The following is a 144,179-nucleotide window of genomic DNA, read 5'->3' as shown; positions in this document are numbered from 1 at the left end:
CCCTAAGTATGGACAATGGAGGACCTAAATCTAAGTGACATGAATGTTGAGACAAGATTTTGAAAAATGTTTGACAACCATGTTTGAAGGTGTTTTGAACTTTGTTGAATGAAATACTCTTGTGTTTAACCTTGTTTTGAATCAATTTGTCTTGTTTTTGAAATGAGACACAACTCAACTTTTGACAAGCAAAGAAGACAAGATATTTCAACTTAGACTCAAGACAATCATGCTCAGTCACACATTTCTTATGGTAGGTAAGGATAGTAGGTACTTGAGAGGTAGACTCATTATGAGATTCAAGGAGAATACATAGATGCTTGACCCCACGGGCTCCCCTCCATGGCACTCACTTCTCAGGGCAGCCAAGCATTAGTCCCCATGGAAATCTCCCCATGGCGAACTTAGTATCTCTTCCAAGTATCTGAACTTGTCCTTCTCAAGCAACTAGAAGGATTTTTGGCCTCTAAATACAAGGTGTTTGATAAGGATTTCTATTAAGCGTTACTCCTTGGTGTCATGCAAGCGTGATTGAGACATTAAGCCCACCAAGATACCAAACAAATGTAGTCACGCAAGCACAATTTAGACCTTGAGGCCCTACTTAGATGTTGATATGAGAAAGAGTCCAAGGGTCATCACTTCCCAAGTAACTACAATTCCCACGTAACCATTCCTTCAAAGCTTTCGCCCATCAGGTATTTATTTATAGTGAGTTAGAATGCCAAGGTATTTTAGCTGTACTCACTTTGGGTCATTCCCTTCTCATGATTATCACTTGCTTGCAAAAGAAAGCAAATGGTCGGGAAGGCAGGCCCTCTAAAGGTAACAAACAATCCGAGCCCTGAGAATGGTATCAAAGATCTCGATTTCTGATCACCCTAAGAAGGATGAGAGCATACTCAACAATCAAAGCAAACACACGTTCATTCCATCCTATTTAGCAATCATACTAGGTGCCTAATTATGAATTACAAACACAAAGTTTAGTTGGAGTACAAGGCAACCTGCAAAACCACCAAGTTAGAAGTTTAATTTGCTTAGTCTTTGACTAGAGAACCTGCATAAAATGTGTTAGTAGTTTCATTTGTTGTCTTTGTCATGAATAATGCCAAGGTGCTACACAGAGAATTAGTACCAAAGCAAAACCAAAATGCAAAAACAGAATGCAAAACAAAGCAATTTGCAAGTAAAAACAGTGCCTTTTACCTTTGTTTCTAGCCTTACACAGGCGCAGAATGTCTTACACAGGCGCAGATCCCTTTGACACAGGCGCATAAGTCCTTGAAACAGGTGCAAAATGCTTGACATAGGCACAGATTGCTCCTACACATGCGCAGAAGTTCTCAGAAAGCCCTGCATTACCCTGTTTCTTGGGTTTTTTACCTGCAAATCATCTCAAAAGCACTCAAAAGCATGGTTAGGGGGTTAGTTCACGTCGGGTTCACTAATTAATGTGTCTAGGAAATTGAGGATCATCAAAGCAAATCAATATTAGCCTAGTTCAATCATGAAAACTCAATTGCAATAACCAATCCTAATTACATTCAATGAAAACATGAAAACAAGACATTCAAGATTGAAAACTAAGCAAACCAAATGCAGATGTCTTCTTCATGTGGCTCCATTGTCCTTCTTTCTCCTTCAAATAGCTTTGTTTGTGGATCTCACCTACTAGTGCATAAGCATGATGTGAAAGCAAGTAGACAAGACGATAGCGCAAGAATACTAGAAGCGTGATTGATTCGACCAGGGCCTTGATTGAAGAAATTTCATCCAATTTATAGACAAATTGGAGAAAAGACAAGATTAGCATGAAGAGATTCGAATGGAAATTGCAAATCAAGAATGACAAACATGACAAATTATGACAAATTTGCACTTTCTATGCAAAATTGATTGATTGATAATTTTGACAAAATTATGACAAATTTCTATGTCAAAATTGATTGATTGACAATTATGACAGATTATGACAAATTTGCTATGTCATTCCCATGAAATTAGGAGAAATATAGGAGAAAATTGAAATTAGATGAATTAGAAATTAGGAAATTAGAAAATGAGGAAATTAGGAATTAAGTGAATTAATTAACAATTTTTCATTTATTAATTAATTCACAAAGAGGGAGGAATTAGTTAGCCAATTAAATAAACATTTAATTGTGACAAGAAGACTTAGGATAAATAAATAAATTATTTAACCTAGAGGGAGAAATGACAAACAAGGTTAAATGACTAAATCATGAAACCCTAGAAGATGAATTAGAAATGCAAGGATGACAATTAGGTCTTGACAAAAGATAATTGATGCAGGGTCGATTTGATCATGATTCAGACTGACAAAGGACCAATGTTGATAAATGATTAAAATTGGTTGACAAATTGACCAAGATTGACAAAGAGACCAAATTGATAAGCGCCAATTGACATGATTGAAGAGGACAAGGATTGATGACGAATCGATCGCAAAATGACGAATCGATCGCAAAATGACAAAATTGGCAAGGACAAGGATCGACCAAAATCATGACTAAAGATTGCTATCGACAAGACCTAATTCGAAAGCGAGAAAAATGATGAATGTAGAAGAAGGAATCGATGCTTGCAAATGATAAAGACCAAGTGTGCAACATAGAAGAAATGTTAATGCGACGCAAGAACCCTAAAAATAAGGCAATGCGCAGATGTTAAAGTATGACTCCACAAGCGTTGACCATTTTTAGATGTCTACAGCCCTATATTCAGTTTATAGATAGATTTTGTAATATGATATATCCACATATCCAACACTGTCATGGTGCAAGATGGCAGGCTAAACAGTTTTGTGATTCAAAGAATTGTTTTCCACCAGGTTGTATTCTTTCAATTGTAGATTTCTCCGAGAACTATACATTTAGTCATCACACAGAAATTCAAAGTCAATATTATCATTTTGATCAAGTTGCAAGATTTGTACAAGTTTGCTATAGACATGCACAATTTCATGTGGATGGTATAGAGAGTACTGAAAATGAACACATTATCATCAAGGAGGTCCATTTCTATATCAGTGATGATACGTGTCATGATAGGAGCTATGTAGCACATTGTTTTGGAATGTTTTTTTAAGATATTAAAGATCACAGGATAGAATATACGCAACATTAGATTTGGTTAGATGGATGTGCCGGTAAGTACATTAGATTTGAAATTGATTATTTAAGTTAATTTTTTTATTATATATGATTTGATTGTATATAACAGGCCAAAAGTTTATATATATATATATATATATATATGTTATTCATGTTAGGGAAATTTAAGTCTGCAAAAGCTTTTAACTGGTTATCCCTACAACATTCTCGACGTAGCATAAAGTTTTTGTGGAACTTCTTTGAGAGTGGACATGGAAAAGGAGAGCATGATGGAGCAGGAGCATGTGTGAAGCGTGCACTTCGCCAACATAAACTTGCAGGTAAATTCTCTTCATATATATATATATATATATATATATCTGTGTGTGTGTGTGTGTGGGTTGTCCAATTTTCTAAAGAAAGAGCTTGTGTACAGGTAACACCATACGTAATTCTAATGATATTATTGAATGGTGCAAAAATCATTTTGTTGGTCGTGATACAACTTACAACAAGCATTATTTTTGGGAAGTTATATATATATATTCTTAAACATTCAAGTGTTCTTGAATTATTTTTTAAGATTTGTGTGTGTGTGTGTGTGAAATGACTAAAATTGACTAAATAATTTTAGTATTATCAGATATTGATCGATCAAATCCTTATAATTGTCAATCAATTAATGGTATTAGAAGTTTTCATCAAGTCATGACTATGGGATTTAGCAAGCCTCGTGTTATTCTTGCAAGAGAAAAATCATGCTTTTGTGTTGATTGCATTACGAACAACACAAATACTCATTGTCAAAATATTGTTAATGGATATGTTTTGCAATGGGAAATGAAAGAATTTTACACAGTGCCTCCTTATGAAGATAGTGACATTATTGATTTTCATGATCCTCTATATTCAGCTGATTATGAACGTGTTTCTGATTTAGTTGTTATAGGTGCGTGCATGCATATTTTGTAAATTATATATGTACATGTGCAAATTTTGTAAATTCTTATTTAATTTAATATTGTTCAAAATTAATCTAAAAATGTGTAATGAACTAATATTGATTGAAATATATATACATGCACGGTCTATTTTCACAGGTGATATTTTTGCAGTGATTGTTGATCCTGACAATACTGAAAGTGTAGATTATTATCTACTGAGATGCACACAACCAAAATACAAGTTATTGGAATCAGTTAGAGATGATGATTGGAAACAATATCCCACTGGTTTAGTTGTTGTTGAAGGCACCTATTATCAACAAATAAAGATAGATACAAATGGTGTAACATTGATTGATTATATGCTTGGCCAAAAAGTTCTACACTACAGTCACTTAGTAATAGCGACAAGATTGCAGTTGGAGACATTGCCAAAAAGAGGACGTGGCAACCAAAACTGGAGGTTGCCTATTGAAGATCATGAATTTTTTTTAGAAATTATAAAAGATAGGGAGGATCTAGAGTATATGTACCACGAGCTTTAAGTTCACTTGTCATGTTTGAACAAGTAAATTATATTAGATAGGTCTTATTTTGATAAACTCATATATATATTTAGATATTTCTAGACATGTGTAGGAATTTGGATAACTTGTGGAAATTTAGTTTTGTTGATGCATTTATTTTATGTTTTATACGTTGATTTTACATGTTTTATTCTTAAATTAAATATTTTGTGTCTATGCATTGAACATGTATACATATTTATTTTAATTTTTAATTTTATTTATGTGTATGGATTCATTTCATTACATGTTGTCTTAAGGGGTCATTTAAACACATGTATGGATTCATTTATATTTGTACACATGCATGGATTCATTTTATTCATCTATGTATTCATTTAATTTTTATTTACACATCTATAGTTTCATTTAATTATGTTGTATATATAGTTACGCATGTATATATAGTTACACGGGTAGCTTGAATTTTCAATGTGTGAATCACCTATTAAATCATCTTTAAATCTATGTCTTAAGGAGATATTTGTGTCATGGGTTCATTTATATTTTTACACATGCATGGATTCGTTTTATTCATCTATGTACATTCATTTAATTTATATTTACACATATATTTTTTCATTTAATTATGTTGTTTGGATTCATCTAATTATGTTGTCGAAAGGTGTTTTAAGTGGTCTTAAGGGGATTTAAGGGGATATTTGCGTCATGGATATAAGTTCATTAAGTTTAAATACATAGATATAAGCTCATTAAATTTTTGAAGTTCATTAAACATACATAAACACTTAACTAAACTGAACAACTAAATTAAATTTCAACGACAAAATTTGTATGCTTAAGGGGATTTAACTAAAATGAACAACTAATTATGTTGTCTTGAGGTGTTTTAAGTGGTCTTAAGGGGATTTAAGGGGATATTTGCATCATTGATTCTTTTATATTTTTACACATGCATGGATTTGTTTTATTCATCTATGTACATTCATTTAATTTATATTTACACATATATTGTTTCATTTAATTATGTTGTTTGGATTCATCTAATTATGTTGTCTTAAGGTGTTTTAAGTGGTCTTAAGGGGATTTAAGGGGATATTCGTGTCATTGATTTTTTTAATATTTTTACACATGCATGGATTCGTTTTATTCATCTATGTACATTCATTTAATTTATATTTACACATATATTATTTCATTTAATTATGTTGTTTGGATTCATCTAATTATGTTGTCCTAAGGTGTTTTAAGTGGTCTTAAGGGGATTTAAGGGGATATTTGCGTCATGGATATAAGTTCATTAAATTTTTGAAGTAAGTTCATTAAACATGTACATAAACATTTAACTAAAATGAACAACTAAATTATATTTTAACAACTAAATTTGTTTAACAATGAACAACTAAAATATACATAAACATACACATACAATTAACTAGAACACTTAGAGATTCTATCATTTAAACACTTAACTTTCAAAAATGTAATATATATATATATATATATATATATATAAACGTACAAAGTAGTATGAAATGTAGATCTATCTAACACATACGCATATATGTCTATCTATCACATGTACAGATGTATTAAATGTCTAGTACACACACACATGAAATATGGAAAATAAATATCTAGTACAAATACACATATGAAATGTGTACAATACACATGTATGAAATGTCTAGTACACATGTACACATATATGAAATGTCTATAAAATGTGTGCACATGCACATATATATATAAACAATGGGTCACTCAGGGCCCTATCCTGAACCATGTCCCAATCCATGCGCCTGCAATAGAGTATGCACACATAAAATCATACATTAAACATTTATTTTGAATGTACTAGAGTAATTTTTTTTAAGTAACATAGATTAAGAGCATTTGTACGTAGAAAAACATACCTCTGAAGAGTCTCTAACATCACCACCATGTGCATGTAGGATTCTAGGACGTCTATGTGACGAGGAGCTCAACTTGTGTGATAGTGGTGCATCTTGCAATGTTGAGATTTTGGTAGATATACATACACATATATTTATAACTTGGAACCTAACCCTTTAAATATAGAACTTAAATATTTAAAAGAAACAATTAATTTAAAGTTATGATGTATACATGTGTCTCCTCATGAATAGGGCTAGTGGCAATGTGGAAATCCTCAAACATCACCCCATGCGCTTCCAATTGAGTATGCACGCATAAACTCATATATTAATTTAACATTTAATTTGAATACTAGAGTGATTTTTTTTAAGTAACATATATATTAAGAGCATATGTGTAGACAAACATACCTCTGAAGGGTCTCTAACATCACCACCATGTGCATGCAAGATTCTAGGACGTCTATGTGCCGAGGAGCCCAACCTGCGTAATAGTGGTGCATCCTGCAATGTTGGAATTTCGTTAGATATACATGTACACATTTATTTATAACTTGCAAACTAACCCTTTAAAAATAGAACTTAAATATTTAAGATTCAATTAATTTAAAGTTATAATGGATACCCGTGTCTCCTGATGAACAGGGCCGGTGGCAATGTGCAAATCCTCAAACATCACCCCCTACGCCTGCAATATAAATCACACATGAACTCACATGTACATTATTTAAACATTCATTATTAAGTTTTAAATATATAATTATGAACTCACATGAAATTTATTTTAAAGATCAAATTGAATCTACTTGAACATGCACATGTACACGTGGTTGTAGATAAACATACCTCGAGGTCTCTAATACCTCCATCGCACGCATGCTGGACTCTAGAACGTTTGCCGGATGAATGGCTCATCCTGCGCAATGCTCGCTTATCCTAGACAATGCACACATTTTGTTCGATATATATATAGTTCAAAAAATACAATCCAATATATATAATTAATTTAATCTATGTAGTTCATGTGTACAATCAAGTAGCTATATAAAATTTCTAAATTAAAATTAGTAAATTATATATTATATAATTCATAAGTCTCCTACAACATGTAAGGCTCGTCCGATCCTGTTGATGTCAGAATCATGCAAGGAGCCCACTACAACATGATCCCCCTCATCATCTGGCTCCATAAGCATGGTAGTGAACATCCTCGAAAATGTAGTACCAGAAACTGTGGCTCGATCAACTACTGTATAAAACGAAGGAGGAGGTGTATCCTGACCAACTGTTGTACGTTGGGGTGGGGCAGTAGGATGTGTAGCAGTAGTAGGCTGAGAATCTGTATTGTCACAACCATGGCTAGAAGCACCCGGTCTACCAAGTAAACGCCTAACAAATGATGGGGCATCCTCTAGTGGGATCCCATGCTCCATAGCAATGATCTGATATGAATCCAAGAGATCACTGGATAAGCATGTGCTTATCTTTCGTAAAGGATCTATGTCATGCACGTGTGTAGCATCCATCGACGATGGCATGTCTACTCGAACATATGGATCATCACTCACTAATGCATCATGAATGCTAGTATGAGAGTGCAATAATATCTACCCACCCAATCTGATGTCATCTCATCCACCTGTGTGGCTATAGTAGAAATACTGGAAAAGATGGATTGTCAAGTGTCATCTGGTACACTATCTATAACATGTGCTAGGTCCGCACTCTTGGGAAGAACCACAAGGTTTGGACCAATCAATGCCCGTTTATTAACGGGTGGGGGTGCACTTGGTTGTCTAAACTTATCTGAAATTTTTCCCTTTCCTTGCCTAGCATGTTTAGAAAATTGGTGTATTCAACATCATCCAACAAATGAAACTCTGCAAACAATTGTTTGCAGAAATAAAGGGGTAACTCAGCGAACGCGATCGAATCTGTAAACCAATACCATCGCTACTGACTGCTGCTACTCTATCCTCTCTCTGCATTCTGATCTCTTGGATGTGTGGATGACAATGATGATGTTTTCCCCTTGTGGTCTATCTTATAGACTGCCCTAGCCCTCGCCTTTGTTTCCCGAGTTAGTCTTCTTTATCCTATGACTCTGTCACTCTATCCTATCCGGTCAGTCCATTCTAGCCTTTCTGTCTTATCGAGAGATTGTCTGCGATCTTTCTAGACATTTTCATCCAATCTCTTGAGGGGGCATATTATTCCCATCTTGGGGCAACTTTGTATCAGTTCATCTTATCTTCTTTGAAACAACGCGACAAGTTGCATTGTCTCAAAGAGGGGCAAAATGTAGACACCTAAAATTGTCCAGTCTAACCAAATAAATATCTTTATTTATTTATTTCTTTGTTTAATTACTTTAGCCCAATTCTTCTATTAATTAAATAAATATTTATTTATTTAATTAATTCATTTATCCTCTTCTAGCCTTAGTTCTCATTTAAATAAATACATTTATTTATTTAAATTACCCTTTTCCTAAATTAAATAAATATCTTATTTATTTAATTGATCCCACTTCTTCTATTAATTAAATGAATCTTTATTTATTTAATTAATTCATTAGCCTTTTCTGCCCATGACACATGTCATTCATCTCTTAATTCCTACACTACCTACCCCTCTCATTATTTTATTATTTTCTTTACCTACCCTCTAATCATAGCCGACCTCTTTTACACCTCTCAATCTTATCCATCCATTTCATATAGTGTCTTCTATATAAGGAGATGCTTCCTTCATTATCAAATCCTCACTATGCATTCGGCCCTGACTACGCTTTCGAACTCTCATATGCGATCAAGTCTACTTGCAACCACACTTCCGTTCTTTGTTGAGCTCTTGTGCACACATAAAATCTGAGAGCAAATATATCAAGCAAGATCAATGGAGATAGGAAGAATGGAGATTCAAACCCTACTGGACATGTGATGGTATAATCTTTATGATTTCATTTGATTTGCATTGTCTTAGGTAATCTTCATATGTTATGGTGGATCTTTGTTGTTGTTAGGCTAGGGTTTTGTGGTTGAATTCATTTAGTCTTTCAATTATTGTTGTATCCATTTTCACCATAAATATTTTGGCACGCCCCATGGGACATGGATTTTTGTTAGATCTGTATTTTTTGTAGGTTTTCCTAACCATATATTGTTGTTTTGTAAAACAATTTGGAGAATAACCTTGTGCAGCTAGGGTTTTGGACACAAAATCAAGATCTTGGAGAGATTTGATCATATCTCACAAAAGGATTGGAAATTTTGCACCAAATTTATTTTTCAGGTTGAAAACAGTATCAAGAGCTCTCAAAGAAAAATTCAGATCTATTGGAGCATATTTTAATTTTCTATGAATTTTCATAAAAAATCATTTTTGAGAGCAAATGAGTGAATTTTTCTAATTTTCTTACATTTTTGGAAATCTCTCATAAGTTTACACAGGATCTGTTCTTTGTGATTTTAATTTTGATGCAAAATATCTCCTAAAAAATCTGATCTTTAAAAATTAGGGTTTTTTATTGTTTTGATTAGATCTCACAAACGGATATGAATTTTGGCATCAAATTTTTTTGCAAGTCAAGAACATTCTCAAAGATGGGAAATAAAAAAATCAGAGTTTTTGGAGCATATTAGATATTTCTATGAATTGTTTATGTATTTTCTTGAAAAATTAATTTGGAGAGCAAATGAGCGAATTTTTCAGATTTTCTTACATTTTTGGAAATCTCTCATAATTATACACAAACTCTATTTTTTTCCTTTTAAATTTGATGCAAAATAATTCCTCAAAAATGAAATCTTTGAAAATTAGGGTTTTGGATTATTTTACTCATATCTCACAAACTGCTTGGATTTGTTGCAGAAATTTTTTATGCAGGTTTGGAAGACCATTAGGATTCTCTAGTAAAAATTGCAGATTTTTTGGATCGATTTTGCATTTTATATTTTTCATAAAAAATTAATTTTTGGAGCAAATTAACAAATTTTTTGGATTTTCTTACATTTCTGGAAATCTCTTGAAATTTTACAGGTGGTTTTTTTTAATGATGAATCAGATATTGGAATTGGTCAAGAAAATGCATTGTTGAAGGCCCCTATTTCACAAAGTCTTTTGGATCTAAAATTTACCTGATTTGTGTGCTTGCAGGAGAGGTATTATTGCAAAACTACTAACAAATATTTGTTGTAGAATTTTGGCAAGGGTTTTTTATCTTCATTGTGTGCCTTGTTTTCACAGACTAGCAAACACTTCAATTGGTGCACTAAAATTGAACTAGTGTCTTTTGTGTTTTGAGCAATAGGCTCTTTAGAGGGCCTGTCTCCCTGTGTGGTCATTAGGATTACTAGTGAGGAGACAACGACCCAAGTGGTAGCGAGGAAAACCCACCTCTTCCGAACCACTATAAACAACTATATTCATGGTGAAAACTATGGATAACGTGTGTTGATTAGTTCATATTGACACTATGTCTCCCCATAAACCCGTTTGATCAAATTTATTTGATTAGTTGTAGGGCGTAACCCCTACCGGCTGGGAGCCTTCTGTATTTATAGAGCTGAAAGTGCTGCATGTATGGCCACATGAGTGGATGCCCTTACTAGCACCTTTTTGTTTTAGAAGCCAAAATCCTTCTAGTTGTTGGGGCAGGAGGTCAGACCTTTGGAGCGACCCACACACATACGGTTCTTAGTAGAGATACAAAGTTCACCATGGGGAGTTTTCATGGGGACTGATGCTTGGCTGCCCCAAGAAGTGAGTGCCGAGGGTGGAGCTAGTGGGGTCAAGCATCTAAGTATCCGCTCTGAATAGCGTAGCCTCATGTGGGAATCAACAACTATTGTCCTAGCCAACCATAAGAATTGTGCTTGACTTATTTTGAACAATCAAACATTCAAGACCAAACATCAAAACATTGTGTCTTTTGTGTCTTCAAGTGTATGTAAAACATTTTTACATCAAACAAAACACTTTTCTTTGAGTCATTATGATTCTAAACACTTGCAAACATTGAGTCTTCATCAACATTGTGTCCTCTTGTCACGAAAAACAGTCAAAAATTCAGATTTGGTCACAACAACAACTTCACAAATTGGAAAAATCTACAGTACAACAAACAAGAGCAATCAGTTTTAGACTTATTGAGCTTCCTAGGTATCTCTTTGGGTTTTCATCTAGAATTCAACCTGTCTTTTGGGTCTCACAAAGTCCATCATTGCTTTACACCTTACATTACATTCACATTTGTCTAAACTTGAGTCAAAAGGTCACTTGCTTGTCCTCATCATACTTTGTCAACACATTACATACATACAACATTTTGCTAAGTGCTCCTTCATCAAGGTCTATCACCTTTGGGTCTCATTTGGTCTTAATTAGAGTCAAGGTCAACTTACCTCATCAAGAGAAACCATCATCTCTTTGGAAGTCACACCTACTCTACTACATACATACTTGGTCTTACACTTTGGACATTGCAAGTACACCTCAGATTCATTTACATTCCATCCAAACTCTTTGTCTTCCATACTCTTTTCATTTTCATCTAGTCTCACATATCTTGGTCAATACCTAGTTCATGGTTGAAACCCGTTCCCAAAAATCTAGAAGAGAAACTAAAGAGGCTCAAGAGTCTGCAAACATGAGTTCCTATGAGTATGACAATGATATCTTTTCCAATTCTGATCATACTACATTACTTGACATGGATGCTTATAGAAACATTCCAAATGTTGAGGACATGGACACTACAAATAACAATGATACATACAATGAAAATATGGACAACATTTCAATACATTCAGCATAAGTGGAAGACTCCATTATGGATACCCGTTTCAATCAATTGGTTGAGGAAATAATGAGGAGAGATAGACAATATTTCTTACAAGTGATGGCACAAAGTGGAGCCAAGATCCCTCATGATTTTGACATGTCTCAAATAATGGGAAATCAACCTTTGCAACAACCTCATCCCAACATGGATCAAAGAAGGCCTAATAGTGGAGGCAATAGAGGACCACATCTTGTGCTTGAATCACCATCATCTTTGTTTCAAAAACCAGAGGTCCCATACACACATGGTCAAGCATATGATACTCACCTTCGCAAACCATTATGGAAGTCTTATGCAGAAAAATATACTCAATCACATACCAATGCTAAGGATCAACCACCAAAGCAATTGGATATTCAAAGGCATGCTCAAAATTTGGACACAAGGAAACCCCGTGTCAAATTTGGGGGCAACACACTAGAACAAACTCATGACATTCCTATAGAGTATGGTATACATGGACAAAGTAGATATTCTGTTCCTCAACATGACTCTATACCAAGTGGTCCATATACGCAATATCACTATAGACCTCCTCCATATGAACATGTGTATGATCAATATCATCCATATATGCAACATGCTCCTCCACCCGGTGGTTCAAGCATGGGGTATGGTCCAAGAAGTCAGTCTCCACCTAAGAGCAATTTGGAACAGCAAATCAAGGATTGACAAAAGAAAATGGAGGACATAAATACATCGAAGCCAACTTACACAATGAGAGACATATGTCCTTATCCATTTGACAAGAGCATTCCAATACCTCCATTTCCTACACACTTTGTGATGCCTAAGTTTGATAAGTATAGAGGCAAAGGGGATCCTAAGGCACACATAAGACAATTTTTCACAGCTTTCATTGAGGTAGCTTCAGAAGAGACATATTTGATGAGATTATTCCCGCAAAGCCTAGGTGATCAAGCTATGGAATGGTTCTCTCAGCTTCCACCTGGAATTAAGTCATGGGGTGACTTAGCAGAGGCATTTATCCAACATTTCTCATACAAGATAGAGACAGACATATCAGTCACTACTTTGTGAAACACCAAGCAAAAGGATGGAGAATCTTTTTCATCATTTTTACAAAGATGGAGAAATCTAGCCAGCAGATGCTCTTGTGAAATTCCACAAAAACAAATGGTAGAGATGTTCATGCAGAATGTTAACAAAGACATTGGTTATGACCTAAGAAAAGCTTGTTTGTCCACCTTCAAAGATGTCATTGAAAAAGGCTTAGCAACAAAGAAGGTCCTAATTGAACAAGGAGTCATTAAGATATTCAAGGAAAACAAAGATGAATTTAAAGGAAAAGATAAGCCAAGATTCTGGAATAGAAACAAGAACACAGTCAATGAGGGTGTTGTTGATGCCAATACAATGCAACCCAAAATCATTTTTTTGGGATCAAGCTCTACAAACAATCAAGTGAATACTCAAACAACTTCAAAGTCATGAAGGAAGTACACCCCATTGGGAGAACCACTTGAGTCAGTTTTCAAAAAGCTAGTGGCAAACAAAATAATCACAATTCTAGATCTACCTCCATATGAGCCAAAGGTCAAACCAAATTGGTGGAATGACGATGAGTATTGTGAATTTCATAAGAGCAAAGGTCATAAAATAGGTAATTGTCATCGACTAAAGAACATCATACAAGATCTTATTGATAGAGGTGACATTGAGATTGAAGGACACTCATCCAATCAAGAACATGAGATGTTTAAGGAACCATTCCCAAAACATGACAAGGGAAAAGCTAAAGCCATAGATGACCAAACCAACTATACCAGAGCATCCTATAACTATGACTCAACTGTCAATCACATTTCAATGGATAGTTATGTCTCTACCATTATCATCAAGGACAAAACGCCTAAGAATTCCACCCAAAGACCCAAGATTGTCCTAAAAGGCATTGGATCTTCTTCTGAACCTACCTTTGAATGTAATGTCACAACCTATCAAGGTAAATTGACTTTGCAAGGTTCTCCATCTAAAAACACTGCTTCCTCATCAACCAAACCTGAGTATGACCTTGTAGAACAATTGGGGAAGACACCCGCGCTTATCTCCATCCTTGAGCTTTTACGCATATCCCCCGCACATAAGACCATTCTTGACAAAACTTTGAGAGACACTACTATCCCCACTAATCTTAACATGGACCAATTTCAAGCCATGGTGGGATACCTTTCCATTCCACACTCCCTTACATTTACAAAAGCTGATGATGCCTCCGTGAGTCAACCACATAATGCACCTTTACACATTGAAGCCTTCATACACAAACATCGAATAAAATGAGTCCTAATAGATGGAGGAGCAGGTCTAAACATTTGTACATTGAGCACTATTAAACAATTGGGATATTTTGATAAAGCTGTAAATGCTACAAACAAAATTACCATCAAGGCATATGATGATGAAGAGTGTTCATCCAAAGGCACAGTCACCTTGCCCCTCAAAGTTGGGCCCGTTACAAAGGATGTGGTTTTTTAGGTCCCTGATCTAGATCTAACATACAACATACTCTTGGGACATCCTTGGATTCATGAGATGAGCGCAGTACTATCTACATATCATCGGTGTATCAAGTTTCCACATAATGGAGTTGAAGTGACCGTCAAAGCGGATCCAAATCCATTCATATATTGCAACAATCTACAACCTAAATCAGAAATAACAATCCCAGTCAATCGACAAGCTATTCCTTCATCAACATATGTGGATGTAGAATCCTTGAAACCTTCTACATCAAAGCAAGCAGAGCTCATAGAAAAATTCAAGATTAAAGATCTGGGATGTGGTGAGTATATCTTTCATGTTGATCAACTCCCACTATCTCCTAAGGTATTCAGTCAATAGGAACAATCTATAAATAATTTGCAAGGAATTGGATGTGAACCACCTAGTGTTGTGGCTACTGAGTCTGAATGCAAATCTCCTCTAGTGGTGCAAGCAGCTCTTGATATCAATAGTCCTAAGAGTGGATCCAACAAAGAATCTATTGAGTGTATCGCCAACCCTCTTGAGAAATCACATAGCTTTACCATTTCATCCACTCATTCCATTTCCACTCAGCTCCTAGACTTGGATCAACAAGAATTAGAAAAGCCCTTACTAATTGGGGATAAAAAATCAAGCTTTGAAAAGAAAAATCTAAAAGTCAAAAATAAAGAGAAGTCCTTTAGTCCAAATCAAAATCAAAAGCTATTGGACTCTGCAAAAATCAAAGTCAAGGATAAAAATCCTATGAAAGAAAAGGAACAAGAGTTGATCTCCCCTAATATCAAAATAACTGGGGGCAAAAGTTCTACAATTTCAAGTAAAAAAGAACACTTGTTGATCCTAAGTCTCCATCATGCTATCCTACTTTCACTTCTTTTCACAGTCATAAGCCTTCATAACTCATCCACTTGTTCCACACATCCATCCCCTTTTGGCGATACATCATGGACCTTTAATGGAGCTTCCTTGAAGGACTTTGTTATCAGGGATTCCCAAACTTCTTTAGGTGACACGCATATGGGCCTGTGTAGTCCACACACTAGTAATTCTATCTCAGTTTCTTCATCAAGGAAGACAATCACTCGAGATACACATCATTCAATCAAGGAACGTTGCAGTTACAATCATAAGGTTAAGCCTCACACATTTGAGGTGGGTGCCTGGGTTCTCAAAGAAAATCCTAAAAATCAGCAAGACAAAGAGAAGAAGGGAAAGTTCGAACCAAACTGGCTTGGTCCTTACATCATCACAGCAACATATGGATCTGGTGCATATCAGCTCTCAACCACAGAGGGTGAACCTTTGGAGGATCCTATCTACAACATACACCTTTGCAGGTTTTACACATAACTCTTCAGAGTATCCTAATTCAAAAATACAAAAAAAACAAAAAATTCAAAAAGACAAAAAAAATCATAAAAATAAAAAATCGTTACTTGGTGAAAACCTGGCAAACAGGTGCCTTGTGACAACAAATAAAATTGAAAAATAGAAAAACATTTTCATCCAACAGTGAAAACCACTTCGGTGGCGCCCTGGGCAAGTACCGTGGTGAAAATCGGGTCACCGGTGCCATGCGTAGAGACATTGCTCCTCCCTCCTTCAGGATTCTCTTTCATCACTTCACTTTTGCACACACTCACAACCTATCCATTCATAATAAACTTACCCATTCCCATCATGGCTTGTTATTGATCTACCCAAGATTGGTTCGCCATTCATAATAAACATTCCTTTTCATCTCTTTCCATTCATAATAAATCAGCTCCTATCTGTGGGTAAGGCAAATCCTATGTCTAGTGATGGGTGTGGAACTAAGAGCATCACATGTTCTAAGGAGTACAGTTTCTTCTAGCTTTCTTCAATCTATTCATGCACAATCCACAATAAAGCAGCACTTGCATCACATATCCGCAATAAAGTTTCGTCTTCTCTACAATAATGTATCAGTTGCATGGATTCTGTCAGTTTCAGATGAGGTACAACAACAACAATGAGCTTCAACAAATCAAATCTTTCAATAGACTCAAACAACATTATGGTTCAGTGCTATCTATCCTTTTTGTGAAAGTAAACATTGTGACCAAAATCAAATAAGACTTATACAAGTGACAAGAGACACTAAACTTGAGTACTACAATGGATGTTGGTGTCAAGTCTTGGTGTTATTTTGATTTTACCTTTTGATGACATGTCTTTTAGCTTTTATAGGATGTCTTTGACTAGAGATTCTATCTCCAGGATGTCTTTGACTAGAAAGGCGAGGATGGGGTATCGTCACCTATTTTTCTTTGTTGTCTATGGATTGTCTCTTAGTAATGCTATGACTTGTCCAAGGATATGAGGACACTATGAGTCTAGTGTGAACTGGGGCATTCCTTGTTTGCAACTGTCTTATCTCCATGCAAATGGGTACAATGACTTTTTGGGTCAAACATATGCTCGATTATCATAACCTATTTTTCCATAATAAAGCTCAATGATGATAACACACAAGACACTCTTTCACTTTCATATCTTCTATCTTCCATCCCCATTTCTTGATTGACCTCCATCATCCTTCTTGAGTCCGTGTAGCCTTCTATCACATGATTGAGTATAATGACACGCCAAAAACATTTGCATTTCATGTAGTTGCACCTGCATTATCACATGTTAGCATTTCATACATACATATAGATATCACAATTGCATCACATCCTGCACACAACACATATTAGCACATTTTACATTTGCATTATCATATTCATTTGCATTTCATGCATTCACATTTGCATTGGCATAACATATTAAAAACATAAAAGAACAAAAAAAATATTGCATTTCATCATGTACATATTTGCATCCATATCATAACCATCACATAGAAACATACATCATGAAACATCTCATCACATAGAAACATACATCATGAAACATCTCATCACATAGGTACACATGCATATAGCTGCTGCAAAGATGAATCATCTCATATATATAATCATAAGTGTCATGATACAATGATGTCAAAATCATATGGATACAATCACCCGAAGGTGTCTACATCATCATACAAAATGGTACAAAATTGATACATAGGGAGCCCTCTACGGCTATGATGAACTCCCTCCCTTGGAACTGGTGTGCCTCGATGGAGTCTGAGCCCTAGAAGGACCCACCCCAAGATCATCTCTCCTAGCCTCTATGTCCTTTGCAACCACCCCTCATGTCACCCTATCTGGACAGAGGAACCCACTGATCACTCCTACCAGTACCGACGCTAGTGCCAATCTTGTCTATATCATCATGTCCCATGCCACGTGTCCAATCCTCATCTCCAGTCCTAGATCCTGAAACACTCATCTCAGTGCATCCCTATCTCCATCTCGATCATAAGGAACTAACTCTCCATCGATTAGTATCCTCAAAATCGTGCATACATCTTCCAAGGTGACTGTCATCTCACCCATTGACAAATGGAAAGTATAAGTCTCTGAGTGCCATCTCTCAGCCAGTGCAGTCAGCAATATCATGTTCACCTGAAACTCAAGCACATACAAAATATGTCACAGGCCCATAACCTCAATCGTGACTCTATCCTCAAATATCAGCTCTGGTCGTAACCTTTGAGTCAATGGGAATCTCTCCCGTGACTCCAGCATAGGTAGGTACTCCTGCAGTCAAGCAAATCAATCATGTCAGTCATAGTGGCATTCCCTGTTCATCACAAAATGTTGTTCTTTATCCTAGTGCTTATATTTATCATATGGTGCTATTTATCCTAGTGACACTCACTGTTCATCACAAAGTATTGCTGTTTATCCTAGTGGTACTCCTTGTTCATCACAAAGTACTACATGTTTTAGCACTCATTGTTCATCACAGAGTGCTGCTTACATTTGCACTCACTGTTCATCACAAAGTGCTACTCTTTTTTTAGTACTCCTTGTTCATCACAAAGTACTATGTCTTAGTATTCCCTGTTCATCACAAAATGCCTCGATCTATCCTATCCTAGGGCCTCTGCGTGAGTATATCCTCTTGAGTAGTTTCCTGATTGGCAACGTATGTTCTATCACAAAATTGTCAATCCTAGCCCTATTTGCTATTTTAGTCTTCCCTAGAGGACCTACTTGAGTGTATCCTCTCAGCAGCTTATCCAATCAATAGCGTATGTTCATCAAAAAACTGTTGATTTGGCCTAGAATACATAAACGCGCTTTCATTACATGAACGTGCTTACATATTGCACAGATGTGCCTAGCCAACCTAGACGCACCTGGCACCAACGCAGACACACCTCGACATTTTTGACATTTTTTTACATCACCTAAAAGCGCATTTATTGTGCTACCTCTCAACTACTCAAATGATTTCTTAGACAATGCTTTAGTGACTATGTTTGAAATCTGATCTTTAGTGTTCACATAAACCAATTTGACTTCCTTTGCTTCTACCTTGTCCTTCAAAAAGTTATACTTTATTGAAATATGCTTAGTCTTAGTGTAATGCCCCGCCAGGAAACCCGAAAGGGTTTAAGTTAACAACACTCAAATAGAGTGTAAATATTTTTTTTTTATAATAATTAAGAGCGTTAATGAAAAGTTACAACATTAAGATAGTTTGGAGTTATCTAAAACTAGATAACACAGCGGAAGGCTAAATGATCCTAAGGAGTTTCCCAACGTGATTACATAACCTAGCACCTAACTCAACTTGCGTCAAATGATCCATAAATTTGGGTATCCTAATTGTGGGATAATGCATAGGACATGATTATATATATGTTCAATGATATGTCATCTTAGAATTTTAGGAAGCGTTCATTTACTTTGGGTGGTTAGGAGGCCATCGAGAGGTTATTTATTCATTGCACTTTAATTCATAATTACATTATGAGGCCTCCCAGAAAGGTTCAAAGCATTTTAAATAAACGGAGTTCATTCATTTGATTTTAAGATAACCACCCACATTTGAAAGCTTTCTTAATTATTAAAAGTTTGGTTAATAAGATGAGATACATTCATTAAGGATTAAACTACAATTAATAGAGTATGGTCCCTTCATTTGATTTCATGCATAGCCAACTAATGAGTTGTAGTTCTTTTATGAAGAATAGAATGTGAGTAGCCATAGATTTCATTCATTGAAGTTGTAATAATGCTAATAAATGGACTAATTTCATTAAGGTGGGAATGTATTAGGAACACATGAGTTATTCCTTTAAATTAAAATATAGTTAGCAAGATGATATTCATTATTACAGGATTAAAATATAAGTTCATAGTGATGTTCTCCCTTTAGGATTAGAATATGACTATCTTATTGCATGTCACTCCTTTTAGTTAAATGAAGTTTATATGGAAAGATACATTTACTAAGATTGAGATAAAATCAACTGTACAAATACTTCCCATTTTAGTTCAATTTTAGCAAGCATAAGGGATTCTTTATTTAAGGTTACAATTATGGATAAATAGTTGAGTTAACCCAATATTCAAGTTGATTTTGGTAAGGATTATTTGTTGAGATTAAAACATGAAATAATTAAACAAATTCATCAAATATAGTGTAACATAATTAACATGGTGTTACTCATTTACTAAGATAAAAAGGTAAATACCTATATGATGTTCATCCTTTAGATTTCAATCAAGGAAATTATAACATTAGTTCTAACTTTGCTTCCCAATTGACATTCGTTCCATTTATATGTTTAATAACAAGTTAATCCAATAATGTAACCCAGCAAGATTCTTTCCACTAATACTACTTTTAATTCATTTTTTCAAAATACTTTTCCATAATCTTAATTATAATCTTTCATGAACCTGATCGCTACATTTGTCAAGATGAATGATTTTATGCACTTAGATTTAAAATTCGTTAATTTCCCATCGTACACTTATACATGATAACAACCATACATGATAACTTATAATATGAAATAAAGAAACAAGACGTCGCATAACACGGATATGATCTCGGAGTTCACCCCTAAAGGGCTACATCTCCGGGTCTGCTCAACTGCAAGACCCCCTTGGCATTGAAATTTGTTTAGGGATTACATAAGTTACATGACATATACATTCCAGCCTGTTAGGCAAACACAACCATAATACAAACGACCACTTCGATCAGTAAATACATCTCTACAAGTTTTCCAACCAAGTTCACATAAATGAGCATCACTCATTCAGATATGTTACTTAATCCTTAGATATACATCCTCAACATATTGGTCTAGAACTATACACTAGTACCCCTCTCTAGCAACTCAACTTTACCCTATTCAAAAGAGAATATACTTTGAAAGGAGACTTTGCAATGAAAGAAAACGCTCCCCAATAATTCATAAATCTCTTGCGCATATATATGATGCAAGTGTACATGAATCTCAATTTATATCTAACCGATTAAAATTATCATCTGGGCACTAAAGGTTAATTCACTGAAAGTATTCGTTACGAAGGGACCAAGAAGCCACATATAATTAATATTATATATTGATATAAGAATTCCCTAAAATATCATTTATTAAACACCCACATTTAACCATAGTTTATAATTAATAATTATTAATGCCATTTATATAAATCAGAGTGCAGCAAAAACATATATTACTATATGGGTTATCGAATTTTCAATACTCTAAATTCCAAATATTATTTATTACTCAACTTAAATAATATTAAATAAATAAGGAAGGGAAAATCTAAATTTAAATAATTAAAAACTCCATATAAAATCATTATAATTTCTTTTTCTTTTATTTACTATCATACCCTTAATTTATTGTTTTTTTTTCTTTCTTTTAAAACAATAAATAAATAAAAAAAAAAACTAATAAATAAAAATTTTAAAAAAACATATTGTAATTGGGGTTACCGACGTGGAACCCCACGTGGGCCCCCTTGGTAGCCACGCTACCATTGGTAGCGCTGCTACCAAATGGTAGTAGGCCACTACCTCTGGTAGCGCTGCTACCATTTGGTAGCAGTTCACTACCAATGGTAGTGCTGCTACCAACTGGTAGCAGGGCTACTCGTGGTAACCCATTTCCTCCCAGCCGTATGGGGGGGAATAAAATAAATTTTATTTTTCTTATTTTTTTTTAAAAAAATTTTCTGTTAAAATTACAATAACAGACACAGTCCAAACTACCAAAATGTGCAGTCAAGTTTTAATTTATTGAATATATATATATATATATATATATATATATATATATATATATATATATATATATATATATATATATATATATATTTTTTTTTTTTCTAACCAATTAAAATATGTAAGTAATACAAAAAAAAAATATATGAATATCTCACCAAAACACACAGTCTGAAAACACAAACTTAAAGCATTTTCCAGCAAACCCCATTTTTTGAAAAACAATCACAGTCACAGCCATTTCTCCCTTTTTCTTTTCTTTTTTTTTCCAGAATGTTATGGATTTCAAAAAATAAATAGAAGAGTCTTGAAGAATAACCACCAAATCCAAAACAATGTTTGCAATCCATTTTCCACACAAAGATTCAACAAAAGTTAAGCTCTACCAATTTTTCTACAATGGAACTTACTCACAAACATCAATGGAAAATCTGAAAACCAATGTTGCAAGAAAGAAAAATACAAAACCCCTTTTTTTTTTTGTAACCATTTTAATCAAGCTGATGATCAGATTCTTACCTCAAAACGCATTCCGGGAAGAATACATTTGAAGGAGAGCTCCCAAATATGTTGCTCTAAAACTCCATCCTTCTCCAAAGCCTCCAATCTCCCTTCCAAATAACCATGTTTTTTTTTCTTTCCAAAAACCAAAAAAAAAGACCAAAAGAAAAGAACCTCCAAAAACATTTCCAAACTAGGTTAAAATGAGAAACCCTATTTTTGCCCTAATTTTCAATTTCGAATTTAGGCATTTTTATTTTTAAAATAAAAGAGAATGAAAAATGGAAATCATTCCTTTCCATTATTCAATACTTCTTATTCGTTCTTCTTTTAAAATTAAAAAGCTTCCATTTCTTATTTAATTCTAATTTTAATCTCTCAATATCAATTTAGGCCTACATTTATATTTTGAACTGTTAACAAGGATGATGTATTTAAATAAATTTAAATTTCAAAAATCAATCCTTTATACTATATCAATTTTGCAAGTAAAAAGAATAATTTCCTTTTAAATAATAAAATCTACCCTTTTTATTCCAAAATGCGAAAATGATAAATTTATTTTCTATTTCTCAAATGACTTTAAATTTTTCCTTTCTAAGACGCATAACTCATTAAATTCGTTATTATTAAAATTAGCTATTAAATTGACTCGCTATAACATAATAAGCGACCTTTTTAAATAAATGACTAATCAAATGAAAGAATCCTATTTATTCTAATTTCTCAACTTTTAATGCGTAAACGAGCACATTATTTCAATTTAAATGCTTTAGGCTTGCTACAATTGTAATTAAAGCGATCTCTTTTTAAATTAACGATTAATCATATAAAAGAAACTACCTATTTAAATTTCTATATCACTAATGCGTACATCTACTCATTAAATTGAATTAAATACTTAGGATAACAAACTCCACTTACCCCGCGCAGGGCACGCAAACCGAGGAAGTCCACCAAATCACATGACATGCAACCCAATGCAAGGAAAGCCCCAAGAATCCACACACGATGCTCACCTGACCATGGCTAAGGCAAGACGAGAGTTTAATGACCCCCAAATCCGAATTCTAAGGATGGAGGAGGTTTACTCAAACCTGCGAATCCCGAAGGAGATGAACCTCGCCTTAAGCGGTGTTGTACCTGAAATCTCCTGCACCCATGAATCACGCAAGCATACATATACATATACATATTCAATGAAGGCGTTAGCTCAAGATTTATCACAAGGGTTAGGAAATAATTACATTTACACAAGAATCGATGCAAAAGCACAATAATAAGTATGCACAATTATTTATATTATCTAAACTACACATTGCATCACGGTTAACCTACCATTCAAGAATGCCACATAGGAAGTCAACCAAGGTCAAACGGGTATTACAAGTCCGACTAGGGTAGAGGCATTACACTTAGAGTGAAATACTGGATTCTTAGACATGTCAATAGCTACAGAGTTATCACAGTAGATAACTACCGGTTCACTATAATTTACCCTGATAACCTTCAACATTTGCTTCATCCACAAAACTTGAGTGCAATAGTTGCTACTGCAATATACTCAGCTTCTGCAGTAGATAAAGAAATGCATGATTGTTTTTTGCTCATCCATGAAACCAATTTCTTTCCAAGAAAGAAAGCTCCACCAGAAGTGATCTTCCTGTCATCGGTATCTCCTCCCCAATCTGAGTCAGTATATGCACATAAAGTGAAATCATCATTTTTAGAATACCATAAACCATATTCTGTTGTTCCTTGCAAATACCTGAATATCCTCTTTACTACACATTCATGATTTTATTTAGGATTATTTTGATATCTTGAAACAAGACTTACTAAATTCATAATATTAGGTCTAGTTTGAGTTAGATATAAAACACCACCAATCATAGACTTATACCTTGTCAGATTTACCGATGTAGAAGTATCCTTGATAGATAATTTCTCACTTGTAGCCATATGAGTACTTATCGGTTTGGAATTATCTATAACAAACTTCTTCAACAATTCCCTCATATACTTAGTTTGACAAATAAAGACGCCTTTGTTAGTTTGAGTAATCTGCAAACCTTAGAAAAATTTCATCTCACCAATCATGAACATTTCAAATTCATTCATGTTGTTAGCAAATTCCATGCACAATTTATCTTCTCCTCCAAAAATGATATCATCAACAAAAACTTCAATAATCAGAATATCATTATCAATGATCTTATAATATAAAATACTACCAGCATTGCCTTTAGTAAAACCAAGCTTCAAAATATATTTATCCAACCTTGCATACCAAGCTCTAGGAGCTTGTTTCAATCCATATAAAGCTTTCTTCAATCTGCAAACCATATCTTTATCATCTGTCAGTGAAAATCCATCACGTTGCTCAATGTAAACTTCTTCCTCAATCTCACCATTAAAAAATGCACATTTAACATCCATTTGATAAACCTTATAGTTCTTATAAGCTGCATAGGCAAGAAATAGTCTATCAGCTTCAATTCTAGCTACAGGTGCAAATGTCTCACCATAATCAATTCCTTCCATTTGAGAATATCCTTTACAAACCTGTAAAGCGGAAAAATCGAACCCTAGTCATTCTCCCCTCCCCAACTCCAAGGAGAGAGAAGGGAGAGTCACTAGGGTTGATGGTTTTCACTTAGGGGAGACTTTACATTCAAAAGAGGGGTTGAAACCCACAAGATCCAATCCTACGCAATGCAAGATTGGATTCTATATGAGTTTCAAGGGTTAAGACAGCAAGGCTACCCTCTTTTGTAAAGAATGTAGATAGAATGATTGAACTAGGAATACATAGAAAGTGAGAAAGATTCGCTTATAAACTGAGATAGGGATATAGGATGAAGCTGTGGACCTGGAATTAGCAGTAAAATGTCGAGACGGTGTTGTCCTGCAAATTTGAGAAAAAGTTGATGGGACGATGGTGCCCGGTGTGCACACGGTCCTCCGAAAAATCCGCGAAACGAAGGGGGATCTGTTCATCTCTGCACAAGGATTCCAGATCTTCAATTTCAGCCGCGTACCTGCAACCTACACACAGAAAAGCGAAGACAATTGGGGGATTAGGGATTAGGGGTTTGCCCTTAGGTCAAACCCTGGTTTTGGAATTAACCAAGAAATGAGAAATGCTGTAAATGTAAATGACTGTAATGTAAAACAAGTACTAGTACCTTGTTGTAAGGATGTTTGTATCCTTATATGCGAAGGTATAGATGTTGTTGTTTGTTGTATGTTGTCTGTTGTAGCATGTGATCTCCTCTTCAATGGTTGAATCCTTGTCTTGAATGCAACACTTAGCCTTGAATGGAGACTTAGAATGATCAATTGCTTGAAGGAATGTTTGAATGCTTGAATGCTTGAATGTTTGAGTATCGTTTCCACCTTTTTCCGCCTCCCCTAAATGAGAGAGGAAAATGTAGTTTATATACTTGTCAATTAGGGCTGATAGACTGATTTTTCTGACCTTGGGCCGACCAGGAAAGAGTATTTTCCAATTTGCAAACTTAAAGACCTGAAGCCCCATAGGAGACCGGGCCCAAAATAGGGCCAGGGACCAAGGCGCTGGGCGCTCTGGTCCCACCTCTCGAGACAGTAGGGTGCAAGGAGGGATCAGGCAAGGTGCTGGAAAAATGCAGTTTTTGATGTTGTGGACAAGTTTCGGGGTCTCCATTCAGGTTCAGTGTTGTGTCGCCATCGTGAAGACCCAAATGCAATCGAAATTGCAAGTGTCGCAATTTTAGGATGCTACATTTAGCCCCCACTTTAGCGGGAGTATAAGCATACACTCATACTTCCGGTAAAGTACAAGGAAACAACATTGAAAAACTTTCACCATGTCAAGGAGGCAAGATACACCAAGCCCCCAGTGGACTAAGGATCTTACGACTTCGATTGACAAAGTAAAAGGGAAGATCATGAGGGAGAACCATGACTATCAGTAGTAAGGTTCCCTCACTATGAGTCATGCAAGAAAGATATCAAAAATTTTCGAGGCAAAGCTAAATTTGTCAAGAAATTTTTAAGTATCTTGAAAAGATATGAACGGGATGTATGCCCCCCTACGTTAAAGAGATCGCACACACCTCACCGGGGGTGATTGCTTTAAGGTAGTGATACATATAAGAAATGAGAAAGGAGCACGTTATCACAAGGATTTAGCCCCCAAGTGTGAGATAAGCCCAAGGATAATAGATACAAAACACAAAGCACAAGGTGACTTCGCTTTCCTCGGGGTCAATATGCTGTATGATAATTCATGTATATCATATGTATGTGTGAATAATTGTTCTTCATTCCCCAATCAAGGAAGGTCACCTAGAAGAAGGGAACACGTGTCTTTTGAGTCAACATGAGAGAGACCAAAAGAGATCTCAATGCTTTGCATCGTCCTCAAGTAGACAACACTAAGGACAACGAATAGAAGAATGAGAATAACACATAGAAGAAGTGACAAAAGAGAGGAGGAGAGAGTCTGCTATGCTAATGAAACTAGTCTAGCACGTCATCTACCCCCCGATTTTGCTGATCAATGTTTCGGGAAGGCAGGGAACACGCTAGAGGAGGAACATTCAACACAGCAGATGGAGCTATCACAAGATCCAAACAAGGGCTATGTTCATGTTTCAAGCCACGTTGTTCTTGTCTAGGAGCTAGGATAAGTGCTTTAGAAAATTCATTAGATAAATGGTTATCAATATCAACAAGTTCATATTCACTATCAGAAGCAAGAGAAGTAACATTTTCATCTATATCATCATCAAGATTTATAAAAATAGGGTCTTTAACTCACATAGGATCAAGACCATCATGCATCTTATGTTTAGGAGATTTTGGCTCAATTTCCAGCTGAGGAGAAAATGGAATAATATTAGTTGAAGGTGTTTTTGGGGATTGCAAAGTTTGAGCTCTAAGACGACGCTTTCGTCAGCGTTCACGTGCAGAACGATTTCGTCTAGTCTTAGTAGGAAGTTGAGAAGATTGAGGAGGAGGAATGTTCTCATCCTTATCACTTGGGTGTTTAGGTTGTGGTCTCTTAGGCTGAACAATAGGAGAAGAGGAAGGTCTCTTCTCTCCATAAGAGGAAGGAGGAGGAACTGCTCCATATAAGGGAGGAATATTTGGTTTAGGAAGGAGACCAAGTCCATCATGACAAGGAGGGATAGGTCTACTTTTGGGAAGTTTATTAGATATAGGCATAGTCACATCCATAGGGATGGGTTGGGAATCTTCTTGAGGAAAGACATTAGTTTTATCTTTCAAAGGAAGAACTTCCTTCTCAAGAATGATAGGAATGTCAAGTTTGGGTGTTCTAGGTTCACTTAGAGATAGGATCATATCTTTTTTCCACTTTTGATAAGATTTGAAAAGATGATCACTTCGCGGAGGAAGGGGTTGGAATTGTTTAGGCCAAAAATAATCAAGAGGAACGCTAGAAGTTCTTTTGGCTGGTTTAAAGAGACTATGATTGACAGTAACAACTTCACCATTATGGGGAAATTTCAAACACTTGTGAATAGGAGAAGCAATAGCTTTCATGGAAGATAGCCAAGAATAGCCTAGCTTCACACGAAATTGTTCGGATGATGGAATAATAGAAAAGTCCACATCAAGGGATTTGTTATGGACCTCAATAGGTAATGTAATAGAACCAATTGCAAGAGAAGAAAATGCATCAAATAGTTTCACAACCACATTTGTTTCGTCATAGATCACTTGATTCAATTGCAAAGTAAAAAGAAATTATTCAGTAATGATATTAACCATACAAGAAGAATCAATAAGCACTCCACGGCAAGGTGTATTTTTGACTTTTGCAACTATATATAAAGGACGATCAGGTGCCCTGATAGTTTCACTAGAATCAAAGGTGATGGAAGGTTCTTTAGGGATTTTCTGCTGCTCTACAAAGTTAATCACATTCGGAGTCATGGACACAAGATCATCAGGTGAGACAGAGGAATCAGTAGTATCAATTACATTAGAGGTATGAGAAGGTAATGGATCAGTAAAAATCTTAAGATTTTGGTTAGGAGGAGCTACAGATGTGTTGCCTTTATCATTCACACCAGAAACAAAGATAGTATTATTATCAATCAAATCTTGAATTTTACCCTTTAAAGCAAAACATTTTTCAGTATCATGCCCAGGATGACGATGAAATTGACAAAAAGATTTGTTATCAAAATAAGGTGAAGTAATCTTTGCAGGATCAATTTGCCTTATAGGAGGAAGAGTAAGCACATTTTGTTCCAATAACTTATTCATAATACTATGCAATGATTCATTCAAAGGAGTAAACTTTCTTTTGAAAAACTTAGAAATAGGAAGCACACCTGATGCCGCATTCACATTGTTGTTGATGATGTGTTCATTGAATTTAATGGACTCTCTGTTCAATTTAAACTTCCCAAATGGTTGTTGACTACTATCACCCTTATCACTCGGAGCCATAGGATGTGATTGTTCCATTTGACTCACAGTCAGTTGATAATTGTGAAGAGTTGTGCACAACTGTTGGAAAGAAGTAAACTCAGAAAATAGGAGTTTGTCTCGAATATCTTTTTGTAAATTAGAAATAAAGATTCTTTGAATATCATTGTCAGGCACTGGAAAAGAAATTTGAGCATACAAATGCTTATATCTACCAATGAAATCAGTCACTTTTTCTTTAACACCTTGTTTACAATGCATTAAATCAATCAAAGTAACTTTAGGACTTATATTGTTTTGAAATTGTTGAATGAAAGCATTTGCAAGTTGTTCGAAAGAAGTAATAGAATAGGAAGGCAACGAGCAATACCATTGTAGGGCTTTGTCTCTTAATGTTCTAGTAAACAGTTTTGCAAGCAACCTTTGGTCATAAGCAAAATCAGTACATATTGTTTGAAAAGTCTTAACATGTGTTATAGGATCTCCTTTACCATTATAAAGCTCCAAATGTGGGATTTCAACATGTTTAGGAGGGATAGCTCGAACAATGTCAAGAGAAAATGGGCTCGCAACATCAAATGTGGGCACACTAAACTTAGATTGATTCATAGAGGCAATTTGTTGCTGTAAAGAAGAGACAGTTTGTGCAAGATTGTTAATGGTCGCTTCAGTCGAAGAGTTCATATTAGACGTGTTAGATTGTGATGGAGGTGTTATGTTATTGAAAGAAGGTAGAGAGTAAGGTGGTGGGACACTATGATAGTTAGTCATAGGAGATGATTGGAAAGGAGGAACACTACAAGGAGGAATGGAAAACGAATTGCCCCCTTGTGTCATGTTCATTTGTGGTGATATAATAGGAACACTTATTGAAGGAATGAATGAAGAAGTCGGATTGAATGAAGGAAGAGGGTTGATTGAAGAAGAGGGATTGCCCCCATGACTAGTGATCATAGGAGGAATGTCTTGTATTCAAGTAGTCATTATGTTTGATGTAAAAGTAGGTATACTAGCAATAGAAGTCATCAAAGGAATAGAATGATTGTCTTGAGTAGGAGGTTGTGTATAACCTAAGGTTTCGGCACAACTTTTCATAGGCATCACATTTGAATCCACAATGTGTGCAATACCACGCAAAATATCAATTCCATTCTTATCACTTTGAAGCATACGTTTTAGACCCTCAATTAAAGGAAGAGCTTGACTATCAGGGTATTCTTGAGACATCCATTGTCGAAAATTGTCAAATTGGTTATCCAATTTTGAAAGTTGTTCTACGGAAACCTCATGGAGAGCTTCTTCATCATTAAGAGGATTAGAGAAATTACCCATGTCCTCGTTAAAAAGGCTATTCAAATTAGGTTCCATCTCCTCGGTAATTAAACCTTGGAAAGACTTAATTCTAAGACTTCGTCTAACGAGAATAGTGTAAGTAGGACTTATTGTTGTAAAACTCATGCACTAAAGAAAGAGAGAAGATTTTGAATTTTAGAGGTAGCAAATTTCAGTAAAATCAGCCAATCTTCTAGATTTAAACTGTTAAATACAATCAGGACAATCTCCCGAAATTTCAGAAAAAATGTCCAGGACCGTGGCGCTCGGGGTGCACACGGTCCTCGCAACTTTTTTCAAAATTTGTAGGGATGAAAGTTATGATGATTTTACAGGTAACCTAAAAAAATTGAGTGATTTTATGATCTGTAGATAGGCCAAATTAAAGTTGCAATCTCAAAATTGAACCCTACCCAGATTGTCGAAAAATGCAAAATTTGAATTTTGAAAAAGAGAGGGAAACTGAAATTTTGAATTTTATGATTTTAGAGGGAATACCAAAAGCAATGCAAGTTTTGAAATTTGAAAATTGACTCAATTTCACGCAAAATTCAATTTTGAAAGCGGAAATCAAAGTTGTTGTAATTAAGCACTTAATTTCAAAAGTCACAAATTGCAAAAATTTGAATAAAGTACTGAAATTTCGAATGAATGATAACACACTTTTCAGATTTAGGACTGTAAGAAACACAATTTTGACACAAATTTCAATTTCAACAAATTTTGAATGATTAGAAGCCTCAATCCAAGCTATCGCTAGACCAACTTTGACTGTAATTTTGAAAGTGTTAGAATTGATGAAATCAACCAAAATTCTGGATTTTAGTAGGAAAATACAGTAAGATCTAGCTCCCGAAATTTTGAAAAAAATGTCGGGGACGATGGTGCTCGGAGGTCCTCGCAACTTTTTTCCAAATTTTCAGGGATGAAAGATATTGTGATTTTATTGCGGAATCCAAAGTTACAGCCGATTTGGAGATGTTTTGATTAGTGAAATTGTCGGACAAAGGTTGAATCAAGAGGGTCTCAAAAATTAGGGTTTTGACACTTAACCACTTAATTTTCAAAATTAAAGCACAAATATGAATTGATAATTTGTAATAGAAGGGCAGATCTGAAACAAGCATTAACAATTAAACATTTCACAAGTTTAATTACTTAAAAAGAAAATTTAGGGTTTTTATGCAATTAACCTCTAAAATTTTGCAAAAGATCAAACATGGAAATATAATTAGGAAAGCAAAATTTTCAGATCTAACCATGAATAATCAGAAAGGATGTTCACGTCGGGTTCACCAAAATGTAAAGCGGAAAAATCGAACCCTAGTCGTTCTCCCCTCCCCAACTCCAAGGAGAGAGAAGGGAGAGTCACTAGGGTTGATGGTTTTCACTTAGGGGAGACTTTACATTCAAAAGAGGGGTTGAAACCCACAAGATCCAATCCTACGCAATGCAAGATTGGATTCTATATGAGTTTCAAGGGTTAAGACAGCAAGGCTACCCTCTTTTGTAAAGAATGTAGATAGAATGATTGAACTAGGAATACATAGAAAGTGAGAAAGATTCGCTTATAAACTGAGATAGGGATATAGGATGAAGCTGCGGACCTGGAATTAGTAGTAAAATGTCGAGACGGCGCTGTCCTGCAAATTTGAGCAAAAGTTGATGGGACGATGGCGCCCGGCGTGCACACGGTCCTCCGAAAAATCCGCGAAATAAAGGGGGATCTGTTCATCTCTGCACAAGGATTCCAGATCTTCAATTTCAGCCACGTACCTACAACCTACACATAGAAAAGCGAAGACGATTGGGGGGTTAGGGATTAGGGGTTTGCCCTTAGGTCAAACCCCGGTTTTGGAATTAACCAAGAAATGAGAAATGCTGTAAATGTAAATGACTGTAATGTAAAACAAGTACTAGTACCTTGTTGTAAGGATGTTTGTATCCTTATATGCGAAGGTATAGATGTTGTTGTTTGTTGTATGTTGTATGTTGTAGCATGTGATCTCCTCTTCAATGGTTGAATCCTTGTCTTGAATGCAACACTTAGCCTTGAATGGAGACTTAGAATGATCAATTGCTTGAAGGAATGTTTGAATGCTTGAATGCTTGAATGTTTGAGTATCGTTTCCACCTTTTTCCGCCTCCCCTAAATGAGAGAGGAAAATGTAGTTTATATACTTGTCAATTAGGGCTGATAGACTGATTTTTTCGACCTTGGGCCGACCAGGAAAGAGTATTTTCCAATTTGCAAACTTAAAGACCTGAAGCCCCATAGGAGACCGGGCCCAAAATAGGGCCAGGGACCAGGGCGCTGGGCGCCATGGTCTTGGGGGACCAGGGCGCTCCCACCTCCCGGGATAGCAGGGTGCAAGGAGGAATCAGGTAGGGTGCTGGAAAAATGCAGTTTTTGATGTTGTGGACAAGTTTCGGGGTCTCCATTCAGGTTCAGTGTTGCGTCGCCATCATGAAGACTCAAATGCAGTCAAAATTGCAAGTGTCACAATTTTAGGATGCTACAAAACCAATCTAGCCCTGTTTCTTACAACTTGACCATCCTCATTGAGTTTATTCCTAAAAACCCATTTAGTTCCAATAACATTCTTATTTTTAGGCTGGGGAACTAAAGACCAAGTTTCATTCTTCTTTATTTGATCTAATTCATCTTCCATAGCCTTTAACCAATGTTTATCCTTACAAGCTTCAATAATAGTCGCCGGTTCAACTTGAGAAATAAGACATACCTCTTCGTTTGCTAGTTTTCTTCTTATCATAACTCCCTTGTTTCTATCTCCAATAATTTGATCTTCAGAATGATTTAATCTTACATACCTTGGTGTCTTTTGAACTTCAGGTTCCCTGCTCTGATCATCAGTCACAGTTGAAATTTCAGATTGTGTCGGTGTGACTATCTCAACTTCCTATACCGGTCGAGGCATTGTCGGTTCAGTTATGATCATTTCCACTGTCAGTTCCTTGTCATATGATATAGAATGATTTTTGTACTATTCATCCTCTTTCACATTAGCACTCTCCACAATTTTCTACAATCTTTTGTTATAACATCAAATAGGTTTTGCTCTAAATTGAATAACCAAGAAATATCCCTTCATCACATCTAGGATCAAACTTTCCCATTGAATCATCCCTTTTGATATAGAATTTTTTAGGTCCCGGAGACAACTGAGAGGGGGGGGGGGGGGGGGGAATCAGTTGTTAACTAAATTCAAACCAAAAACAACTTAATCAACTTAATGCTTAATACTGGTAAACCAGTTAAGTATGCCGATAGATAGTGTTAATAGTTAATTGCTATATCGGTAAAGATTAATGCATGAAACATAAACACAAAGTCATCCACAACACATAACACCAATATTTGTACGTGGAAACCCTGTAAGGGGAAAAACCATTGTGGGAAACCTTACCCACAATTAGATGATACTACTGCAGATAGTAAGTGTACATAAATGGGGTCTGCACATGCAGAAAGGCCAACAACCTAGCGCTCACTGCTCAATCACAAAAAGGGAGTCACACTGACTACAGTTGGATGGTTAAATCCAATAAGAATGTACTGCACAAGATAGCATCTTCATATACTGGAATCAGTACCGGTGTAATGCTGATATGATTTCACAAAAACCTAGCTTCACCTTCAAATGATGTCTTCATGTATAGCTCCGCTTAATCTTGCATATACCTTCACACAATTCTTTTTTGCATTCCACATTCGATCTTACAAATAAGATCTTACATTTATACCATAACCTAAGACCAATTTTAGTAGGTCGGTTCTACAAGATATTACAATAAAAACATTTTAAAAGCAATATAATATCCGATGCAATAACCGATTAAACATGTCATCTTAATGCATTTACAACAATAATTAGACATCTCCATAGCATGCCATGCTGATCTGGAAAAGATAAACCTGTCGGTGTAACCCTAGGTAACCCTGGACCTATTTGTCGGTAAAAGAAAATATGCAAATATGAATATACGAATGATTAATTCTTCAAACCAAAGTGTCCACATGATGTCTTCAACATTACCAGGTATCTTCCATATCATTCCAAGTGCCGATGATCATTATATCCTGCCGGTGAACCATATACCAATAACTATGCAATAGTTACTTGCTTGTCGGTGAATGGTGATGGATCTCCAAAGTGCTAGTGTTTTAGTAGGTGTTGACATCAATGACAAAACCATACCAAAATACCAATAGAATTTACTTCCAAAAATTCTAAAATATTTAACAGTAGGTGTATGTCCAAACCATAGTTCATAAGGGATCTTACCAGTTTCACCTTTGATGTGAACTTTGTTGAATGTGTAGACTGTTGTACTTACTACTTCTCTCAAGTAGATATAAGGCAATTTGGCTTCCATCATCATAGATCTTGTTGCATCCAAAATTGTTTTATTTTTTCTTTCCACTACTCCATTTTGCTGAGGAGTCCTTGGTGCAGATTGCTTTCTCCTAATTCCATTTGTCTCACAATAATTGCTAAATTCATGAGAAGTGAACTCACTGCCATGATATGATCTTAGACATTTGATTTTCAATCCAGTTTCAGTTTCAACCTTTGCTTTAAAGATCTTGAATTTCTCAAAAGCTTCAGACTTCTCCTTAGAAAAGTCACCCACATCATTCTAGAATAGTCATCAATAATCAACATTAAATACCTATCACCTTGAAATCTTCTTGTCTTTGGTGGACCACAAAATTCAGTATGAATTAAATTAAGTACATCATTTGATTTATCATGTATGCTCGTAAAAGAACTTCTAACTTGCTTACCCAATTGACATTCCCTACATATTGGATTATGAGGCTTCATAATATTAGGTATATCTCTAACTACCTTAGTTGAACTGATCTTAACAATACAATAAAAATTAACATGACACAACCTCTTATGCCATAACCAACTCTCATTAATATGAGCAATCAAGCATGTCTTATTACCAATTTTCAAGTGAAAGATATTACTTCCTGTCTGAATACCAGTTGCAATCTTCAAACCAATTTTGTTTATGATTTTGCATTTTCTATCTTTAAACTAAAGTTAAAAACCCTTATCTATCAATTTTCCAACACTCAAAAGATTATGTCTTAAACCTTAAATATATAATAGACATTATCAGTATTATGCTTGCCATCCAAATAAATAATACCTCTACCTTTGATCATGCATGCCTTTTCATCTCCAAATCTGACATGACCGCCAATGTATTCTTGGAGGGACATAAATTTCCTTTTATCTCCAGTCATATGATGTGAGTATCCACTATCAATTACCCATTCATCCTTATCTTCAACTTTTGCTGCCAGGGCCTTTTCTTCATTTTTGATAGCTGGTTCTGATTCATCTTCTTTTAAAGCATAGAACACCTATTCTTTTCCATTTCTATATCCACTAGTAGAGTCTTCTACCGGTTCATCTCTAGAGTCATCAGTTACTCCTTCCTCATCTGCTATGTAGCATTGTTTACTCTTCTTGAATCTATATTTGTTCTGGTTAGGCTTAAAAGATTTCTTAACTCTTTCCTCAAACCTTCCATTCCTTTTAGGACATCTAGATGCAAAATGACCAATCTTATTACATGCAAAACATTTAAAAGGTGATTTTCCTTCATACTTACTTCCAGTTGGTCTATTAGGTATTCTTCTAGAAAATAAGGCTTCAAGTTGCTCAAGTTCTTCATCTTATTTCCTCATGTCTTCCAATTCTTTTGCATATAGGGCTTTCTAATCACTTTTTCTGGTAGATGTTGATGATGACGCATGAAAAGCAGGTTTAGATTTTACAGCTCTAGAAGATCCAAATTCTTCAAGCTCAAAAGAAGATAATTTCCCAATTAGAATGTCTTTGTTAATTGAAGTGTTTGCCATTGTTCTTAAATCATTAATTGTAGTTGCCTTCATCTTGTAAGCTGGTGGAAGGGCTCTCAAGACTTTGGAAACTATTTCATATTCACTTAGAAATCCTCCACAACATTGAATTCCCATAACAATCTCATTTACTTTTTCCATAAACACAACAATTCTTTCATTATCTTCCATTTACAAGTTTTCATATCTTACCTGGTAACCATCAAGTTTAGCAATTTTGACAGTAGGATCACCTTCATTCAAAGTTTGCAATTTGTACCACATAACCTTAGCCAATGATTTATCAGTTAATCCCATGATCTGTTGATCAGTAAGTGCAAACAAGAGGGATTCTCTAGCTCTGCAATCATTTTTAATATTCTTATCCAAGTTTGTAGGAGCAGGATTTCCAGATGCCAGATTATAAGGTGTGTATCCTTTTTCAGTGATCTCCCAAATATCTTTTCCAAGACATCTAAGATGAGTCTCCATTTGAAATTTCCATATCCCATAATTTGTTCCATCAAGCTTAGGGATTTCTCTTCTGAAGATAGTTGTCGGTGGATTGGAAGTGTTAGTTGTCATAGGACCTACCTTAAGCGGTTAAGCTTTTGTAAAAGAGGACCAAGGCTCTGATACCAATTGTTAGGATAACTGGTGAGCAAATGAGAGGGGGGGAGTGAATCAGTTGTTAAAAGATTATAATTTTTAATCCACAATACAACCTCAAACAAAGCAAGTACCAGTAAAACATATACAAATGCCGGTAGGAAGAGATATCGGTAAATAATACAACTTAACAATTAACGAGATAATCAATACAAAGAAACCATACCACATAACACCATGTTTTGTACGTGGAAAACTTGGAAAGGGAAAAGCCACAGTGGGAAGCCTACCCATATTCAGATGATACTTTTGCAGAAAGTATGTGTTACAATGAGGGGCCTGCACTTGCAGGAAGGCACACTTACTAGAGCGTACTGCTCATTACAAAAGAGTCTCACTGACTACAGAGAGGCTACAACCATCTTAAGATAAATGGACAATAATCCAATAGATTGAACTGCCAGAAATAGCATCTACCATGCCTGATTACAATCCCGGTTAAGTTCAATGTCGGAGGACTAAATCCTCTTTTGAATCCAATTTGATCACCAATGATCGATTAACTCCTCTTCCTAAATGATATTTCAATATTCACACATTACATTCCTTGATCATGACCTTTTCAATAACCATGATACTTTACAAAGAGTTTCTACCTCTTATTTATACAAACCCTAAGGCCTAAACCGATTAGGTCAGCCAACTAAAAGATATTACAATAAGATCATTACATAATTCCATATTACAATGATAAGTCATGTCAAATTAAGATCAAAACAACAATAAAAAATTCGTAAATCCTCTCGAAACATCTCAGTAACGTGTAGAGTACACGTTAGCATGATACCAATCCATAACCTAGATAGGTACCAAACCTATTTTGGGTCCATCACGCCAAAGAAATGTCTTCAAGCAGTTGAAGCACGGTCAAACAACATCTTCAACATCCTGAAATCCATCAAGAAGCTACACCAGCACCAACTATGCATCCTGTCATGATTCCTTAATGAAAGATCTATCGGTAAAGCCTTAAACCAGTGCCGGTAAGGGTTTACCAGAGTGTATGATAGCATCCAATTACCAATCCAAGACCAACTAACCAAAACATACTCATGGAGCATATAACACATGAAATTAAATATACTTCACTAATTCAAACATGTTGAAAGTATCCAATAGATAGTCTCTTCTGTCGGTAACACTAGATCTTCTACCGATAACCAAAACTTGTCTGCCGGTAACCAACCATAATAGTTAGTGTTGACATCAATGACAAAACATCAATGCAACACATAATAAATTCATCCATTATGCCAATAGTAATACCCATCATAACGAATCGTTGCACCTTGAAGTGTTTGTCCATAATTGTAAGATCAAATGAGTTTTGATAGACGATGGAGCAGGCGTAAATATTTGCACTTTGAGAGTTATTATTGCTCTTGACTATACTAAAATTTATATAGATCCTTTAAGAAGATAAAAATAAAAGCTTATGATTATGGAGAATGCCTGTCCAAAGGGGTCATTTTCTTGCCTATCAGAGTGGGCCTGATAACAGAAACAACCTTGTGTTTCAAGTGTTGGACTTAGACCTTCCTTATAACATGATCATTGGTTGTCCCTGGATTCATGCTATAAAAGAAGTTCCTAATACATATCATCAATATCTAAAATATCCATACAATGGAACCGAGATAACAATCTTAGGAGATCCAGATCCTTTCCAATTTTTTGTCAACCTCATAGATACTCCATAACGACATGTGTCGGTCAATAAAGAGGCATCTTCACCTAATTATGTGGATCCCAATACATTGCTTGAATCAGTCAAAGGAAAACTAAAAATTCAAGGTCAATATTATGAAGAATACTCTATGTCCCAGACATTTCTCATAGGTAAACTGCCCATTTCTCCTAAGTCACATGGAAAGCCACAATTGTTAAAAAAGGAACCCAAGACGATCGTCCAATATCAAGCCCCCACCACATTCACAAAGTGGGGTGCGTTAAACAAGGAGAATTTAGATGATGTATCAGGGTGGCTTTAAAATGATGAAACAGATATCCCACCTATCAAAATTTTGGTATAACAATATGGAAAAGGTTTCAGTATGTTGCAGAAGAAAGGGTATGATGGATGTAGCCGTTTGGGACCAGATAAGAAATAGAGGTTGGAGCCTATTATCCTTGAGATGCGACATAAAACTTTGGGTGTAGGCTTTGTACCATTAAGAATTGGAACTTCATCTACCATAGTGACTACATGTGGAAAAGGGCATGACTCGGATGATGAAACAACACCTGAGGATACACATCCTAAAACTGATTCCAATGAATGGGAGTGGGATTCTTATTCCTCTAGCTTCTATGCCCTTGAAAATGTTTTTCTTGACCCTGATGATATGCCTATGGAAGATAAACATGAAATCCCTCCCCTTACCAAAACATGTTCAAAAGCTTGGATAGAGTCATTTTGGGATCCAAGCACTAAATCCGACATGAGAAGTTCAGATAGTGATACCACTGACATACATATCTTCACTATCTTGACCCGTACCCTCCTTGAAACTGATGATGACATGCCCCTTGTATTCCCCCAACTTATCCATCGAGACCAATGAGAACCATTTAAACTAGATTGTTTTCAGAATGATGAAGCAATAGTAGAATTTATTGAACTCATAGAAGGAATACCACAAGGAGATCATAAGGATGGATTTGCTATTTATTTAGATGCAACAAAATATTTTTGGGAATCAACTCTATCTTCTAGTCGCAAAAGTGAAAAAGAAAACAAAAAAGAGAAAAATAAAAAAATGGGTCTTTGGGTTGAAACCGCAAGGTACCCTCTCACCAAGAAAAAGTAAAAATAAAGGATGTACCTGTGGGTGAAAACCACTTCGAGGCGCCCAAAGGTGGAATATTGGATATATTCCCAACAAGTCAAGATAAATCAACATTACTAGTGGAAATGACTAAAGAAATAAATTTGGGTACACCTGACAACCCCAAGGTCATTCATTTTGTTGCTTTCTTATCAGAACAAGAGAAAATAAATTTGTCTACTTTTTCTTAGAGAAGCAAATCAATTTTGCATGGTCTTACACAAACATGCTCGACCTTGATCTAGGATTGGTCCTTCATCATTTTCCCTTGAAGCCTGGTGCCAAGCCTGTCAAATAAAAACTCATGAAGATGCATCCGTATGTGGCCCTATTAGTGAAAGCAGAGCTTAAGAAATTGCTAGATGTGGGATTCATAAGGCCAATTGATTATGCTAAGTGGATTTCTAATCTAGTACCCATCAACAAAGCAATTCGGGGCATCCGAATTTGCACTAACTTTCAAGATTTAAATAAGCATGCCCCAAAGATGATTTTCCTCTACCAAATTTAGGCATTATATTGGACATGATTGCAAGAAATGAAATGTTATCATTAATAGATGGCTTTTCTGGCTATAATCAGATTTGAATTGCTCCTGAAGACCAACATAAGATTGCATTTACATGTTCCCGGGGAACTTACTACTGGAATGTGATGCCCTTTGGCCTCAAAACTTCTGGAGTGACATATCAAAGAGCCATGACAACAATCTTTCATGATTTCATGCATACTCTGATGGAAAATTATGTTGATGACTTTCTATGCAAATCAATAACAAGAGACAGTCATCTGGCCATTTTAGGCCAAGTTTTTTACCACATGGAAGAATACAAGCTTAGACTCAACCTAAAGAAGTGTGTCATTGGGGTAACAACTGGAAAACTGTTAGGATATATTTTTTATCCAAGAGGCATCAAAGTGGATCCCAAAAAGGTCAAGGCAATAATGGAAATGCCTCCTACTAATCTCCATCAACTAAGAAGTCTTCAAGGAAAATTGCAATCAATTTGACGGTTCATAGCTTAGTTAGCATATAAGTGTCACCCCTTCCAACATCCACTTCACAAAAGGGTAATGTTCAAATAGACTGAGCAATGTCAAGCGTTTCAATCTCTCAAGGATTATCTTTTGTCCCCACCAATGTTAATTCCTCCTATAGAAGGAAAGCCATTCATTTTGTACATTTCTGCAACAGAAACAACATTAGGAGCCCTTTCGGCACAACAAGATGAGCAACGAAAAGAGCGGACTATTTATTATATCAGTCGGATGCTAGTAGGATTGAACTAAATTACTCCACCATTCAACGAGCATGCCAAGCAGTTGTCTTTGTGGCTCAAAAGCTCTGACTTTATATGCTCAGTCATAAGACATTGTTGATAGCCAAAATTGATCCTTTGAAATATTTACTAGTAAAGCATCTCTCACAGGTCATCTAGAAAAGTGGGTCATGATTTTAAGTGAGTTTGATATTGAGTATACTAAAAGAAAGACAATAAAGGGACAAGTTATAACTGATCAACTCACAAATGCACCTGTTCTAGATGATCATCCAATGTTGACTAATTTTCCAGATGAGTCTGTATTTATTGTTACATCTAGTAATGAATGAAAAATATATTTTGATGGATGCCACACAAGATTTGGTTCAAGGGCAGGTATCTTGTTTGTAACCCCTCAAGGTGATGGTATTCCAAAGTCCTACAAAATAACTTTTGATTGCACTAATAACATAGAAGAATACGAAGCCCTGGTTACTGGACTAAGAATAACAATTCAATGGCATATTGCACATTTGCAAGTCTATTGAGATTCTCAGCTATTCATCTGTCAAATGAATGATGACTATGAAACAAAAGATGAAAACCTTCTCTCCTACAAGCACATGGTATAGCACTTCAAAACAAAGTTTATTGTAATTCAATTTCATCAAGTCCCTTGACTTCAAAACAAATCCGCTGATGATATGGTGACCATTGCTTCTATGTTGGATATGTCTCAAAATATGGACATATGTGAATTTCTCATAGAACAGCTGATGATACCTTCATTTTAAATCCCATCATCAGAGTTGGTGTGTGTCCTTGTTGGTCCTGATTCCTCATGGTATCATGATTTTTATGATTATCTAAAATCACAAATTATACCACCAAACCTTTCCTCCAACCAACACCAATCCTTCATATGCCAAGATGCCAAATACGTCATCATCGGTGATACCCTTAACCATCGCTCTTTTGACCATACCCTCCTCAAGTGTTTTGATTCTGATGAAGCACAAACGGATTTACATGAAGTTCATGATGGTATATACAGGGGCCATTTCAATGGTCTTATCCTGGCTAAAAAGTTGGTCCAAGCTAGTTATTATTGGCCAACAATGGAACAAGAGGCTCATGACTTTTCCAAAAAATATTACAATGCACTAGCACAAGAACTTCATCCTGTGATATCTCCATGCCCTTTTCTCAATGGGGATTGGATTTGATTAGAAAGATTCACCCGACATTGGTAAATGAACATAAATTCATCATAAGGGCCACATAATACTTCACCAAATGGATAGAGGCTATACCTATGACCTATATCACTGACACATAGATCTCCAAGTTCATCTTGAATTATATCATATGCTAGTATGGATTTCCTCTTGCTATAGTCATTGACAATGGCCGACCATTCAAGAATAAAGTTGTCAGGGAACTCTGTGAGAAGTTTCAAATTCAACACCGCTTCTCAACCCCATATTATCCAAAGAGTAATGGCCAAGCTGAGGAATCCAATCAAATGATCATCAAAATACTCAAAATTTTTGTTAATGGCATTGGTCGAGATGGGCATGTGCAGTTGAATCTAGCTTTATGGGCCTATTGCACTTCTATTTGCACCCCTATGGTGTAGGAGAACCTAATAGGTCCTCATGGAACAATGAGGTCAAGTTGGCACAAGGATAATGGTTTTATGTTTATTCTATGTAATAAGGTCAACCATGACCATTTATGATGTGATAAGTGTCTATGAGTCCCTTTGTTAAGGTTTTGAGTCCTAAAGTTGTAATGTTGACAAAATTGTCATAAGTTGTCAATATGGTGCAAATATGCAAAAATGGGTCATGTAAGGGAATTTATAATGTAAAAGGGTTTATTTGATGTATTTGGACCTACTTGAATCATTATTGGGTCATGTAAGTCATAGATAGGGTCTATGTTCAATTTGGAGCAAAAATTGTCAAAGTTGACAAAAGTGGTTAAGCAACTTTTGAGTATGTAAGGGGTAATTAGACATGGTTTGTACAAAATAGGTTATGAGAGTTTTTATAATCATATAAAATACTGAAAAGAATTATAAAATCCTTGTACATGTTTTGAGGTGGTTGTTGTTCAATGTATTGAAGGAGAATATCAATAAATTTGTGATTTCCTACACTTTCTTGTGTTTTTAAGATGTAACAATCTGATATCATTAGTTTTTATTATTGAAAAATTATTCATTTGCATCAATAAGCAATTGATAATGATAGAGGGGTGAAACCCCAATAGTTTGGTCTTTATTTCACTCTTTTTCATTAAGTCTTGAGGGAGATCTACTAATTTTTGTAAAACACTGTCAAAACCCTACTAGGGTAAACACTGAGGTTGTAAAATGTATTACACCTCCATTCCACGTTGATCGAGGGCCAAATATTGGTGTAATGGAGGGTGCATGTATATATTTTGTTTTTGTTTTACTTGCAGGGATCCATGTTCACTTTTGCATGTGTAAAATGGTGACAAATTGTTGATTGACAGTACCACAATCTGAAATATAGTGTTCTCATTGGTTTTGATTGGTGTGAATGCAACCAAGGTGTTTGAATGGTGTTTTAAATAAATAAAGTGATGTGTGAGGGAACACTTGGCATGATCCAAGTGTTAAGTGATCAAGGAAGCCAATCCACTCATAAGGATTTATGACTATCCCAGAAATTGCTTAGTGACTGTTGCAGTTGACAGTGTTATGGACTTTTCCATGTTTGCTAGATTGAGTGAGTATGGTTGAGAGTTAGTGTGTGTGGGGTTTCTTTGATGTGTAATAAGTGTTAACAAGATTGATGCACATCATAAATGAATAAGTTTATTGACTGTCCTAAAGTAGTAGTGACTATCTTTGTTGATAGTGTACAAGAACTAGTGTTTGCATGGATGAGTGTTGGCTGGTTTTTGGTAGTTGGAGTTTGGAGAGAGTTTTGGGGAACACTATTGAGTACCTAGATGCCTTTGAAGACATTGAATTGAAGGGAGAAAGCCTTAAATTGTTGACTGTCCTAAAGTACATGACTGTCCTAAAACATATCAAGATTGTCCTAATAAGGAGTGTGTTGATTGTGAATGAAGGGTGACCATGTTGGGTTGGCTGGGTGGGTATAGAGTTTGTAAAACATAAGATATAAATGAGAGGGGGATGAATCAATGATTATAAACAATTTCAAATAGTGTGTGCAAGTAGTAGGATAATGAAAACACTAATAAGCAACCACACACAAGAACACACCAGATAACACAAGATATACGAGGAAAACCCAATGTGGGAAAACCCTCAGTGAGAAATGATGTTGGAGATCTACTTCTCCAATCCAACCTCACAATGAAATAAAAAATTTACAAAGTTTAGGGCACCAACCCAAGGAGAACCAACCCCTAGCAATTTATGGGCACCTATCCAAAGGAGCACCAACCCCTAATCTATTCTGAGCACCAACTAAAGGAGAACCAATTCCTACACCGAGCACCCACTCAATGAAATACAATGAGATATAAAATCAGTACAATGATAAACACCTTGTTACAAATGATTTTTATAACCTCTGCAACCAATTCTCTCTACTGGTTGAACTCTTTTCTGTCACAATGCTTCTTCTCTACTGGATCTTAGTTCTCTCAGTCTGAATCCTTTACGAGTCAACTTCTGCCTTTCTGGATCTCCTCTCACACTTTTGTTGGCATTAGGTTGTCATTGATGTCAATTGGTATGTAATGGTCACTAGTGAGTAAGTAGAATGATCACCGATGAGTAAGTAGTGGTGATTGGTATGGATAAAGTAAGTAATGATGTCATCCGGTATGAAGGAAGAGTGTGTAAGTTATTCAAAAAGGTATGTTACCAGTACACATGAAGTGCAACATCTAACGGTAAAGAAGGACCACTGACAAGTAAGCAAAGAAGAAAAGAAGAAGAGAGGGATGTGATCACCGGTAGACAAAGAGAAGTATAATACAATTGGTAAATGGAATCAGTGGATGGACAACATGTTTGATGGAAGGCCAAGTTGATCCACTGACAAAGAAGAGGTTAGCGGGTATGAAGGTCCACCGATGAAGTTAGGTTATACTGGTAAGGTGAGTTGTGTTGGTATTTTGGTATGGTTTTGTTATTGATGTCAACACCTACTAAACACTTATCAACTCTGGCACTTTGGAGTAACAGTAACATTCACCGGCAAGCAAGTGACTTATGCACAGTCACCAGTATCTGGTACAATGACAAGATATAATGATCATCGGCACTTGGAAGGGCATGGAAAACACTTGGTTATGTTGAAGACATCGTGTGGACACCTTGTCTGGGAGTTTTGTTTATTGGTATATTTGTATTTGCATATTTACTGTTACCGGCAAATAGGTCCAGGTTACACCGGTATGTTTATCTTTTCCAGATTAGCATGGCACGCTATGAAGATGACTTATTATTGTTATAAATGCATTAAGATGGCATGGTGAATCGGTTATTGCATCGGGTATTAATTGATTTATAAATTAATTTTATTGTATTATCCTTTAGAGTTGACCTACTAAAATTGGTCTTAGGGTATGGTATAAATGTAAGATCTTATTTGGAAGATCAAAAGTGGAATGCGAAAAAGGATTGTGTGAAGGTATATACAAGAATAAGCAGAGCTATACATACAAACATCATTTGAAGGTTGAAGAAGGGTTTTTGTGAAGACAAACAAAACTACACCGGTACTAAATCCAGCATATGAAGATGCTATTTTGAGCAGTACATTCTTATTGGATTTAACCATCCAATTGTAGTCAGTGTGACTCCCATTTTGTGATTGAGCAATGAGCTCTAGGCACTTGGCCTTTCTGCATGTGCAGACCCCATTTGTATACACTTACTATATGCAGTAGTATCATCTGATTGTGGGTAAGGTTTCCCACCACGGTTTTTCCCCTTACAAGGTTTCTACATACAAATATTGGTGTTATGTGTTGTGGATCACTTTGTCTTTTTGTTTCATGCATTAATCCTTACTGGTATTGCAATTAACTGTTAAAACTGTCTACCGACATATTAGACTGGTTTATCGGTATTAAGCATTAATTTGGTTTAATTGTTTTTGGTTTGAATTATTTGACAACTGATTCACCCCCCCCCCCCCCTCTCAGTTGTCTTCGGGACCTAAAAATTGGTATCAGAGCCTAGTCCTCTTTTGCAGAAGTTTAACAACTTGAGGAGATCCAATGTCTACTAACTATTTTAGGAAGGACAATCCTAAACTTGATGGAACCAACTATGGCATATGGAAGATCAGAATGGAGACAGTCCTAGACATTGGAAAGGACATCTGAGATGTTACAAAGAATGGTTATACTGCTCCTACTTAGAGTCAGCCCAATACACCTAACTTGACTAAAGATGAAGAAAATGATTGCAAAGCAAGAGAAGCACTTTTGAGTGCATTATCTGATCATCAAATCATGGGACTATCAGATAGGTCTACTGCTAAAGCTATTTGGGATCATTTGGAAACAATGAATACTAAAGAGCAGATTGTAGATATCTTCACTAAACCTCTGCCTAAGGAGACTTTTGAATATCTTAGAGACAAGCTTGGGGTCATACCCCCACTGGTAGAGACTTAGGAAGTTGATGTTTGTCATCAACCGACAGAATTAATAGAGAAATCTTTTACCCTGGCTTTGATGAGGAAGATACTTCTCAGGGGGAGTAGTTGGTATACTAAGTTGATTGGTATTTTGTATATGAACTTGGCTTGGTAATAACTTCTGCATTTGATGTCAAAGGGGGAGAGATTGGTATGGAAAAACACAAGGAAAACACATGTTGCTCCCAGGGGGAGAGATTGTTATTTGGGAGAGATTATTACTCTCTGTATCTGTATTTTGATTTCTGGTTATGATCTCTTTTTTGGGAGATTGTTGGTTTTTGGTATTTGACATTTCTGTTTTGGCACTTTGATGGTTTTTCCATCTTGTGTTGCCATCAATGCCAAAGGGGGATATTGTTGGTATTTTGGTATGGTTTTGTCATTGATGTCAACACCTACTAAACACTTATCAACTCTAGCACTTTGGAGTATCAGCAACATTCACCGACAAGCAAGTGACTTATGCACAGTCACCGGTATCTGGTACACCGACAGGATATAATGATCATCGGCACTTGGAACGACATGGAAAACACTTGGTTATGTTAAAGACATCGTGTGGACACCTTGTCTTGGAGTTTTGTTAATTGGTATATTCGTATTTGCATATTTGCTGTTACCAGCAAATAGGTCTAGGTTACACCAGCAGGTTTATCTTTTCCAGATCAGCATGGCACGCTATGAAGATGACTTATTATTGTTGTAAATGCATTAAGCTGACATGGTGAATCAGTTATTGCATCGGGTATTAATTGATTTATAAATTAATTTTATTGTATTATCCTTTAGAACCGACCTACTAAAATTGGTCTTAGGGTATGGTATAAATGTAAGATCTTATTTGTAAGATCAAAAGTGGAATGCAAAAAAGGATTGTGTGAAGGTATATGCGAGAATAAGCAGAGCTATACATGCAGACATCATTTGAAGGTTGAAGAAGGGTTTTTGTGAAGACAATCAGAACTACACCGGTACTGAATCCAGCATATGAAGATGCTATTTTGTGCAGTACATTCTTATTGGATTTAACCATCCAATTGTAGTCAGTGTGACTCCCATTTTGTGATTGAGCAGTGAGCTCTAGGCACTTGGCCTTTCTGCATGTGTAGACCCCATTTGTATACACTTACTATCTGCAGTAGTATCATCTGATTATGGGTAAGGTTTCCCACCATGGTTTTTCTCCTTACAGGGTTTCCACATACAAATATTGGTGTTATGTGTTGTGGATGACCTTGTCTTTTTGTTTCATGCATTAATCCTTACGGGTATTGCAATTAACTGTTAACACTATCTACCAACATATTAGGCTGGTTTACCAGTATTAAGCATTAAGTTGGTTTAATTGTTTTTGGTTTGAATTATTTGACAACTGATTCAACCCCCCCTCTCAGTTGTCTCCGGGACCTAACAAGTTGAACTGGTAGTAAGTCTTGGTCGGTGAAGGATGTCAAACTGACTTTGCAGTTTGATCATAGGTGGATATCGACAAGGATGAAAGGTGGACACCAGGTGGTGAGCACATAGAGGTCAGTGAAGTGTTCATCAACATGGTAGTTTGATGAGAAGGTCGATATTAATAAAGAACCTGCAAATCATGGAATGATGGCAGAATGTTGCATCTTGAGGAAGACAAAGAGGCAAGATGATTGATCTGATCCTGTAGGACAATCCAATCCTCATGGTTGTTGATCAAAGGAAATAATTGAAGCATTAATGGTGATGTACAGAGAAAAGTGGAAACACATGTTGTAGATGTATAAAAATAGAAAACATGCATTAGAAGGAAAGGATATGGTGGTGTTGATTGAATAATGTAGATCATCATTCTAGAAAAGCAGATCTGATTAGATCTGATAGAGATTGAGTTGGTAGAGGAAAACCCTAGAATGCCACCGTTTGAATGTTGCTTTTGGTGGGAACCCTCAAATATAAATATGTGAACTCGAAGACTGAAGATGATGATGCTAGAAGCAAGTTGTGAGAGAAAAGAGACTATATGTCTGAGAGTTCCTTTCACAGATTGTCAGAGTGTGAAGTTAGCAGGCTGAACCGATGAGAGGTTCTAACCGGTAGAGACAGAGTAACCGATGAATTGTTATAGTCTTAACAATCAAGTATACTGATAGAGATTGAATTGTTAGGAAGACATCCAAGTGTGTGGTATTATTTAGGGTGAGGTTCTGAGAAAGAGAAGAAAGGAAGAGAGTATCTAGTAAGTGATCAGATAGAGCAATTTGATAACCGATAGTAGAAGGACCAGTGAAATAGAGGAAGGTGGTAACTAACAGACATCAATTGATCAACTATTTGTAGAAATCATTTGCATGTAGGTGTTATCATTGTATTAAAATTGTATTTAATTGTATTACACTGAGTTGGTGTTGGTATTATGGATATGTTGCTTGGTTTTTTCATTGATGTCAACACTTATAAACACTTATCATCTGTAGATCTTTTGATTATGTTCACCGGCAAGTTCAGTGACCTACACACATTTCATCGGTTGGCACATCTTCTGACAGTGAGAAGCCAACAGAGTTCAAGAGAGTTGAGAGGAAGAGAAAACCTTCACCGGTACACTCTCCTTCACCCAAGAGAATAAGGACTTTAAGGAAGAAACAATAGGCAATAAGGGGACCACCAAAGAAATTAACACCAAAGAAGAAACAACAACTTGTCACCCCTTCTTTAAATGATTTACTAAATGAAATAACTGATGATGGAAATTTGGCCAATGTACACCAACTATATAACACATTCAATGATCTAGACAAGGAAAGAATTGAGAATAGTATAATTTTACATCTGGATATATACAAAAAGGTTTTAATTGAAGTAGTGGATGACTTACCCAATGATCTGTATAGAAGATTGGAGGCAAAAAGGATTGCAGTGATGGAATTGGATAAGAAACTAAAAGTTGAAAAACTTCTAGCTGTACATCTGGTAAACTCAAAAGAGGAAATTGATGAACTAATCTCAAAGGCTAACCGATCTATTTTTGCCAGTGGTCACCAACAAGTAAGTTTAATGGCAGGTAGAGTAAAAGAGATTGCAAATGAAATTGCTGATAACTAGGATATATTCTTTGTGGAGAAGGAAAAACAAGAGGAAATGAACCGGCCAAAGAAAACATTCAAAGTGTATCAGAAGGATAAGGACAAGGGGAAAGGTAAAGTTGGTGGTAGTTCAAACATCAAGATCACTGACAATTTATTGGCACCTTTGGATACTACACCGGTACATACTAATGATCTACCGGTTATTGACACTGAAGGTGTCACACATGATGACACTAATCTTGAATCTGAGATACTATTAACCATGAATGTGGACACTTCAAAAGTGAATATTGTTGTGGACAAGGGCAGTGTAGAGGTTAAGGATGACAATGTTGACTTTGGCAACATGGTCGAGAAACTGGTAGAGACTGTTGATGTTGAGATCCCAAGCCAAATAGAGAAATGATTATAAACAAAGCAACCATTTAATACTGGGAAGAATACTGAAGGTTTAGATGCTAGCACAAGGCCACCGAAGATTGAGATACCGATAGTTAAGCATACAAAGAAACCTACGAAGACAGAGGTACATACCATGGCAGAGAAACCAACAATCACTGTGACATCTAAGCAGTCTGAGAAACCCTTGCTAGTTGATATGCAAACATAGACTAATCCACCAGAGGTAAACACAAGAAAAATGGCTACAACTGATAGAAGCATAGAGGTAATAAAGGCAATTGGTCAGACATTCGGCACATCATCAAGTGAATTTAGACCTAGTAATGTAATAGAGGTACTCCTAGATTCAATAAAAAAGATAACGGATTGCAATGCTTTGGCCTACAAAGCAATTGATGACACCATACCAATTCTCAAATTGATTGCACCGAAATATAGCATAGATCATGTTAAGGATTCTTTAGGTAAATTGGACACATTGTCCAAATTTATTGCTAACAATGTAATAACGGTTGATAAAGTGAATGAGGATACAATAAAGGATAGAGTTGAAAAGGAAAAGAACAAATTCTTTGATCACACCATAAAGAAGTGCACAAAACACATGAATACATTATTACCGACACTGAACTCTACAATTTTGGAATACAAAGAGTTGTACAGAGAAACATGCAAACCACACATTCTGACAGAGGATATAGACAAGGAAATCAGTAAAATGCAAAAATAAATTGAAGACATAGCTAATAACATAATTGGCTCATCCGACCACATATTAGTTTTTGAGCAAGAAATGGCAGGCTTTGAAGAAAAACTAGAGATACTTGAGAAAGAAAAGGCATGGATTAAATCTAATGCCAGAGAACTTAAATACAAACTTGGTCCTAAGTTGGACAATCTTATATCTCAGAGAATGGAAATATCCAAGGCATTACTTCAAGGAAAATGATCACCGGAAGAACACATGCATCATCTCACCAACATGATCCAACAGACTGAGGAAACCTTAAATGTCAACAAAAGGTAAATGCAGAGTCTTAATTTGGTTTTAGCAGATATCTTTTAGATTATAACCAACCAGTTACAGACCTTGAGGTGAAAATTTGGGACTCGTTTGACAATTTTTGACCACATTTGTCATTGATGTCAAAGGGGGAGTAGTGGAGATAAAAATGATTATTCAGAGGAGATCATTTGCTCATGGGGAGCACGTCTTTTTGGAAACTTTTTGAAATTCAGTTTTTGGAACAGTTTTGGATTTTTCTCATTATATAAGGTGATATAGTTGATAGCGAAGGTTTTGGTAATGGACTAAGCTTAAAATGGTACTGAACCTAGCATAGTTGATGCTGATCTAAAGAAGTACATTGTATTAGATTTTGATAATCCATTTTGTAAGTCAGTGCGACTTTTGTTTTGTGATTGAGCAGTGAGCTCTAGGCTTCTAGCCTTCCTGCATGTCTAGGTCCCTCATTGTAAGTAATATTTATTCATTGGCTAGTGAGTGAATATTGTGGGTCACAAATCCCACCGAGGTTTTCTCCACACCGGGTTTCCTTATTAGACACAATGCACCACTAAGAGGGGGAGGGGGTGAATTAGTGGTTCTCAAAAATTTCCCTTTTAACTATCTTTTGTGAGTGACACCGGTTTGTGAATCAAGCATAGTGCAAACTTAACAGTTAGTGATGAGCCTAACTTAAATACACACACACACACACAAGGAGGTATCACGTAACACCAACATATCAGATGAAAACCCAAGATGGGAAAAACCTCGGTGAGCAATGTTGCTGGAGTCTACTGCTCCAATCCAACCTCACAGTAAAACATAGTTACAAAGTTTAGGGCACCAACCCAAGGAGCACTAACCCCTACTTGATTTATGGGCTACAACCCAAAGGAGCACCAACCCAAAGAGAACCAACTCCTACACTGAGCTACAACTTAGTATTCACAATATAAACTTTAAATACATAAGTTGTTATCATGTTACAAGTGAATCTTGTAACCTTATCAAATGTCTTACTCTATCGGTGAAGTACCTTCTCTCCTTTACCAACTCACTCTTCTTCCTTCTCTGCACCTGCTACTTTTCTGCTAGATCTACACCTCACTCTCAGCACATCATCGGTATCACTAGGTTCACTCTCACTCTCTTCTTAGATGCTCATTAAGAACTTGACTGATCTTGTTCTTACATGCAGAAGTCTACCACTTCACAACAACACAATATTCTCCCTATACAACAACAAATAAACAATATCTTTGGCCTTTTACTTATAACCCAAATTTCCCACCAAAGGCCAATTCAAAATTCAGGCGGTTAGGGTTTCCTCACCATCCTCAAGGAAAACCAAATCCAATCAGATCTTGCAAGATCTGATCTTTCTGATATCTGAATTCACATCCTCACCATACTCGTATCTCCTCGATCACACCTTTCATTCCTGGCGATTTGCTTTTGACCCTCATAGCTAATCCTTTTCTCAATCATGAAACATATGTCGTGTTGTTTCCTTCATTGCCTTGATCTTCTCAATTTCTCTTAGCTGTCTCGTAGTTGTCTTCTAGACCTCAAGCCTCAAACCCTTGCAATCGCTCTGCAGCATGTCCCATGATTTGGGTGACTTTTCATTAAAGCTGACGAACCCTAAAACAACCCTATCATTGTATATTCTATCTTTATCCAACTACGGGTTTTCCATGTTGACTCCATGTCAACTATCTGCTAGCTTGGCACTTCAAGTTGGTCCAAGTAGAATCATCAAGCAACCACCCTACTAGTTCCTTACTTTAGCCAGTTTTCTAACCCTTCCGGTCTCAACCATTTTATCAGTTACCTTGTCATATCTTCACTCATCTTGAATAGTCGATGGATACTCTCAACCTAGTTTCTAGACAGATAAGTCCAAAGTATGCTCATTCCCACAATGAGGAGATCTTCTACAACTGCACCTTTCTTATACAACTGGTTGACTTACATATTGGTTACCACTCTTGATGGCACCATGTCATCATTCTTTCTCAAGGCTCCATCTTCTTTCAGTCAGGTCAGTTTCCTCTGTTTGCATCTACTCAGCCTTTCCATTTCCCTGATTAGCTTTGACTAAATCACAACCAGTTTGTCAAGATGACAAACACTTCATACTTCCTTTAAACTGGTATCATACCTTGCCTTCTGGTCTGGTGCATAACCCTGATCTCATGCACTTAGGGCATACCTTCAATTCATGGGTAGATTCGGTGTAATCCTTCAAGTGTTTGCTTTTACTTCTTCACTCTTATCTCTCCAGACTATGATGCACTCGATGCATAATAGGAGATAAGCTCCACTTACTTGATGATGTAACACCTTGTCTTTTGCATCCTACAATGCTCTTCATGTGGTTTGATGTGAGCACATTTACTGTCAGTCATTGCTTCTTATGATGACTGCTTCTTCATTCAATGGGAGTCATGTTGTTCTGCAACCTTACAGCATACTGGTTCATTATGCTCTTCGAGTGTTGATGTGATTCAGGTAACATTCTGCCTCTTCATAAAAAACAACCGCTCAAAACACCTCTTTATCTCAACACACAAGTTAGGTACTGACTTGTGTACTGATGACCTCTGAGATCATCTTATTTACCTTTACCGGTGTTCTAAAACACAAGGTGATGTCTAAGATATCACATCTTGTACTCCTTCATAACAATGTTGCACCTACATCTCATCTACCAGTGGTCATCCTATACCGGCTGATATCAATGACAACACAATGCCAACAATCTCCCCCTTTGGCATTGATGTCAACACATGTAGTATCTAACATACTACAAAATTCTTCTCCCCCTTTGACACAATGACTGTTAGGGTTCCCACAGATACTGAGAGGGGGGGTGAATCAGTATCTGATCGGTAATATAATTTTCTTAAAAATAAATATGCAGAACATAAAGTAATAGTATACCGGTATGCAAGAATTAATGCAAATAACAGAATCAAAAATATCCACATGAAAAGAACACCATAAAACAAGATGTTTAACGAGGAAACCCGGTGTGGGAAAAACCTCGGTGGGATTTGTGACCCACAATATTCACTTACTAGCCAATAAGAGAATATTACTTACAATAGGGGCCTGCACATGCAGGAAGGCCAACTGCTTGGAGCTCACTGCTCAATAAGAAGTCACACTGACTTACAATGAGGATTTACACAAATCCAATATTCTGTACTACTTTACAATAGCATCTTCAATGCCAGATTCAGTACCGGTTCTTGCTCTGTTCTTTACATAAACCCTTGACCTACAATTCACACATTAGGTCTGCCTTATAATTTATTTATGCTTCCTATCCATATCCTACAAATGCCTACAATGATCTCTTTTATATACAAGAGTCATTTAAAAATTTGCCAAGTCGGCTTACAATAATAAACAAAATATTACATATCAAAAATCCTGTCGGCCTCAATGCCGGTATACATATTTCCTTCTGTGCCGGTGTACATCTTCTGTGCTGGTGTACATCTTTTGTGCTGGTGCCGGTGTAGATTGATTTTGTTGATGTCGGTGCACTATTTTATTTGAGTAATGCTTTGCCGGTATAATGTCTTGCCGGTGCCATAGGATTGCAAGGTTGCCTGAGTAATGCTTTGCTGGTGCCATAGGATTGCAAGGTTGCCATCAATGACAAAACCTTCAATCACACACAATGTCTCATTGGAGTGTCCATATGCCAACAATCTCCCCCTTTGGCATTGATGGCAACACTCATGAGAAATTTCAAAAAGATATCCAAAAATGTTACCAAAAATGTGAGAGCTCCCCCTGAGCATGTGATCCCTGTGCTTTGAATTTTCTCATCTACTACTCCCCCTTTGGCATCAATGACAAAGGTTAGTAGATTTTGTAGTTGTACCAATTCATAACCTCAACCTTGTAGTTGGGTAGTTATTATCTGAAGAATATCTCCCAAAATTAGGTTTATGCCATCCATAAACTTCTTGCTCTCCTTTATTGCTATCACAGTTCTGTATACTGTACCGGTGAGATGCTGCAAGTGTTCTACCGGTGTTTTGCTACCCTGTGTGAGTGCCTCTGAGATTTCCTTATGCAGAGATGCTAAATAGTCCAATCTTGGACTTAGTTTAGATCTCAAAAATTTTGCCTTGTTTATTATTTTCTCTTTTTCTCTTTCTAATTTGAGCAATTCTTCCTCAAAATTTGTTATCTTTTCCTCAAAAACTGATAATGTATCGGGTGAGTTAACAAAATTATCAACAAGTTTATTGATCTCTTCCTGTACCTTGCTCATCTTTTTGTCTACATCCATGGTCAAAAAGTTTATCTTACAGGTGTCTTTGTACAGAGTTTTGTACTCTTTCAATAAATTGCACAGTTCTGGTAGAAGTGTGTCAAATTCCCTGTTGCACTTCTTTATTCCTTCCTCAAAGAATTTCTGTTTCTCTTTTTCTACACTTTCCTTTACAGTTTCTACCTTTGTTTGCTCAAAATTTCCAGAAATATATTTACAAAGTGTATCCAACTGGCCTAAAGAATCTTTGTTGGCTATATTACAATTGGGAGCTATTGATTTCAAAACTGGAATTGAATCATCTATCGCTTTATAGGCTTTTGAGCTATAATCAGTTATTTTCTTGATAGATTCGAGCAATACCTCTGTTACATTTGATGAGGACCCAACAAACTGAGTGTCGGTGGAAGTGACCATGCTAGTATTGACCTTTGGTAGGTCTATTTGTGTCTCCATCTCTTTAAGCTCTAGTTTTCCTGCATCATTTCTTACCGGTGGCATTTGTTCTGGAGCCTTTAGCTCTGTTGATTTCTCTGATTGTGTTCCAAATTCCATCTTTTTCTCTAAATCTGCTGTCGGTTGCTCTTTGTTTCCTGTTGCTGGTTGCTCTTTGTTATTAGATTTATCTGTGGTATCCTTATCTACCACTATGTTGATTTTCTAAGTATCAATATTCACAGTATATAAGACTTCAGGATTAGGATTATTATCCTCTGTGTCCATGCTCTCAGTTGCCGGTTGATCTTCTACATTTGTTGTTTTTACCGGTGGAGTATTTAAAGGAGGTGGGGGTAAGTTGTCTCTAATTTTGATACTTGGTGGTCCACCAACTTTACCTTTCCCTTTGTCCTTTTGATATACCAGAATGGGCTTGGGATTCCTATATTCTTCTTGTTTTTCTTTTTCAACCAAGAATGTATCCCAACCATCTTTTGTTTCCTCTGAAACTTCAGTAACTCTACCTGCCATTAGTGATATTTGCCGGTGTGTAGTGGGAAAAATTGTCCAGTTGGCCTGAGCTATCAAATCATCAATTTCCTTAGGTGAGTTGACCGGGTATACTGCAAGTAATTTCTCTATTTTTATTTTCTTATCCAACTCAATTATTCCTTGCCTTCTGGCCTCAAGTCTTTTATATAGTTCATCAGGAATTTCATTTAGGACTTGCATCAAAAACTTTTTATACATGTCCATGTGTAATATAACACTTTCCTCGACTTGTCCTTTCTCATCATCTGATAGGGTGTCATAGATTTTCCCTATGTTTTTCAATTTACCTTCCTCTATGATCTCATTCAGTAGTATGTCAAGAGGGGCAAAGTCAGTGTTTGTCTTCTTCTTCCTTTTGGGGGTCAACTTTTTCTTAGGTGTGGCTTTCTTGATCGGAGACCTCACAGCTTGTTGCTTCTATCTTGTCCTTCTAGGTGAAGGAGTGGTTACCGGTGAGGGGTCTCTTTTCCTAACAACTCTTTTGAAAGTTGCTGGCATATCTCCTTCTGAGGAAGTATCTACCGGTGATAGATGAGTTTCAGGTTGTTGGCTTGCCAACTCATCTTCTGTTTTGCCAGTTTTCTTTAGTACATCTTCCTTTATGGCTTTTGCTTGTCTGGTTCCTTTCCTCACAAATGCCTCAACTTTCTTTACTCTCTTTTTAGATTGAATTTGGCTTTCTATGGTCTCAACACTACCAAATACTTCTTCCTTTGGTTCATTGGGGGCTTCCAGAAGTGCTTTGGCAAAAGTTTCCACTATGTGATCATCTGTTTCATACCCCATCTCTGTAACCCAGATTGCTCTTGGGATGACTGCTTCCATCCAGATCTCATCCTTTTTATTACAAAACATATATCATCCTTGTATTTGTCGATAATTCCTTGTGATAGTCTGATTCTTTTATTCATTCTGACTTTTAGTGCTTGAAAATATTCATTGATATTCTTTTCTTTATTTTCACCCATGTTGTTGAATAAGTCAGACAATTGTTTTCCTACTGGTATGTCGAATCCAAAATCCTTGTAGCCTATACCAGGAGCCTGTTTGGTTGTATGTAGAATTAAGCATACAAGTAAATTTCCAAATCTAAAGATTCCTTTCTTATCCTTCTTGATTTTTGCCAAATTGTCAATTAACTCATCTTTTAACCATTCACAGATATTAATTTTTACATTGTCCTTCACCATGTCGTAAGCAATTTTTATGCATAAACTAGAAACAAAGTTAATCCTATTAGCATGAGTTGCTTTGTAACCTAGAATCATGCTAATGAATCTCACATTTGTATTGATCACATCATTAACCCTCAATGATCTTTTGTCGGATGTTGCACTAGTTAATTTCATTACTAGGTCATTGGAGACCTTCTTGGTTTTGTCGGGTCTGGTACCAGTGGAAGGTAACCCTATTACTGCTTTCACAGCTACCTTTGAAATTTTATGCACTGAGTCAAGCCAAAAGAATGAGCCATGTACCCTGCTAAGAACTATCCTAACCACTTCCTTGGGAAATTCAGGAATGCAAAGGATTTCAGTGAATCCTAGGGTTTCAACAATTTTATGTTCAGGTTTCACATTTCCGGCATTGTCACATATAACAGATTTATACATGTTTTTAATTTCTTCATCACCTAATTCCTCTATGTTGCAATGAATATACATTCTAGGGTCTTCTGCATAAACAACACCCTTTGGAATTTTGGAAAAAGCACCTGTGTTGTCATCTTTCTTAGCTACCTCGGGAACTAGCTGAAACATGGGCCTAGGTTGTTTTATAACCTCGACTACTATAGGGTTTGCTATGAATTCAGGTGCAGAGGAGGATGCCATGATGATAAATACTTTTTTCTGCCTTTGGATGGATTGATTGCTGAAGTGCTTTGCCTCTTTGCTCGGAATGCCTTAGCTCGGAAATATTCGCACTCTCTAAAAGTTTGAATTCATGGTGAAATGAAATGGAGCCAAAAACCTTATTTTATAAAGTCTTTTCTGCTACCTACCACATTAATTGCTTGCCGGCAATGTATTATCTTAACTTTATTTGCCGGTAATGAAGGATTTTCAACTTCTTTTCTCTAATCGAGGGAATAATAGCACATGTGTCATTTGATTGCCAAACCCTCAAGATAATTTTCTTCAATTTGATGAAGAACATCCTGCCGGTGGAGCATTGCTCTGTCCTGCCGGTGAAGCATTTGTTGGTTCTACTGGTGGAGGAGTAACCCCAATATTTAGATCACCTTTTCTAATCCATTGCTTTGAAAATTATTGCTTAACCTCTTCAACCTTTTCTTTACCTTTCAAGCTAGTACTTCTGTTATCTACCGGTGTACCTTTACTTCTACAAAATTTAGCAATATGACCAATCTTGTTACATGCATAACAAGTTACATTATTTTTTTGAATAGCTTTCCCATAACCTATGCCAGTTTTTTTTCTGCATTTATTTGATAAATGACCAAATCTTCCACAAACATAACATCTTACATTCATTCTGCAATTTTCAGAGTTATGACCAATTTTGTTGCATTTGGTGCATTGACCGGTGGGAGGATTGATGTTCTGATAATTCCTAAATCTACATTCATTTGCCCTATGACCATATTTATTACAGTTAAAGCATTTTCCATTGAATTTGTAAGTATTAGAGGGTCTTACCGGTTTGCTTTGATCCTAGGTATTTGCAGTACCGGAGCTTTCTCCAACTTCAAATCCAACTCCAAAAGTGTCACCTTTGGGTTTTTGATTCTTCAATAAGGTACCAAGTTCTTCTGAGCTTTTCTTGAATTTTTCTTTGTGTTGATTTGCAGTTTCCAATTCCCTTTCCAAGATTTCTTTTTGTCTCATTAGTTCATTTGAGTCATTCTGAGTATGCATCAGATCTGTCTTCAACATGTCATTTTGATAGCTAAGTCTTGTGTTCTCATTTGCTGCATCACTTAGTCTTCTGGTCAATTCTTCTTCATTCTTCTTTCTGTCCTCAATCTCTTTGCAAAATCTCATAGTCATATCCTGCATTTCATTTTTTGTTGTCATGATCTCTTGTTTCAATTTGCTTATCATATCATTTAGTGATTCCTTTTCATCATTCTCATTTTGCAATTTTTCACAAAGTTCTCTTCTCTTGTTTCTTGTAATAGTAAGATTTTCTTGAAGTGCTTGAATAATGTCCTGAGCTGCTTTTAAATCATCTTCTAATTTGATAATTTTCAACTTCTCTGCATCATAGTCAGTAAGAGCTCCTTCAAGTTGCTTCATCAGATTTTCCATCTTTACCGGTGTCAAGATCTTCCTCAAGCTATTAGGCTTCTAAAAATAGAGGACCAGGCTCTGATACCAATTGTTAGGGTTCCCACAGATACTGGGAGGGGGGGGTGAATCAGTATCTGACTGGTAATATAATTTTCTTAAAACTAAATATGCAGAACATAAAGTAACAGTATACCAGTATGCAAGAATTAATGCAAATAACAGAATAAAAAACATCCACATGAAAGGAACACCATAACACAAGATGTTTAACGAGGAAACCCAGTGTGGGAAAAACCTCGGTGGGATTTGTGACCCACAATATTCACTTACTGGCCAATAAGAGAATATTACTTACAATAGGGGCCTGCACATGTAGGAAGGCCAACTGCCTGGAGCTCACTGCTCAATAAGAAGTCACACTGACTTACAATGAGGATTTACATAAATCCAATATTCTGTACTGCTTTACAATAGCATCTTCAATGCCAGATTCAGTACCGGTTCTTGCTCTGTTCTTTACATAAACCCGTGACCTACAATTCACACATTAGGTCTGCCTTATAATTTATTTATGCTTCCTATCCATATCCTACAAATGCCTACAATGATCTCTTTTATATACAAGAGTCATTTTACAATTTGCCAAGTCAGCTTACAATAATAAACAAAATATTACATATCAAAAATCCTGTCGGCCTCAGTGCCCGTATACATATTTCCTTCTGTGCCGGTGTACATCTTTTGTGCCGGTGCTGGTGTAGATTGATTTTGTTGATGTTGGTGCACTATTTTGTTTGAGTAATGCTTTGTCGGTATAATGTCTTGCCCGTGCCATAGGATTGCAAGGTTGCTTGAGTAATGCTTTGCCGCTGCCATAGGATTGCAAGGTTGCCATCAATGACAAAACCTTCAATCACACACAATGTCTCATTGGAGTGTCCATATGCCAACAATGACAAAGGGCACTATCAGGATATTATTTCTCTTTGTATGTGTTGGTCATGGACATAATACTTTCTCCCCCTTTGTCTTCATTTGATGTAACACTTCCTTTGATGCCACTTGTTATCTTATCACTAGTTGTTACATTTTCTCAAGTTACAACACTTGAGGTGGGGAACATAAACATCAAGTGACACTAGTATGCAAGTCTGATGCTATTGAAACTCAATTTGCCAAAATACTGATACCAATTTCAGATGTGTTAGTGAATGCTACTCACCTGCCGGTCAACCTTCGACACCTTTACAATTTCCATCTCCTTCAGTCTAGGCAGTTAGTATCCTCCCAAGTTCAATCAAACCAACTCTTCATCATGAGAATCTTCATGATGAGCACTTGAACTCCCCTTGAGTCATACATCTCAGGTCCTCATCTCCTGTTAGGTACAATGCCACAACTCCATTCTTCACCATATACTGGTTTAGCTATTCATATGTGATCATCTGATGATCCTTCTGATAACTCAATGATGAATGAATAGTACCAAACCGATACTGAGAGGGGGGGGGTGAATCAGTACACACAAAAACACACTCTTAAACTAGTTTGTCTGCAGACACTATGCATTGATAGACAAACAGTAACACCGGTCCTTAAACATAGTGCAACCAGCAAAACCTAGAATAACTGAGACAAGCATAAACCAGTTGACACTTATCTTCTCATACAATCTAACACTTCATTTCCATTTCACCCTAATGCATGAACAAGTAATCTACCATCAAAGATATACATATATAAGCAACTAGATCAACATGATTCATCGCTTGACGGAAAACAACATAGCATCACATGAAGAAGACATCACACATGACACACATATTTTTCACATGGAAACCCAACTGGGAAAAACCACGGTGGGGATGAATACCCACAATCTTGTTTTTGAACTCTTTTGAAGTCCGCTCTGTTAGGAGCCTTGTCCAGTTAAAGACTGATACAATAGGTTCTGTTAGGGATCACCCGGTTAAGGGATGGCTAGAATACCCGATTAAGGGTTAAACCCTGTTAAAGGTTACCTTGTTAAAGGATTTCAAGAACTCAATGGTTTTGAGTCACCCTGTTAAAGGATTTACAACAAGCCGGTTAAAGCTACCCTGTTAAGGGATTTCTCAACTATTGAAGTGGTTAGAGATCAACAGGTATTACAATAATCTGGTAACAACACTCAATGCCAATGCAGATTTGCTTAAGCTCCTCTTCACCTTCTGCATTTACACTCTGCAGGTATCACTTCTCTCCTTTGGTCTAGCAAGAATCACGTATCTCTTCTCTTGGATACACACATATGACTTTTGCCAACAACCCTAGAAAGAATCACAACATCGACCTTATAGGAAAGTAGATAGGTTGGTAGCATAAATGCTAAACCCTAAACCTGTTAGGTTAAGGAATTCAAACGGTTCAATCCTGACCGTTGAGCATACTGTATTAATCTCCATCATTCATTTTCCACCGATTTCATGGCGGCTAATAACCATCACACGTTATCAATGTTTTTGGACTTTGCACATTCCCGAGGTAGATAGGAACAATCTCCTTCATTGAAGATCCTTCACGCACACAAGGCTTGGCTTACATGGCAACATGATCTTTTCTTCGCTATCATGCTAACTCATCACACAAAGTCACCAGTTGAGCCACATAGGCTTGAAGCACTTCAACCAGAAACCCTGAAGTTGAGACTACCAACTGGTAGTAATACAACGCTTCCATGTGCCGGTTCCCATAGCCATATGTCGGTTCACCTTGAACAAACACACCGCTTCACTTTGGCACAAATGTCAATTCATAGTGTTATATCAGTTCTCACATATGCTGGTTCTCACCTCTTTATCATATTGACATCAATGACAACATACAATGTCATTATGTCCTTATACCGGTTCACATAATGCTAACAATCTCCCCCTTTGGCATTGATGGCAATATACAAAGATATCAAGATATCTCTCTGCTTCACATCTTCTCCCCCAATTTCTATAGATATCTTCTCCGCTTCACATCTTCTCCTCCTTTGACAACAATGCCAAAGTGGAGGCACAAACTTCCCTATTCCATTATGTTGCTCCCCCTAAGAAGTAGCATCCTTCAACACATCAATCCAAAAATAACTTGACTATGCAATACATGACTGATGTGGAGCATATAACTTTAGTTTACCTCATGAAGGGGCAACACCCCTAATTCACCTCTTAAGTACATAAATGTAGCCTTTGGGAGAGGCTTGGTGAATATGTCTGCTAACTGCTCCTTACTAGAAACATGTTCCAGTGCAATCTCTTTGTTCTGAACCTTTTCCCTCAAGAAATGATACTTAATCTCAAAGTGCTTGGTTCTAGAATGTAAAACCGGATTCTTGGAGATATTAATTGCACTAGTATTGTCACAAAATATACTTACCGGTTTAGATACAGGAACTTTGAAGCCATTTAATACATGCTTCATCCAAATTGTCTGAGTGCAGTTCATGAAAGCTGCAACATACTTTGCTTCTGCTGTAGACTAAGAGATACAACTCTGCTTCTTACTCATCCATGAGACCAGTCTACCACCGAGAAAGAATGCACCACCGGTTGTGCTTTTCCGGTCATCTATATTACCTACCCAATCAGCATTTGTGTATACTTTCAAGTTGAAATCCTTGTTGTATGGATACCACAATCCATAGTCAACAGTTCCCTTCAGATACCTAAGAATCTGCTTGACTGCAACCAAGTGGGATTCTCTTGGGCTTTTCTGGAACCTTGCAATAATGCCAACTGCATGTGCAATATCTGGTCTGCTATGCACTACATAATGCAACTTACCAATCATTGATCGGTATTCCTTCTCATCAACCAATGCTGAGTCATCATTTTTGGATAGTTTACAATCGGTCACCACCGGTGTACCAACCGGTTTTCTATCTTCCATGCCAAAGGTCTTCAACACCTCTTTGACATACTTGGACTGAGTGATAAAGATTCCATCTTTCATCAGCTGGATCTGCAGTCCAATGGAGAACTTAATTTCCCTTATGAGTGACATCTCAAACTCTTTCTTCATCTCATCTACAAACTCATGACTCATCTTGTCATCTCCACCAAAGATAATGTCATCAACAAATACCTCACAGATCAGGATCTGATCTCCTTCAGACTTCAAGTAGATATTGCTATCTTCACATGTTCTCTCAAATCCAATCTTCACAAGACGGGAATGCAGATGTTCATACCAAGCTCTAGGTGCCTGCTTTAGAGCCTATAAGGCTTTATGTAGCTTGCATACCATGTCACTATCTTCAGATAGGGCAAACCCATCTGGTTGCTCTATATACACCTCCTCTTCAAGTACACCATTTAGGAATGCAGATTTTACATGCATTTGATATACTTTGAAACTTTTAAAATTTGCATATGCAAGAAGCATACAAACTCCTTCCAATCTGGCTATAGGAGCAAAGGTTTCTCCATAGTCTTCTCCTTCTTCTTGGGCATATCCTTTGCACAACAATTTGGCTTTGTTCCTAATCACTGTGCCATCCTCATTCAACTTATTTCTGAAGACCCATTTGGTACCAATGACATTTTTATGCTCCGGTCTGGGTACCAAAGACCATGTACCATTTTTCTCTATCTGGTCAAGTTCCTCTTCCATTGCCTTGATCCAGTCTTCATCTTTATGTGACTCTTTGAATGATTTAGGCTCAAATCCAGAGATCATACATGAGTTTTCTTTGACCTTTCTCCTTGTAAGGATTCTTGCATCCTTATCTCCTATGATCTGCTTAGGATCATGATTCAGCTTAACATACCGAGGAATGGTCTTGATAGATTCCTCTTGCTTTTCTTCTTCATCCTCATCTCCATCAGTATCAACATCTACATCTACCGGTGTAGGAACACTGTTACTGGTACTTGGTTGACTGATAACCAGTTCCCAGAAGGTTACAACCGGTTCATTTACCACTTGCTTACTGTCGGTTTCCTCCATTTTCTCAAAGTTTTCATCAACTCTTACATTGATGCTTTCCATAATTCTCTGAGTCCTATTATTGAAACACTTGAGAGCTTTGCTCTTGGTGGAATACCCTAGGAATATTCCCTCATCACATTTCGCATCAAATTTTCTCTAGTGTTCACTCCTCTTGATGTAGCATTTGCTACCAAACACTCTAAAATAGCTAACCACAGGTGTCTTGCCGGTCCAATACTCATAAGGAGTTTTATCCTTACCTTTCTTGATGAGTACCTAGTTCATTGTGTAGATTGCAGTGCTCATCGCTTCTCTCCAAAAGGTGTGGGCTACCTTTCCTTGAATCAACATAGTTCTAGCTGCTTCAACCACAGTCCGGTTATTCCTCTCTGCTAGGCCATTCTGCTCTAGCGTCCAGGGGGCAGATAGTTTCCTCTTGATGTCATGTTCTTCATAGTACTTGTCGAATTCACCGGAAGTGAATTCCCCTCCGTGATCAGTTCTCAGGCACTTGATCCTTTTACCGCTTTCCTTCTCCACTAATGCTTTGAAAGCTTTGAACTTTATAAAAGCTTCAGACTTATCTTTCAAGAATGTGACCCACATCATTCTTGAGCAGTCATCAGTGAGAATCATGAAGTACCTATTACCCTACACACTCCTAGTTTTCATAGGACCACACAAATCAGTATGCACAAGATCAAACAAATTGTTAGCAGTGAAAGATTTACCTTTGAAGGTTGAGGAAGACATTTTCCCCAATTGACACTCTCTGCACAAGGTATTATCCGGATTGCTTAGCACCGGAAACCCTCTAACTGCCTTGATCTTATTAGCCTTTACAATGTTATCAAATTTTACATGGCAGAGTCTCCTATGCCATATCCAGCTATCATCAAATTTAGCCATAAGACATGTACTTATATTTGCATTTAGCTGAAATAGATTAGCTTTGGTCTGCATGTCGGTGGCCACCAATTCACCATTCTTTCCTTTGATTCTGCACACTCCATTCTTGAAGTCAATGATGAATGAATAGTACCAAACCGCTACTGAGAGGGGGGGTGAATCAGTATAGACAAAAACACACTCTTAAACTAGTTTGTCTGCAGACACTGTGCATTGACAGACAAACAGTAACACCGGTCCTTAAATAGAGTACAACCGGCAAAACCCAGAATAAATGAGACAAGAATAAACTGGTTGACACTTATCTTCTCATACAATCTAACACTTCATTTCCATTTCACCCTAATGCATGAACAAGTAATCTACCATCAAAGATATACATATATAAGCAACTAGATCAACATGATTCACCGCTTGACAGAAAACAACATAGCATCACATGAAGAAGACATCACACATGACACACATATTTTTCACGTGGAAACCCAACTGGGAAAAACCACCGTGGGGGTGAATACCCACAAGCTTGTTTTTGAACTCTTTTGAAGTCCGCTCTGTTAGGAGCCTTATCCGGTTAAAGGATGATACAATAGGTTTTGTTAGGAACCGATCCTGTTAGGGATCACTTGGTTAAGGGATGGCTAGAATACTCGGTTAAGGGTTAAACCCTGTTAAAGGATTTCAAGAACTCAATGGTTTTGAGTCACCCTGTTAAAGGATTTGCAACAAGCCAGTTAAAGCTACCCTGTTAAGGGATTTCTCACTTGTTGAAGTGGTTAGAGATCAACAGGTATTACAATGATTTGGTAACAACACTCAATGCCAATGTAGATCCGCTTAAGCTCCTCTTCACCTTCTGCATTTACACTCTGCAGGTATCACTTCTCTCCTTTGGTCTGGCAAGAATCACGTATCTCTTCTCTTGGATACACACACACAACTTTTGCCAACAACCCTAGAAAGAATCACAACATCGACCTTATAGGAAAACAGACAGGTCGGTAGCATAAACCCTAAACCGTAAACCTGTTAGGTTAAGGAATTCAAATGGTTCAATCCTGACCGTTGAGAATATTGCATTAATCTCCATCATTTGTTTTCCACCGATTTCATGGCGGTTGATAACCCATCACACGTTATCACCATTTTCGGACTTCGCACATTCCTGAGGTAGATAGGAACAATCTCCTTCATGCAAGATCCTTCATGCACACAAGGCTTGGCTTACGTGGCAACATGATCTTTTCTTCGTTATCATGCTGACTCATCACACAAAGTCACTGGTAGAGCCACACAGGCTTGAAGCACTTCAACTAGAAACCCTGAAGTTGAGACTACCAACCGGTAGTCATACAACGCTTCCATGTGCCGGTTCCCATAACCATATGCCGGTTCACCTTGAACAAACACACCGCTTCACTTTGGCACAAATGTCGGTTCACAGTGTTATACCGGTTCTCACATATGCCGGTTCTCACCTCTTCAGCATATTGACATCAATGACAAAATACAATGTCATTATGTCCTCATACTGGTTCACATAATGCCAACACCTTCAACTCCATTTTATCCAGCACATCTTATGACTTGATCCTGAGACACAAACTCCACAGTCCAAGCTACAAGGGCTAATGCAATGAACTTCCAACTTCATTGTCTTACATAACCTGCAAGTGCCTATTAGCAGTCATACTGGTAACATTCTACACATATCGGTTAACACTTTATATCAATTGTTAACCATTACTTCTTGACACATTCAATGGTGATCCATCACAGATCTGTAGGTGTGTAGTCAAGATAGCATCTACACACATTTTCTCCTTTCATATTGGCAACAACACTTTCTTCCATGTTGCCTTCTTCTCTGAGGGGGGTGAATAATTATTTCAAAGTGCATTGCTCCCCTTAAGATCCTGCATCTCCTTTAGGCCTTAGGAGATATCACCTATGACTTGAATGCACAGTGCCGATCCATGATCTTCTTCCTCCATACCTGCTTCATCTCATTCTTCTTCCCATTTTCAGACTTGGGAGCAGGTCTTTCCTTCTTCTATTGAAAGGTCCTCCCACTTTCTGATTTAGCATTACAACCGGAAGTAGTTCTATAGTAGCACACAACATCCATACTAACCTCATGACAAGGGAACCTTCTAATGTATTGGTTCTTTTTTCTTCTTCTTGTCAGGTTATTGCAACCATCACCCAGTTTCCTTGGATGCCTTGCTGGAGTAGGAACACCACTCATCTTGTTCCAAGTAGGTCTTTGCTTTCCATATGCTTTGTTTTCACCTTTCTGCAAAGCATGGCCATTTTGTCGGCCTCCGTGTAACTGCAGGTTCCTCTTCCTGCATTCAAACATTCTATGGCCAGATCCATTGTAGTTATGACAACCAATCTTTGCGTAATCGGGAGAAAGGTCATGCATGTATCTACTTCTGGATACATCCTTCCTGTAAGCATGATTTCTATGGAATCCTACATTATCCTTTCTAGATCTCATTCTACACTCCCTTTCCTTATGGCCATAAATGTTACATGTAAAGCAGTAACCGGTAAAGGATGGCATATGACTTACATATTTATTCTACCATGCATGAGAGGATCTTGCCGGTTTTGCATCCCCATCTTTTAATTTTTGGGAATGGACCCTTGGTTGTCCATTCTAAGAACCTCTCTCTTCTGATCTCTTCTTCTTCTCCCACACATGCTTCCCCTTGTGAGTGGTAGCATTTCTTTGCCCTTTGCCAGTGGAGTGTCTCCTTTGCTACTTCCTCATCTTCCTGCTTCCGATGAGGTTTTCTTCTCCCATCTTCCCCTTACCTCTGGGATCTATATGAAGATTTATCCTTGCAACATTGATCTTTACTTTTGTCTACAAGTCCACACCAATTGTGGTCAGGTCAACCTTCTTTTGAGGAGCACATCTAACTGGAGAGCTCTGGCCTTTGTTTTCTTCAAGCAGCCACTAAAGTTTTTTGTCTTTTATTTCTAGCTGAGAGGCTAGATCTTCACACTGACATACCTTGGTGTCTTTTGCCTGATTCTTCAACTCTGAGATACATTTCTCTGATTCTTCAAGGCATTTGACTAACCGGTTCTGTTCCACAATAGCAACATTATTGAGTAGCTTGTATTCTCTTTTAACTCTATTGAGTTCTTCAAGTGTATTTACAAGCTCTCCTTCAAGGTCAACTTTACCTGCTTCTTCATCATTAGAGGGATCTTGATGGCAAGAGCTATCTGCCATGTCTTCCTCTTCATCATCATCACTGCTCAACGCATCTTGTTGAGGAGTGGTGGATGCACAACCACTTTCAGATTCTTGAGCCACAAAGAGTTGAGCTCCTTCTTCTTTACTACCGCAGCTGCAGGAAGATCTATCTTCCTCGTTCAGATAAATATGAGATGTATTTCTCATATTTCCTTCAAATACAGGATCTACTATTGAGGGTTCATTTCCATAGAGATTCTTCAATCTTTCCCATAAGCTCTTTGTTGTTTTACACCTGTCCACCTGTGAAGAGACATCACAAGTGAGTCCACTAAAAATAGCCTTCATGGCTTCTTCATTATACAGGTTTCTTCTTTCTTCTACAAATCTAGTAGGAAGACTATCCTTTCTAGGGAGACCATCTACTACTGACATCCATACATCAAATCATAAACAGGATAGAAAAAATTCCATTCTGCAACTCCAAATAGAAAAAATTGAGCCATCAAATACTGGAGTAGAGATAAATACTAAACAGACCATTGTGTCCTTAGGCCAGAATCTACCCAAGTTGGAGAACAATCTTCTAACTGGGAACCTAGGCTCTGATACCAATTGTTAGACACAATGCACCACTGAGAGGGGGAGGGGGTGAATCAATGGTTCTCAAAACTTTCCCTTTTAACTATTTTTTGTGAGTGACACTGATTTGTGAATCAAGCACAATGCAGACTTACTGGTTATTGGTGAGCCTAACTCAAATACACACACACACACAAGGAGGCATCACATAACACCAACATATAAGAGGAAAACCCAAGATGAGAAAAAACTTGGTGAGCAATGTGGTTGGAGTCTACTACTCCAATCCAACCTCACAGTAAAACATAGTTACAAAGTTTAGGGCACCAACCCAAGGAGCACTAACCCCTACTTGATTTATGGGCTACAAACCAAAGGAGCACCAACCCCTGACTTTAGGGCACCAAACCAAAGAGAACCAACTCACGCACTGAGCTACAACTCAGTATTCACAATATAAACTTCAAATACATAAGTTGTTATCATGTTACAAGTGAATCTTGTAACCTTATCAAATGTCTTACTCTATCGATGAAGTACCTTCTCTCCTTTACCGACTCACTCTTCTTCCTTCTCTGCACCTGTTAATTTTTTGCTGGATCTACACCTCACTCTCAACACATCATCAATATCTCTGTCGATATAAGAACTACCAGTTCTTCTCTCCAACCGGTTGAAGGATTCAACCAGGTTCACTCTCACTCTCTTCTTAGATGCTCATTAAGCACTCAAGTGATCTTATCCTTACATGCATAAGTCTACCACTTTGCAACAACACAATATTCTCCCTATACAACAACAAATAAACAATCTTTTTGGCCTTTTTACTTATAGCCCAGATTTCCCACCGAAGGCTAATTCAAAATTCAGGCGGTTAGGGTTCCCTCACCATCCTCGAGGCAAACCAAATCCAATCAAATCTTTCATGATCTGATCTTTCTGACATCTGAATGCACATCCTCACCATAGTTGCATCTCCTCGATCACACCTTTCATTCCTAGCGATTTGCTTTTGACCCTCATAGTTAATCCTTTGGTCAATCATGAAAGATCTGTCGTGTTGTTTCCTTGATTGCCTTGATTTTCTTGATTTCTCTTAGTTGTCTCATAGTTATCTTCTAGACCTCGAGCCTCAAACCCCTGCAATCGCTCTGCAACATGTCCCGTGGTCTAGGTGACTTTTCATTAAAGCTGACCAACCCTGAAACAAACCTATCATTGTACATTATATCTTTATCCAATTGCGGGTTTGCCATGTTGACTCCATGTCGATATCTGCCAGCTTGGCACTTCAAGTCGGTCCAAGTAGAATCATCAACCAACTACCCTACCGGTTCCTTACTTCGGCCAGTTTGTTAACCCTTCCGGTCTCAACCATTTTACCAGTTACTTTATCATATTTGTGCTCGTCTTGAATAGTCGATGGAAACTCTCATCCTAGTTTCCAGACAGATAAGTCCAAAGTATGCTCATTCCCACAATAGGGAGATCTTCTACAACCACACCTTTGTTATATAACTGGTTGACTTACATACCAGTTACCACTCTTGATCGCACCATGTCATCATTATTTCTCAAGGCTCCATCTTCTTTCAGTCAGGTCAAATTCCTCTATTTGCATCTACTCAGCCTTGCCTTTTCCCTGATTAGCTTTGACCATATCACAACCAGTTTTTCAAGATGACAAACACTTCATACTTCTTTTAAACTGGCATCCTACCTTCCCTTCTGGTCTAGTGCATAACCCTGATCTCATGCAGTTAGGGCATTCCTTCAATTCATCGATAGATTTGGTGTAATCCTTCAAGTGTTTTCTTTTACTTCTTCACTCTTATCTCTCTAGACTATGATGCACTCAATGCATAATAGGAGATAAGCTCCACTTACTTGATGGAGTAACACCTTGTCTTCTGCATCCTACAATGCTCTTCATGTGGTCTGATGTGAGCACATTTACTGTCAGTCATTGCTTCTTATGATGACTACTTCTTCATTTGGTGGGAGTCCTACTATTTTGCAACCTTACAATGTACTGGTTCATTCTTCTCTTCCACTATTGATGTGATTCAGGTAACATTCTACCTCTTCATCACAAACAACCGCTCAAAACACCTCTTTATCTCAACACACAAGTTAGGTATTGACTTGTGTATTGATGACCTCTAAGATCATTTTCTTTACCTTTACCAGTGTTCTACAACACAAGGTGATATCCAAGATATCACATCCTATACTCCTTCATAACAATGTTGGACCTACATCTCATCTACTGGTGGTCATCATATACCGGTTGACATCAATGACAACTCAATGCCAACATTCCTCATTAAATATATTGTGTTATGGTGTGTTTTATATGCTGTCTCCATTGTTCTTATTTACTCCATTAATTATTATTTACCAGTACACTGTTTTGGGATGCAAAGTTCTTAATAAGGTTAAATCTTCCGCTAACCAGTTAGACACTGATTCACACCCCCCTCTCAGTGTCTTTGGGACTATCATTGATTCTAACAGTTGGTGCTTGGTGCAGGGGTTGGTGCCCTAAATCATTTTAACCTCTTGTTTCATTGTGAGGCGAGATTGGAGCAGTAGACTCCAACAATATTTCTCACCGAGGTTTTTCCCATATTGGCTTTTCCTCGTACATCTGGTGTTGTGGGTTATGCATTTGTGTGTTTGCCTCTTTTGATATCCTCTCATATCTTATTGGTTTGATTTCTTAGTGTTTAAGTTATTAACCGGTACTCAAAGCTTGGTTTAAAAAGAAAAGATTTTTAGGAACCACTGATTCACCCCCCTCTCAGTGGTACATTGTGCTCAACAATTGGTATCAGAGCCTTAGGTTCTTGGTTGATCTACGCTTTCTCTAGCTTAGGTAGATTCAGGTCAAAGAACACAATGGCAAGAAATGAGTCTACCTCCTCTAAAGGCCCCATGTTTGATGGAACTAATTATGCCTTTTGGAGTAGAATAATGTATACCTATCTTTCCTCTCTTGGTTTTGATGTGTGGATATCTATCAAGAATGGGTATACTATCCCTAGTCTTCCTCCTATTGATCCAGATACTAAGTAGGAGTATGAGAACAATGCAAAGGCTAAACATGATATTCTAAGCATGTTGTTAGATAATGAGTTCGTCAAGGTCATGCACTGCTCATCTGCCAAGGAGACTTGGCATAAATTACAAAGATTATTTGAAGGAGATGCAAAAGTCAAAGAGGCCAAGCTATAATCTCTAAGAGATTATCTTGAAGGCTTGAAGATGAAAGATGAAGAAAAGATTGCAGACTACCTTCACAAAGTAGATGAAACTGTGAACACCGTTAGAGGACTTGGAGAGGAAATTGCTAATGAAATTATTGTCAAAAAGGTACTTAGATCACTCACATCTAAGTATGATACTAAGGTATTTTCTATAGAGGAAGCCAAGGATCTAGAAACTTTCACAATGGATGAGTTATTTGGCTCCTTAATTGCTTATGAGATGAGGACAACCAGAGAAGGATCTTTAAGGAAAGTGGTTTCTTTCAATTCCACCAAAAAGGGCAAGGAAGAGGTTGCTCATAAAGGATCCAATGAAGACTCGGATGCAGAGGCAGAAAAATTTGTCAGAAAGCTCAAGAGAGGATCCGGTAAGTATAAAGGAAAGTTACCACTCAAATGCTTCAATTGTGGTAAAGTTGGACACTTTGCTGCAAAATATCCCTATAATGAAACTGGTAGTGATGAGAAAAGGAGTTTTGGTAGATCTCTTGGTAAAGACAAAGAGAGGAAAGTCTATCGGAAAGGAAAAAGAAACTACCAGAAGAAGAACAGCTTATATACCATTGAGGATGATGCCACAGATGAAGAAAGTGCATTAGAAGATGACTTCCATGAGGATGGAAGAGAAGTTAATTTCTTTATGGCACTAAATGAACCAGTTGGTGAAGATGAGGAAGAAGAAAACATGAAAGCCAAAGTGGATCTAGAAGGTGAGCTTATAAGTGCTCTTGAGGAGTTAAGACAAGAAGAGAACTCAAGAAGGTCAAGCTTGCTGCAGCAGAAGAACAAGGTCTCTTGAAGCAATCCTTGGATGAGTCCAATCAAGTTATCTCTGACTTGAAATTTCAGTTGGAAGAAGCCAAGAGGATATGTGAAGTTACATCCTCTAATTTGATGAAGAAGGAAAATGAGCATCAATACTTGGAAGAAGAAATAGTGAAGCTCAAAAAGGAGCTTGAAAAGAGTAAGGATGAACTGAAAATGAGTAGCAAATATGAGGGTAGCACAAAAGCCTTGGACAAGATGTTGAGAAAATAGAAGCAATCTAAAGATATCAGTGGCTTAGGATTTGAAGAAGGAAAAAGTTCAAATAAAAAAGATACATCTGGTAAGGAGATACGGTTCACTTCTTCAAGTGAAGGTGAAGAGAAGAAAACATTCATAGTAAGCAAGGATACTAGTAAGAAGACTTATGCAAAAGTTGTTAGAAACTGCCCCACAAACTAGTATACACAATCAATGAACTGGAATGCAAATCTTAGGAGCAAAGCAAAGGTTGACCATGAATGGTTCACTGGAGTCAGAAACATGAAAGGAAGACCCTCAATGAGATAGACATTTGCAGGACCAAGGCAACCAAACCAATATGTTCCAAACTTTCATGGTTATTGTTACCGGTGTAACAAATTTGGACATAGGTTAGCTAACTATAGATTAATGAATAAGCCCACTGTGAGTAATGAAAATAGAAATTCTTTTTCTGCACTTTGAGAGATGAATGTCATTTGCTATCAATGTAATGGATTGGTTCATAGGAGTTATGAGTGTAGGAGAAGTCAACCGGTTTCTCACAATAATTTTTCAAACTCATCATTTAATATGAATGTAAAGTGTTATAGTTGTCATGAGTTTGGACATATTGCAAATCATTGTAAGAACAAGAATATCAAGGAGAAGAGGACAACTCCTAAATAGGAACCGGTAGCCAAACCAGAGCATAAAATTGCAGTTGACAAGAAGAAGGAAACTCAATCGATTTGGGTTGAGAAATAAAAGAACAAAGCAAAATAAAGTCTAATAGTGTAGACTGCCCTACATGCAGAAAGAACAAACTTGTATGTTGTAGACAATGGTTGTTCCAACCACATGACTGGTGATAAAAAGAAATTTATCAATCTTGAAGTTTGGAATGATGGCTTAGTGAGGTTGGGAGACAACTCATCTATCAAGATAAAGGGAAAATGTACTCTAAATATTGATGGCAAACTAAAAGCACATGAAGTATATTATGTGGAAGGCCTAAAGAACAGATTGTTCAGTGTGAATTAGATGTGTGACAAAGGTTATAAATTCACCTTTGATTATATCGGTTGCCAGATAAAGAAGGAGAGTATCGGTCAATTTGTAGCTAAAGGTAAGAGGACAGATGAAATCGTATACAATCTGAAAGAATATTTTGAATCCCAATACATGTTGGGACAAGTGGATGAACGCTGGTTGTGGCACAAAAGATTAGGCCACATAAATTTTCATAATCTAGTTACAGTAAGAAAAAAGGGCTTTGTGGGAAATATACCACTCATCATCAAACCAGTAAGCACATTTTGTGATGAATGTGTAAAAGGAAAATAGACTAAAGTGAGCTTCAAGACAAAAGAACACAACACATCAAGACCACTTGAACTTGTACATATAGATTTGTGTGGTTCGACTAGGACAAGAGCTATTGCCAGTGAAAGATACTTTATGCTCTTCATTGACAACTATTCAAGAATGACATGGGTCACTTTCCTACATGGTAAATCAAAAGCATTTGATAGATTCAAGATATTCCAAAAGATGGTAGAGAAGGAAAGTGGGTGCAAGCTCAAATGCCTAAGATCAGACCAGGGTGGAGAGTTCACATCAAATGAGTTTGAAGATTATCGTGAGAAAAATGGAATCAGAAGACAGTACTTAGCCTCTAGGACACCACAACAAAATGACATGGTATAAAGGAAGAACATGGCAGTCAAGGAGATGGCCAGAACCATATTGAATGAGGCAATTTTACCGGATATGTATTGGAAGGAAGCGGTTCATACTACAGCATATACTTTGAACTGAGTTCAACTGAGAACAAACAACAATATGACTCCTTATGAATCGTGGTATGACCAAAAACCATCAGTCAAATACTTGAAAGTATTTGGAAGTAAATGTTTTATCAAGAGAGACATGGATGGTTTAAGTGGTTTTGATTCTAGGAGTGATGAAGGGATCTTCCTTGGTTACTCAACTCATAGTAGGGCTTACAAATGCTACAACAAAAGACTAAGAAGAGACATTGAAAGTGTGCATGTGAGAGTTGATGATGATATGCATAAAGGAAGACAAGAACAAGTGAACCGGTATGATGATTCTGGTGATGAAGGTGAAGAAGTTCAGTCAGACAATGAACCAAAAGAAGCTTCCAATAAGTTCCCTAACCGGTATGTGCAGAAAAAACACCCGAAAGAGGATATTTTAGGTAACAAGAGTGATGGTGTGCAGACCAGAAGACTTGCCTGGAATGATGAACAAGTCAATTTCTACCTTATGACTAAAATGGAACCTAAGACATTCAATGAGGCCAGCAAAAGTCAAAAATTGATGGATGCCATGGAAGAAGAGTTGTAAAAAATTAAGAAGAACAAGACTTGGGAACTGGTCCCTAGACCAGCAGATAAGAACATCATTGGCACCAAATGGGTCTACCGGAACAAGATGAATGAAGAAGGTAAAATTGTTAGGCATAAAGCTAGACTTGTGTGCAAGGGTTACTCTCAAGTAAAGTGTCATGCCCAAAATTTTGGGCACGAACGGAATAATTTTTTTTTTTTATATCAACCTAATAACATTAAATTTGCTAATATGAAACACACTAACAAGTTTTGTCTTAACTATGTTTTGAGTTAACTCTAACCACTAACTCAAGTAAGGGAAAATAATTTAAATTAAATGCAGAATATTAACTCTCCAAAAGAATTAATTATTATCTCATCAATTAATAAATAATAAATTCATTTAAGCAAAAACCCCTAAATTAATTGACAAGGGATATTATTAATCTCAATTACTCTTTTTAAGCATTAGTTATATCAAATCTATTTTTTTTTCACTATTTACAGCTTAATGTTTAATGAGCAATAAATATAAAGTGTTTATAATTCGACTAAAGGGCTAAATAAATCCATAATAAAAATTACCCTCTAAAGTTTTAATCTCGACAAGCCTAAATTTAGGTGGACTACAATAATTCCCCTAGCCAAATAACTTACAAAATTTGCTATAAAATCCTAAAAGATTAAACTCTAAAAGATATTTAAAATTTAAAACATCATAATCGAATATTTACATGCTCGTATGTTTATATAAAACATATATAAAATATAAATACATAAGAAAATAATAATCTAAAAATTAGACCTATACATGCATATATATAATTATGTGTAAATATATATATATATATATATATATAGAATTATTTTGTTTCCTAAATAATAGAATAACAACAAACCCTAAAATTATAAGTTATAAAACAAGGAAATCATACTAACATTATTATTATATTTCTTTTCCTTCATTCTATTTTTTTTTATACTTCAAACCTACCCTAACTCGAACCGGGTTAGGGTTTTATATTATTGTGCAGGGCCAAGGGAGAGTGGCGGAGGCGGCTAGAAGCGGCGGCCATGGAGGGAGGAGCAGAGGAGGTTTTGAATTGGGCGTCGGGTGGGGCGCCCCCAGATGCCACTGTGTTTCCCCACAGTGGCGGCCCCCATGTCGTCCACTGTGGGTGGCCACAATGGCGGTCCGAGCCACGCTGACCACTGTGTTTATACACAGTGGGTTAGGCCCTCAAAAACCCTCGTTTCTTTTTTATAAATTTAAAAATTCTTTATTTTTTTAATTTTGTTTTGTTATATAATACATACATACATACATACATACATACATACATACATACATACATACATACATACATACATACATACATATATATATATATATATATATATATATATATATATATATATATATAGTCTATCATTGGTTAAATCAAGGGTGGCTTTAATATGGATTTTCATAGATAAATATTGTTATTTTTAACTTGCAAGAAATTAATAAAATAAATGGCAGCATAGCAATAGTCAAATATTTATATTTCTTCTTTTAAATCTAGGCATAAATCTATAGTGCAAATATTAGATTTTAATTCTGCAATAAATAAGGAGAAAGTGACAGAATTAATTAAACTATATCTAGCAACTACATTAGTCTAGAATCTTTTAAATTAAACCATGATTTGTAGTTGGGAATAAATAATTAGGACTAATGCTTAATTTTCTCTTACTAACATGCAAGCTTTCTACTGTACTCATTTCCATTATTTCAATATGCATAAGGAGATAAAATGAACTTTTCTTTTCAAAATACCATATATACAACCAACATTATTTCAAGAACAATACATAACTTAAACCCAACATAAATATTTCATTTTGCAACAAAATAATACTTAATAAAAATAATGCATTTCTTTAAAGTATATTTAAAATACAATATAGCCAACAATACAAATGGGCGAGATACCCCAACTAGTCCCTCATTTCTATTAAATGAGGACTATAGATAAAATGAATACAACATAAAGCTTTTCTTTCACATTGCTACAACTAAAATATAAAATATCCCATTCCCTAATCTTTTTCTGCAAATCAAGTAAATCCAACTGGCTTGTTTTTGGTTGAGCTTATTGGTGCAAGACACTTAAGACTTTAGTTGAGCTTATTGATACAGGGAAAGGTAGTTGATGCAACATTAGATCCATCCCAAACACGATAAAAAGTTCTTTCCCTTAAGAAAAATGAAATGTGTGTTATTCTATGGAGCAGCCTGATTCACATTCATTTTAAAACCCAAATTTCGGTGTGAGATACGCATGTGCATGTCAATTTTAAAACACCAAACTGAAATGTGAATGCATGCATGTCAATTTTAACCATTATTTACTTTAAGCTCAAAACTGAAGTGTGATAACATGCATGTCCATTTTAACCATTTTTTATTTTAAGCCCAAAACTGAAGTGTGATAACATGCATGTCCATTCTAACCATTGTTTATTTTAAGCCCAAAACTAAAGTGTGAGAGCATGAGTGTTTATGATTCAGTAATAATTTGATCCTCTCTGTAAATTCACCATATGCAACAAATAGATAATTAGTAACCCAATAAAACCCACAGAAAATAGAAAACTAAACTATGAAAAACACGGATGCGTAATGATACCTGATCGATTGAGTGATATTGTATGATCGATTGCGTAATTTTGATAGGTTGATTGTGCAATTCTGGCAAAGTGATTGCGTGATCCTAACAAAGTGATTGTGTGATCCTAATAGAGCAATTGTGTGATACACAAAAAAACCAAACAAAAAAATAAAAATAAAAAGCTAATTCTGATCTGGAACTTGCAAAATAGATTGTGATGCCCTAGCAAGATCTCTCATCATCCATTCTACATTATGTAAATAATATTTTACTCTATATAGAGAATTAGGCTACTGTATCTATCGATGGCTGGTTGATCCTCTAGATCTCATATCTTCTTTTATGAGTTTAGGATTTTTTGATAGCATCTGGCTTGTCTTTGTTCTTTCATCCTCCTTGCACTTGAAATTTTGAATTGTACCTTACACGCCATAAAATATCATAATTAAGCGTACAATAAATGTAAACCGTATTCATATTACCCAATTTCATACATAATTTAACATAACAGAAAGTAGGAAACAAGAAATAGCAGATAAACAAACACAAAAATAACCCTGATGAATGCGTTACAGTATATGAGAGAATGCATGACAGAGTAAAGGATTTTGCATGATGGGTTATGCATGAATGTGTGACCCTGTGTGATCGATTGCGTGAGCTTGTCTATGCGATTGCATGATGATGTAAACGCAATTGCATGATTTGGAATTTGTTTTGCAATCCATGCAAACCTGTAAAAAAATTAAAAATTCTGTACGATTTGCAAAATCACACAGAAGAAAAAGAAGGTTAAATGGCTGTTAGTTCACGTCAGGTTCACCAAAATGTCATATGCTAAAATTCATTAATCAAATCAACTAAGAATAAAAGGGAAATCATGAATCCCTATCCTAATTAGAATTCAAACAAATAGATAATGAAATAATGCAAAACAAGCAAGAAATAGGAATATAAAGTTTATCAATCAAAATCCCCTATTCCAAGACTGCATATAGCTTCCATTGCTCTTCTCCTCTTTGTGGTATGGTGGCTCTTAGATATCACACTGACAACCTACAAATGACACAAAGATTCAAAGTTCGTGATTGTTGATAATGGAGATTGAATGCTCAATTTATATATTATTGGATGAGAATTGAATGAGAGGTGAAACAGATTGATCAAGAGGTGGAACTCAGGTGAACTCACATGTTGATTGATAGTTGAACTGTTGTTTTGGAGGTGAAACTCAATAGATTGAATAGATTAATTGAGTCAACTGACTGAGAAAAAGCTGACTGAAGGATGAAAAAGGGTGATTGGAGGAAATAAAGAGGAGGAGATAGTTAACTGATTGAAAGCTGATTGAGAGCTTTATTTTTAAAAAACTAACTAAAAGATAGAAATAGGAATTGAAGAGATAGTTGAATTAATTAATTAATTGATTGAATTAATTAATTTAGCATGTGCTTGCACTTTGACTTTGATTTGAATTTAATCTTTGCATGAGATTTAATTCAAATATTGAATTTAATTTTAAATTCAATCTAGTATTTGAATATATTTATAACTTAACTTTGATTTTCAATTTGATTTTTGATATCATGCACATTTATTTGAAATTAGGAGAAATTAGAAAAAATAATAAATTAATGAAATTAGATGAATTTGGAGAATAAATTAAATGAAATTAGAAGAAAATGAAATTAAAAAAATTAATTAAATGAAATTAGCATTTGGGGATTTGGAACTTGAATTAGAAGAATTAATTAACTAATTAAATAATTTAAAGAAACTATTTATTTATTTAGAAATGGACTTTAATTAAATAATAAAGATTATTTAAATTAAAGGATTAAAATCACAATTAATTAAATAATTAATATTTAACTAATATTTAGAAAAGGATTGAATGATTAAATGATTAGAGATATGAATTGAAATTGAATTTATTTAAATAATAAAGATTATTTAAATTGAAATATTAAAATCACAATTAATTAAATAATTAATATTTAGAAAATAATAAATGATTAAATGATTAGAGATAGAAATTTAAAATGAATTTATTTAAATAATAAACATTATTTAAATTGAGGGATTAATAATTATAATTAATTAAATAATAAATATTTAATTAACATTTAGAAAATGATTTAAATGATGATAGAATTAAAAATAGAATAATTAGTAAGATGATGAAGAAATATGAAATTAGAAGAATAAGATTAATTAACTTAATTAAATAATCAAAGAATTATTTAATCAATTAGATGAATAATTAGTACATGATCAATGAGACATTTTTAGGTGTCTACACAAACCATATCCAAATTTTATAACCACTTGAAACCCTCTAGTTATTGATTGTATACTTCTTCAAGTTCTCCATTCAAGCATGCAAATTTGACATCCATCTGATATACCTTAAAAGTTTCTATATGCAACAAATGCATGAAACATCCCTATAGCGTCCATTCTTACCACTAGAGAAAGTTTTCCCTCAAAATCTATACCTTCAAGTTGTGAATAACCCTTACATAAAAATCTTGCCTTCTTCCTTGTGACTTTTTCATCTTCATTTAACTTGTTCTAGAGCACCCACTTAGTTCCTATAACATTTTTATCTATTGGTCTAGGTGCCAATTCTCATGTTTGATTCTTCTTTATCTGATTGAGTGCCTCTTCCATTGCCTTTATCCAAATTTCATCCTTGCTTGCATCCACATAGGTTTTTGGTTCCGCCTAGGATAGGAAAAAATAATTTTCTTGTTCACTAGTTTCTGCAAGACTTCTTCTTGTCTGAACTCCTTTATTTTTGTTTCCAATGATTTGTTTATTTGAATGACAATTCCACACTTACTTTGCTAGTGTCTTAGGTGTCTATCGAGGTTCCTTTTCTTTTGCACTTGTCTCTTCTTTTTCTTCTAGAGCAACCTTCCCTTTTTTAGCCACCAGTACAAACTCTATCTCAGTCTTAGATTTAGGTATGTCTCACTTTAATTTCATTCTTCACCAACTTTGACATTTGAACTCTCCACAATCTTATTCGACCTCTTGTTGTAACACTGGTATACCTTACTCCTTATAGAGTATTCTAAAAATATGCCTTCATCTAACCTTGTATCAAACTTCCCTAGATCTTCTTCATCTCTCCTTATGTAGCACCTACTTCTAAAGATTTTGAAATACTTGATTATAGGTGGTCTTCCATTCTATAACTCATAAGGTGTCTTTGTGTAATTTACTCTTATTTGTACCTTATTAAGAATGTAAATAGTAGTATGCATAGCCTCTTTCCAATACACATCAGGCAAGTTTGCATTGTTCATCATAGTTCTAGCCATTCCAATAACAATCCTATTCTTTCTTTCAACAACTCCATTTTAGTGAGAAGACCTAGGAGCAGAAAGATGTCTTCTAATACCATGTTCCTCATAGAATATTTCAAATTTATTTGATGTAAAATCTCCTCCTCTATCATATCTTAACATTTGATCCTAACATCAACTAGATTATCAACCATACACTTGAATACTCTAAACTTTTCAAATGCTTTAGATTTCTCTTTCAAAAAAGTAATCCATGTCATTCTAGAATAATCAAATTTTTTAATAATGTTTATGAGACCCAGTAGTTTAAGGATTTGAGATACACCAAATTAATCCATTTTCAAATCCTTTTCCATATTGATTCTTCTATTATGAATTTTAAGTAAGAAACTTACCATACGAGATAGGAATGAGCCGGGAGAGTGTGATGGAGGCCTACGCGGGCTAGGGTATTTCCCCAACCTACATGTCTATTTCTCTGTCTGCGTGGAGTAATCAGGGAGTGTTGGGGTATTGTGCATTGGTGTTGGGGGTACTAGGCATGGGTGTTTTCTGTCTTATGGGGTTTTTGCTATATTGTTGAAGGTTTGTAGGGTTTTTTGTAGGGGTTTGCATCTCTTTTTGTGCATGAGATCTTTTGAAGATTGGTGTTGGGGGTTTATTTGATGCCGATGTCTTTGTCTCTGATGATTGCTGATGTGGGGAGACGTAATGGACCATCTTTGGATGTGCATACGAACTAGTCAACTTCCTTTTATGTTGGTGAGGGATTTGTTGGAACCCTGAATTTGAAAAAAAAAAGGGTTTTCTAAACAAGAAAAATCAATAAAAACCTGAAAATTGCATCCACTATAAAAACATGTTTGCTTGATATTTCAAACGATCACACTATATGTGGGGTAAATGTGGCTCCCATAAGGGTAGAGTCCATAATATAATTTCGAAAGGAGACGATATATGCCATAAAAGAACCAACGAGTGTCAAGGTATGCAAAAGGGTAAACATTGGTTTTGAGTATGAAATTATATTAATTAAATTAATTTTAATTTAAGTAATAATTCATTTATTATTTAAATTAATTTCAACTCATTTTATATATACACATATATATAAAATATATGTGATCATGCCCATTAAGTAGAAATGTTATTGCGAAGATGGCCCCAAAGAAATTAAATTCTTCCCAAAGTTCATGGGAGAAAATATTTTAAATAAAAAAAAATATTTGTTGCAAAATGTGGTGGGCCCCGTCTTTTTCTACATAATATTGCATGTCTACAAAGGCAAAAATGGTTCCACATAAATGGAGAGCTACACCAAAAATGAATTTGAATTAATTACATGTTGAGGAAGAATTAAATCATTTTAAAAGAAAAAATGATTTAAATATTAAATAAGCACATGAAATGGTGGGCCCCCATTTTTTTCTACATAACATTTCATATCTATGAGAGCAAAAAATGGTTTCATAGAAATGGAAAGCTACATCAAAAATGAATTTGAAAAGCTTTTAAAAACTTTCAAATATAACATAAAACCCGTCATATTGTGATCAGAGCTTCTCATTCACTGAAAAATATTTGCCAAAAAGATTTATGGATTTATTCCTTCTCCTTTTCAGATGTCCAGAACATTTTGAAAATTTTAATTTGGTTAAAAGATGAGAAAGTTATGCACATTTTACTAAAACTGGCTTTCAGTAGCAAAACTATCAAATAATAATGATAAAACACTACAGAACTTGTGTTGCAACTCATGAGTTGAAGATGGACAAAATTCAATTGGAGAAGGAAGAATTTCAATTCTTTTTTAAATGAGGCAAGAGCACATGGAGGCTTGTGAGAAGTAATCTTCCACACAGGAAAATAGAAATTTTGGTAATGGCCCCAAGTGGAAAAAGGGAATGGAATAAAACATCTCCAAAGTAAAGAAATATAAAATGTTTTTAGCTAAATTTGAGGACAAAACAAAACTATCGTCCTTAGTTCTACTGCATGGTGAACAGTAAATTTTACATCATTCACAATCTGCACACACAATATGGTTTCTATGAAATTATTGCACGGAAAATGGATTGTATGATGCAATTAAATAGAGAACATAACGCTTTGAAAGCACATAGTGGTTTCATCAAAAGGGACTTATAGAAGTTCCTTGGATACGCAATTTGCAAGGTTTTAAAAATTCTCAAGCAAATGCAGTTGACAGGTGTCAAGCCACATTCTGTGTCAAAACCTAAAATGTAGGCCCTGGCCATTAACATATAACTCATCGGCAAGACATGGTGGATCGACATGAGTTTTAGAAGTCCCTCTGATGAAAGAAGAGAGGTCATACAAACTAAAGTTTCAAACAAGAGTCAACAAATGCAAAGTGGGAATATAATAATATCTGTTCAAAAGTATATAATCACTTTATCAAAGGGAAATGTTTTAACATGAGGTGATAAAAGGAAAGGACTCAATTAAAATAATAGCCAAGGGATGAAATTATAATAGAAAAGTTATTATAATTTTCAATAAAACGTTTTATCGAAGAAAGTGAAAATGATTTCATAAAATTTACAGAGAGGTAATTTTGAAAATAAAAACATGTGGAAAGCAAGAGAATATTATTTTAATTATAAAGAATAGTTTATTTTTCTTGGAAATTTCACTAGGATGGATAAATGAGTAACAGTGCTTGAGATTTAAAGAAGGCGAAAATTCTGCTTTGATTTCATCAATATAAGGAAGGCTTAAATTGGTATAAATATCTCAACATAATCAAAGGATGTAAGAAATTTGTTGATACAAAATGGGAAATATTTAATCAGTGAGGTGAGAAAGTAAAAAGATTTCATGAAGGATATTATTATTTTCACTCAAGAGTGAAAAATATTTTCAAGGAAATATCAAGGTGTATGCGCATGTAACACTATGAGTAAAAAGGGATTTGTTTTGTCAAAGTGAGTTATTTACACTTAAGATTGAAAATTGACAAATTATATTTTCACCAAAGAAATTAAAATAAATGAAAAAAAGGTAGGATTAAAACAAAGTAAAAGAAGATTACTCTCAGTGAAATATAATTAAGGGATTTTATTCTCACATGGGTGAAATAAAATAATTATATCAAGGAGCAGAATAACCATTGTAGCATACCTAAGTGAATATGAAATTAATTCATGTGCATAAGTCTGTATGGAGTATGTTAATTTTTGTAGAGGTGAAATCATTTTTCTGAAAAGCTTTGATCAAGCAGGAGGCTATTTTGATAAATGAGGCGACACACCTTTTATTTTACTATTCACAGGATTCAAGAAAGCAAGAACAAGACAAAAGGATATGCATAAATTAAAGAATCAAATGTTTATTAATAAAATAATTAATTACTTTCTATCTCTTGGGTGGGTAGTTAATTAATTTTCTATTATCATGAGATGTAACGGTCCGAAGCTATTGTTGCCTTTAATTTTATATAAGGGAATCAAGACAAAATATCGAAGGCTGCATTAAAAGTTCTTTCTATATGCTATTATTATCTTGTTATTTTCATTTTATGAATAAGGAGGTATACATTCTTGGATGAGTACTGTATAAGTTTGATTAAATTCCTTATATAGTAACTGTCATAATAAGAAAAATAAGTGTAGGAAGGTCGGTATTGGATGGTTGTGTAGGACTGTCTAGCAGGAAGACAAAAAGAAAGGGGTTCCATAAGACTCTGTGCCCAATTAAGAGAAAGACATTGGTCTATATTGCATGTCCAACATTGCATTTCATAAAATTTAAAAGAAAACAGTTCCATTTCAATTTTCAATAAAATAGAAAGTAAGATCTCATTTCAGTTTCACTTTTGTACAGTAGGAGTAGAAGAAATAAAATATAAAGTCATTCTCACTTTCATGCCATTTGAGAATGACCTAAGATAGGAGTATTGTAACATAATCTACCTAAGTATTACCAGTTAATTGTAGCTTATATAAAAAAAAGTTGGTGATAAGGTACATCGGCCTTGGTTTGGCAGAGCCAGAAGTGAATGGAAGTTAGATCAAATTGATCATTCTACTAGTTGGCTAAAATCAATTGCTGATCCTAATCATAGAAAGTGGCATACTCATAGGGATCATTCGTAATACCCTAAAAATGGTCATCTAAAACCATAGGCCCCCTAGTCTTGATTTCATCACCAAGGTCCTAACCAAAGGATATTAAAATTAATCTTGAGCACACAATTAATTTCTTAAATCATCAATGTCACATGGCAAATGAATCACTTTGAATTAATTTAAATAATTATTTAATTAATTGATCATTTAAATAAATCATTTTTAAACAATTATCCTTTTATTTTATTAAATATCCTAGTATATTTAATTAAATAAATCAATTTGCCATTAAATCATCAAAAAAAGAATTAATTGGAAAAAAAGAATTAAATTTGAGAAAAGAAATCAAATGGAGATAATCTTGAAAATCAAAATAAAAAATTGAAAAAATCTCTGAAAAGCAATTAAAACAATTAAATCTCAAAATTGAATAAAATAGAGAATAAATTAGTTTTTTTCTGATTTTATCCTAATTTTAGTTCAATTTCCTTTAAAACTGAGAAAAGAAGCCAATCACATCAATTCACTTGGATTGTGCTTCTTCTTGGAAAATATTGACCGCTCATCATCATTTGATCTCGGCCGTTAGTTTCTTTCTAAATTTTCTATAAATTAAGGCTCTCATCTCCTAATCAAGGATCCTGGAGACTATATTGTTATTATGTTCTTTTTGCTCTAGGTTCATTAAGATTTTTTATTGAGAATATTTGCATATTAGTTATTGCATATTTGTTAAATCATTTAGCTTAATATTTATTCATAACTTAATCATGTTAGCCTAATATTCATTAATCTTGGATCCATTTAGCTCAATTTCAAACTCATATAGATTAAAACCTTCGTTTTGGTGTTGTCTAGTCATTGGTATTGCATATAAAAATCTGAGAGCAAGACTAAACTCGCATCTACTAGAAGGCAATATGTCACTTTGTGATGGTTTATTGTTGATTGTTGATTGATTTACTAACCATGCATCTAATGACTTATTGAAGTGTTGTGTATTCCAAATACAGATACGATCCACTTTTTACACACACATTTTTGGTGCCCACCGTGGGCCCCGAAATTCAATCTTTCGGCCTAAAAATCATTTTTTTCTATTTTTTAGGTCTCGTTCGTACAACCTCTACAAAAGGTCATACGAGTATTTGCATAACATCACACGAGTTCTATCTTTTATCGTCTGGTTCATCGAGAATACTCGTATGAGTTTTTGCTCTAGATATTTGATTCTATGTTCTGTCGTCTGGGTCTGTGGGAATACTCATCCGGGAAGGTATATATTGTACGAATTTCTATTCTTCTCGTTTCAGAAATAGTATACTTTTAGGGTTTTTTCATGAATTAGATTTGAATTTTATTGACGCTAACCTTGGTCTATCTTCTGTCTACCTGAGATTTTCACAGCCTAACTGGTTTTCTGCAGAACACTTGTCAAATAATTTATCAATCAAACACACGCTTGTCAAAGAATCAAAAGTAAAATGAGTACTAATGCATTGATCTTGCAGGTTGCCTATAGAGAATCGACTAAACATTGTGTATTCATTTAGTATTTTCTTAGGCACTTAAATTGCTATTTTGTTAATGAAAAAATCTATCTTTTGTGTTTTTTAGAAAAATCTAAGAGGTAGGAGAGTGTGCTCTTGTCTGTACAGACAATTAGAAATCTAGACCCTCAAAGCTTTTTCTAAATTTGATATTTGTGTACCTTTAGTGGGCCTATCACAATGGGAAAAAGTAATCACCCAGTGAAAACAAACCAAGTGAGTACAACTAGACCTGAGCCTTCCAACTCACTATAATAAATAGGCGTCTGGTGATTAAAGTCTTAGAGGACAGGATTATTTGAGTTTTCTCTTTGAGATCTTTCATATCGAACATTTTGTAGGGCTTCGTGGTCTCAATCACATTTACGTGACTACAACTTGTTTCGGTACCTTGTCAGGCTATAGGCCTCAATCATGCTTGCATGACTTCAAGGGGTAATTTCGAACAAAATTCTTGACTAAGAACTATAAGATAGAGGCTACCCGATTCACCCCTGAAAGGGGGATAATATTTTTACAAGAGAGATAGTAACTCTCCCAAGATACTTGCCATATCGTGCCCCCATTAGCTTTTGGAGTCTGCTAATATGGCATTGAGAATCCATTGCATGAGACTTAGTGGCCATATTCTGATTAGCTATTGGGTGTGTACCTCAGTCTGCAAGCAAATGTTTTCTTCTCTAAGCCAACCTCTGTAGGGTTAGCGTGTTGTGCTTGAAGGTCATTATACATCTTGCATGTTTTATTGTATTTTCATCCCTGAAACTGAAACTAAAATACTGAAACTGGAGAAAACAATCAACAACTTAGTGATCAAAATTCCATTCGTGTCAAAAACTAGTCTCTGTTAGTCATTGAAAAACTTGGTCCTAGTCAAAAACTGGTTTATGTCAGTCATCAAAACTCTGTCTGTGTCAGAATATCATCTTTGTTCAGTCCTTTGTCATACGAGTCTGTTGAATTATCATAGGGCTACATACATATAATCATATGAGTCTTCATTAGTCCTGTGAGTTTGTTGTTTGGCCTTGTAAGAATTGTTGTTCGACTGTTAAAGAATTATCGTCTAACCCTTTGTATATTGTCATACGAATAACCATCATACTCATCGTATTGTTGTTTGGAGGTCATTAAATTGTCGTGTGAGTTTAGGTTTGAGCAGGAAACATAACATATCATTAATGCAATCTTCATGCAAATGCCAACAATCTCCCCCTTTGGCATTGATGGCAATACAAAATATCAACACCATTGCTTTGATGTTGTGATTGTGAATAGGAATCCTGGATTACATTACCAAGTATTCACATGCTATCTTTGTCTTCAGTCTATCACTGGTTTTCCTTCCCATAATCACATAATTATTCTTCCCCTTTGACAAAAATGCCAAATTGAAAGTAAAACATGTAATGTTAAATTTCACTATGCATCAACAACATATTGCAACTTGATGATCCCCTTGTGGAATACATCCACTTCTACATCAACCCTTGTAAAATTTTGCAAGTGATTCAGGGACTGATGTAGTCAACATCATGTTCAACTGACTTCATGAAGAGTGATAACCCTTAACTAACTTCTAAGATACTCAAAAGTAGTCTTAGGTAGAGGTTTGGTAAAAATATCTGCAAGCTACTCCTTGGTAGAAACATGCTCTAAGATAACATCTTTGCTCTGAACTTTTTTCCTCAAGAAATGATACTTAATTCAATGTGTTTGGTTCATGCATGCAAAACAGGAATCTTGGAAATATTTATGGCACTTGTGTTATCACATAAAATCTTTATAGGTTTTGAAATCTTCATCTTAAAACCTTCAAAAATATGCCTCATCCAAATAGCCTATGTTCAATTCATATAAGCTACAACATACTCAGCTTCAGCAGTAGATTGTGAAGTGCAACTTTACTTTTTACTACTCCATGAAACAAGCCTTCCTCCAAGAAAAAATGCTCCACTGGTTGTGCTTTTCCAGTCATCAACATTTCCTGCCCAATCAGCATCTATGTATGCCTTCAAATCAAATTTTCCTCCATATGGATACCATAATCTATAGTCAACAGTACCTTTCAGGTATCTAAAGATTATCTTGGTTGCTATCAGGTGTGTCTCCTTAGGATTCTTCTGGAATCTAGCAACTATGCCAACTGCATGGACTATGTCCAGTCTGCTTTGAATAACATAGTGCAATTTACCAATCATTGACTTGTATTCCTTCTTATTAATAGACTTAGATTCATCTTCCTTGGACAACTTACAACCTGTAACCATTGGTGTCCCAACTGGTTTACAATCACTCATGCCAAAAGTCTTCAAAACCTCTTTCACATACTTAGATTGTGTAATGAAAATACCATTCTTCATTTGTTGTATCTGCAAGCCTATGAAGTTTTTTATTTCCCCTACCAAAGTCATTTCAAACTCAATTTTCATTTCATCTACAAAACTGTTTCTCATGACATCATTACCTCCAAATATAATATCATCAACAAATATTTCACTGACCAGAATTTCATCTCCTTCAGACTTGAGATATATGTTACTATCATTACTGGTTCTCAGAAAGCCTATCTTCATTAGATGTGTATGAAGCCTTTCATACCATGCTCTGGGTGTCTACTTTAATCCATATAAAGCCTTATGCAATCTACATACCATGTCTTTCTCATTAGTCAAAGCATAACCATCTGACTGCTCTATGTATACCTCTTCTTCCAATATCCCATTTAAAAATGCAAACTTAACATCCATTTGATATACCTTGAACTTTTTATGGGCTGCAAATGCAAGTAAAGTTCTGACACATTCTAGTCTTACTACTGGTGCAAAAGTTTCTCCATAATATTCTCCTTCTTCTTGTGCATAACCCTTGAAGACTAGTCTTGTCTTGTTGTGAACTACAACGCCATCTTCATTCAACTTGTTCCTATATACCCATTTAGTACCTATAACATTCTTATTCACTGATCGGGGTACTAGGGTCCAAGTGTTGTTCTTCTCAACTTGATCAAATTCCTCCTCCATAGCTCTAACCCAATGATCATCACCAAATGCCTCCTTAGAAGTTCTTGGTTCAATGGTGGAGATCACGTAAGAATTCTCTCTCATTCTTCTTCTGGTTAGCACTCCAACATACTTATCTTCAATAATCTTCTCAGGATTGTGATTCAGTCTCACATATCTAGGAATAACATGATCATTATCTTCAGGTTTAGCTTCTTCGTTGTAATCATATTCTTGTAAATTTATTTGTTTCGGTTGAACTGGTGCATCAGAATTTTCTTTGCCGGTTTCAGATTTCACAGTTTCTGGTTCCAAAAATAAAATGCAAGGATCGTCATCCTTTTTCTCTGAATTGGTTCCTTCTGAGAGTTCAGGAAATTCATCCTCTTGAACATCAACACTCTCAACAATTCTCCATGTCTATTTGTTAAAACATTTGTAGGCCTTACTCTTGGTGGAATAGCCATGAAATATACCTTCATCACTCTTAGCCTCAAATTTGCTAATGTAATCACCTCTCTTAATAAAACATTTTCTTCCAAATATCTTAAAATAGCTAACATGAGGTGATCTTCCATACCAATATTCATAAGGAGTCTTTTCCTTACCTCTCTTTACCAGAACTCAGTTCATTATGTAGACAGTTGTGCTGGCAGCTTCTCTCCAAAAGGTTTTTGCTACACCTCCTTGTATCAACATTGTCCTAGCAGCTTCAACAACTGACCGATTGTTCCTTTCTACGATACCATTCTGCTGTGGTGTCCTTGGTGTAGAAAGTTATCATTTGATACCATTCTCTTCACAGTACCTAGTGAATTCCTCAGAAGTAAATTCACCACCTTGATCTATCCTTAGACATATTATCTTCTTACCACTCTCTTTCTTTTCTAAGGCCCTAAATGCCTTGAACTTACCAAAAGCTTCAGTCTTATCCTTCAAGAATGTGACCCACATCATCCTTGAGCAATCATCAGTGAGAATCATAAAATATTTGTCACCTTGAATGCTTTTTGTTCTTATTGGTCCACAAAATTTTGTATGAACCAAATGTAACAAGTGCTCTGCTGAGAAGGATTTGCTTTTGAAATTTGAAGAAGTCATCTTTCCTAACTAACATTCTTTGCAAAGAGCATTAACCAGTTTGTCTAACTAAGATAAACCTCTCACTATCTTGGACTTGCTCACTTTAACAATGTTATCAAAGTTTATATGACAAAATCTCCTATGCCAAAGCCAGCTATCATCTATTTTTGCAATAAAATAGTTGCTAACTTTAGAATTAAGATGAAACAGGTTACCTTTAGTTTGTTTCCCGGTTGCAATCAATTCACCTTTGTTGTCAAATATTTTGCACATACCATTTTTAAACTCAAGTGGGTATCCTTTGTCATTAAGTTGTGCCACACTCAAAAGATTGTGCTTTAGTCTTTCAACCCAGTAGACATCATCTGCACTACTCTTCCCATTAAGAGAAATAACTCCTTTACCTTTAACCATACAGGGTGAGTCATTACCAAATCTAACAACACCGCAATCAAATTATTTCAAGGAAATAAATTTGCTCCGATCACCGATCATATGATGTGAACAACCACTATCAATGATCTAATCATCAGAGTTATCCATCCTGGATACTAATGCCTTCTGGTCTGATATCTCTTCCTTAATATCTATAAACACAATATTTTCACTAGCATTATCATCAGATTTTTCATCAGTGATACCATTATCAATAGCAATAAGATAATCTCTTTTGCCTTTACCCTTATACTTCTTGAATTTATCTCTCTTTTATTTATTTTTACCATTAGGACAATTAGTCACTATGTGACCAATCTTGTTGCATGCAAAACATTTTAAAGGTAATTTACCTCTATATTTACCAGTGCCTCTAGGCAACCACTTTGCCATAATGCTTCAAGATCCACTAAATTGTCTTCATCATCAACATCTATTGTCATGCCCAAAATTTAGGGCAAGAACAGAATAATTTTTATTTTTTTAAAAGACCATAACTTAGAACATTAAATTGACTAATTTGAGATACTCTACTACGTTTAGAATTAACTTTACCTACTAACTTAAATAAACGAAAATAATTTAAAAATTAAATCCGAATAACAATGGACTAGCTTTATTGTCGCTCGGTCTATTTAATTTAAAATTAAGTATCAACTTCATTCATATTTTCATTCGTAAACACCTCTATCTATTAATTTTTAAATAATTATTAATTTTTATTGATATTCAGTTCATAAGCGTCTCAATCTATTTAAATTTAAAATGAATATTAACCTCATTAATATTTATTTCAAGAACATCTTAATCTATTTAAATTCAAAAATTAATAATTAACTTCGTTAATATTTAAACACATCTCTACCCATATAAATTTAAAAAAATTAAATATTAGCTTCCTTTAATATTTAAATCAACTCAGCTTATTTAAATTTAAGATTAAATATTTCTTCTTGAATATTAAATTCATCAACATTTTTTTTTGTTTTAAAATGGTATATTACCACTATAAATATTTATATATATATAAATAATATTATACATATATATTTAAATATAACAGTATACAATTAAGTCTAAAGGGCTTACCCATGCAAACCCTAATCCCTTATTTAATCTAATAGATAAGCCTCCTTATTTTATTTTAACAAGCATTATCCATGTTTTACCCTAGCCCTAACCGGGCTAGGGTTTTCTCTTTTTTTTTTCTTGGTTGTGCAGAACCGAAGGCAAAATGGCGGTGGCCATGGCAGAGGGCTGGGTTTTCTATTTTTTTTATTGGGCGTATGTTACACAGAGGGGGGAAAAGGGCGGCGGCATCCCCATGACCGCCGCTCACTATGGGTTCCACAGTGGTGGGAACCACTGTGGACGCCATAGTAGCTCCATCCACTGTGGTGGCCATAGTGGCGGCCTAGGCCGCGCTGCCCACTGTGTGGACCACAGTGGTTCGACTTCCCAGCCGGCCATTGTGCTTCGCACAGTGCGTTCGGCCGGGCCCATCCCCAACCCCCGTTTCAAAATATATATTTAAAAAAAAAAATACTTTTTGTTTAATTAAATTTTTCTGTAGTTTATTTTTTTTTATAAAGATATATATATATATATATGTATGTATGCATGTATCTATGTATGTATTTAAATTTGTATATATAAATATACATATATATATTTTTACATAATGGATGTATAAAATGCATAATGTTTTGGCCAATTTACTTCGCAATTATAGATTTTAGTTATATATATATATATATATATATATATATATATATATATATATATATATATATATATATTTGAAATCCTTAGATTAATTTAAGTACTTAGATTTTTATCACTATTTATTATTATAGGCATGAATATGATTTTGCTAAAATCTGGGGTAGAAAAAGAAAATATATAACTATAGGTTTATCTCCTGCAATTAATTAATGGCAGACTTAAATAAATTTATACCGCACTATATAAATATTGTTTTTATTATTATTTTTTTAAAACAGTAGTTAGCCTATTTAACTTCAGATTTGCTTTCTACACAAAAGTAATTAACATAATTTATTGAACTTTAAACAACAATTATAGGGCTAGGAAACTATTTAAATCAACTATCTATTTTTCTAGATTTCTATTTCTGCAACTAAGTAAATTCCAAAAAACAATAAATTTAATAGCAACTTAATAAATCTAGAATTTATTAAATTAAAACTATAGAAATAGAAAAGAAATACTTTAGATTTTATTTCTGCAATTAATTATGAAATTTTATTTTCTGCAACTATAATTATCTAGACTCCATAAACTTAGATCATGCAATTTGGAAGAATAAACTGCAATATTCACATTCAAAGCAACATGCATACAATCATTAAATTCTTTCTTTATTCCCTGGATTTATTTCACAAGCATATAGGGGTAAAATAAATTCAGTTGCTTTCCCACTTTTTTTTTTAATATGCACAATAATCATTAAAATTCAAAAAATAACACTTTAGAAAACTGAATCCAGATTTATTCATTTATGCTTTTGCAATATAGCAACTAAACTATTACACTTCTAGGAATTTCTTTAAAAGACACTATAGACATTATACAAATAGGTCACTCAAATGAGGACATTTTAAATCAGAATATTCCATATTTCCAAAACGATTCTGCAACAAATAATTTCATCAAACTTCCACTTGTCCTAATCCATTGCTTTCAACAACCTGCAAATAAGATCAAGGATATGACCATGGAGTGCTCACCTCCCAACCTAGGCTAACTGGTAGCCACCCCCGAGCTCAGAGAACCAAGCCCCAGACGAGAAACAAACATGCAAACACAAAGGGATAGAATGCACACAAATTCAATCACACTCCCATCCCGGCTACACTGCACCACACTTTGGTGATGACTTTTTTTTAAGGGTGGTAGTGGACCAATACCCTAAGGAGAATTGCAAGTATGGAAAACATGTAGCCACCTCATGGCACACCAAATACATCAAGAATAGAAACCTCATATTTCTTATGCCCCCCAAGGCATTCAAGCCTTATTTCCCTCCTTATGACCCCCATTGCACAAACAGGCCATGCAACAAGGGTCACACAAAATCCCTTGTGATTGCTCTCATAATGAGAGTCTCTCACTCAAGGGCTGTCACTGCTACCACCCACAAGATCCTCCTCTCTCCCAAGAGTAAGAGGTCTTGATAACTCCCAAAAACACATACAATACATAACACAAAATACCAAATGAAATTCTCAAAAGAACATACAAAGAAGCAAATCTTTTACACCAACATTACTTTCAAACACATGCAAACAGAAAGCAATTTTAAGAAGAATGCAACCAACCTTAATCTACCCAAAGGTAGGTTAGTTTTGTTGAGCACGAGCATCCCAATTCCACAGTTCTTCTCCTTCTACCCTTAGCCAAAATTCTCTATTCGAAATCTAGTCTATTATTTTCAAAATTTCTCTTGTCTCCAAAAATGGAGAGTGGGTGATTACCCACAAATTTTCTAATTCTTGCTTAAAAAGCCCATTGTGAGAGTTCTCACAAGTTTCTAAAAAACTAAAGAGGAAGGTAAGATAGAATGGGAAAGGGAACTCTCACTCAAAAAGGAAAGTTTACAACTAGGTTCAATCTTCTAATTTCAATTTTCGCACAACTCAGAAAAGTCAATTTTTAGGGTGTCAAAAAGGTCACTTGGGAGTAGAAAGTTGCCTTAAATTACCCCTAACCCTTAGGTATACCTTATGGGCTTTAGGAAACCCTATTAAACTACCCCTAGGTGTTCATTTAACCCTTTTTAAACCCCTCTGAAGTTTATTTTTGGGTCAAACCTATGTTGACCATCCCAAAGATTCTTTACCCAAGGTATTTATGACATCACGTTACATTAATTGTAAAAGCTATAGTTGAACACTTTCCCACCAAGAGACAAAAATAAAAATTCAAACTTAAATCCACACATGTGTCAAGTGACACAAAGAAAACACTTTTACAATTTAATACATGAAATCGTCTCTTGTGGATTTTACACAAATCAATTAAATAACACTTAACACACATGCATCATATATTGTTATGAATAAAATACAACACACACGGGGTGTTGTCTCTCCAAATAGACAAACCCTAGCTTACGAACACATGTAGGTCTAGGTTTGGTTCTCCGTAATATTTCCATGGTCACATGGATAACTTTCCGCGCATCTCAATTTACACATTAGTAATTTTCAAATAACCACATATAATATAAATCACGAGAATAATAATACACATCATCACTTGCATACAATTTACATCTGAACAATTTAATACATCTTATATCCAAGCAATTTCACATTAGCAATTCATCCTAATTCTCATAATTTTGATCCACACTTAAACATACATCATAATTCTATTATCCTAGTAAAGTCTTGCAAATTCAATAATGACATTTATCACCGCAAATTCATCCTATTCAAAAATCATGTAGTGTTCTATATCATAAAGCATATAAATAAATCCTCAATATATAACAAAGTTATCCAAATCATGAAATCATATAAGTTCTAAATCCAAAATGCATAAAAATAGGTATCCGTAATAGTCTCAATATAAAAACCACTGAAATGTCAGACTGAGTCGAGGTGGGGCCTCACACCCTCCCCCTCTAGGCATGAACTTCCTCCTGGAGTTCATCAAAGAGGTGGGGGTACTCTGATCTCATACGTGTTGCATCCTCCCATGAAGCTGTAACCTCATCATAACAATCCCACTGGACCCTAACTTGGTGTAGCTCTCGACCTCGACGGGCCAGCGTCCGACGTGCCAAAATGTGAATGGGCTCCAAAGCTAGCTTCTCGTCTGACTCCACCTGCAAGGCATCCCAATCTAAAATATGAGACTCATCATAGATATATTTCCTCAAAACTGATACATGAAACACATTGTGGATGTGTTACAGGCTAGGTGGCAATGCTAAATGGTAGGCCACTGGGCCTATCCTCTCAAGAATCTCAAAAGGTCCTACAAAGCGAGGTGTGAGCTTAGAACCCTTTCCGTAACGGATTGGACTCTTATGCGGTCGCACTCTCAAGAAGAATCTGTCTCCAACTCAGTAGCTATGATCTATCCTCTTTGCATTAGCATATTTCTTCTATAGACGCTGCCTAATCAAATCCACCTGCTGTTCCATATCCCGAACTATCTTAGGACCAATAGTAACTCTGTCCTCTATGCGATCCCAACTCAAAGGTGTCCTACAAGGCCTGCCGTATAATGCCTGATAGGGTGGCATCCCCAAAGAAGTGTGATGCCCATTGTTATAGGCAAACTCCACTAAGGGAAGGTACTCTTCCCACCTGGTCTGATGATCCATGGCGTACATGCAAAGCATATCCTCTAACACCTGATTAACCCTCTTTGTTTGACCATCTGTTTCCAGATGATAGGCTATACTAAAATTGAGCTTAGTGCCCATAGCTGCCTATAATGCCCTCCAAAAGGATGAAGTGAAGAGGGAATCCCTGTCAGAAATAATCTTGTGGGGCACGCCATGAAGTCTAACAATGTCTCATAAGAACACCTGTGCTACTACTGGTGCTGTGAATGTAGTCTGGACTGGTAAAAAGTGGGCCACTTTGGTCAACTTGTCAACTGTCACCAAGATAGCATCATGGCGACAAGAAGACATAGGAAGACCAATGATGAAATCCATGGATATAGTATCCCACTTCCACTCTGGTATAGCATGAGACTGGAGCAACCCACCTAGGTGGTGGTGCTCCGCCTTTACTCTCTGACACTCGAGGCATCAAGCTACTATTTCAGCAATGAGCTGTTGCATTCCTAGCCAATGATTTAACTGCCTCAAGTCAGCATGCAACTTTTTAACTCTGGGATGTGCTGCATAAGGAGCTCTATGAGCCTCTGTGACAATGAACTCTCACAATCCCCCAGAGGAAGGTACATAAATGCACCCTCTGTGGCATAATAGTCCATCAAACTCTAAAGAATAATTCACATATTTCCCCTCTAGAGTAACCTGAGATCATATTACCTGACCAACCTCTGCATACCATCCATCCTCTAGCAAGTGCTATAGTATACGGTCTCTCAAATCCATTCCCATAGATATGGTGTAAACCTCATGATGTCTCCTACTCAAAGCATCTGTAACTACATTTTCCTTTCCTTTGATGTAGTGAACGTCAAAATCATATTCACACAAGAACTCCATCCATCTCCTCTGACGTGCATTAAGGTTCGGCTGAGTGAAAATGTACTAAAGACTCTGATGATCTGAATGCAGCTCGAAGTGATGACCTAAAAGGAAGTGTCTCCACCTCACAAGTGCATGCACAATTGCTGCAAGCTCAAGGTCATGAGTAGGATAATTAAGTTCATGAGTCTTAAGTTTCCTAGACTCGAAAGCTATAGCCCTACCATCCTACATAAGAACTGCCCCTAAACCCTCTAGTGAAGCATCTGTACAAACCATGAAGTTAGCTGTGGGATCTGGTACAACAAGGATAGGAGCGCTAGTAAGTGCCTTCTTGAGTTCTTGAAAGGCCTTCTCGCACTTCTCTGTCCACTCAAATTTCTTCCCTTTACACTGAAGAGAAGTAATAGGATATGCGACTCTGGAGAATCCCTCGACAAAACGTTGGTAAAACCCTGCTAAGCCCATGAAACTCGTGACCTCTATCACATTGGTTGGCGCTGGCCAATCCATAATAGCCCTAATCTTTGATGGGTCAACTGAGATCCCATCACCGGAAATAACATGCCCAAGGTACTTGACCTCTAATCGAAAGAAAGCACACTTCGACAAACTGCCAAACAACTGGTTATCCCACAAACACTACAATACCTGTTTCAGGTGCTCCTCATGCTCCTTCTCATTCTGAGAATATATCAGTATATCATCGAGGAACACAATTACAAAACGGTCTAGAAATGTATGGAATACCCCATTCATGAGGCTCATAAAAATAGCTGGGGCATTCGTAAGACCGAATGGAACTACGGTGAACTCATACTGACCATATCTAGTGCGAAATGTGGTCTTGTGGATATCAATCTCCACTATTCTCAGCTGATGGTATCCTGACTTCAGATCTATTTTGGAAAAGACTTTGGCACCCTGAAGTTGGTCGAATAAATCATCAATTCTGGGCAAAGGATATCGGTTCTTGATGGTTACTTTATTTAGCTATCGATAATCCATACATAATCGGAGAGATCCATCCTTCTTCTTAACGAAGATGACTGGTGCACCCCAAGGGGATACACTAGGATGAATATGACCTTCTCAAGGAGTTTCTCAAGCTATATTTTGAGTTCATTAAGCTTGTTTGTGGTCATCCTATAAGGTGCTCTGGAAACTGGCTTGGCTCCTGGTACTAGGTCTATATGAAAATCAGTCTCTCTACAGGGCAGCATTCCAGGTAACTCTGATGGAAACACATCTAAATATCCCTTAAGGATAGGATGGTCATCAAGCGATGTTTCATTTTCTTCCTCTTCTCCTTTGTCACTGATAGTGATAGCAAAAAGTTGACATCCCTTTTGCATGCTCTACTTAAGCTACATTGCGGAGATCATACGAAGAGACACGGGCCTCGAATCCTGGTTATAACTATGGGCGAACCATGATCATCCTCACACTTGATCTTTTTTAGGTGGCAATCTATCTTGGCTCTGTGGGCATAAAGGCAATCCATGCCAAGTATGATACCATAAGATCTAAGTGGTGTCACTCTAAGGTCTACTAAAGTGGTGGTCTTGCCAATCTACAGCTGACATGCCCTAACCTCTGATTCCATTGACACTCTAGCCCCTGAAGCTAATTCCACTTCCCAATTGACACCCTGTCTAGTTGTCACTAGCCCGCAACACTCCACAACCAATGCAGATATAAAGGAGTCAGTAGCTCCTGAATCAAACAAAATAGATACATTGTTACCTTTGATCATACCTGCAGACTCGATGACCGTGGCCTGATGCTCAGCCTGGCGGTTGTCAACCGCTGTGAATACTCTATGGGACCTGCCCATATCACCAACTGTCAGCTCTGAAGTGGCCATCTGCTGATTTCCTGCCATCTGACCCTAAGGGAAATCCCTCGCCATATGCCCCATGGCTCCACATGTAAAGCAAGCACCCCATGCCTGAAATTGGGCGCCCTAAGGCCTAGAGAAAGCCTAACCTCCTGTCCTACTGGATCCACTGTACCCACCCCTAGAGGACTACTGAGTCCTCATCGGAGGTGTGTACGACACCTACGCTCTCTGATCACATTTCTATCCCTAAGTCTGCCACTGCTTGGGCTTGGTGCCCTGCTGATACTGTGGAGGCTTCTGCCTCTGGTTTTGTGGTGTCTGTTGTGGAGGAGGGGGTTTGGAGAACCCCTGTGAGTTTCGGTTGTTTCCCTTCCAATGTGGTTTCTAGAATCCATAACTCTGAGGTGTGGGATTTCAGTTTTGAAACTGATCCCTATTGTCCTGTGGTCTGACCTAAATTTCCTCCGCTATCAGTGCCTTCTCCACGGCAACTCGGAGGCTCTCTGGAGCGGACATCCTAACTGGCCCGGCTATACCGGCATTTAACCCTTTGATGAAGAGGTTTACAAGAAGTTTCTCATCCTTTAGATAATCTACATAAGGCAACAACTCAAAGAATTTTCTCTCATATTGGGTTACTTATAAGCCCTTTTGTTGGAGGTCATGAAACTCATCTATACGATGCTGTCTGAAATGTTCTGATAGGTACCTCTCCCGGAACCTTTCTGTGAATATCTCCCAAGTGAGAGTATCAGGAACTAATCCACATTTATACTCTTCCTGTCTCCACCAAATGGAGGCCGACCCTCTCAATAGATGGACTATGACATGTGCTTTTAGGTTGCTCTCATAAGAACGCAATGCAAAGCACCTCCCAAGACTCAAAAGCCACTCAGCCTCTACCCCGTCGGTAGAACCTCCAAAAGACGGTGGCTGGAGGCTCATGACCTCCTTGATAAGATCCCCTGGATCCCGACGAGCTCTCTCAAAATAAACTGGTTCCACCACTGGAGGTGCTCTTGGCATGTGCACAGACTCTAGCTCATTTCCACCCTGACTCTCTATAGGAATAGGAGCTAGGCTCCTGCTTCGTTCTCTATCAACTGATTGTTGGCAATATAACAAGGACATTGAGAAGGTTGTTGATGATTGTGGACATAACTGATTAAAGATGTTTTACTATCTTGATATTATTATTTTGTCATTGATGTCAAGAAATTGATTTTCTAATTCAGTATGATGTTGCCATATCTTAAGAAATATGATATGAAGATTATAAAGAAGTCGGTAAAGACACAAGAAAGAATATGATGAATAAAGGGATAAGTTATTCAATGGGCAACTCTACCGAGTCAGACAATAATGAGATCTTTATGTTTTAGATTGTTCTAACATCATACATATGTTGTAAAATGTAAAGATTAATACTACACTATGATATCAGGCAAAGAACCTAGTTGGTAAACCCTAAGGAACCTAGTCGGTAAACCCTAAGGTTATCGCAGTCGGTTAATGAAGACAGAATGTCTACCAAGTAAAGTTTAGTATTCACTGAGTTGTAATTGAGCTATAACAGAATGCATTAAATGTTTGCATGTGATATTTAATGAAAGATGCTGATGAGCTGGAGCGAATCAATGATTGGCAAGCCATAGAAAAAGTTTGTTAACGAATCTAAGGCAATGGAAAGTTGGCAAGAAGATCTACAGCTCAGATTGAACCGCATTACCCTAACACAAGTTCCAAGATGAATGTGCAAGTTCCGAGGCAGGATAAAAAATTTTTCAGATCGAAAGATACAATGAACCTGGACAAGATTGAAGATCTGATGGCTATGATTGATCATGGGAAATGTGATCAAGGAGATTAAGCGGTTAGAAGATTGTTTATAAATAAGGAACTATTGATAAACAATGTATGCGGGCAAGTGTATGCACAGGGATGCTACATAGTGATTACTGAGCACAGAAGCTTGAAGACCTGTTAGAATAATATAGTATTGATGCCCAACAGATAGACAAGATTAGTTCTATGTCTAGATTGTATTGAACAAATAAGAATCTGCTTTAGCATTTTAGATGTGAAGTTGCAGATAGATTGTATTACTATTATTTTGTGAAAGTGACAGGAAATCTCTTAACCGAGTGGACTTAACAGTATTATATGTAAATCCTCTAATAAGGTGACATTCTAAATGAGTGTTTGAAATCCTTTGACAAGGTCACTTCTAACAAAGTGAAGATCCTAACAGATCTGAGGGAAATCCCTTAACCGGGTCACATCTAGCAACGTGTTTTGTAATCTTTAATAGGATTGGCTTTTAACCGAGCATACTCTAGAAGAGTATATTTCTTAGTGGGTCTGAAATCCCACAGTGGTTTTTCCCTAGTTGAGTTTCCACTTTAAATCAGGTGTTATGAGGTTTATATTGTTCATATGCTTTTGAGTTTGCATGTTTGACAATTTTATTATATGACTGATATATGTTACCGAAGTTGAATCTGATGTTTTCATTGATGATTAAGTTTGTCTGATTCACCCCCCCCCTCTCATCTTGTTGGCTATTGGATCTATACTTATATTAAGTATTAGAACTATCAATTGGTATCAGAGCTTTGGACTCTGAAAGGAAAGTTTAAAGGCACTTGAGTTAAAGATCCAAAGATGTATAAGAGGGATGCACCTAAGCTTAACAAGTCAAGTTTCTCTACATGGCAGAAAAGGATGAAGCTACATCTATTAGGAGTTGGAGAATATGCTATATACTATCTGGAGAATGATTTTGTTGCACTGAGAACCTATCCATTGACTATGGAAGAGATAAAGGCGAAGCAATAACATATTCAAGCAATGATTGAAATAACATCTGCATTGATCGATTCGGAGTTTAATGATCTAGAAGGATGTATTGATGCAAAGGAAATGTGGACTAAGCTCATATCTGTATATGGAGGAGATGAACATGTTCAAAGAGCAAAAGTTGATAGTCTAAGAGGACAACTTGAATCTATGAGGATGAATGAAGGTGAGAACATAACCCAGTACAGTACAAGACTAAAGGAGATTGTAAATCAAATCAAGGGGGCAGGAGAAACTATTGAAGAAAAGGATGTGACAAGTAAGTTATTAAGAGCCCTTCTACCTACCTATGCAATCCGAGTCTCTGCAATCAATGAATTGAGGTCTGTACCTAATATGCTAGTTTCCTTGGATGCTACTATTGGTAAGCTACATGCATTTGAGTTAAGTAATTTTGATAACAGTGGGTCATCGGTAAATAAAGTTGAATCTGCATTTAGTTCTTTTCATCTAAATGAATCTAATGATTACAATGAAAGAAAGTATAAGTACTCTGAAGGAGATCATAGTGGAGCAAGTGAAAGATTTCGGAAGAACATGGAGGAGGTACACAAACTATATGAAGAAATCAGAAAGCAAGAAGAGTTTGAAGCACTATTGGCCAAAAGGTTACCGATCTCTGCACCAAGAACTCCACAACATAATGGAATAGCTGAAAGAAGAAACAGATCTATTGTGGATTGTGCTAGAACATTGATGATTGATAAGAAGGTTCCACAAACATTTTGGAGAGAAGCATTAAGCACAGCTGTTTACACCTTGAACCGAGTTCAATTGAAGAAAGGTACCTTGAAGACACCTTATGAAATCTGGTATGGCAAGAAACCTAATGTAAGTTATTTTAAGATCTTTGGAAGCAAATGCTATGTTCATAAAGATGATAGAAATGACAAGTTTGATAAAAAAAAGTGAAGAAGGAACATTTCTAGGATATTCTTCTAGAAGCAAAGCATTTAAATGTCTGATCAAATCATCTAACAAAATAGTAGAAAGTGCAAATGTGAAAATTGATGAATTTGCAGAAAGAAATGATGAAGGAAATTCCAAAGAACTAGAAGACTATGATGAATTTGTCTATGTGCAACTAAGAAGTCCTACCGAGATAATTGTTGAAGGAAATGAGGAAGATATCCAGTTACCGAGTGATGAAGAGTATCATACATAGCCTACCAAGCCTGTATTAGCCAAATATGTCAGAAGACACCATGCACCAAGTCAGATTATAGGAGATAAGGATGATCCAGTGATGAAAAGGAACAAATTGAGAAAAAACACATGTTTGATATCTGAATTTGAATCGAGAATAGTGAAAGAGGCATTTAACAGTGAAGATTGGATAAATGCTATGAATGAAGAGATTGATCAAATCAAGAAGAATGACACATGGACACTAGTCCCAAGACCGAAGGACAAAAATGTAATCGATACAAAGTGGATCTTCATAAACAAGCTAAATGAGAAAGGTGAGGTCATTTGGAACAAAGCAAGATTGGTTTGCAAAGGTTATTCCCAAGAAGAAGGAATTGATTATGGTGAGACTTTTGCACCTTTTGCTAGACTTGAAGGAGTTAGAACATTGTTGGCATATGCTGCTTACAAAAACTTCAAGGTATATCAAATGGATGTCAAATCTGCATTTCTGAATGGAATATTAGAAGAAAAAGTTTTCATTGAACAACCTGAAGGATTTGTTGAAGACAATAATAAAGATCAGGTATGTAAATTGAACAAAGCTTTATATGGTCTGAAACAAGCACCTAGAGCATGGTATGAAAGATTGCACTCTTATTTGATTAAGATTGGTTTTATAAGGACAAGTGAGAACAACAACATGTACATGAAGAATGATGAAAATGGAATACTAATCTCAGCCATATTTGTTGATGATATTATATTTTGTGGAAATGACGCTTTATGCAAGAACTTTGGAAATGAAATGAACAAAGAATTTGAGATGTCATTAATCAGTGAGATAAAGTATTTTATAGGCTTACAGATACTGCAAATGAAAAATGAAATTTTCATTACTCAATCCAAATACATAAAGGAAATCTTGAAGAAATTTGGAATGGAGGATTCAAATCCAGTAAGTACTCCTATGACTACAAACTGCAAACTATCAAAGAATGATGAATCTGCATCTGTTGATGAGACACTCTACCGATCCATGATTGGAAAACTACAATATGTTGTTCACAGCAAGCCAGATATATCACATGCAGTAGGTATTGTTGCAAGATTCTCTACAGATCCTAAAGAAATACACATGACAACAATCAAAAGAATTTTCAGATACTTGAAAGGCACTGAAGATTATGGCTTAGTATATCAAAAAGGAAATAATTTTGATTTAAAAGTTTATACTGATGCTGATTGGGCAGGCAACATTGATGACAGAAAAAGCACAAGTGGGGGAGCTTTCTTCTTAGGAGAAAGACTAGTGAGTTGGCTTAGCAAGAAACAAGGATGTGTTTCTCAGTCAACAGCCGAAGCTAAATATGTTGTTGCAACACTGAATTGTACCAATATTGCATGGATCAAACAATTGTTGGAAGGTATAAATGAGAAAGTTACTGAGCCAGTAACTATATTCTGTGACAATAATAGTGCCATTAATATTTCAAAGAACCCTGTTATGTACTCTAAGACAAAGCACATATCTATCAAGTATCATTATCTTAGAGAAGAAGCTCAAGAGAAGAAATTGGTGTTGGAATATGTTAACACAAAGGAACAAATAGCTGATATCTTCACCAAGCCACTACCAAAGGACACTTTTGAATATCTCACAAGTAAGTTAGGGGTCCTACCCCTATCTTTTACTCACTGACCAAGATCAGTGAAAGCATCACTTCGATGAATCTATTGAATATCTTTTGGGAGTTGATGCTGGAGTGATACACTTTAGAATGTTTTTTCTGAAAGTGTACTGGAATAATATTGGGATAATACAGGAAATGATACAGGGAATAGGAATTGTAAACAAATGCTCTGACTGAGACTCAGTTGATATAGAATAGCAGGAAATAACTTCTTACAGAAACAAATTATGTTTTAGTTCTTTTCTTTTTGGCATTATTGTCATAGGGGGAGAAGACCGAGGAGAAGACCAAGGAGAAGACCAAGAAGGAGAAGACCTACCCAGGGGGAGAAGACTGAGAGATGACAACAGATTGAAACCATAAGAGAAGTCTAATGTATGGGGGAGAGCATTTCAGAATCACAACAATCTGAATTCTTAACGATCAAATCAATTGGTTTTGCCATCAATGCCAAAGGGGGAGATTGTTGGCAATATAACAAGGATATTGAGAAGGTTGTTGATGATTATGGACATAACTGATTAAAGATGTTTTACTATCTTGATATTATTATTTTGTCATTGATGTCAAGAAATTGATTTTCTAATTCAGTATGATGTTGCCCTATCTTAAGAAATATGATATGAAGATTATAAAGAAGTCGGTAAAGACACAGGAAAGAATATGATGAATAAAGGGATAAGTTATTCAATGGGCAACTCTACCGAGTCAGACAATGATGAGATCTTGATGTTTTAGATTGTTCTAACATCATACATATGTTGTAAAATGTAAAGGTTAATACTACACTATGATATTAGGCAAAGAACCTAGTCGGTAACCCCTAAGGTTATCGCAGTCGGTTAATAAAGACAAAATGTCTACCGAGTAAAGTTTAGTATTCACCGATTTGTAACCGAGCTATAGCAGAATGCATTAAATGTTTACATGTGATATTTAATGAAAGATGCTGATGAGCTAGAGTGGATCAATGATTGGCAAGCTGTAGAAAAAGTTTGTTAACAAATCTAAGGCAATGGAAAGTCGGCAAGAAGATCTACAACTTAGATTGAACTACATTACCCTAACACAAGTTCCAAGATGAATGTGCAAGTTTCAAGGTGGGGTAAAACATTTTTCAGATCAAAAGATACAATGAACCTAGACAAGATTGAAGATCTGATGGCTATGATTGATCATGGGAAATGTGATCAAGGAGATTAAGCGGTTAGAAGATTGTTTATAAATAAGGAACTATTGATAAACAATGTATGCGGGCAAGTGTATGCACAGGGATGCTACATAGTGATTACTGAGCACAGAAGCTTGAAGACCTGTTAGAATAATATAGTATTGATGCCCAACAGATAGACAAGATTAGTTCTATGTCTAGATTGTATTGAACAAATAAGAATCTGCTTTAGCATTTTAGATGTGAAGTTGCAGATAGATTGTATTACTATTATTTTGTGAAAGTGACAGGAAATCTCTTAACCGAGTGGACTTAACAGTATTATATGTAAATCCTCTAATAAGGTGACATTCTAAATGAGTGTTTGAAATCCTTTGACAAGGTCACTTCTAACAAAGTGAAGATCCTAACAGATCTGAGGGAAATCCCTTAACCGGGTCACATCTAGCAACGTGTTTTGTAATCTTTAATAGGATTGGCTTTTAACCGAGCATACTCTAGAAGAGTATATTTCTTAGTGGGTCTGAAATCCCACAGTGGTTTTTCCCTAGTTGAGTTTCCACTTTAAATCAGGTGTTATGAGGTTTATATTGTTCATATGCTTTTGAGTTTGCATGTTTGACAATTTTATTATATGACTGATATATGTTACCGAAGTTGAATCTGATGTTTTCATTGATGATTAATTTTGTCTGATTCACCCCCCCCCTCTCATCTTGTTGGCTATTGGATCTATGCTTATATTAAGTATCAGAACTATCACTGATCTATGACTCCCAGAGTCTTGATTTCTAACCTGAGGGTTCTCTGCTGGAATCCTTTCCTAAACTATGCCAATAAGATTCTGTATTGCTTCTAAGAGGTTTTGGTTAGGTTCATTTGGTTGTTCGAGAGGTGCTCCTGGGTTCTCTTCTGGAACCGAATCCTCTCTCGCTACCTCTTCGCGTACTATGCGCACACGCCTAGGACCCCTTCCACACTTGCGAGCTTGTCGCGTTGTCGGAGGCATCCTAAGAGGAAAATAAAGTAAAATAAATAACTAATTTCTTTTAGAGTAATATTAATTCAATTAAATTAAAATGTCTTATAAAATCAATTTAACAAAAATAATTTAAATAATCTAAGGTGAAACGTAAGTGGAGTAAGGTTCCTAGTGTGGAAACCTTGCTCTGATACCAAAATGTCATGCCCAAAATTTAGGGCAAGAACGGAATAATTTTTTTTTTTTTTAAAAGACCATAACTTAGAACATTAAATTGACTAATTTGAGATACTCTACATGTTCTGTATTAACTACGTTTAGAATTAACTTTACCTACTAAAATAAATGAAAATAATTTAAAAATTAAATGCGAATAACAATGGACTAGCTTTATTGTCACTCGGTCTATTTAATTTAAAATTAAGTATCAACTTCATTCATATTTTCATTCGTAAACACCTCTATCTATTAATTTTTAAATAATTATTAATTTTCATTGATATTCAGTTCATAAGTGTCTCAATCTATTTAGATTTAAAATGAATATTAACCTCATTAATATTTATTTTAGGAACATCTTAATCTATTTAAATTCAAAAATTAATAATTAACTTCGTTAATATTTAAACACATCTCTACCCATATAAATTTAAAAAAATTAAATATTAGCTTCCTTTAATAGTTAAATCAACTTAGCCTATTTAAATTTAAGATTAAATATTTCTTCTTGAATATTAAATTCATCAACATTTTTTTTTGTTTTAAAATGGCATATTACCACTATAAATATTTATATATATATAAATAATATTATACATATATATTTAAATATAACAGTATACAATTAAGTCTAAAGGGCTTACCCATGCAAACCCTAATCCCTTATTTAATCTAATAAATAAGCCTCCTTATTTTATTTTAACAAGCATTATCCATGTTTTACCCTAGCCCTAATCAGGCTAGGGTTTTCTCTTTTTTTTTTCTTGGTTGTGCAGGGCCGAAGGCAAAATGGCGGCGGCCATGGTAGAGGGCGTGGTTTGACTTCCCAGTCGGCCACTGTGCTTCGCACAGTGCGTTCGGCCGAGCCCGTCCCCAACCCCCGTTTCAAAATATATTTTTAAAAAAAAAAAACTTTTTGTTTAATTAAATTTTTTTGTAGTTTATTTTATTTTTATATAGATTTATATTATATATAGTATATATATAAATATATAAATAAATAAATAAATATATATATATATATATGTATATATATTTATATTTATATGTAAATTTGTATATATATATATATATATATATAATGGATGTATAAAATGCATAATGTTTTGGCCAATTTACTATGCAATTATAGATTTTAGTTATATATATATATATATATATATTTTGAAACCCTTAGATTAATTTAAGTACTCAGATTTTTATCTCTGTTTATTATTATAAGTATGAATATGATTTTGCTAAAATCTGAGGTAGAAAAAGAAAATATATAATTATAGGTTTATCTCCTGCAATTAATTAATGGCAGACTTAAATAAATTTATACCGCACTATATAAATATTGTTTTTATTATTATTTTTTTTAAACAGTAGTTAGCCTATTTAACTTCAAATTTGCTTTCTACACAAAAGTAATTAACAGAATTTATTGAACTTTAAACAACAATTATAGGGCTAGGAAACTATTTAAATCAACTATCTATTTTTCTAGATTTATATTTCTGCAACTAAGTAAATTCCAGAAAACAATAAATTTAATAGCAACTTAATAAATCTAGAATTTATTAAATTAAAACTATAGAAATAGAAAAGAAATACTTTAGATTTTATTTCTGCAATTAATTATGAAATTTTATTTTCTGCAACTATATTTATCTAGAATCCATAAACTTAGATCATGCAATTTGGAAGAATAAACTGCAATATTCACATTCAAAGCAACATGCATACAATCATTAAATTCTTTCTTTATTCCCTGGATTTATTTCACAAGCATATAGGGGTAAAATAAATTCAGTTGCTTTCCCACTTTTTTTTAATATGCACAATAATCATTAAAATTCAGAAAACAACACTTTAGAAAACTGAATCCTGATTTATTCATTTCTGCTTTTGTAATATAGCAAGTAAACTATTACATTTCTAGGAATTTCTTTAAAAGACACTATAGACATTATACAAATAGGTCACTCAAATGAGGACATTTTAATTCAGAATATTACATATTTCCAAAAAGATTCTGCAAAAAATAATTTCATCAAACTTCCACTTGTCCTAATCCCTTGCTTTCAACAACCTGCAAATAAGATCAAGGATATGACCATGGAGTGCTCACCTCCCAACCTAGGCTAACTGGTAGCCACCCCCGAGCTCAGAGAACCAAGCCCTAGACGGGAAACAAACATGCAAACACAAAGGGACAGAATGCACACAAATTCAATCACACTCCCATCCCGGCTACACTGCACCACACTTTGGTGATGACTTTTTTTTAAGGGTGGTAGTGGACCAATACCTTGAGGAGAACTGCAAGTATGGAAAACATGTAGCCACCTCATGGCACACCAAATACATCAAGAATAGCAACCCCATATTCCTTATGCCCCCCAAGGCATTCAAGCCTTATTTCCCTCCTTATGACCCCCATTGCACAAACAGGCCATGCAGCAAGGGTCACACAAAATCCCTTGTGATCACTCTCATAATGAGAGTCTCTCACTCGAGGGCTATCACTGCTACCACCCACAAGATCCTCCTCTCTGCCAAGAGTAAGAGGTCTTGATGACTCCCAAAAACACATACAATACATAACACAAAATACCAAATGAAATTCCCAAAAGAACATAGAAAGAAGCAAATCTTTTACACCAACATTACTTTTAAACACATGCAAACAGAAAGCCATTTTAAGAAGAATGCAACCAACCTTAATCTACCCAAAGGTAGGTTAGTTTTGTTGAGGATGAGCAACCCAATTCCATAGTTCTTCTCCTTCTACCCTTAGCCAAAATTCTCTATTCGAAATCTAGTCTATTCTTTTCAAAATTTCTCTTGTCTCCAAAAATGGAGAGTGGGTGATTACCCACAAATTTTCTAATTCTTGCTTAAGAAGCCCATTGTGAGAGTTCTCACAAGTTTCTAAAACACTAAAGAGGAAGGTAAGATAGAATGGGAAAGGGAACTCTCACTCGAAAAGGAAAGTTTACAACTAGGTTCAATCTTCTAATTTCAATTTTCGCACAACTCAGAAAAGTCAATTTTTAGGGTGTCAAAAAGGTCACTTGGGAGTAGAAACTTTCCTTAAATTACCCCTAACCCTTAGGTATACCTTATGGGCTTTAGGAAACCCTATTAAACTACCCCTAGGTGTTCATTTAACCCTTTTTAAACCCCTCTGAAGTTTATTTTTGGGTCAAACCTATGTTGACCATCCCAAAGATTCTTTACCCAAGGTATTTATGACATTACGTTACATTAATGGAAAAAGCTATAGTTGAACACTTTCCCACCAAGAGACAAAAAAAAAAATTCAAACTTAAATCCACACGTGTCAAGTGACACAAAGAAAACACTTTTACAATTTAATACATGAAATCATCTCTTGTGGATTTTACACAAATCAATTAAATAACACTTAACACACATGCATCATATATTGTTATGAATAAAATACAACACAAACGGGGTGTTGTCTCTCCAAATAGACAAACCCTGGCTTACGAACATACATAGGTCTAGGTTTGGTTCTCCGTAATATTTCCATGGTCACATGGATAACTTCCTACACATCTCAATTTACACATTAGTAACTTTCAAATAACCACATATAATATAAATCACGAGAATAATAATACACATCATCACTTGCATGCAATTTACATCTGAACAATTTAATACATCTTATATCCAAGCAATTTCACATTAGCAATTCATCCTAATTCTCATAATTTTGATCCACTTAAACATACATCATAATTCTATTATCCTAGTAAAGTCTTGCAAATTCAATAACGACATTTATCACCACAAATTCATCCTATTCAAAAATCATGTAGTGTTCTATATCATAAAGCATATAAATAAATCCTCAATATATAGCAATGTTATCCAAATCATGGAATCATATAGGTTCTAAATCCAAATTGCATAAAAATAAGTATCCGTAATAGTCTCAATATAAAAACCATTGAAATGTCAGTCTGAGTCGAGGTGGGGCCTCACATCTATGTTGGATCAAGATTCATAACCATGACTAGTATCTCTACTTTTTCTCACAGATGGGTTAGAAACATAAGCTCTAAATGCAGACTTGGATTTGTGTACACTACCATCATAACCATTTAATTCAAAAGCAGTAAGCTTCACAATGATGGAGTCAAGAGTTACCTTAGTTTTGCCAATGGACTTCAACTCCTAAATAGCTGCAACTCGAATAGCATAGACCGGTATCAAGGTTCTCAGTACCTTACTGATTACTGTGGCATCTTCCACTTTCCCTCCTGCACTCTTAATTTCACCGACTATCTCTTTTATCCTTTGACCATACTACTGGATATTCTCACCTTCAGACATCCTCATGTCGTCAAACTTTCCTCTTAGACTCTCTTCTTTAGCAATTTTAACATGTTCATCACCGCTATAAATCTCTTCAAGTTTTTTCCATATTTCAGCATCAGATAGGGAATTGATAATAACCTCCAATGCTTGATAATTTTCTTGTTGTTCTTTCTTTTGATCATTGGCCAGAATTCTAGCAGGTGCAATATACTTAATATCTATATGATCCCAATACTAACTTCCTAGACTCTTGATGTAAATTTTCATTCTGTCGCTCCATATCCTATAGTTTTCTCTGTTGAACTTCAAACCTTCCTTCTTCATCATGATCTAGCAGATCTTTTCCTCATGCTGTTAGGCTTAGACCTTATAGGACCTGAGATGCTCTGATACCAATTGATGGTATGATGAAAGATTAAGTATCTGGTAGATTACTGAGAGGGGGTGGGGTGAATCATTAAATAGAAAAACTAATACAAACTTCCCAAACTCAAACTCAAACATGCAAAGTAAACTTATCAATGAAATACGACTGTCAAGATAAATACTCATAAGAATACCAGTTGACTGTTACATCATCTTAATAGTAAATATCATTTAACTTGTAAACATCCAAATGCTTTATCATATGTCAATATTTCACTTTTCAATGCTTCCAGTTATCATGCCTTACCAGAAATAGGCAACCAAATCAATCAAAAGATTATAATTATAAAAAAAGTCACCACATGACACAAGTATTTATATGTGGAAAACCCAAATAGAGAAAAGCCACGGTGAGATGAGACTCACAAGATAATATTTAAACTCTTCTAAATTTTGCCCTGTTAGGAGCCAAGCTTGTTAAAGCTTTTTACAAAAGTCCTATTCAGAACTGATCCTGTTAGGAATCACCCGGTTAAGGGATTGACTACAAATGCCTTGTTAGAAGCAAATACCCTGTAAGGAGTAACCTTAGTAGAGGATTGGAAAATCCAATCTAATGGACAACCTTGTTAGAGGATTTAATAAGTAACCAAGCTTGTTAGAGCTTACCCAATTAGAGAATTTCAATTCTACTATAATTGTTAGAAAACAACAAGAGTTTCTTGATCTATCTAAATAGCACTACATTTGCTTGATCAAATCCATTTTAGCTTCTATATACCTTTACTCAAACTGTAGACTGATTCTCCGGTTTGGCAATCACACACTCAACTGATTACTGCCAACTCTTGCCAACACTAAACAAAACAACTTCAGCTACCTTAAATACAAACCAATTAGGTCGGTAACAGAACAAAAATCTAATCCTCTCATCGATATTACAAACAAGTTGGTACAAGCATGACCATTGGATTTCATAGCAATCTCAACACATCAATCAAGAAAATCTCAACTGCTCCTTGATTACCACTTCATCAAGCTCAGTAACTCATCACATGTTTTGCATTAGATGCAATACATTTTGTTCATTCCCTAGAAAAACAAACACACCAAAAAAAATTGAACTTTTCTTCATACAATGACATTACGTGTCACCATCATTACCACTCAATATCAGATCATAAACCAACATAAACAATTCAACAACCTTAATCGGTTAGGGTTTAACAAAAACAACTGGTAGGGTTTACCGATTACATAACATAGAAAGGGTTTAACCTTTTACTCCGAATACTGGTTCAACTCACAAACTTACATACCGGTTTACAATAACCTTCACAAAGCTCTTCCTATCGGTTACAAGACAATATCAACAATAACAACAATATCAACAACATCATTACCGGTTCAATTGACATCAATGACAACATAACCTATCATTAATGCAATCTTCATGCAAATGCCAATAAGGACCATCCTTTTCATTAAAAGATAATCCATTCTTTGTAGAAGACCCCGTCTCTAATAAACCTTCATCGTCAAATTTACCAATTTTTTATCAGCCCTTATCTCCCACCATGTTTGGAGAAAGGAAAGAAAGACAAGGTACTAAACACGATACTTATGACAACCTCAACACTCATGCTAATGACAATGATTCCTCATCTAGCAATTTTGAAGCCTCTGAACCTACAAAAGTTGTTATAAATAGTTATCAAAAGGATAAAGATTTCCAAAAAATAATGAATATTATTATGGCTAGAGAAAAAGAAGATTATTTTATAGAGCTAGCAAAGCGAGGTGCTAAACTTCCTACTGATTATAACATTGAAACCCTTATCACTAATGAGGAAGAGACACCTTTAGCGCTGGTAAACAAATAATTACAAGCATTACAAACTGAAATCACAAAAATGAAAACAAGGATAAATCATCAAAGCAGTATTCTTTAGACACGATATGCCTGTTTCCATTTGACAAAAACCTTTACATGCCTCCATTTCCTTCAAGAGTGGAGATTCCTAAGTTTGAAAAATATGATGGTAATGTAGATCCTCAAGACCATATCAGATAATTTTGTGCTTTATGTATGGAGTTCATGCACGAACAAACATATCTCATGCACCTTTTCCTGAGGAGTTTAGGAGGACAAGCTATGGAATGGTTTTCAAGCCTACCTATGGGAATGAAAACTTTTGAGGAATTAATCAAATTGTTTCTCCAACAATACTCCTATAACATTCGTCATCCAGTCACTATGATTGAGCTTTGTAATACCAAATAGTAAATAGGAGAGCCTTTTCTCACTTTTCTTCAACGTTGGAGAAATATGTTCTCTAGATATTCACAACCTATTCCAGATTCTGAGAAGATGGATACCTAATCCCTAAATTGAAATACAATATCCAAATGCAAGTGTACCATTCATTCAACAAAATGGTAGATAGTTCCCTCAGAATGGAAGATGTGCTTATAAAGAAAGGAGATATATCACTTTGGAAAGAAACACAACAAGGTTCTAGTTCCAAAGAATTGAACAAATACTGGAAATACAACAAAGATAACAACAAAAACATTGTTAATGATGGAGTGGTAGACACTGTTAAAAAAAATTCAAAACCCACAATATTTAATTTGGCTAGTGGCACACACGCAATCAAAGCAGCTGAAATTGTAGCAGAAAATCCTCCGAAGAAATCAAAAGAGTGGTTTATAGAGAAACCTTGGCTTTCAAAGCCTAAATGCGATTTCACTCCTTTGGAGGAATCATATGAATCAACTCTTAAGACTTTATTGGCAAATGATCTAATAATATTTCTAGACAACTCTAGACCATATGATCCAGAAGTTAAACCCAAATTATGGAGGTAAAATAAGTACTGTGAATATCATCGAAACAAGGGTCATACAACAAACAACTACATGAAGCTCAAATATGAGATTCAAGACCTCATCGATGCTGGAAAAATTGTTGTTGGAAATCACATGACTAATGCTGATCACAAAGCTTTTAAAGGTCCCTTACTTGCTTATGGACAAGGTGACTCCTCAAAATCCAAGGGAGTTGCCAAAGTCAATTACACCTACACTAACAATGACAAAGAAATCAACATGATTGAATCTTCCCAATCTAAGTATTGCAATGTGATTATAATAAAAGATAAACAAAATAAAGCACAAACTGCAAATGCTGTGACCTGTGCTCAAAAGAAGGTTACTCTCCAAGGAGCTAGTTCCTCAACTCCTGATCAAACAACATCAAACATGTTGATTTCTTCAAACAAATGACCAAATACGATCACAGCTAAATCTAAACAGCTGGTTTCATCATCCTCTCCTAGTTATAGCATTATTGAACAATTGAAAAGAACTACCACTCAAATCTCCATTTTTGAACTCCTTAAGATCTCTTCTACTCATAGAGAGATCCTGGACAAAGATTTGCTCACTACTAATGTCCCTAAAGATTTAGATGTAGATCAGTTTCAAGCTATGGTGGGTCACCTGACTTCGCCTCATTACCTCACCTTCTCTAAAGAAGATGACAACTCACTGAATCACCCGAATAACCAACCATTACACATTGAAGCTATGATCCATAAACATCGAGTCAAACATGTTTTCATAGATGGAGGTGCTAGGTTGAATATTTGTACCTACAATCTATTGACACAGCTGGGATTTTATGAAAATTTCATTGATCCAACAAAGAAAATAACAATCAAAGCTTGTGATGAAGAAGAGAGAACCTCTAAAGGTCTGGTACTATTACCGATCAGGGTAGGACCTATGGAAAGAGATGTTAATTTTTAGGTGATTGACCTTCCTCTTTCATACAACATCTTACTGGGTAGGCCATGGATTCATGAAATGAAAGCAGTACCATCTACATATCATCAGTGCTTGAAATTTCCTTATAACAGAGTTGAAGTCAGCATTCCTTCTGATACAAGCTATACCTGTAATGCATTGATGCAGTGTACTGATACCTTTGTTCCTCATAACAGAGCAACCTCTATAGCTGAAAGTTTAGAAACTTTGATAAAATATTTAGAAAATAAATTGAAAATCACAAATACTAGCATGGATAGATACAAAATAGAACCTGTACTTCCACTAATTTCTCTTCCTCCATCACCAAGATAGTCTAGAAAACCATCATAGGTTATGAAGCCACAAACTTCAACTCCAAATATCATTTATGAGGGTATTTTTGTACAATCATCTACTTTAGTTGCAAATGAAATAGAAGAGGATGTTGTTCTCAAATGGCTTTTCAAAGAAGATAGTAAAAATAAAGAAATACAACACTGTGAAATTTCCCCAACACAATATGGTACAAGCTATAAGATGATTCATCGCATGGGATATTCAGGTACTGGTCCTCTAGGCAAGCATCAAGAAGGTATTGTTGAACCTATTAAGATACAAACTAAGTCTACAAATGATAAAGCTAGACTTGAATACCATTTAGAGGAGTCATCAGATCAGAAACATACTTCTCATCATCAATCTAAGTGGAGGAAAAATATACTACCTTCAACATCACAGGAAGTAAATACTCATCAAATTCAAGAAGAGTATGAAAATGAACAAGAAGAATTGGAAATCAAGAGAGAAGAAGCAGTTGGTAATCGAGTTCCAATTGTATCAGAAATAACACTACAAGGAGTAGAATTCCAAGAAGACATGACAAAAGAAATCGAAGGAATTAAAGAGTTGTTTGCACCACTGAACATTTTGGTCACATACATATGTAGAATGCAAATAGATGATTCAGAAACTAACTCAAATGAGTATGAATGGGGTCTGGATCCTCTCTTAGATACATCTACTATAGAAACTCCTAAAGAATCTAGTGATATCATAGATGAAGCACAAGAGATAACACGCTTGAAGCTGCAAAAGGAAATAGAGGAAATCAGACAACTGAAAGAAGAAAGAGCACAAGAAAATTATTCACCTACTATATCTCCCTCCAATGAGATAGAGCAAATCAGGTATGGGACTACAAATGAAGAATTGGAGGCTACAAAAATAGAGCCAATAATTAGTCCAAAGGAAGCTGAATGGAAAAGATGATAGAGACTAACAAAGTCATCAAGGTTATGTCAACAGGTATGTCAAATACAAGTGATCATTGAACCAAATCATAACAGAACTTGCAGCATCAAAGATGTAGATATTGATACTATACATACTTTCACTAAGCCACTTGAAGAAGAGTTAGAGGCTTCATCTTCTAACTTTGATCACTTTGATATAAGATCTATTTATGACATTACCTATTTGACACCAAACTATGACTACTCCGTCATGAATGTTGAGACTCTATCTGCTAACCCTGTTACTGTCAAACCATGATATGTAGTCCAGTCCAAAGTAGAAGATGGTGCTAGTGGTAGGTCTCCTAAATACTAACGTAAACTTAGATAATCATGTTCTAACTCTTCCTGGTCTTGAGATACTTATGTAAGGTAGTCTTCTAGAACTTGACTTATCGGTCCAAGGTTGTCATGACAATACCATGAACTCCCTTGAACCTATTAAATCTTTATCACTAGTACATCCTGAGCTAATTGACTGTACTCTTCAAGATCAACCTTTGAATATACCTACCTTTGCCAATGACTATACATTAGCCTACTATCTTAACGCAATTGAACCAATGGAATCTTCCACCAGTAAACAAAGTGAGAACATGACAGCAGCAAATGTCAAGTATCTTAGTTGCAAAAAAATAAAAATAAAAATAAGAATTCTAATGATGAAAACCACACTGTGGCGGTGTCTAAATCAAAAATAGTAAAAATAAAGGACTTACCTAATAGTGAAAACCTCTCTAAGGTTCCTGAAGGTGAGATACTTGACATTTTGCCTGATCACTTTCAAGAGCGATCATCAGTGCTAATTGAACCTACACAACTAGTAAACATTGGAACAAAAGAAGCTCAACACACCATACATGTAGCTCAATCCTTGTCAACTGAAGAACTAAAAGAATTTGTTGATTTTTTCATGGAAAAGAAGATCAATTTTGCATGGACATATGTTGATATGCCAGGTCTAGATCCTGACCTCATAATGCATCATCTTTCCATCACTCCCGGAGTTAAACTTGTTAAGCAAAAAATCCAAAAAATGCATCCTCATGTTGCATTGCTTGTTAAGGCTGAGCTAAAAAATTTACTAAAAGATGGATTCATCAGAGAAATTGATTATGCCGAATGGATATCTAATATTGTACCCATTTCTAAACCTGACAAGTCAATATGTGTTTGCACAAATTTCAAAGATTTAAACAAAGCTTGTCCAAAAGATGATTTTCCACTACCCAACAGAGACATGATCGTGGACATGACTACTGGCTATGAAATGTACTCTCTAATGGATGGATTTTCTAGGTACAATCAGATCAAAATTGCACTTGAGGATCAAGAGAAAACAACATTCACCTATGCATGGGAAGCCTTCTGTTGGAATATAATGCCCTTTGGTTTAAATAATGTAGGCACTACTTATGAAAGAGCTGTAACAATAATTTTTCATGACATGATGCACAAAAACATGGAAGACTATGTTGATGATACTCTAGTTAAATCTATGAAAAGATCAATACATCTATCAGAATTAGGTCCAATATTAGACATGATGGAAAAATTCAAACTCAAATTAAATCCCAAGAAATGTGCATTTGGGGTCACATCTGGTAAGCTCCTAGGATATATTGTTTTAGTGAAAAGAATTGAAGTGGATCCAAAAAAAAGTTAAAGCTATCATGGAAATGCCACCTCCAAAGAATGTCAGTCAAATAAGAAGTTTACAAGGGTGACTCCAATCAATAAGATCCTTAATTTATCAGCTAGAAAATAAGGCTCAACCATTCACAAAAGCATTATGAAAAGGAGTCAAATACAACTAGGATGAAGATTGTGAACAACAACTAAAGAAAATCAAGGAATATCTTTCTAATCCACGTATACTGATTCCACCAATTCAAGGCAAACCATTGATTCTCTACATATCATCTATAGATACATCAGTGGGGGCACTTTTGGCACAATAGGATGAAAATAAAAAGGAACGAGCTATATATTATATCAGCAAGACCTTGGTGTCCTATGAGATGAACTATACTATCATAGAAAAATCTTGTTTGGCATTAGTCTTTGCATCACATAAATTAAGACACTAAATGTTAGCACATTCTATCAAGCTGGTGGCTAAGATTGATCCGCTCAAATACCTTCTCAGAAAAACAACACTTACAGGAAGATTGGCTAAATGGATCATGGTTCTTATAGAATTTGATATTGAATATATAGAACACAAAGCTATCAAAGGATAGGTCATTGCAAATCAACCTGTTAATGCTCCGCTTGAAGACAATCAACCTTTGCACATAGAATTTCTGGATGAATCCATCATGTACCTTACTCAACGATCATGGAAAATGTTCTTTGATGGGTCTTTCACTCAACATGGTTTTGGTGTTGGAATAATTTTTATCACTCCTCAAAGATATTCAATCCCAAAGGCTTACAAGATTCTCTTTCCTTGTACAAACAATATTGCAGAATATGAAGCTTTAGTAAATGGGATCAAGTTGGCTATTGAATGGAAGGTTGTTAAGTTATACATCTATGGAGACTCTCAGCTGATTATCAACCAAATCAATGATATATATTAGACTCGAGATGAGAAACTGATGCCTTATAAGAGAGTGGTTGATGACCTCAAGAAATACTTTACCTCTATATCATTTCAATAGATTCCCAGATCAGCAAACAAAGTAGCAAATTCTATGGCTACCTTGGCATCTATACCACAGCTACAAGAATATGTGTTCCGCTTTGAATTCCTGGTGGAAGAGTTACATTATCCTACTTATTATTCTCCTGAGTTCCAGATTGTCTATTCTATTATTGGACATGATTCATCTTGCTATAGCCATATTTACTCTTACTTGTGTGACCAAATTATCCCTGCTAATCTTACCCATAATGAGAAAAGGAACCTGATCTGAAATACTTGACGATATGTCATCATCGCTAATGATCTATTTAGGTGAGGTTTGGATAGTACTTTGCTTAGGTATCTAGAAACTGAAGAGCCCAACACTTGTTATCTGAAGTCCATCAAGGTATTTGTGGATCTCATTCAAATAGTCTAACTTTAGCTCGAAAACTACTACGGGCTAGCTACTACTGGCTAGACATGGAAAAAGATGCTATTAAATTTGTTAAAACTTGTGAGAAGTGTCAGCTACATAGGAATCTCATACATGCTCTAGCAAGGTATCTAATACCTTTCATCACACATTGGCCTTTTCAACAATGTGCATTTGACCTCATTGGCCAAATCTATCTTGATTTATCTAACAAGCACAAGTTTATTATAACTACGACTGAATACTTCAGTAAGTGGTTTGAAGCGGTTCCACTAATCAAAGCAACTGGTAAACAACTAGCTCTGTTCATCCTTAACTATATCATTTGTAGATATGGGATACCTTCTTCAATTGTGATTGACAATGGAGGGCAGTTCAAAAACAAAGATCTAGATGAGCTCTATGAAAAATTCAAAATAAAACAACACTAGTCATCCATCTACTACCCTCAAGGTAAAGGACAAGCTGGAGCATCTAACAAAAATTTGCTAACTATCTTACATAGAACAGTAAACAAATTTGGAAAGGATTGACATCGACAACTCAATCCTGCATTATGGGCTTATAGAACAAGTATCAGAACACCTACTGGGGCTACACCTTTTTCTTTGGTGTATGGGTCCGAAGTAGTCTTGCCTATTGAGGTGGCAATATCACCTTTGAGAGTTTTTTTGCAAGGTCTTGTTACTAATTAAGACTACAAAATATCTAGATTGCAAGAACTCGAGCTGTTGGATGAAGGTCGGCAAGTGGTGTTTGATCACTTGAGAGCATACCAAAAGAGAATGTCTAGAGGTTATAACAAGAAAGTTTGACAAAGAGAATTTCAGGTTGGTGACAAAGAGAAAATCCTAGAAATCAACAGTTTCAAGACAACAAAGGGAAGTTTGAACCCAATTGGCTGGGTCCCTACATCATCACTACATTCTTTGGCTCTGGTGCCTATCAACTCTCAACATCGGAAGGAGAACAACTTTGTGAACCGATCAAAACCATCCACTTGAAGAAATTATTCACTTAGTATTCTCTGCTCCAACAACCTGAACAACTAAGAAGTCCTTGAAAAAAAAAGAAAAAAAAAGAGAAAGAATCTTTGCCAAGCAGGTGAAAACCTGGTAAACAGGCGCCTCTTGTACTCAAGCACACCATCTATCAACACAAATTTGGAATTTCCCATTTTCATTCTTGTTGGGACCTATAAAATTCTAAGGGTTTTGGGTTTTTTCTTTTTCATGTAGACATTTAAAAAATTGAGCCTCTGTAGCACATTGTTGTAATTAATATTGAACTTGAACCCTTGAACCTTTTTGGTTCAAGGTTCAGGGTTCAATTGTTTCTCTTGCTTGTGTCGTGGCTTTGTACTATTTTTTATTAGGCAAGTGAGAATGCATTATGTCTGTTTTGAACCTTTTGCTAATCAGTTCAAGGTCCATGGTTCAATGTGTCCCTTTCTTTCGCTAAAGGTCTTTTCTTGTTCTTTTTCCACTTAAGCGGAAGGGTCTATGTGTCGTCATGAGGGGCCCCCTTTTTATGTCTAGGCTTGGGTGGGTTTTGATAATTTTCAATTTTTTCCAAGTCCTATGACTTTTCCTATTTCTTTGTCAGGCTTCCTAAAGATCGAGCAGGTTCATGTTGATCTCGCAGTTATCTCTATACCGAAGTCCGAAGGTGCTCGATGGTTACAGCCGCGACATGGTGACTAAATGGTGGGACCTGCTAGAAAGGGCTAAGGTGAAAATTTTATCCCACATTGGCTGCAGGGAGGAGCATTTTAGTATTTATATGCAAGGCCTCATATATCTTAAGTGTCAAAGCTTACGGGCTTTTGACAAGTGGCTGATCAAGCAAGTGGTGCCCCCCCCCGCATGCGTGTGCATCTTAGAGCGACTTAATTTGCAGAAAAAGGGAGGATTAAATAGTGAGAAGGTTGCACAAGGTTGGATGGTTGTCACTATACCGAAGATGAAAGTGCTCGATTTTTAATAGCTGCGACTTGGCGACTGATGAGCTGGTAGACCAGGTGGCGCCGAGGTAAGCACTGAGCAAGTCATGAGGTACCGCATGGTGACACACAGTTGATGAGGTGGCGGACATGTGGTGACACTGTGACATAGGATGTAGGCTCTCAAAGGGAAGGTAATGGCCGAGCAGGTCAAGGCTGATCAATGGTGATCAAGATGGATCCAAGGGCTGTCACTATGTCGCGACATAAAAATTCTCGCCAGATAAAGGCCACGACTTGGTGACAAACCACTAGCGGTGAACCATGGCCAATATTTAAGGTAGGCGGTTCATTTCGGCGATTAGTGAAGGCATCGATAAGACTGTAGTTTCGACGAGACAAGAAAATGGATAGCCAAAGAGGAAGTTTGGCTGAAAGGTTGAAGCCAAGCAAGCCAAAAGAGGTGGTGGGTCCAGTGGAAATGACTTGTTAGTCCAGGTGGTCAGATGGCAAACTGGAGGTTGACATGTGGCAGGCCTGACTGGACAGGTGGAGTCCAAGTAGATCAAAGAGAAAATCCAGAGATGCCACACGGTGACCCCATGGCATAAGCAAGAGCTATTCAGAGAGGGTAAAGTCCGAGCAGGTTTAAGAAGATCATCGACTGAGTGAGATGATCTAATGGTTGTTTCCATGTTTCAATGCGAAGGTGCTTGCCAAATATCCCTTGTGACTTGGCGACAAAGCACGTGCGCTAAAAGGAAAGTGGCCCAGGCATTAAGGATCGAGCAACTTGAGGGAAGATCTACCACCGTCGTTATATCATCATGTGAAAGTGCCCGATGGTTATCACATGTGACATAGTGACTATCCAAGTGGCAGGTGCAGTGGCTATCTAGATGGATCCAGGGGCAAGTCAGGTTGTGCCACGTGTCGGGCTAGCTAGAAGAGAAAGTGATAGAAGGAGCTACTCAGCCGAGGTAAAGAACAGGCAAGTCAGGACAGATCAATAGTGATTTGAGGAAGATCAATGGTTATTGGCAAGTCGCAACATGAAGTTTCTCGGTGGCTAAAGGCCATGACCTGGTGACCAAGCGATGGGGCTCGATAGAGAAGAAGAGCAGTCTGGAGGAAATGAAGAAATAAAGGGTTTCATTCTAGCGGTGAACACAAGCACTATTGAGGTGGCAGGATATGGGCCCCATAATGAACCAGATGATGCCACATGGTGGAGATGCATGACAGATGTTTGCGCAGAAAGATTCAAAGATTTAAATATATTCAAACTGTGGTAGCAGGTAGAAACTTAAATAACTGACCCGCAGAGGGATTGATGACTAAAGGACTATTTTTTGCCCGATATATAAGTATTATATATCATTAGAAAGCTCTCCATCTGAGGAATCTGATTATGTCTTCAAGTGTATCCCATGACAAATATTTTTGGGGCAGTTACCTCAGGATCTCAAATTGGATTTTCAGTTAGAGAGATTGGATCTTCTGCAGGCCAAAGTTGTGTGAGGCAGTTATTGTTGAAGGATAGGGTAGTTGCTATTGTTAGAGGATGAGATCTGATTTTGTCCTCCCTTTCCTTCTTATTCAAGAGTCTTCTCATTTTGTAAGGGTTCCAGATTTTTTTGAGCAAGGCTCCATAATCTCGGTTTCCAATTCAGAGCTTTTTGCCAAATTTGTAATACAATGTCCCTTTTTAAGAAATAAAGTGTCTTCTTGTTGTTAATGTTTTCTGTTGTAGGTCACATATATGTAAAGCATATATACAGTTTATTGGATTGTCTCTAGGCCTTTTCTTATTTTCAATGAATCCAGTCTGCAAGGGAGTTTGGGTTTGTCCTCTCAAAGTGGGAGTGTAATGGTTGTTCCTAGGTACTCTTCAAGTAAGAGTTTAAATTCTATGAGCAATCATTTTGGATTCAGGATAATGTCTAGATATGTATGATCCTCTGTTTGAAATTTAGAATGTATTAATGTCAGGCATTAATACAACGATATCTTTTTTCAATAAATTGGATTTGTAATAGAATTTTCCATTTACAGTTTGATGTATGACTCCATGCCCTTGGATAAGGCACTGGTCTTGTAGATTCTGGGGATTCTCAGAGATTTTAAAATATCAAGTATCCATTTGTTTTATGTTTGTAGTTTTAGTTTGTCCCATCTATCTCATGCTTCAATCTTGTTGAGATATCAATGTAGATCTAGCCCATCTACAGTAACCTCCTTGTTGTTGAGCCCTATGAAATTAATTTGCTTTTATTGATGCCATATGTTTGTAACTAGTTGTACTTTGTGCATCAAAGGGTGTCCCCCCTAGGTCATGTAGAAATTGAAGTGTAGGAGGACCATTAGGATCCTATGTTATATTGTCCAAGCCTTGAAGCTTTTCATTGATTGAGATTGGCTATTTCATAGATAGATTGCAGGTGAACTTGGGTGTCTTTTTTGAGACAACCAATTCCCACTTTCCTACATCTTTGCTTTTGCTTGTACATAGCTTTTAGTCACTTTTGTGACATCCTAGATCTTTTGGAACCCTCATGGCTTGAAACTGATCAATGTCCTAGTCTTAGGGTAATCAATTGATCAATTTAAATGTACTAAGTAATTCAAGCAAGTCATCTTTCTATCGGTAGTACTAGGTCATCCACTCTGAGTCAGTCACCTATCTCCAAACTACTGAAGAGTTTTATCACTGAGTAAACAAGCAAAACAAGACTACTGAAAATAATCACTAAAATGTTTGTGATATGATTGAAATTTTCTTTGTGTGTTGTCTTTTAAATTGGTTTTTGATTATTATTCCCTCTAAGTAACTCAAGGAAGTCTATCTTGACTAAGAGGAGCAAGGATTGGGGGCGTAATACTTTTCTTTTTTTTCTACTTGTAGGAATGAATTTGATGATCTGGAAACATCTAATCAGTAGGGTGTCTGTGATAAGTGCCTTCACATCAAGGTGAAATCGCCACACATACCTTGAATTTGCTTATTTGTATGCTATAGGGAGGCTGGAGTCATTTCTTTGTCTATTTTGAGGTAAATTCTTTAATGTGCAATCCAAATGCATGCGTAATTTGTCCAAGGATATGAACGAAAAAAGGGTCATTGGACAAGATAATTAATATTGCATATCAAAAGGAAGGAACTCTATTTTGCCCGTTGTGTTTGTAAAATGCTCAGTGATGAAAATTAAGCATACCAAATCTAGTGACTACGTATAGGTTGTATTCATTCCAAATTTTATGCATTTAAAGTGATTTTGGCATGATAACAACGATCTATTTATGTTTTGAGTGAGAGTCTAGAGCAATCATCATTTCTCAGCTAAGTGGTATCTTTTTCATCATCATTTCTCCGATCGAGTACTTGTGTATTGAGCCGTTAGCTGCATACATGAACATCTTATATAGATCCATACATTTCATTATATACTTATTTACATTCATATTATTGCATGAAAAAAAAATAAACATTTGCATTACTAGTTACTCATTCTCATCATTTATTTGCATATGAAAAACAAAAGAAAAAAAATCCATTTTCATCTGCATTACATACATTCATACTGAAAAGATATGCATACATCTAGAATAAAGCATATAGAATGACATCTCATAATCAATCAACACAAGTACGATGAAATCAAATCAAGAACTCATAAATATCATCATAATCTCAGTGTCTCTGAGTACAAATGATATCAACTGTCAAATACAATGTCTCATCGAAGCAAGAATTGTATAGGCTACAAAAATGGGGTGTCTAACAAAATCTAGGAGATATAGAAAATCTAGCTCTCTGTCTGTCCCTCATCTCTGGGTGGAGGAGGTGGTGCCTGCTGACTGACATCCTGTCTGGGTGCCCTAGGTCCCTCCGATTGAGCCATATATGGAGAATACAAAACAACCTGTTGTGCTACTAGGACCGCTACACTATAAACTGCAACATAATAGGTTGCACATCTCGTCTGATGTAAAACCTCTTACTGAAGAGCATCATGCTCTACTCTCACCTCAGCAAGCTATCAATCCCGATTAGCTCTGATCTCTGCAAGTTGTTGATCTTGCTCTGTAAGCTGCTTCTGTGCCACTATCAACTATGACTGTAAACCTGTCAACCTCAATCTCAAAGACTGTACTACATCTAGTATTCCTGACTCTCTCCCAACATCTCCCTCTCTACCTTCCTGCTCATCTTACTACAGCCTAACCTACCTAGGAGCCACTCTCTCCTCCTCACCTCCACCCTCTGCTACCCTAGTACTGCCAGCCTCAACCCCAACAACTCTTAAGAATCCACCCTCCCCTCTCTGTCGATGTCTAACTCCAGCTGGTACCCTGCTGCTACTAGAACCATGATCACCTCCTGCTCGCCTAGGTATATCCGCTCTCTATCCCTGTACCTCCCCTTGTCCATGTGCCTGACCTAGTACCTATGCCTGTGCTGATGCCTTGTCCTCATCCTACTCTATAAGAGGTGCATGCTCTCCCGGATCTGTAAAATTAAGGGAATTGATGTCTATGAAACAAATCTCTATACTGGGGCAATGCTCCCACATCTGCTACATCCTCTAAGTAATCTCATCTTTGTGGATGTAAACCCGCTAACTCCTACATGCTCAGTGCATATGATAGCCTTAGTGCCCTTCCTCGTCTCTCCTCTCCATTTCAGGAATAGGCTGTGAAATCCTGGGATATACCCTACAGTCTCCCATACTGTCTCATCACCCTAGACACTACAAACCACTTAATAATAGACACTAATCTGCCAATGAGAGGTCAAGTAATGAACATGTCCTTCCTCTGAGCTCTCTAATCATCCCACAGCTCTAGACTCCTATACGGTCTCCATACTACCGCAATCAGATAATCCAGTTGTCTCCTCCAGTAGTTAGTCTTTCCCAGATGGGGCTGAGTAACATAACCTGAATAACGACATACAATATGCTAGTGTGCCTCTCGCGAATCATCTACTATCGGTCAGCATACTGGGATGTGCTCCCATGCCCATATCTATAGAACTAAAACACCCTTTTCCATGCTCTACCCTCCTAATACACAATCTCGTGCATCTCATGATACATATGAGCAAGTAAACATGATCCCCACCCTAATCTCACGGGATGAGTCAGGAAACTCTCAAGCATTCTGGCCCAACCACATACAAATCCTTGCTATTCTCTATCAGGCATCACAAAACAACTGATCATACTTGCTAAAACGCTTGCTAGAGGGTACTGCTCATCATATCTGCTCATCAAATCATCCCACGTGATAGCACGCTCAAGAATAGTCTCATCATTAAATATACGTCTCAATGCCAAAACACGTGCTTGTTGTGTAGAATCATAATAAACCTTGTCTCCAGCGAACGAAATCCTCAAAATCATGTATACATCCTCTGGCATGATAGTCATCTCTCCAACCGATAGATGAAAGGTGTTATGCTCTGAATGAAAATGCTCAACTAAAGAAGTCAACATACCATGATTCACATGGATATCAGGCATCTATAAAAGGTATCCAAATCCACACAAATCAATATGAGCTCTCTCTGCTAGCTCACGAACAAGCCTCATCGTTGGTGGAAATGTACATCGAAACTGAATATCCAGCAACCGAATCTGCAAAATCAAACATAAAAATTGTTAGGACATGATTAAATTTTCGCTAAAAATATGTTAAACATGCTCACGAATCCAAATATACAACATTCAAAATAAAAAATAAAAAATTATTGTTTACATTCTCAAAAATGCTTGTTGTTTTTTATACGAGTTTCCACAGACAAGCAGAAACTTGTACGGGCAAAGATTAGACCCTGCACGAGTAAACATTCCCATACAAAAAAAATATCCTCTCGCACGATAAAATGGACTATCAATAACACTCTCGTATGATTCATGGGAGGACACCAGACAAAAAATCTTACTTGCCCAAACGACAAAATAGAAGGACAAATTATCGTACAAGAAACAGTGTTCAACCATATGACAAAACGATGAAAATGACTTTGAATGAAAAATAAAATGCAAAAATTTAACAAAAATTCAAAAAATAAGAAATGCATAGGCTAAAGATTGATCACTTACCACTAGGTCATAGTTCCACGGTCGATTATGATGCCTCTGACGCTCGAATCAATGCTCCTTCGGAATGGCCATTTTTCTTCGCAGAGGGTTTTTCAAATTTCCAACTCTGAGAGGTAACAATGAATTGAAAATGACACATTGAACCCCTTATATAGCCCAAACCCTAATTTTCAACTTCCTCCGATGGACATAAAACTTGTACCCTAAGCTAAATTGACTATCTTGAGTCCATTTTCAGGATCGAAATCGAACTCTAACATCAATTCTCTAGTCGAAATTTCACAACATTGACCACTTAACACTTTCATCCTCAAGTCAATTTTTGAATCATTTTGTGCTCAATTCTAAATCTCAATTTAAATTCTCAAATAAACTCTGGTTTTAATCTTCAACATCAATCTTTGTGCTCAAATAATTATCATCGCTAAAAATTGCCTAAAATCATTGTACCCTCATTATCTTTCGATTTCGCTCTCAAGGGGGCATACTCATTACACCTTTTCAGTGATCATCTTCATCTAAAGTTGAGCCAAAAAATATCTTTTCAGTCAAAGAAAATCAACTAAACCTTTTTACTAGGGGCATCGTAACTAAATCAAGTCGTATCAAGTTGAGATTCTTCGATGTCAAATAAACCAATCTCTAGGGGCATATCAATCTTTTTCCTTATCTTAATCAATCTTCAAATTGATGTTCAGTTTAAATCACATATAATAAAGCTTGACATTCTCTCTTGCTAATCGTTTTTTGTTCAATCAAGTTTGAAATAGGTTTTATCGCTTTGCTCAATCAATTCTTGTTCAAGCAAGTTCGGATTTGGTTTCGCTTTTGCTTCGCTCTATCTAGTTCAATCAAGTTCAAGAACTGTATCTCGCTATTTGTCGATTCTTGTTCAATCAAGTTCAGGATCGGTATCGCTTTAATCAACACAGTTTAGTATCAACGCTTCAAATCAAGCTGAATATCTCTCTTCATTGGTTTGTGATCCATCAAGTTCAGAACTAATTTGTCTCTTTGACATCAAATTTTCTTTGCATCTGTTGTTCACCAAAATTGGTTAACCCAGGTTCACTTGCAATTGATTCTATGAAATAGCCAATTTCGATCCGTGAAATACTTGTGGGCTTGGACAACATAACATAGGATCTTAATGATCCTCTTGCACTTTAGGTTCTGCTAGACCTAGGGGGGACACCCTTTTGATGCATAGAATTAAACCCATTACACACTTATGACAACATCAATAAAAGAAGATAGATCTCATAAAAGGTTAAAAACAAGGAGGGTATTGTAGATAGGCTAAATCTACATTGACAACTCAACAATGTTTGAATCATGAGATGGATGAAACACTACCACAGAACAGAAACCAAAAGATATTCTGATTTTGGATTTTAAAATGATGTTCTCACAATCCTTCAACATTACAAAAGACCAGTGCCTTATCTAGGCCATAGAGTCATGCATAAAACTGGAAGAGAAATCTGAGGTGCAAGCTTCTTTCAACATTAAATTTTCATGTATCAAAGCCTTACATTAATACAATCCTCTGCTCTGTCATGAAATCATACTTATGTGTACCCAATAAATACATTTAGAAACACTAATGCTGGGTTTCAGGATTTAAATCCTTCCTTGAAGAATACCCGAAAGACAAGCATTACACTCTCAGAGAAGAGTAAAAGAGACAAATCCAAATTATCCTTGATAATGTGAAATTGTATGAATCTTAATACATTTCTGGAGACAATTTAATGGAAAATCACACATGCCTTGCATATGTGTAAACCTGCAAACTGAAACAAAACCTATAGCAATGACAAAACTGGAAACCCAAAAGAACACACTGTCATTTGCAAACAATGAAAAATGCCATCACTGGAACTTGCAATTTCGGATTTCTCCCTTAGAGAAAGATTCCAAAAAATTGGGAACCCTTACAAATAAGAAGATTTGAGAATAAAAAAAAGAGGGAAAAAGATTAGATCTGCATCAGAAATCGCCAAGTGTCCTCTTTCCCCAATTGAAGATTTTCCTTTATCCTTCCCATGGAAACTTCTATCAAAATATCTAAGATCTGTTTAAACTAATAGAAAAACTAAATTTCTCATTTTGAGACCTTTCCAACAACATATAATACTTGCATATTTGGGTAAAAAATACCCCTCAGGCGAATTAATCTCTCAGATGGATCCATCATTTAAATTTTTTAATTTCTCACTATAGTCTGGACTATACATTTAATTTTAATTTTTGCCTGATTTTCACCTTCTGTGCCCCACCATGTGGCACCTCCTGGTTCGCTCACTGATCCATCGGTACGACACCTCACCTGCCACCTATGCACGGTTAGACCACCACGTGTCACAATCTCATTCATTTGTGGTTACACTTGGGCGCAACCCAGCCTACCACTGGACCGCTACCTCACCCGTCGCCATGTCGTAGGGGTTAACTGTCACACATCTTTTTGTTGTGGTATAGTGACAATCATTTGATCTTCCTGGACCTACTCGACCTTTAACACCAGAGCTTGCCCTACCACGTGGCACCTCCTGGTTTGCTCGTTGATCCACCGGGACAACACCTCACACGCCACCTATGCATGATTGAACCACCACGTGTCATAATCTGATTCGTCTTTGGGTACACTTGGGTGCCACCCAACCTACCACTAGACCACCACCTCACCAGTCGCCATCGCCATGTCACAGGGGTTAACTGTCACACATCTTTTTGTTGCGGTATAGTGACAATCATTTGATCTTCCCGGACCTACTCGACCTTTAACACTCGAGCTCGCCCCACCACGTGGTGCCTCTTGGTTCGCTCGTTGCCACCTGTGCTCAGTCGAACCACCATGTGTCACAATCTGATTCATCTGTGGGTACACTTAGGCACAGCCCAGTCTGCCACTGGACTGCCACCTCACCAGTCATCATGTTGCAGGGGTTAACTGTCGCACATCTTTTTATTGCAGGTAGCAACAATCGTTCGATCTTCCCAGACCTTCTCGACCTTTAACACCAAAGCTCCTCATCTGTTGGGCCCACCATTTGGTTGCCAAGCCGCAATGGTTAATTGTTGAGCATTTTCGTGCTGCAGTATAGCGATGATCGTTAGATCATCTGCAACTTGCTCGCTTGTTAATTCACCTTTCTACTACAAAATTTGGTTGCCTCGAGAAACATGCACATGCATGGGGGCCACCAGGTCGCTGAGATAGCACTTTCCAAAAGCCTTCCAACTTTTGACATTATAGATGTGTGTGGTTTTGTATTTAAATATAAAAAATATCCTCTCCACAACCAATGTGGGATAAATGTCTATGCTTGACACTTGCATTTGCTTGAAAATTTCTGATGTCTTCTCCAACGCACGTGGTAGGAAGGAGAACAATATGAAGTCATTGAAAGTTACTGAAGCCTTCCCTCACCTCCACCTCACATGCAGGCTTGGGAGAAGCTAGCAATGGCCATGGAATTTGGTTTTACACCTGGCATTGCATTTGCCTGAGGAGTTTAATGGCCACGCAAGCCATTTATCTACCAATTTCATTTACTAAAAAGTTTCTTTGGCTCTTTCAACACCACACTCCAACTCACATGCACCACACAGGGAAAACTAGCAAAGCATACCAATTTCATTTGCTTGGAGGTTTCACGTGATGCCCTTTCAACGCCAAAGTGGGGGGTAGTTTCTCTGCCTCTATTTCATTTTGTTTGAGGTTTCATGTGGGTTTGATACTTGTCAAATACATTTATTGGCATTTGTGAACCTCCACCATGCCACACCAAAATGGGGGGAATTTGGCATACACACCTGCCAATGCACTTGTTTTAAGTCTTTTTTTTTAAAATCCTTTCACCTCCATGTTCTGCACAGGGGGAGGATGCTGGAAAAAGACTGGAATTTTGAACTACACCTGCCAATCACATTTGCTTTGAGGGTTTTTTTAAAACCTTTCCCAACTAGGCACCACAGCAGGGAGCATGTTGGCATTAAGCCTGCCAATTGCATTTGCCAAAAGACTCTAATGGCCACGCGACTTCAAGGGAAAAGTTGGCTTTGAGCCTATTGCATTTGTTTGAAATATCTAATGCCTTTCCAATATTTTCCACCCATTTGCTTGGAAGTTTCTTAATACCTTCTTTGTCTACAGCCACACCTTCCTGCCAAGTGTATTTATCTGAAAGTTTCTAAACCTTTTCATACTTTCACTGGCTTTGGCATTTCACATGCCAATTGCATTATAAAATATATTTTGGCTTAATGCAATCAATTTGCTTGGGGCACAAAATAGAATGGAAATATGGGCATGGTATCAAGAACTTCAAACCTTCAACTAATAATGGCCTACACATTAGCATTTCAGATATATGTCCATCAATCCATATGTAACACGTCAAATGAAGTCACCTCTCACTGTCCCACTGGCGAAGAAATCTTCCTCTGATCTTTATCCAGTCACACAAATGAAATGAAATCTTCTCTCACCAAATCAAATTGCCAATTGCAGTTGAGTCGGTATTGATATGCACTACTATGAATTTAAAACCACTTCACCATAAAATTAATGCACGGGCATGAGCTAGGCCGGGCCCCAAAGTGGGATTGACTAAATTTTTTTTTGTTTTCATGCAACTGACCTTTGAAATGCCCCTGGAGCTGATCAGCACAATTTTTTGATCACTAAACTGAGTTTTGCAACTCACTGGCAACTATGCCACATTTTCACATTTGAACCCAAAGATGCAATTTTAATACTGGTCAGAACACCTTTTTGGACTTCACAAACTGATAGGCGTGTACTCTGATATTCTAACTTTCATCTTGCAAAACCATTCCTCATAACGAATCCCGGGTGATAAGATATTAATCAATGAAGTTGATTAAATGTCTCTGCCAGCAAATAAACCTGATAAAATCAATGTGCAGGGACCACAAAGTGCCTTCACTAAAAATATCAAATGATCTCTGTGGATCCCCAAATCTGGGGCATAGATACTTTGAAGTACAGAGAAGACCTTGGAATGCTCAGTTCGACCAGGAAGCTGATAGGGTGCAAATAGTGAGCTCACAAAAATAGCAACTTAAAAAGAGGTAGCAATGAAAATGTAGAAAACTGAATAAAGTGGCTCAAGAAACCATTTTGGAAAACTGATCAAACAGATTGGCAGGAGCTTCAAACTGGAAACATAGCTTTTCTTTCATACCAGCAATATTCCAAAAGAAATATTCTGATATAACACTCAATTGGGCATTTTTTACACATGTGCAAAGTGGTGCTCTGACTAGCTATTGAAACAGGGACTTGTGGAAACAATACAAACTGCAAACGGATTGAGCTTGCCAAACTAAGAAAATGAATTCATAAAGACTTGATACTTGGCATGTTGACTCACATATATGCATAAAATTCAGTGCACTCTGAATTTCAATATGACGATCAACTGGTCAAAAGTTATAGGCGCTCAAAGTAGGCCACTTAATAAAATCTGAATATGTGCACAGAACAACTTTCAGTCCACCCCTTCAAATAGGTACTTGATAAACTGATCCAAACTGAAATCTGAAAGTTTTAGAACACTTCATAGGCCAAATGAAAGGTGTACAATAAGATTCCAAGGATTTACCACTTAATAATCAACTGGCTCCATTTTACATGCCCCAAAATAGGCCTCTCAGGTTGATTCACTAAGTAATCATTTGAAAGTGCAGATGCAAAATTTCTTGAAATGGGCCTCTCAAATTCTCAAAATTTTATGAGTCCCAATAGTGGCTCTGACTGGGGATGGTTGATTCTAAGATCAACATAAGAATTCAAAATCTATGGTAGAGTAGACTACCCAAAAACGGAATACTTCTCTTCTCTTCTAAAAAACAAAGGGTTCATTATTCTACCCAAGCAGAAAGGCACCTTATTGAAAACCAAACAATTGAAGCAAAGCAACTGTACAAAAGATACAATCTATTTACATATGGCCCTGGGCCATCAAAACTGAAATCAATTCTTACCTCTATCAAACACATGATTTTCATTTCCACAAATCAAGGGTAAACTAGAAGTTTCATTGTCATCTGCTTGATCAATCATACTTCCACTTCTAATCAGTTGATCACATAAAACATAATCATCAGCATGTTCATAATCATTGAATCTTTGAAAACCAAACAAATGCTGAAAGTGCTGGTCACTATGTGACATAAGAGTGCCATACTCTTTACCATTACTTCCCAACTGAAAAGAAAAGTAATCCAACTTATTATGAAAATTGGGAACATCAAGAACATCTTTATTGCTAGTTTTCTCAAATGATGAACACTCTTCCATAATGATGGCTTGCAAACTAGAGAGGAATATTTCCTCATAAAATGACTGCACTTCATCTTGCTAATCATAATTTCTATCAGCACTTTGCACAAGTAAAGACACATGATTGTCATTTGTCAATGGTTGATTTCCCACTTGCAAATCAGAGAAGACCACTTCAGATCTGTCATTCTTTTTAACAACAAGATCCACACAATGCATATCAAAATCTGAGTTCATATCAACATATGAATCTACATCATCACACCCATCAATTGTAAATACATTTTCATCTTGTACACTGCTCAAATCAAATATAGGGAAATAATCAACAACATATGTATCAGACTTCACACCCTAAAAAACACCATCAGTATCAAAACATGTATTGGTTGGGTATGAGAGATTGGGGACATTTCTAGATGCGTACCTCTTAAGATCAACATCTAAGAGTTCTAAGATTTGTTCACTACTTAGTGAACCTTCTCCCTTATTTTCATTTTCTTTGGCTTCATCTTTTGTGCTATAAACATTGTCCCAATCTGCTAAAGGTATTAAATCTGCAGTGCTCATGTCTTTATGCACATTTATTTCATCATTGTAACAACTTGCATCTGCATCATAACCTTTGTCATGCTACTCGTAAAGTGCTTCTATATGTTGCAACATAGTTTCATAACCTTGATTGCAAACATTTTGTGGATTGAACTTAACAACAAGGTGATCTATATCATTAAGATCTAAAACATCAACGAGCTCATGATTATTTGAACAATTACTTATGTTCTCAAAAGTTTCTTCTTGCTCTAAATACACATCCACACTATCATGCTGAGAATAAGAGTCACCTTTAACATCGTAAGAGGTATATCCACTCATGGATTCATCTCCATCACTATACTCAATTCTGTGTACATTTTCAGATTTAGTCCTTTCAATCTCATCTACCCATTCTTTAATACATGCAACACTTTCTTCTCTCAAGGTTGTAGACCAATTCATTGATTCAGGCTCATCAAGCTCTAAGAATAACTCAATTCAAATAGACTCATGGGGTCTAGCATTAGCTAAAAGCTCATTTAATGCAACTATAAATCTTTCATAAAAAACATATGATGACTCTTCCTTTCTTTTCCCTAGTTTCTTTCTAAAAAACTAGATGAATTTATCTTGGATCTCTTAAAGACATATTTCAATCTCTCTATCAATTTCTTTTAGATTTGACAAAGGATTTTTAGATCTAGGAACTACATCTAGATCCATCAAGTTTACAACATCTACTGAACCATTACTTGGACAATGCATCTTACTGTTTTACAAAATCTCTTCAAAACACATGCAGTCACAAATTTTCAGAATCATACACACTTCTTCCATCACTTATGACTGCAATTTTTTTAAAACATGAAGTATGTAAAGTGCAGATTTATTTTCCTTTCAATGGTGACTTTTTCACCTTATAAGGAACATGAATTGTCTCATAAATACTTTGAGGAATACCTGGTAAAATAATTTTTCTGCTGCTCTTCTTCTTATTTCTCCTTGACTGGGACCTTCAATCTCAAAACTCCAAGCCTCTGCTACATCTTTCATGCAAGTTCACCAAATCTTTTAATTTTTTTTACAATAATGCACACTGGTGCAGAGAACTTTCAAAGTCGCCACTCACTGTTATGAGAATTTATAAAATCATTTATAGAACATGAACAAATATGGACTTACACAAAGATAAAAGGATAGCAAACTTTCAACACTTGGATACGAATTGACTCTCATGACAAAAAGAAGACATTCATGACTTCATACAACACTACCAGGCAGATAACAATAGATCTAAAAATACTTTTAGATATACAACACTTTTATGACTCTTTCCTCAAATGGACATGGCCAAACTCATGGATTTGACTTGACAAAATTTTTACATCTCTACATTCCCTACCAGAGTCGCCATTTTTGTTGTTCACCAAAAATGGTTAACCCAAGTTCACCTGCAATTGATTCTATGAAATAGCCAATTTCGATCTATGAAATACTTCAGGGCTTGGACAATATAACATAGGATCCTAATGATCCTCCTGCACTTTAGGTTCTGCTAGACCTAGGGGGGACACCCTTTTGATGCATAGAATTAAACCCATTACACATTTATGACAACATCAATAAAAATAGATAGATCTCATAAAAGGTTCAAAAACGAGGAGGGTACTGTAGATAGGCTAAATCTACATTGACAACTAAACAATGTTTGAATCATGAGATGGATGGAACACTACCACAGAACAGAAACCAAAAGATATTCTAATTTTGAATTTTAAAATGATGTTCTTACAATCCTTCAACATTATAAAATACCAGTGCCTTATCTAGGCCATAGAGTCATGCATAAAACTGGAAGAGAAATCCTAGGTGCAAGCTTCTTTCAACATTAAATTTTCATGTATCAATGCCTTATATTAATACAATCCTCTGCTCTATCATAAAATCATACTTATGTGTACCCAACAAATACATTCAGAAACACTAATGTTGGGTTTCAAGATTTAAATCCTTCCTTGAAGAATACCTGAAAGACAAGCATTACACTCTCAGAGAAGAGTAAAAGAGACAAACCCAAATTATCCTTGATAATGTGAAACTGTATGAATCTTAATACATTTCTGGAGACAATTTCATGGAATATCATACATGCCATACATATGTGTAAACCTGCAAACTGAAACAAAACCTACAGCAACGACAAAACTAGAAACCCAAAAGAACAAACTGTCATTTCCAAAAAATGAAAAATGCCATCACTGGAACCTGCAATTTTAGATTTCTCCCTTAGAGAAAGATTCCAAAAAACTAGGAACCCTTAAAAATGAGAAGAACTAAGAATAAAAAGAAGAGGGAAAAAGATTAGATCTGCATCAAAAATTGCTAAGTGTCCTCTTTCCCCAACTGAAGATTTTCCTTTATCCTTCCCATGGAAACTTCTTTCAAAATATCTAAGAACTGTTGAAAATAATAGCAAAATTGAATTCCACATTTGGAGATCTTTCCAATGACATATAATACTTGCATATTTGGGTAAAAAATACCCCTCAGGTGAATTAATCTCTCAGATGGATCCATCATTTAAATTTTTTAATTTCTCTCTATAGTCTGGACTATACATTTAATTTTAATTTTCTCCTGAAATTTTTTAATTTCTCACTATAGTCTAGACTATTCATTTATTGCTTGATTTTCACCTTCTACGCCCCACCATGTGGCACCTCCTGGTTCGCTCGCTTATCCTTCGGGGCAACACCACACCTACCACCTATGCACGGTCTGACCACCTCATGTCACAAGCTCATTTGTCTGTGGGTACACTTGGGGGCCACCCAGCCTACCACTGGACCGCCACCTCACCAGTTGCCATGTCACAGGGGTTAACTATCGCACATCTTTTTGTTGTGGTATGGCGACAATCGTTTGATCTTCCCGTACTTGCTCGACCTTTAACACCTGAGCTGCTCATCTGTCAGGCCCACCATTTAGTTGCCAAGCCACAACTCACCAGTCGTCATGTCGTAGCGGTTAACTATCGAACATCATTTTGTTGCGATATAGCAAAAATCGTTCGATCTTCTTGGACCTGCTCGGTCTTTAACACCTGAGCTGCTCATCTGTCGGCCCACCATTTAGTCGCCAAGCCGCAATGGTTAACTGTCGAGCATTTTCACACTGCGGTATAGCGACAACCATCAGATCATCTGCAACTTGCTCGCTTGTTAATTCACCTTTCTACTGCAAAATTTGGTTGCCTCGAGAATCATGCATGCGCGTGGGGGCCACCGGGTTGCTGAGCTAGCACTTGTCAAAAGCCTTCCAGCTCTTGACATTATAGATGTGTGTAGTTTTATATTTAAATACAATAATATTCTCTCCACAACCAATGTGGGATAAATGTCTATGCCTGGCACTTGCATTTGCTTGAAAATTTCTGATGTCTTCTCCAACGCACATGGTAGGAAGGAGAACAATATGCAGTCATTGAAAGTTACTGAAGCCTTCCCTCACCTCCGCCTCACGTGCAGGCTTGGGAGAAGCTAGCAACGACCATGGAATTTGGTTTTACACGTGCCATTGCATTTGCCTGAGGAGTTTAATGGCCACGCAAGCCATTTAAGTGCCAATTTCATTTGCTAAAATGTTTCTTTGACTCTTTCAACACAACACTCCAGCTCACATGCACCACGCAGGGAAAACTAGCAAAGCATACCAATTTCATTTGCTTGGAGGTTTCACGTGATGCCCTTTCAACGCCAAAATGGGGGGTAGTTGCTCTGCCTCTATTTCATTTTGTTTGAGGTTTTCACATGGGTTTTATACTTTCCAAATACATTTGTTGGAGTTTCTGAACCTCCACCATGCCACACCAAAATAGGAAGAATTTGGCATACACACCTGCCAATGCACTTGTTTTAAGTCTTTTTTTTTATCCTTTCACCACCATGTTCTGCGCAGGGGGAGGATGCTGGCATAAGACTAGAATTTTGAACTAAACCTGCCAATCACATTTGGTTAGGATTTTTTTAAAACCTTTCCCAACCAAGCACCATAGTAGGGAGGATGTTGGCATTAAGCCTGCCAATTGCATTTTCCAAAAGACTCTAATGGCCACGCCACTTCAGGGGAAAAGTTGGCTCTGAGCCTATTGCATTTGTTTGAAATATTTAATGCATTTCCAATATTTTCCACCCATTTGCTTGGAATTTTCTTAATACCTTCTTTTCTACTGCCATGCCTTCCTGCCAAGTGCATTTATCTGAAAGTTTCTAAACCTTTTCATAATTTCACTAGCTTTGGCATTTCACATGCCAATTGCATTATAACATATATTTTGGCTTAATGCAACCAATTTGTTTGGAGCACAAAATAGAATGGAAATATGGGCATGGTATCAAGAACTTCAAACCTTCAACTGGGCTTTTTTTACACATGTGCAAAGTGGTGCTCTGACTAGCTATTGAAACAGGGACTTGTGCAAACAATACAAACTACAAACGGATTGATCTTGCCAAACTAAGCAAATGAATTCATAAAGACTTGAAACTTGGCATGTTGACTCACATATATACATAAAATTCAGTGCACTTTGAATTTAAACATGACGATTAGCTGGTCAAAAGTTATAAGTGCTCAAAGTAGGCCACTTAATAAAATCTGAATATGTGCACAGAACAACTTTCAGTCCACCCCTTGAAATGGGTACTTGATAAATTGATCCAAACTAAAATTTGAAAGTTGTAGAACACTTCATAGGCCAAATGAAAGGTGTACAATAAGATTCCAAGGCTTTACCACTTAATAATAAACTGGCTCCATTTTACATGCCCCAAAATAGGCCTCTCAGGTTGATTCACTAAGTAGTCATTTGAAAGTGCAGATGCAAATTTTTTGAAATGGGCCTCTCAAATTATCAAATTTTTATGAGTCCCAACATAATCAATGCATTGCTCGCACATCAATTCCAAGAGGGGGAAATGTATTACCCTAAAAATGGTCATCTAAAACCATAGTCCCCCTAGTCTTGATTTCATCACCAAGGTCCTAACCAAAGGCAATTAAAATTAATCTTGAGCACACAATTAATTTCTTAAATCATCAATGTCACATGGAAAATGAATCACTCTAAATTAATTAATTAATTAATTGATCATTTCAAGTAAATCATTTTTAAACAATTATCCTATTTATTTTATTAATTATCTTAGTATATTTAATTAAATAAATCAATTTGCCATTAAATCATCAAAAAAAGGAATTAATTGGAAAAAAAGAATTAAAATTTGAGAAAAGAAATCAAATGGAGATAATCTTGAAAATCAAATAAAAAATTGAAAAAATCTCAGAAAAGCAATTAAAACAATTAAATCTCAAAATTGACTAAAATAGAGAATAAATAATTTGTTTCTGATTTTATCCTAATTTTAGTTCAATTTCCTTTAAAATTGAGAAAAGACGCCAATCACATCAATTCACCTAGATTATGCTTCTTCTTGAAAAATCTTGACTGCTCATCATCATTTGATCTCGGCCATTGGTTTCTTTTTGAATTTTTTTTAAATTCAAGCTCTCATCTCCTAATCAAGGATCCTGGAGACTGTATTGTTATTATGTTGTTTTTACCCTAGGTTCATTAAGATTTTTTCTTGAGAATATTTGCATATTTGTTAAATCAGTTAGCTTAATATTTATTCATAGCTTAATCATGTTAGCGTAATATTCATTAATCTTGCATATCTTGCATTTATCTAGCTTAATCTTGCATCCATTTAGCTCAATTTCGTACTCATATAGATTAAATCCTTTGTTTAGGTGTTGTCTAGTCACTGGTATTGCATATAAAAATCTGAGAGCAAGACTAAACTCACATCTACTAGAAGGCAATAGGTCACTTTGTGATGGTTTATTGTTAATTATTGATTGATTTACTAACCATGCATCTAATGACTTATTGAAGTGTTGTGTATTCCAGATACAGATATGATCCACTTTTCACACACACGTCATCAAACCAGTGATTTTAACCTGCAACAAGATCCAAGCTTAAGAAAGTTAATGGATTTTTTTCGTGAAGCCAAGGTCGTCTGGTGTGGTTTATCCCTCTCGAATTAGTTGTGGAGGAGGTTGCATATTGGACTAATCACGCCTTGATATGAAAATTCCTAGGTATCCACATTTCTCTATCAGCTTTGGAAGCCTAGATTAGGTGGACTTGGCAAGTTGAGAGGGATATGAAAATCATGTTAGCGGCCAGTAGGTACTTCATGGTTGTTTTTCCCAATATGGCGGATAGGAATTGGGTTTTTGAGGCAGGACCCTATTTTTACAACAAGGTTGTCTTGTCTATTAAACCTTCGCATATGGGTATGGGTTTTAATTTTTCTGAAGATCTTCCTTCATTGGGTTCGATTTGGATTTGTCTCCCAAGGATACCATTAGAATTTTGGAGAGAAGATATCTTAGGCTAGATTGGTGATTTAATTGGGAAGTCGGTTGCTGTTTCTCAACAAACACTAGATAAAAAGGTAATTTATGTAGCATCGTAAATTATACACCCTTAATTGGAGGGTACAATTCCATGCTTAGGCTAGCACCCACTTTAGTGTGTTTGCATTTTTCATTTCAAATTGTGAGATTTTGCCAAGATCAAGAGGCAATGGAAAGCACAAATAAGAGAGAACAAAATAGATGATAGAAATAAACTGTATTCTATCAAGATGAAAAATATGATCAACTGGATCATTAAGCATTACATACAATGAATATAAGTTTGCTTATATAGGCAAGGCTATATGGATATGTGAGCACACAAACATGACATGTGGCTCAATAAGAAACAAGGGTAGGTAGGAGAAATAATATAATAGTCCACATGAGGTGGATCACCCACTGAATGTGGAGTGTAACAACAAGTTCACACCATAAAAGGTGGAAATTCTCCTACACACGCTATCCCAATGTGGCAGAAACACCCAAGTGTCTCATACCCAAACTATTATGAAATGCATTTCCTAAGTAAACTTAAGTATAGTGTGATAATACCCATGATGAATAATTATTTACACCAACACCCCCCCTTAAGTGCAACTTAGGGGAATGCACTAAAGTCTACAATTCAACTAAGCAATGCAAGATGGGTCCTGGCTACTAGGCCATGTTAGGTACCCATGTACAAATGCAAATGCATGAAAACCAATGCAATGAAATCTCTCACAAAGTGGGGAAAGAGAGAAAAACCCAATGGGAAAAAACCCTCCCCCAAAAGAGAGATGAAATCTATACAAGAGAACTCTCATAGAAGAATGTGAGGAACAAAACCCCATGTGAGGAAAAAGTCCCCCCCATATGAGAGAAGAAGAAGAAGAAGAGAGACTAGGAAGCCCCCCCTCAATGTGGAATCTGCACCAATGATAGAAGCTCAATGTATGAAGAATTTGCTCCACATCCATCGAAAAACATTCCTCCCCTTAGGAAGAAACAAAACCAAAGGTGTATCCATGAAGTCTCCCCAATCATGAAGGGAAGATGTATGAAAAAAACTCATGATGAAAGGAATCTCTGAAAACTGCTCAAGTGTCCTCATGTCGATGCTGAAAGATACCCCCTCCAAAGGTGGTAAACTGTGTCACACTGCTGAAAAAGGCACTCCAAGATCTAGTGGAGATGGATGTAGAACATGTCCCAAAGACTCACATGTCTCCTCAAAAAATAAAGAGACCTCCTCCAACTGTTGTACATAAGTATCCACAATCATGTGAACCTCGAAAGAATGATCATGTAGAGAATGAACAAGAGGGTCAGAGTGTTCCCTTGCAAAAATCGAAGAAGGATCACCTTCATCAAAGAGAAGATGAATGTCATCAATGATGTCTCCCAAATCTGCAATGTAGGATTCCACAAACAAACCTGCAATGTCTGTCAAGTAATCATCCCATGAATCTGAAGTTGGAAGACAATGAATATCCTATTGCACTGAATCACATGAAGGCAAAAATGTTGCACTATCCACATCATCATGTGCAATAGGTGATGTGATATCAATATGAGGAGATAAAATACAAGGCTCAAGAATAGGGTCACATGTGAAAATCCCCATGTTCAAGTGTCCAAAGTTCTCCTAAAAAACTGAACCATCACAAGAAGTGTGATCATTATGTGTAGAATCATCAAATGTGAAATCATCATCATCAACAAAATCTGAAAAGGAGTATAACCGAGATGCATGATCAACCACCCCAATCGCAATGATAGCTCTAGTCTCCAAGTCTCTAATGAAAACTGAC

Source organism: Cryptomeria japonica, chromosome 3, assembly GCF_030272615.1.
Source record: "Cryptomeria japonica chromosome 3, Sugi_1.0, whole genome shotgun sequence".
NCBI classification, from domain to species: Eukaryota; Viridiplantae; Streptophyta; class Pinopsida; order Cupressales; family Cupressaceae; genus Cryptomeria; species Cryptomeria japonica.
The sequence above is the reverse complement of the archived record's forward strand: the minus strand, read 5'-3'. Positions refer to the sequence as shown.